The sequence below is a fragment of the Staurois parvus genome, unplaced genomic scaffold (assembly GCF_062004578.1).
Source record: "Staurois parvus isolate SC_StPar_1 unplaced genomic scaffold, SC_StPar_1.0 ptg001252l, whole genome shotgun sequence".
NCBI lineage: Eukaryota > Metazoa > Chordata > Amphibia > Anura > Ranidae > Staurois > Staurois parvus.
Window position 1 is genome coordinate 3279 of NW_028319048.1, and position 144179 is coordinate 147457.

Below are 144179 nucleotides of genomic sequence, written 5' to 3' on the forward strand. Positions count from 1 at the left end.
TAAACTGGCGTCTATGGGCAGGATTCACCCCTTTGAAAACGAGCTTTAGCTCGAAACATGTTAGGGGATCCTTCCTACTGACGCCTTTGCTATTGAGGACCCACTAGCCACCAGGGAATTACCTCACCAGACTCCGATGAGTATATCTGCATTATCACCCATTACATTATGACTGTATACTCATGGTACTACTAGCCACCAGGGTTTTATCCATTGGACCTGGATTCATATGCAGTGCATGTTGTATGAACCACTAACCACCAGGGAGCCTATATATTTGGGCCTGGATGTATATTTTGTCGATGTAAGTTTTGGTTGTTCTGCTTACATCTTGTGTTTATAATAAAACGTACTTCACTATTAGCGCTTTCTTGCTTTCCGGCTCGTTTTTTAATGAGCTTATGCAAGGTGGCGTTCTGGATTTGAAAGCCAGAGGGGGCCTGGATAGCGGTGTACCTGTGACCCAGATGTCCGGATATGATCAGAGGGTGCCCAGGTTATTGACCAGACCATGATGCCCGGTTGTCGTTGAACTGCATACAATGCTCATATTGTGTGTACTTGTGGTAAGCGCACAACCTCACTATTTTCCCTTATCTCACCGAATGTGATCTGGAGCAGTATTGGATCATCTCCGTTTATGCTTCTGACCGTTTTATATGAATTATTATATGAACTACTGTATGGTTACTTCATATTGTAACAGTCCCCATGCTTGTTATCTGTTCTCTAGCGCTACATACCCCATTCTTAAAACAACAAACAACGTACGAGGGGTAAGAGGGCCCTACTCTTACGAGCTTACAATCTAGGAGGGAGGGGGTAAAGGTACAGTAGGAAGTGGCTGAGGGGGATGAAGTGGTGGGAGGAATGAGGGAGGATGGCCGTTAGGTGAGGGTGGGGTAGGCTTCCCTGAAGAGATGGGTTTTGAGGGAGCGCCTTAAATGAATATGCCTGATCTGTTAATATATACGTAAGAGTGTTAACAGGTTTTAATTATTGAAAGTTATCAATTATTTGGAGGATCAATTCTTTAAAGCGCCAAATTCTTTAAAACACCAAAATCCAAGTTATAAATGCACTCATTTTTTTAACAATAAACATTTAATTAAAAAATTGAATTTATTTTAGATAACTTACGCCTTTTTCTGTTTGGGAGTTATTATTTGGGAGTTAATATAACATTCTGCACCTGAAACACTCCGTGTCTCAATTACAGCTCCAGCAGGAAGACCTGGAAAACACGGAATGCTCCAGAACAGAATATTCGTGTTTGTGGCATCTCTGAAATGGTCTCTGACTTCAGTGTAACTTGCTGTCTCTGTTTACCACCCTGGCCCCCAAGGTTCCAGATGTTGATTGGCGCATGGGCCAGGCCCATAGGTCATTAGGCCTAAAACCTCCTGAAGGCACTAGTCCCAGAGATGTTATCATTCATTTTCACTACTTTGACAGCAAAGAAGCTCTGCTGTCCTCTACTCACAACAAGTCCTCCCTGGAATTCAAAGGAAACAAGCTTCAAATTTTCAGTAATTTATCTCCAATCGCCTTGGTAAAAAAGATGTGTCTTGAAGCCAGTCACCACTCATCTCCAGCAACAACGTATAGCTTACCAGTGGGAATTTCCTTTCAAGCTAGTTGTCTCCAAAGATGATGCCCAAGTCATACTCCTTGACCTGCATGAAGCAGACTCCTTTAAACAGCTGGGACTCCCTCCCGTATCAGAAGAGACTTTTCTACAACCTCCTACACCATCCAGGCCTTCTGCTACTCCACACAAGACCTGGACACCTGTTAAACCTGGGAAGAAGAGATTTCCTCGCACTCATCAATGGCCCCTCCTTGCTGGTTTGGTGGGCCCCACCACCTGACTCTTTAATGTATCAGGTTCCCCACCCTTTTAATTGAGATTCTATATCCCCATGTGTGCCTTAGCAATATTCCTTATTGATGTGTCCGGATTACAACTGCCATGTGAATTACTGAGGTAGGCACCTGCTGGTTAGGGTCAGCTGCCGTGTTGCCCCCTGGTGCGTCAGGCCTTTGGCCCTGACGACTCGGGATATCTCCAATATCCCGGGTACATATCTTTGATGATATCTTTGTTTCAATCCATAATCCCTATGGCCTCTGTTCTGAGTGATACATTTGTTTGTGATAGGCTGGTTGCCATGCTAATAACCTGGTTCTCTATTTCTGTTGTTTTCTGTTTTGCCTCATTGAAGATAATTTTTCTATATACTCTGGTCACGCAGCTGCTACACTCATTACTGTTTCATGATGGCTTTAAGGCTGTTGTCATATTAATGTCAAAGGTCTTAATTCAGTTAAAAAACGGTGGATGGCTCTGAAGGAGTTCTGATCCTCGGGAACAGATATTATGTTCATTCAGGAAACCCATTTCAAACAGGATGGCTCTTTTCGCTTTACCTCCAAGAGATTTCCACACTCCTATTCGACTTTTGATCGCTCCGGGAAAGCCGGAGTGGCTATTTTGATCCGGAAAAACTGCTCCCTGCGAGCCTTCCCTCAGAGGTCTTTGTATTTTCATGGGCGCTTGTTTAAAGAAGACCTCGGTTTGTGCCAGTCAGGCCCTCTTATGTTAATTATCCTTAGCCAAACGTTGATTGTTAGATAACCCATCTTCAGAAAGTTTCCTACATACGGGATCAAATTAGGGCTCTTGACCTGCATAAAACTGCCCAGTTTCTCACCTGGGCTAAGCAAAAATGTTATGAGTTTTCTAATAAACCGCATTGCATGCTCATAAATAGACTGAAATCTCAAACATCCCCCTCACTACCCGGCCACCTACTCCAGTCTGATGGCAAACCCACATATGACCCGCATGTTATGGCTACAGTATTTGGGGAATACTATGAGAAGCTTTATAATTGATTAGCCCCGGATACTCACCCTCCCCTTCAGATGGCTGCTTTTGATGCTTTTTCTGACTCTTTACAATTGCCATGTTTGACACCTTCCGATGTTTATAGCTTTGAATGAGGACATCTTCATTGAGGAATTGTTGGATGTTGTCAAGCATCTTCCTACTCACAAGTCCCCAGGGCCAGACGGTCTTCCTTACTCATATTACAAGTCCTTTATTGACATCTTAGCACCCCATCTTTTATCCTTGTTTTGGGATCTCCTGAAGAGGTCGCATCCACACGGTTATTTTACATGCACATATATTTCTGTGATGCCCAAGCTGGATAAGGACCATTCCCTTCCAGATAATTATCGTCCAATAGCCTTATTAAATTTGTGACTACAAGATTTTTCCGAAAATAATAGCTAACAGACTGGCCAAATGTATCTCCAAGCTTATACACAGAGACCAGGTGGGCTTTGTCCCGGCTAGACATGCCACAGACAACACCAGGAGGACCGTTGACCCGATTGATCTTGTTAATAAGTCCCAGACTCCTGCCCTCTTGTTGATCTTGGATGCCCAAAAAGCATTTGACCGATTAAGTTGGTCATACATGTTTCTGGTCCTGGAGAGGTTTGGGTTTAGTAGTCCATTTGTAGCTGCTTTAAAAGCCCTTTACTCCACTCCCTCTTCCCACATCAAATCAGCATCATTCTTATCCCCTTCCTTTCGGATGTCCAATGGTACTTGTCAGGGATACCCGCTTTCCCCTTTGTTGTTTATCCTCTGTTTGGAACACCTGGCTATAGCTATTAGATCCAATCCAGATATCCATGGAATACGCACTCACAATACTGACTTTAAACTGTCTTTGTTCACTGATGATATCTTGCTGACACTGACGGAGCCCCACGTTACTCTGCCAGTCTTACATCGCACTTTACAGCTTTTTGGTGCCCTGTCAAGTTATAAGGTTAACGCATCTAAAACTGAAGCATTACCACTCCACATACCATCTACCATTTTATCTTCCCTTCAGTTAAACTATCCTTATCAATGGTGCCCCCACGCCTTGAGGTATTTAGGTATTAGCCTTACCTCCTCTTACCATTCCCTTTATGAAGCTAATTTCTCCTGTTTCATGCAATTTCTCAATCCTTAAAATCTTGGGCAAATCTCGCCATCTCTTTCCTTGGAAGGATCAATGTGCCAAAAATGACCATACTGCCCAAACTTCTGTATCTGTTTGAGACACTTCCTATTCCTATGTCCAAGTTGCGCTCCCTTCAGAGATCCTTCCACCACTTCATCTGGCATAATAATTCTCACCGAATTTCCCGTATGGTCCTTCCCTCTCCTCGATCTAGGGGAGGTCTGGGGGCCCCAGACATTGTGTTCTATTATTTGGCTACTCACCTTCATGCTCTTGTCTCCTGGTCCTCCCAGCATCCCAATAATAAATGGGCAGAGATTCAATGGCTACAATTACGTCTGACGCACCCTTGTTCCCTGCTCTGGTTTATGACCAACATTGAATCCACCTCTCATAAACATCTCCTGCTTGGGCCCATGCATTTTACGTTATTTATATGGAGACGGTGTGGGGTTAGATTTGCCCTGTCTTTGTGTTTCCCCCTGACCAATGTCATACTTAATCCCAGTCTCCCAGATAGATTGGCTTTGGCTCGCCTGAGTCCCTGGGACAAGGCCAATCTATTTCAGTTGCGACATTTGGTCCACCCATTGACTCGTAAGCTTAAGTTCTTTTCTGAGATTCAAAAAGTTACTTGTATGTCACCTCACCAGTATTATGTTTACTTACAGTTACGTCACTTTTGCTTCTCCAAAGCCCCTTCTCTAACTCTTGAGAAGCCTACTCCCTTTGAACACATCTGCATTCAGGGTCCATACCAACAGGGAATCATTTCCTTTACTTATAAGCTGCTTCATGACGCCTGCCCCTTACTATTGATACACACCTTTATACACCCTGTTCCAAATTATTCTGCAAATTCTATTTAAGTGTCACAAAGATTAAATATTTTGTTTTTCAGTGTAACTCATGGATGGCATTGTGTGTCAGGGCTCTTTTGATCACTGAAAACAATCTGGGACACCTGTGATAATTAGATTGGCCGGTGAGCCCAATTTAAGGAAAAACTACTAAAGGACGGCGTTCCACATTATTAAGCAGAGCACCATTTTCCAGCAATATGGGGAAGAAAAAGGATCTCTCTGCTGCCGAAAAGAGTGAAATAGTTCAATGCCTTGGACGAGGTATGAAAACATTCGATATTTCACGAAAACTTCAGCGTGATCATCGTGCTATGAAGAGATTTGTGGCTGATTCAGAGTACAGACGGGTTGGTGCAGATAAAGGCACATTGAGGAAGATTTCTGCCAGATCCATGCATCGGATCAAGAGAGCAGCTGCTAAAATACCATTATATAGCAGCAAACAGATATTTGAAGCTGCTGGTGCCTCTGGAGTCCCACGGACATCAAGGTGTAGAGTCCTCCAGAGTCTTGCCACTGTGCATAAACCTTCTATTCGGCCACCACTAACCAATGCTCACAAGTAGAAACGGCTGCATTGGGCAGAAAAATACATGAAGACTAATTTTCAAACAGTCCTGTTCACTAATGAGTGCCGTGCAACTCTGGATGGTCCAGATGGATAGAGTAGTGGATGGTTGGTAGACGGCCACCCTGTCCCAACAAGGCTGCGACGTCAGCAAGGCGGTGGTGGAGTCATGTTTTGGGCCGGAATCATGGGAACAGAGCTGGTCGGCCCCTTTAGGGGCCACAAAGGTGTAAAGATGACCTCTGCAAAGTATGTGGAGTTTATGACTGACCACTTTCTTCCCTGGTACAGAAGGAAGAACTATGCTTTCCATAATAAAATCATCTTCATGCATGACAATGCACCATCTCATGCTGCAAAGAATACCTCCGCATCAATGGCTGCTATGGGGATAAAAGGAGAGAAAGTCATGGTGTGGCCTCCATCCTCCCCTGACCTCAATCCTATTGAGAACCTTTGGAGCATCCTCAAGCAAAAGATCTATGAGGGTGGGAGGCAGTTTACATCCAAACAGCAGCTCTGGGAGGCTATTCTGACATCTTGCAAACAAATTCAAGCAGAAACTGTCCAAAAACTCCCAAGTTCAATGGATGCCAGACTTGTGATCTGCTATCAGATAAGGGGTCCTATGTTACAATGTAACGTGACCAGTTCAAATGTTTACAAAGTTACAATGTTGTTAAAAGTTTGATTGAAATAGCTTTTGATGTCAGTAAATTTGCTGCAAACACAACAAAAGACAATTTTCAGTTCTTTACAACCTAGAAAGTGTTTTGAAACTTCCTGTGCGGAATAATTTGGAACAAAAATCCTGTTATCATTAGGAGGTTTGTTCAATAAAATGTGAATTGTACTCTTATAGTTGTAACATGAGAATTCTGCCGACTGATATTTACATCAATTATTGAGGGAAATTAGAAAAATATCATTTGCATAATAATTTGGAACACAGTGTATGCGCAAATGGCCCCGAATCCTCCAATGTGATATTGCCTTGGATCAATGGAGTAGGATTTGGTAGTATACAAAGAAAACACTTACAAAATACTGATGTTTTGGTATAAGACCCCTGAGGTTCTCCATGCTCGTAATCTGAGTGTTTCTCCTGTTTGCTGGCGATGTGGCGAGGAAACTGGCACTTTTTCACATTTTCTGGACTTGAAACACATTGTACTCTTCTGGAGAGAGGTCCTAACCTTTTTGCAGCTACTTTTACAGGCTCCTATTTCATTTGAGCCCATCCACTTTTTGCTGGGCCTACCTTTTTCAGTCCTCTCCAAATTTGCCAGGAAACTATCTTTCCATGTTTTAATAGCGGCCAGGAGAACCATTCCCATGCATTGGCTTTCTACTACGCCTCCTACACAATCGGAATTGGTGAAGGTTACAGCAGAGATTAGATGAATGGAGTACCTCACTGCCTTGCATGATAACTCTGTACTCATCTTTGAGGCAGTTTCAGAGCCGTGGGATCTTTCCGTTTCCGATTTACCTTCTCAATTGTCTGAAAATGATGGCTAATTCACTGTTATGTGCTGACATTGTGTCAGAGGAAAAGACGAGGAAGCCCGGGCAAACACGCCAATGTGCAATATGGCCACTCCAATTCGCGCAAAGAAGTGCGCATGTGCATAGGTGGGCGATGCGTAATAAAGCATTTCTGTGCACGAAAACGCACCGACACACGCAGTGTGAACTAATTGCTGACACTCAGTGGCCTTTATAAGGACTGCAGCTCTGCTCAGTGATTGCTGGATTATCGGCAGCCCCTCCCGTTCCTGTGTTTACTGCTGATTACACATTACCGACCCTGATCCTGACCTTCTCCTGTCTGCCGCTGCTACTGTGTGTATGACCCCGGCTTGATCCTGACCTTCTCCTGTCTGCTGCTGCTCTGTGTATGACCCCGGCTTGATCCTGACCTTCTCCTGTCTGCTGCTGCTCTGTGTATGACCCCGGCTTGATCCTGACCTTCTCCTGTCTGCTGCTACTCTGTGTATGACCCCGGCTTGATCCTGACCTTCTCCTGTCTGCCGCTGCTCTGCGTATGACCCCGGCTTGATCCTGACCTTCTCCTGTCTGCCGCTGCTCTGCGTATGACCCCGGCTTGATCCTGACCTTCTCCTGTCTGCCGCTGCTCTGCGTATGACCCCAGCTTGATCCTGACCTTCTCCTGTCTGCTGCTCTGTGTATGACCCCGGCTTGATCCTGACCGTCTCCTGTCTGCTGCTACTCTGTGTATGACCCCGGCTTGATCCTGACCGTCTCCTGTCTGCCGCTACTCTGTGTATGACCCCGGCTTGATCCTGACCTCCTGTCTGCCGCTACTCTGCGTATGACCCCGGCTTGATCCTGACCTTCTCCTGTCTGCTGCTACTCTGTGTATGACCCCGGCTTGATCCTGACCTTCTCCTGTCTGCTGCTACTCTGTGTATGACCCCGGCTTGATCCCGACCATCTCCTGTCTGCTGCTACTCTGTGTATGACCCCATCTTGATCCTGATGTTGCTCTTGTTTGCTGTTCCATATTGATCCTGGCTACTGGCTACTCTACCCATCCTCTGGGATCCACGTGTTCTTTGAAGAAACACATCCTGCAACTGGAGCACCCACGGGTTCCATCTCATCAGGTATTTCCAAGCAGCAACACCACTGGCAACCCGTTCTTCTTTGGGCACTGCACCTCCTGTTTCCACCTCCAGGGGCGCACTGCATTTAGCCATAAGGGGAGCCCTATTGCAGCCTCCGGTCAGGTATGTGACACATTGTATGTACCTACCTATATGTCTCTCATCGATGAATGTTATTTCACAATTTTGTGCAACTCTGTTGGTTGTAAGCTTTTTAAAAATCAATAAAAAGTAAATTATAAAATATAAGCCAACTTTTCATGGTGCTGCATATATGCATTAAAAGGTGGTTGGCAGAAGGTGAAAAATAAACTGAACTCAGTCACATGATAGCAGGCCGGAGGCCCAGTCAGCTGCAGCCATGGAATTCCCTGAAGTCAGTCCTAGGAAAGGAGCGGGGAGGCTGGTGATATCATCAACCTAAAAAGGCCACATGGTTAGACTTGGTCCAGGACATTCTCCAAATGTGACCACGGGGCCACATAGGATCAATGATGTCACCAGTATCCCCCCCCCCCCCCCAGCCACATAAAACTAAATTCATCGGCTGCAGCTGATTGGGCCGCTGACAGTTTCTGGCTGATCTTATCTCATCCTTAAAGAGACTTCTGCACTCCTCAGTACATATAGAAATGATTGCTGGGCCTTTATGTTACAAAGTATAGACAGATGTTTAGAATGGACTTGGATCATCTTACCGTTCTGCTCCCCGACCACTCGCTTCTGCTTTCTGATCATTTGATGCCGCTCCCTGATCACTCGGTGCCGCTCCCTGATCACTCGGTGCCGCTCCCTGATCACTCGGTGCCGCTCCCTGATCACTCGGTGCCGCTCTCTGATCATACGGTTCTGCTCCCTGATAATTCAGTGCCGCTCCCCTATAATTCGGTGCTGCCACCTGATCATTCAGTGCTTCTCTCTGATCATTCAATGCCGCTCCCTGATAATTCAGTGGTGCCCCCTCTTCCCCTGATGCTGCCATTTCCTTCTCTCTCCTTTTCTCTGATCACAGCCGGTCTCTGGTTAGTAATGGTTGTATTCTCGTCTTCTCCTCTCCCTGGGATAATGTCTGTATACAGGGGAGGGGGTGGAAATGTCGCTCCACCTTACAGAAATATGTGCGATTGCTTTCACTTTCACATCAAGCAGACCTATTCCTTTATGTTATTTAGAAGAGACGCAGATGTTCCTTTTGTGTCAGAGGAAACCGGACAGTCATGTTTAAATCCATGTAAAAAACTTGTAAAAAGTAAAGAGGACCTGTCAGTAACTGCACCAGACTGTATGAATAATTCCTGATATGTCACAATGTACAGCAACAGGGTCATTGTTCAGAAAAGCTCCACCTTTTATCACTACAAATCCAGCCTTGATCTCCAGTCAGTGACTTTGCCTAGGCAGAGATGATGTCTTTAGTCTGCTGCAGTCAGGAGGGAGCATTCCCCTAGTCTCCTCTCCCCCACTAATCAGATTGCAACATTGTAACTTTGTAGAAAATCACAAGCTGAAATGCTGCAGCAAGGGGCTGATCTGTGTCAAACATTTGTGAACACAACCAAGAACTACACAGGCAACAGAATTTCCATAAATGTGTCATCTGTAAACTGACATCTCAGTCCAGGAAGTGGATGGTGACCCTGGTTGATGCCTGAATAAAGATGGTGCCACCCACGTAGAGAGAAAAGCAGATGGCAATATTGTCAGAGGGATTTCTGTGAGCTCTGAGAGGTTTACCATACCTAGAAGTACTACTGATCACTTCTATATCCATTGATAACTGAGCATAGTAAACTGTGTTTACTATGTCAGTTTATGAATGAAAAGGAGTCTCCATACAGACTCCTCATTAATTCATGTAATGTGCAGCTTAGCCTGGTCTGCCTTCAATTCCTTTCTCTGTCTTAAAAAAGAGACATCAGGTGGTCTGTTTTGACACCTGATATCTCACCAAGCCCCCCCCCCCCCCAAAAAAAAGTACAAAATATTTAAAAATAAAATTGTATGTAGCACTGCCCCTTGGGACAAGCTGGAATATATTATGGGTCCTGCGCTCAATAGATCCAACCCTAAGCAAACCCAATCCCTCTGGCACAACTGGAAATGAATAGCAAATACCCCGCCAAGAAATTTGCTGACACAGGGTTAAATGAAACAAGAACAATTTTATGGAGAATGAAATGCAGTGTAGAGGGGTGGGGTTCCCCTTTCAACTTCAAAACTTACTTTTCTTCTTTTATGCAATGCAGTAAATTTGGTCTGCCACTAGAGGGCTTCACAGCCAAGAGTCTCCGGGTGGCAGAGTCGCACTTTAAGCAGAATATAACTGATATCAAACAAATAAACGTACTTATACTCTATCAATGAAATGTATTACCCACACCGGTGTATGATTCTGCTTCTGAGGGGCGTTAGCCAAAAATCACCTCAGAGTCAGAACAGGATGCAATAAAGAGGTACCTCTAATAAGGCTACTAAGCCCGATTCCCCCACTCTAGTCCTTGTAACGGTGGAGCTCTAGTTGGTGCACGTTTAGTCCTTACAATGAAGTAAATAGCAGCTGAAGGCTTCTTTGGAGTTTCAGCTGGTGTGGGTTACATCAGATTTCACTAGGTTTCTGGGCTGAGAGGGTCCAACCTCAGTGTCTAAACGCAACACAAAGCACCCCAAGACCAGGGGCAGTCGCAGGATGCAATCTCCCAGTATGTGTCAGTCCCCAGGGCAGACAGTCTCAATTACACTGGTGGTGAGGGGCAAAGCAGGCAGGGGGATCTGTGGCTTGCACAGGGGGGTGCGGATGTCCTAGTCTATATGCAAAGTGTAAATGGTGTGTCTTACTCTCTCCAGTGGGACAGCTCACCAGACTCTGAACACACAGCAGGGTCCCTCTATCCGCGCTGAGTGCTGTAGTGCCTCCTCCTCTGCTTGCACGGGCTCCACATGTCCCTGTCTTTTCTCCAGCCTCGTGTCTCTCTGTTCTCCCCTTCACTTCCTGCTTCCTCCCCCTCCCAGCGTTCTTTGCTGTGTAGTGGATGAGTCATCAACTTGGCAGAATGCCCAGGTTTTACAAATAGGGGAGAGAGAGGAAGGACTGACTGCTGAACATGTGATTCCTTCTGAATCCTCTTGTACAAGGAGCCTGCTACATGTAAAAAAAAATTAAATAAATAATAATAATGAAAAAACATAGTAAGTAGGGAAGCAGCGATACGAGTATGAGTACCGATACTTTGCATCACGATTTGTGTCCATACAAAATGAATGGGTGTAAATGACACTGCAAAGAATGGCATGTGATTTGAACAGGTATGCGGTGCGATTCCTGTCCAAATTGCGTGCAGTTTCCCCCACCGCATCCTGTGTGACTCCAGGCTTCTCATAGTGATTTCAGCCCGGGGTTCACACAGGAGCGCTGCAGGAAACTGCATGAGATTTAGACAGGTGTAGCGGGGCCATTCCTGTTTCCCTTTTAAGACGGCATTCTGTCAGGAAGGGTTTGATTGGCTCAGCTGTCAGCAGTACTGGAGTGTTTGTGGGAGTTGCAGTTTCATCACAGAGGCAGACAATGTAACTTCATACTGCACAGGACTACAGGGACCAGGATGCTTTGCAAGGAGGGGGGTGGGGGAGCCTTTGGAGAGGACATGTGGGAGATAGTCTGCAGCCCCTACTGTTGAAGTACACTGACACTGTTTCCAGATCAGCAGAGGTTGCTAAGGACAACGGTTATCTACAGCAACTGAAGTCAGTGGCAACTGTAATCATTGGTACCAATCACCCGCAACGGCAGTTACTGACAGCAACAACATCTCCCACCGCAGACAGAGGCCAGAATGTTGGAGGCGTGTGACCATCCCAGGCGAGGCACCTCAGAGATTGTGCAGCACCGACAATTGACAACAGGAAACTAGCCAGAGAGGGAGATCCCCATTCATCACATCTTCAAGGAGTTAAATGCTGGAGACTGTTCTTCTTGGATGTGGTAAGCAAATGCTAACCTGTGACATGTCAGTCCTTAAGAGCATTCCACCAATTCACTAACACAGGCCGGTTCAACACATAGACTCACACAGTGTTACATCCCACAGTATACAAGTGAATGTGGGGCTGAGCCTAAAGAGACGTCCGTTTAGCTGGGGACATATTGCTGCTGTAGTTGCAGGGGGGTAATACTGATCTATATCTATACCGGTATATACGTATATACATGAATATTGTGTTTATTGATGTGATTGTGCCAATTCTAGAAGGTTTGTGCATTCAGTGCATTTAACTGCTATTTTCCAAGTTAATTTGCAGTCTATTTGCAGAGTTTTACCCGTCTTATTAACCACCTCCCGTCCGGCCATTGTATATAAACGGCCGGACGGTGGCAGTGCAGGGTCGGGTGGAACGTTTATGAACGGCCTCCCCGTACCCTGCTTGTGCGTGCTCCCTGGGACACAGTGGAACACCAATCGCCTACGGGACCTCTGTGCGAGGTCCCGATCATGTGATCACTGATTGGCCAATCAGTGATCACATGCAGAGTGGTAAGCAAGATGTCACTTGTGACATCATTGCTTACTACGTGTGAAATCTGTAAATGATCACAGAGGTCACATGGTACAGGGCTATTCACAACAGCATTGTACCATGTGACAAGCTGTGACCAATCACAGCTCACACAGTAGTTCTGAATGGCTGCAAGAATGTAGCCAGAGAGAAGGAGAAATGATTGCTTTTACATTCTATATAAGTGTAAAAGCAATCAATGTAAAAAATCTATGTAAAAAAAATCTTCATCGCCCCCCACAAGAAGTACAGTGTCACCATGGTGACACTGTACTGCTAGGGTGACAGTATGTATAAAAAAAACACAAAAAACATAAATAATATAAAAAAAATAAAAATGTAAAAAAAAGTTTAAAAATTATAATTTTTGGTTATAAACTAATTTGGGTTATTTTATTTTTTTTACTAAAAAGACAACAGAATAAATTTTGGCCAAGATTTATGATGAAATATTACTTCTTTGCAAAATGTTATAAGAAAAACACTTTTTTCAAAATTTTTGGAATCTTTCATTTACATAGCAAAAAAAATAAAAATCCCAGCGGTGAATAAATACCACCAAAATAAAGCTTTATCTGTCTCAAAAAAAATGCTAAAAAATTCATATGGGTACAGTGTTGCATGACCGCGATATTGTCATTCACAGTGTGATAGCGCTGAAAGCTGAAAAGTGTCCGGACATGAAGTGGTTACACCTGTTATACAACTTCCCACAAGGTGTCCTGCTGTGCTGTGGATCCAATATATATATATGGTTCATCACTGATGTAAGGACAGAAGTGCCCGTTAATTCTAGTGGCTCCTTCGGGGGTGAGCACTACACAGGAATCACAGCGCATTTCTGTTCATACCACATGCCATTCTTTGCAGTGTGATTTGCGCTCAGTCATTGTGTATGATGCAAATTGTACCACAAAGTATCAGTTTGGGGTATCAGGAGTATTTTTACGATCACTCAATACTCGGTATCAGCACTGTTCCCAATCCCGGTATTGGTGCATCCCTAATAGTAAGGTCTTGTTCACACACGGCATGCACAGCGTATTCCCCTGCAAGGCTGGGTTTAGCTGCACAGGGGTGTACAGGTGTTCCATGCATCCCTGTGCAGGGAGTCCCATTCATGTCATTTGGGATGTAGTGACTGCGAGAACACAGCCGTTGCTCCCATTTTGACATCCATGTAGGTCTGGTTCCATGTCCCTGAGCTCATGATGCCTGCGGTCGGGGTCCTACACCCAAACCCCCACACAGATGTCAGATTGGGAGCAGCGGCTATGTATCCCAATAGACATGAATGGGACTGCCTGCATGGGGATGCATGGAACACATGGGCATCCCCTTGAGGGTATACATGGCCCTCTACCACCATACACATTAGTACGCCCCATGTGAACAAGACCTTCAGAGCAATATAGCAGCAATGTTGTGTTTGTGTGCACTAATGATTTTACTGTATTTTTAATAACAAAGCGATTTGATGAACATTTACATATACATATGGTATGGTATGGGTATATATATATATATATATATATATAAGCTGGAACAGGTGTTGCAAGACAAGAAATAGTCATTGACGTCACTTCTGTCTTCTTACTCGGACTCAGCTGCGTTAAACAAGACAAGACCACATGAAGGACAGAACAGCACATGGCCGGACAGCCATGACAATAATGGTGACTTATCTTTAGACTTCTGCTTGATATTTCTAGTTTTATCTACATGGAACTCTTCATGATACGCTTTACATTGTTATTTTAACCACTTCCCGACCGGTCGTTGCATATAAACGGCCGGACAGTGTCAGTACAGGGTCGGGTGGCCGTTTCCCAGGGAGCGCGCAGCACCGCGATCCGGTACCCACAGTGTCCTCCGGACACAATGGAACACCGATCGTCAGACAGGACCTCTGTGCGAGGTCCCGATCATGTGATCACTGATTGGCCAATCAGTGATCACATGCAAAGTAGTAAGCAAGATGTCACTTCTGACATCATTGCTTACTACGTGTGAAATCTGTGAATGATCACAGAGGTCACATGGTACAAGGCTATTCACAACAGGCTTGTACCATGTGACAAGCTGTGACCAATCACAGCTCACTCAGTACTTCTCAATGAGTGCAAGAATGCACACAGAGAGAAAGAGAAATGATTGCTTTTACACCCTATATGGGTGTAAAAGCAATCAGTGTAAAAAAAAAAAAATCTTCATCACCCCCCACAAGTAGTACAGTGTCACCATGGTGACACTGTACTGCTAGGGTGACAGTATGTAAAAAAAAAATAAAAAATAATAATATAAAAAAATAAAATAAAAATGTAAAAAAAAAATGTTTAAAAATTATAATTTTTGGTTATAAACGAATTTGTTTTTTTTTACTAAAAATATAACGGAATACATTTTGGCAAAGATTTATGATGAAATATTATTTATTTGCAAAATGTTATAAAAAAAACACTTTTGTTCAAAATTTTTGGACTTTTTCATTTACATAGCAAAAAAAATAAAAATCCCAGCAGTGAATAAATACCACCAAAATAAAGCTTTATCTGTCTCAAAAAAATGGTAAAAAATTAATTTGGGTACAGTGTTGCATGACTGCGCAATTGTCATTCAAAGTGTGATAGCGCTGAAAGCTGAAAATTGCCCTGGTCAGGAAGGGGGGGAAAGTGTCCGGTCTGGAAGTGGTTAAGCCATTGTGTGATAGAATAAAATCACACTTTATTTTTTATTTCAACGGCTTTTTCATTCATAATCGCCTCATGACACTAACACTCCCATTTTTTAAAACTGATTTTTATGACAAACTAATAAATAATCGGTTGTGTCGCGCTCCACCTACTAAAAATAATCGCCTCATGACACTAAAAGAAGTATTATATGTGTCTAAAATCCAACACTCCCATTTTTTAAAACTGATTTTTATGAGATATAATGAATCCCTTTGGGGCTCATCCAAGGTGGTGTAAGATGATAGCATTTTGTCTCAACGTCATATGTTGTTGAAGTTGTCTATACATAGCTGGAGGTAATCAGACAGCATCTGTGGTGGCTTGCAAGTGTGAATATTCATTGAGCAGGAGCTTGGCTGTAGGTGCGTGCGGTCAGTATATGTCCGCGTCACGCCATGATGCCATGTCATCTGGCATGACAGGAAGGATATATATATATAGGGATCTAAGCCCGGTAGCCATTTTGTCTACAGTTTTGTGCCGACTTGCACTTGTTAATCACTGTGAGCTGCTAACCTGGGTAAGTTTATGGAGACTTGTTCAATGGTCAGGTTGTTGCTGTACATGGCCTCAAACGTTTTCACTTGTATGTGACATATTGATTATTTCATCGCTTCTCGGCCTTTTGGCTAAGATCAAGTGTAGTATCTGTTCTTATCAGTGTCCAGTGGGGGTGCTCCCGACCATTCTAGCTTTGCGGGGATGGCTGTTGTATAGTACCCTCACTGGTATGATGGGGGTCCGGAAGGCTAGTACCGGAGGGACAGAAACCAGGGAGCGCCATGATACGTTCTGGGGCCTTGGGAGTAATTCCTCTGGGAAGACTGGAAAGACCCAGTACCTCCTGATTTGGACGGATCTACCTTGGTCTGGCCAGGGGCTGGGGACGCAAAAAGTCCGCAAACTCAGTGCCCCCTGGGGAAGACTCTCTCAGGGGTGTCACTAGTAACACTTGGGTGTGGGACCCCACGGTGTGAAGATGACACATGGCCACTGTTTTTCACCTCTTTTTGCACAGCGCCCTAAGGACCAGGTCTTTTGGCTAAGTCCAGGGCAATTTTTGCTACGGGCCTCAGGGCCTGGTCTGTGCACATTTCGGCACGGTACCACTTTTTTCTTTTTTCTTTACTTTATTCTATTTATTTATTATGCACTCCCACGTTTGTCACTTTTTACTTTACTTATGTGTGTGTTTTCCGCGGATGGAGGGTGTGGGTCCTCGGGCCTACCCTGAAGTCTAGGGGGAGGATGTGTGGCCTTTTGGTTCCTTCCTCCCCTGATCCCTAGGGGGCTTTCTCTTCGGGAGAGCCCCCTTGCCTAGTACTGGATGTCCGGCTTCGGCTGGACATAAGGAACGGTGGTCCACCAGGCCTTTTGGCCAGGAGGACCAAATGGGAACCTTGTCCCTGTCAGGAGCTTCGCGCCCCGGGGGATCAGGGTAACGGTCCAACCCTTCCGGGGGTAGGACAAACACACCCCTAAGTGCACTTTTTCGTGTGGTGTTCGCACTTGCACATTTTTTGTGATCACTTACGGGTTTTTCGTTGTAGTTTGCATGTTTGCGGACTTAAAAAAAAAAAATAAAAAAAAAAAATTGATTGTTATTTCATCATTTCTTTTAGGTATATAGCCATGTAGAGATTATTTTGAATATCAACTTTGGTGGTGCTTTATAATCTCCATGTAAGGTGTCTATTGAGACATGTTGATAATTACATTCTGTATCTTCTGATTTGTGGCCCATTGGAATTAAAATAAACTCTTTTGAATTTTAGTTATAGGGCCCTGATTACTCCTCCTGTGGTCAATCACGTATCACCCTGACACCCTGGGGGGCTGTCAGCATCTCAAAACAATAGTGACTCGGTTTCTAGCTATTTTTGCTTTGATTGGTAAGATTCCCTTCATCAAACTTTTTGGATTACAATATACTGTTTGTAGATTTTGCAAATATTTTTTGTATATTATATGTTGCTAGTAATTTGTATTTCCTTGCGCATCATGGCAGCATACAATAGGTTGTGGCTCCGCCCTCACAACCTGATAGGACTGGTTAACTATAAATTAAAGACAGACCCATCTCACAGCATTCTCCTTTTTTCCTCGCTTGATCAGGACTGGAGTCATGAGGTATCCTTTACCATTTGTCGACCCAGACAGGTTCAGCCTCTCATGGGTAGAAGTTCTTCCTGTACAGCCTCTAAATGAGCTATATGGTTGGAGCCCCATTCTGATGGTCTGGGGGACATGGTTCAACCTCTCCTGGGTGGAAGTCCTTCCTTTACAGCCTCTAAATGAGCTATATCGTTGGAGCCCCATTCTGGTGGTCTGGGGGACATGGTTCAACCTCTCCTGGGTGGAAGTCCTTACTTTACAGCCTCTAAATGAGCTATATCGTTGGAGCCCCATTCTGGTGGTCTGGGGGACATGGTTCAGCCTCTCATGGGTAGAAGTTCTTCCTGTACAGCCTCTAAATGAGCTATATGGTTGGAGCCCCATTCTGTTGGTCTGGGGGACATGGTTCAACCTCTCCTGGGTGGAAGTCCTTACTTTACAGCCTCTAAATGAGCTATATAGTTGGAGCCCCATTCTGGTGGTGCAGGCCTGTCAAAGAAAGCTTTAAAAAAGCTTTGGCACAAGTGGAAGCATTTTCCCTTTGCTTTCCATTTGCTTTTCCCTTCTCTTCTCTGTCAGTACTTTCCTGCACCTACTTTTCTGCACCTGTCTGTGTTGTGGGCATTTGCCATTTCCAAGATGGCTGCACCAGTACAAGTACACTCTGAGCATGGATGGTGGAAGAGATGCAGCCACTGTGGCCGGTTTCCTGGCTTGCCGTTTTCCACAATGGCAGTGGGAGCCACAGACTGCGATCCGAGCATACTCAGGAGCTGATATAATCAATAACGGCCAAGGGTGACCGTTTGAAATGGTTTGAACATGGTGGTGTTCTCTACTCATACATGCTGGATGTTTATTTGGTCACTGTTTGCAGGTGCTGTATGTTTTATACTTTGGCATTCACCTGGGCTTTTCCTATCTTCTTTTTGACAGTTTGCATGTATGCGCATTAGATGCGGTTTGAGCCGCATCCAATCTGCATGACATATGAAAAAACATTGCTTCCTATGGTGCCTGTTCACATATGTCCAGTGCATTGGTGGTGTGGATTGAAAAAGAGTTGTGTACGATTTCTGAGCAGTGCCTTCAGTTTCAGGTGCGGAGCACGGGTTATTGTCTATAGGAACTGTTCCTAAACTGCATATGTGTGAACAGCATAAAATCCTGACCTAATCCCATCCTGAACCTGATGTAAACCTGGCATGACTCACTGAATGACTACTGTGTCAATTAGCTGTGAGACCCGAGCTTCAAACTGCACCGCACATGTGTGATTTTTCTATGGGGAACACTGCCTAGTCAGACCACCCATTGTTTGTAAGGTAAAGGGATTAGGTAAGTAGTGAAGATATTGAGAAAAAGAGAACCAATACTGTCATAATGACTACAGCCCTGTATGGACCTCAAGATGGAGAGAGCCCTCTAAAGGTCAAGACAAGTCACCATCTAAGAGCAGACATCCAGGCAATGTTGATCAAGGTCATCATCTCAGCTCTCATTCTCATTGCTCCCTGTTTCCTAACATCACAGGTTACCAGTCCTAATAGTTGCTGCGTTTATGGTGGAAAGCCACTGCCTGACAAGCTAGTATGTCAAGTTTGCCTGGAGCAAGCAGCATTCAGCCCTGCAAGGTCCTCAAGATGGAGGTAGCCCTATAAAAGCCAGAACATGCGTCATTTAGATGCAGGCATCCAGGAAATATTTGTCAAAATCATCATCTCGCCTCTCATTATCGCTCCACGTCTACAAACACCAAAGGTTACCAGCCCTAATGGTTGCTGCATTTGTGGTGGAAAGCAATTGCCTGACAAACTAGTATGGTAACTCCACCTAGGGTGAAGTGGAGGAAATGCTACAAGGTTAGAAAGTACTTCCAAAATATCAAGAGAGATTCATTCTCATTTTCCATCATTGAAGGACTGGAGGAGTTAACCCAGGAAGAATAGCAGGACCAGAGGAAAAACACCTTTAAAAGCAACTGGTTGTAAAAATTGTATCCCCTGAAAGAGCCCAAGGTCAATCTGCTGTTGTCGCCTCCAATGGTGGATGCATCAATAATGCGGCTGGCAAGACATGTCACCTTGCGAATATGTTCAAGGACTCTCTAGTCTGAAAATGAGATCTAGATTTGATGTGCTCTTATATACCGTAGCATCTGCAAGTGCCTGCAGACCAGAAAAAACATTTGCATTGGTAGACAGGACAATATCAAGTTGAACAGTTAATATTAAAGAAGTCCTTGAGAGACAAGGTGGTAACTGTTTTTTAAGAGCTGAAGTTGGCAGGAGAATCTGTGGCAGAGACGTCAGTAAATATCGTTTGATGTTCTTCAAGAGTGATGTTGCCTGTGGTCACGGCATAAAGGGCCTTATGGCTGAAACCATGGTAGGTGGATCCTGCCTTAAAATCAAACTGCTGCAAGATACCAGACAATGGCCCCAATCTATTTGGGAGCAGAATTGATACAGACATCTCAAAGCCAGGTCAGGGCGGATATCATCTGACAAAAAATCAGAAGAATCAGAAAGGTTCAGCATACGGAGATGAGGAGGCAAGATCCTATGAAATGGGAAAAGGTTACAAAGGGAACCGGAGATACTGTATATCCAATCTTCAATGTTGAAGCCTTAAAAATCCAAGGCACCTGTCTTGGGAGAACAGCAGAAGTCCTTTTAAGGGTGCGCTCATCCAGGGGGTGCTTGTTTGAGCCAGATCAAGATTTGCAAAGACACCTGGATGGAAGAATTTTCAAGATGAATGGGCCATATTGGCCATATCAATGTGACAATGGTGGAAGTTTAAGGGATGTCCACCTTCCAATCACTTCTAGCCAGCCAGGCTACTGGATTTGAAGGAAAAGCAAAAATTCTGGTCCAGTTTGTATCCAAAAGAATTAAAAAATGAGCAATCATGAAGGTTCCAAATGCCCAGAGGAGATGAAGAATTCATTTCACTTCGGTTCCTAGTTGAAAAAAAAAAACCCTCAAAATCAGGAGATCTTTGCCATGCTAAACTTGAAAAAACTCAACAAACTTGGAAAGTTGGCTTGGAATCTCCAATCAATTCTATTATTGATAAATCTTGGAGATTGGATGCTCTCTGTAGGTTTTTCAGAGGTCTACTTACTTGTCCTTATCCATCCTGCCTTTCAGTTCTACTACTGGTTTTGGTGCTTTCCCATTGGTCTGTCCACCTCCCCCAGGACATTCACAAAGGTCTTACTGTCTGCAATTGCGAGGGGGATGAGAATACACCACGGCTTGGATGGCATCCTTTTTCTAGCCAGAAATCGGGAGATGCTTATGCAGCATCTGGATGCTCTGCTACATAATCTATACATTTTGACAGCTAATTAATTGGAAGTAGAGTTTCCTCTGCCCAGCCCAAAGAATGAGCTTCTTGGGAACATTTTGGATACACAGAAAAATGCAATAGAACTTCTACGAGGGAAGATCCGTCCTCTGATTAGAGAAAATCAAAGGTGGTTTGGGAGTGAAGTCTCTTCCAGTAGAACAGTGCCTGAGTATCCTTTGTTCTGCCTAACTGACCAGTTGTTGCTTTCAAATGGAACATTATCACGTCAGACCCCAGCCAGAAAAGTTGGGGAACACATTTCCAAGGGCAGGCTACTCAAGCTCATGGGATGTTCAGCTTACGAAGCATAGTATAAAATGCTTTCAAACTGAGAACAGTGTTCAAAGCCCTTCTGGCATTCACTCTTTATTGGAGTTGTACTGTACCTTGACAGGGTAGAATTCTTAGGCTGCCAGTGGAACTTCCAGTTTTGATCATTTAAATTATACCATTTTTGCTGAGGAGGCTCTGGTATCTGTCTCTCCTACAGTTGAGCATTGAGTCGCCACTGTCTCTGCCTGTAATGATGGATTTGCTCTCTCTTGGCCAGTTTTGCCATCCAACCTCAAGAGACTACATTTGATAGCATGGAAGTTGAGAGGCTGAGGTTACCAAATCAAGGGTGCTCATTGGAGGTAGTGGCTACCTTGTGTCAAGCCAGAGAGGTCTCCATGAACAAGCCTTTATGGGTAAAATATGCAGATATCACAGATCAAAAGCCTGGAGTCCTTTATTACCATGAGGAGCCAAGGTTCCACAGTTCTTACAACTGGGGCTGGACAAAGGCCTAGGTTCAACTGCATTTAGCATTCAAAGTTCAGCCTTGTCCACACCTTCAAGGGTTTAAGGAACCCTTAACCCTTTAGTGGTGCAATATTTGCATGAAGGTAAAGACCTGCCAGGTAACCTTTATTCCCTAAGTGGGATTTGCTTATGGTCCGCGAAGCTCTATTAAGGCCTCATTTCTATCCTACAGAATTGTCTCTGCAATCTAACCCTGAAGACCATATTTCTGGTTGCTATAACCTCTGTGAAAGGGTGTCAGGCTCAGCTAACATTCTACCCTGACAGAATAATCCTAAAATCCCTTGCCCGCTTTTATCCATAAGGTGTCTTTCTCCTTCCACTTTAACCATGAGCTAAATTTACCATCTTTCTTTGGTGAAGCAGAAGAACCACATCCCCTGGATGTTAGGCTAACTCTGATAGTTTGCTTGGCAGCTACTTTTGCATTCAGGAAATCTGTGCCTGGTCCTTAAGGCAGGGTCAGTCAGCGTCAACATGTACAGTCGCCTTCTAGATTAAGACAATTAAAAGAGCCTACTATTCACACGACCTTTCTATTCCGTAAGAGTTAAGAGCACATTCTGCCGGGGCAGTGCCAGTTCCATGGACAGCACAATGCTGAGTATCTCCTGAGGCAAGTCAGCAATATGGTCCTCCCAGAACACCTTCATTGCGCTTTATTAGGTGAATCCAGCTCAGCTTACGACAGTAAAATTTGGAAAATGTGTTGTGCAGGAGCATACTTGCGCTACTGACCATTACAAATTTTTTTCATGTGCCCTCCCGTATGGTGAGTTAGTTCCCATTGTATGCTGCCATGATGCTCCAGGAAGATGGAAAATTGTATACTTACTGTGCCTGGAGTCACTTTGGGGGGGGGGGGGGGGGGCGGCATGGAACACAGCTGTCTCAGCTCCCCATATCCCTCTTATGTGTAAGTCACCCTGTGTCTCTTAGGTGTCCGTGGATCTGTGTTCAGACAGGGAAGCGGGAGTCTAACGGAAATACCCTAGTGCAGTCAGGGTCCGGTTCCGTTACACTTAGCTTTCCGTAATTTTACTTTCCTGATGCATCTTCATGGCAGCATACATATTCCCACCCAAATGGTTAGTTACACCGAATGCTGCGAGCCGGTTGTGTCTTCAATTTATAGTTAATCAGTCCTATCAGGCTGCGGGATGGGGCCACAACCCATTGTATGCTGCCATGAAGATGCACCAGGAAAGGAAAATTATGGAAAGGTAAGTATACAATTTTCTGTTATTTCTATATGTGTATTTATTGTATTGTCAGTTTAGGTGTGGTATTATTTATATCCTGAAGAAGCCTAATAATCTCAGCTTCCTGCACTAACATTTTAGTTTTCCTTTCAATATTACTCAGTTAGCTAAATATTAGATAATAAGGTTCCAGCACAATTTCCTGTTATATTTTTTTAAGTATGGGGCTTAGAGAATGAAATTGTTGCAAGTTTTTATATCACACAGTATTTGCGCAATGGTTTTTCAAACGCTATTTTTATACAAATACGCTTTGATTTTAATAAACAGACAAACATGAAATACCCAATTGCTTGGTAAAATATAAAAGATAATATTACACAAAGTAAATAGATACCCAACGTGTCATGCTTTACAATTGAAGAATGGTGACAAACGACGGTACTTAAAAATCTCCATAGGTGACGCTTTAAAAGCCTTTACGGGTTACCAGTTTGGAGTTACACAGGAGGTCTGATGCTAGAATTATTGCTCTCACTCTATGTTTACATATGCTAGTGGGACCGACTTTGTACTTTGTAGAACCATCTTTTGCTGCAATTCCAGCTGTGAGGCTTTTTGGGGATGTCTCTACCAGAGAGGGATATTTCTGCCCATTCTACTTTGCAGAATCTCTCAAGCTCTCAAGTAGAGATGAGCGAATTTTTCAAAAATTCGATTCGCCGAATTTTCCGAAAAAATTTGATTCGATTCGAATTTATTCGCTGCGAATTTTACTTATAAAAAGGGTTTCTAGGCTTCAGAGAGCCTTTATATTAGTGCAGAACACTGTACCTTTAATTTAAATGCCCTTGGAGTCTGCTGGGGAAGAGAAATAATACTGTCAGTCAGTATGACATGCAGATGAGTGCCGTCGATCTTAGAATCACCGCACACTTCACTCATTTGGGCAGTCACGGGGCCAAAGAAGAAGAAGGAGAAGAAGAAGAAGAATGAAAAGAAGAAGAAGAATGAAAAGAAGAAGAAGAAGAAGAAGAATGAAAAGAAGAAGAATGAAAATAAGAATGAAAAGAATGAAAAGAAGAATGAAAAGAATGAAAAGAAGAATGAAAAGAAGAATGAAAAGAAGAATGAAAAGAAGAATGAAAAGAAGAATGAAAATAAGAAGAAGAATGAAAAGAAGAATGAAAATAATGAAAAGAAGAATGAAAATAATAAGAAGAATGAAAATAATAAGAAGAATGAAAAGAAGAATGAAAATAATAAGAAGAATGAAAAGAAGAATGAAAAGAAAAATGAAAATAAGAAGAATGAAAAGAATGAAAAGAAGAATGAAAATAAGAATAATTCCAGTAAAGCAAAAAGTGTTTCTGCAGAGTTCCTCTATTTCTGACAGTTCTCTGACAGTTCTTTCACATTTACAGCGATTGAAACATTGTATCTATTTGTTTCCTAATAAAAACATCTGTATCCTAAATGGAAACAAATACATACAATGTTTCAACCGCTGGAAATGTGAAAGAACTGTCAGACAGCTGTCAGAAATAGCGGAGCTCTCTGCAGGGACATTTTTGCCGGCTATAGAAGGGATGAAAACGGCCGATCAGGAAAAATTCGATTCGACCATCCGAAGTTGGCAAAAATTCGGATTTGTTGCGAATCAAATTTTTCCTGAAATTCGAAACGAATTCCACTTCGCCTGATTCGATTCGCTCATCTCTACTCTCAAGCATTGGATGGAGAGCATCTGTGAACAGCAATTTTCAAGTCTTGCCACAGATTCTCAATTGGATTTAGGTCTGGACTTTGGGCCATTCCAACACATGAAGATGCTTTGATCTACACCATTCCATTGTAGCTCTGGCTGGATGTTTCGGGTTGTTGTCCTGCTGGAAGGGGAACCTCCGCCCCAGTCTCAAGTCTTTTGCAGACTCTAACAGGTTTTCCTATAAGATTGCCCTGTATTTGGCTCCATCCGTCTTCCCATCAACTCTGACAAGCTTCCATGTCCCTGCTGAAAAAAAGCATCCCCACCACATGATACTGCCACCACCATGTTTCACGGTGGGGATGGTGTGTTCAGGGTGATGTGCAGCGTTAGTTTTCCGCCACACATAGTGTTTTGCTTTTAGGCCAAAACGTTTCATTTTGGTCTCCTCTGACCAGAGCCCCTTCTTCCACATGTTTGCTGTGTCCCAAACATGGCTTCTCGTAAACTGAAAACGGGACTTCTTATGGCTTTCTTTCAACAATGGCTTTCTTCTTGCCACTCTTCCATAAAGGCCATATTTATGGAGTGTACGACTAATAGTTGTCCTGTGGACAGATTCTCCGACCTGAGCTGTGGATCTCTGTAGCTCCTCCAGAGTTATCATGGGCCTCTTGGCTGCTTCTCTGATGAATGCTATCCTTGCCTAGCCGGTCAGTTTAGGTGGACGGCCATGTCTTGGTAGGTTTGCAGTTGTGCCATACTCTTTCCATTTTCGGATGATGGATTGAACAGTGCCCCCTGAGATGTTCAAAGCTTGGGATATTTATTTATAACCTAACCCTGCTTTAAGCATCTTCACAACTTTATCCCTGACCTGTCTGGTGTGTTTCTTGCCCTTTATGATGCTGTTTGTTCACTAATGTTCTCTAACAAACCTCTGAGGGCTTCACAGAACAGCTGGATTTATACTGAGATCACATGACACACAGGGGGACTCTATTTACTAATTTAGGTGACTTCTGAAGGATATATATCTGAAAATCGATCAATCCTGATATATTGATGGGCGATCTCATTTCATGACGTTCAAAAAATGTCATGACAGTACAAACATCCCCCAAAAATGACCCCTTTTTGGAAAGTAGACGGTCCAAGGTATTTAGTAAGTGGCATGGCGAGTTTTTTGAAGCTGTAAATTTTTGTCACTTTTCTTTTGGAATATAAAGAAATTCAATACATTTGTTTCACAATTTGTTTACATCCTGTCACCAGTGCAGTACAGCGTCATCCTATGACTGGTGATCAGGGACACTGGTGACAGTATATAAAAAATTAAAGAAATATTTTTTTTCCAATTTTTAAAAAATGTTTTTTTTTTTTCTACATTTTAATGTATTTGCAAATCCACACATATGTGCGATTATTGTTATACAGGATTTATATAGCGCCAACAGTTTACGCCGCACTTTACAATGCTTATACATTCTATTGGCCAGAATATTCATTTATTCTGAGTAGGAGGTCTTTAACCCTTAAAAAATGGGAAAGTGGTGTCAGCAAAGGCAATCAAATGTGAAAGAGAAGATGAGAAATGGATTCTTCATAGATGTGATATTTATTGTTCACAGAATAGTAATAAACACCGTCAACGCGTTTTGTGGCACCGCACATTGACAGTGTTTTATACAGGAATATTCTGTGAGCAACAATCCACTTCTCAGATTCTCCTACACAACCAGGTGCCTCTGCAGACACCACTTTCCCATATTAGAGGACTCAGAGACCTCACACTGTGAACACAGAGGAATCCTGAGACCGCAGAGTGTAGGATCGTCTAGATCTCCATACCGATCATCGACTGCAACCTTACTCTGCACAGGGACAGCCGTATTCCCTTCAGGCTTTCTCTCCAGGCTGTCGGATCCCCCATTAGGGAGCTCAGCAACCCCACAGATGTCAGAGGGTCACCTCTGCATTTTACCTTCTCCTATATTTTATCCAGTTACATGTTGAACCCCTACACCAGAAGGAACTCTCCCGCGGCTGTCTCTTTTTTTTCTTTTTTTTTCGCGTTTTTAATTCATTCTGGCCATTAGAATGCATTAACGAGCAAATGTGGGAATGCACCTAAATGTACCTAGCGTTATGTGTGTTTGTGTGCATTCCATGTGTTTTCTGCCCAAAAGCTCCTCTCCTGAACGTTCCTCATTCTCTGCCTGTAAACGTTCTCTGCCTGTAAACGTTCCCTGCCTGTAAACGCTCCTCTTCTAATATGCCTGTAAACAACTATGTATGCAAAGACACATATGGTGCTGTGAAAAAGTATTTGCCCCCTTCCTGATTTTTCTTTTTAGCATATTTGTTACACTTAAATGATTCAGATCATCAAACACATTTTAATATGACACAAAGATAACCCGAGTAAATACAGAAATGCACATTTTTCAATGATGATTTAATTTATTAAAGGAAAAAAAAAGCTGTCTAAAACTGCCTGGCCCTATTTGAAAAAGTACACCCCCCCTTTGCTAAATCATGAATGAACTGTGATTAGCCACATTATTTGGAAAGTTGAGTTAAATATCACTGGCCACACTCAGGCCTGATTACTGCCAGAGCTGTTGAATCAAGAAATCACTTATATATAAGATGTCTGACATAGTGAAGCAAGATCTCAAAAAGCAACACATCATGCCGCGATCTAAAGAAATAAAAAAAACAGATGAGATACAAACTAAATGACATGTATCCATCTGGGAAGGGTTACAAGGCCATTTCTAAGATTTTGGGACTCCAGCGAACCATGGAGACATCCATTATCCACAAAATTGGAACAGTGGTGCTGGCCTACCAAAATTCCTTCATGAGCACAACTACTTATCCAGCAGGTCAAAAAAGAACTCAGAACATCATCTAAATAATTGCAGGTCTCACTTGCCTCAGGGGAGTGCTCATGATTCAGCAATAAGAAAGAGACCGCGCAAACATGGCCACCATGGGAAAGTTCCAAGACCACAGCCATCGCTGACCAAAAGCACAAAGGCTCATCTCACATTTGCCAAAACACATCTTGATTATCCCCAAAACGTTACTGAAAATATTAAGTGGACTGATGAGACAAAAGTTGGACTATTTGACTTTTTGGAAGGTGTGCGTCCCGTTACATCTGATATAAAACTAACACAACATTTCATAAAAAGAACATCATCCCAACAGTCAGACATGGTGGTGGAAGTGTGATGGTCTGGTGCTGCTTTGCAGCTTCAGGACCTGGAGGACTTGTCACTCGGGTTATGCAGCAGGAGGTTTAGGGAGTAATTACTTTTTCACGTGGAGCCAGGCAGGTTTGGACAGCTTTTTTTCCCTCAATAAATGAAATCATTTAAAAAAAACAGCATTTTTTGTGTTCATGACTTACCTTTGTGTAATGTTAAAATTTGTTTAATCACTTGCCCTCCTGAGGATTTACTCCCCTTCCTGACCAGGCCAAATTGTGCTATTCAGCACTGCGCTATTTCAACTGGTAATTGGGCGGTCATGCAACGCTGCACCCAAACAAAATGTACATATGTGTTTTTTTTCACACAAATAGAGCTTTCTTTTGGTGGTATTTGATCACCACTGGGATTTTTATTATTTGCGATATAAATTAAACATTGTTTACTTTCTGATATAAAAAAAATATCTAATAAACTTGAATTTAGTCATAAATTTAGGCCAAAATGTATTCCGCTGCATGTCTTTGGTAAAAATAAAATCCCAATAAGTGTATATTAACTGGTTTGTGTGGAATTTATAGCGTCTACAAACTATGGTATAGATACCGGAATTTACACAGCTTTTACTTTGACTGCCCATCACATTTCTTGAGGTGCTAAAATGCCGGGGCAGCACAAACACACTTTTTGGAAAGTAGACACCACAAGGAATTTGCTGAGAGGAATGTTGAGTCCATGGAAGATTTTATTTTTTGCCAAAATTTTTGGGAAAATGACAAAACATTTTTTTTTTATAAACAAAGTTGTCACTCTAAATTATATATTGCTCTTGCATGTCATGGGTATATGTGGAGTTACATCCCAAAACACATTCTGCTACTTCTCCCAAGTATGGGGATACCACATGTGAGAGACTTGTTGGCAGCCTAGCCACATACAGGCCCCCAAAATCCAATGACCACCATCACGATTTCAAAGGGTATATTTTCTCATATCACTTCCTCACTACCTGTCACACTTTTTGGAAAGTAGACACCCCAATAAATTTGATAAGAGGCATGGTGAGTATTTTTCAGATCTATTTTTTTGTCACAGTGCTTTGAAAAAGAAAAGCAAAAACACATTTTTATTTCTTTTCTTCATTTTCCAAAGGAAAATCCTGGCATTTCAGGGCTAACAATAGAAGCTTCTGCCACACATCACCCAATCTTCTAACCACTTGAAGACCACTGACACTTTTTTCCATACACAAAAAACAACTTTTTTTTGCTAGAAAATGACTTTGAAACCTCACACATTATATAGAGAATAAAATGGTGGGTGTTTACATTTTTTATGTCACACAGTGATTTTTCAAACACAATTACAAAAATATTTTTTTATTTTTATGCACAAAAATACAATGTATTTCCCAATTTTTTGATAAAATATAAAAGAGAATGTTATGCCGAGTAAACAGAAACCAAACATGACATGCTTTAAAATTGCACACGCACTACGTAAATCTTTAATAACCATAGGTGATGTTTAAAAGAATTACTAGGTATCATATTAGATTTAAACAGGATGTCTAGTGCTAGAATTACTGCCCTCCATCTGATGTTTGTGAGGATACCTCCCATACATGGTGCAATCTATGTTTACATGCCGACAATGGGCCAACGCTTCTGTTTGTTTTCAAGCACGAAAGGGATGAAATTTGAATCAAATTCAACTCAAATATGAATAGGAAAATAATAGAATGGAAAATAATAGAATAGAAAATGAAACACTAGAATAGAAAAGAAAAGAATAGAATTTAAAAGAATAGAAAAAATAGAATAGAAGCAAACAATATAATACAATAAAATAGAAAGAATATACCAATCTTCAGAAAGTTTAATTTTGAATAGAATAAATTCAAATTTGACTGCAATAGATTTGAATAGAGTAGAATAGAATAGAAAAAACCTAATAGAATAGAAAGAATATAACTGTCTTCAAAATTTTAAATTTGAATTGAAAAAAATTGAAGTAGAATAAAATAGAAACAACAATGGAATATAATGCATTAGAATAGAATAAAATTAAATAGAATGTAACATCTTCTGAAATTCAAATTTCAAATAGAATAAATTAAAGTTTAAATAGATTAGAATAGAATACAAAAGAAAATAATAGAATAGAAAAAAACTATAAACTAGAATAGAATGAAATAGAATATAACTGTCTGAAAATAAGAGAATTGAAAAGAAAAAAATTAGAATAGAAAAAAATAGAATAACATAGAAAAAATATTACTGTCTTTCAAAATTAAAATTTTAAATTGAATACATTTGAATTAGAATAGAAGATACAATAGAATAGAATTCAATAGAATATAACCATCTTTGAAATATTCAAATTTCAAATAGAAAAAAATTTAATTTGAATAGATTAGAAGAGAGTAGAAAATAAGAGAATAGAATAGAAAAAACAAACAAACTGGAATATAATAAAATACAAAAAAATAACTGTCTTTGGAAATTCGAATTTCATATAGAATAAATTAAAAGTTGAATGCTGATTTAAATTTTTTGAATTCAGTCGAATTAAATTTGAATATAATTTGAAAAGGAAATGAAGTCTGAAAATGAATTAAACAAATTTAACAAAACAAAACGATTTGAATAACGAATGGAAAGGAAACCAAACCCGATTGTTCTGCACACGTCTGGTAGGTATTTGGACCCCTGGCAGACCTGACTCCTCTCTGGAGGTTTATAATGTGACATGTTCATGTACTGTCCGCAGTGAAAGCTGAATTTCAGGATCAGCAAATCTCCATCCATTCCTCGTGTCTTCTTCCTGAATCTCGGGGATCTTTGTGTACTTCCTCCAGATCTGTGCCGTCATCCAGGGGGAGACTTCCTGGAATAAAGACCGCTCACTGCTGCTCCCTCTCCTTGTGCAGGGGACTGGTCTTGTCTCCGCCCCCTCCTGTACTTCTCTTCAGTCAGCCTGCTTGGCCCCTCCCACAACTCTGCTTGCTGCACAAGGTATATACAGTGCAGTGATGATGTCACTGCTATGTTTACAAGATAATATCCGGGTTTGTAAAGGCATTTGGTGCCCTTAAAGTGGATATATCAAGATATATTTTTGTTGCTACTGAGGAATATATATAAATTGGAACGTGTTGTCCCTGGAGCTCAGCTGGAAGACATTAGTATAGGGATGGGCTGCATGTGTGAGTCGAACACGAACAAGAACATGGGCCGTTCGGTGAGATGTTCGCCCGCCGCACCCCACAATGCACTGCGCCCTGACTGTGCATTGTGATTGGTCAAAGCAATGTATCCGACCATAGGATAGGTGCAATGCTTTGGCCAATCACAAAATAGGATAATATCACAAGGGGGTGGGGGTGATACTGCCTCCTTGTGATGTATATAAGAACTGTCATCGGGGGCGCAGTTGTCAGATGGCTGGGAGCCAGCGCTGCGAGGGGAGCGGGGGTGTTTTTTTTTCTTTTTTCGGGTAGCGGTGGCGGGCATCATGATTGATGTTGGAACTACTTTAGGGAACATTTTAAATTTTTATTTTTAATAAAGGACTTGTCAAAGAGTGTCTGCCTTTTCTTACTGCATACTTATTCACATGGGGGGGGGGTGGGATCTGGGGGCACCATTGTTAAAGGGGTCTTCCAGATTCTGATAAGCCTCCCACCCACAGACCTCCTCAACCCTGGCCGAAAGATGCCCTTGCCCACATCAACATGGGGACAAGGTGGTACTTTGGGGGGGAGCCACCCCCATCCCAAAGCACCCCCTATGTTGAGGATATGTAGCCTGGTATGGTTTAGCAGGGGGGTGCTTACTCGCCCCCCCCCCCCCCCTTTCCTGACCTGCTGGGCTGCATGCTTGGATAAGGGACTGGTATGGATTTTGGGGGGGGATCCCCATACCATTTAAAAAAAACATTTTGGCGTGGGGGTTCCCCTCAAAATCCATACCAGGCCAGAAGGGCTTGGTATGGATGGGAGGGGGGACCCCATGCTGTTTTTTTTTTTTCATTTTTTTTTTATCATCAGACAATGCCGACAATTCTTTTTACATTCAGCTGACAGCCGGGAACCCCACCGACAGCTGGAACATGAATGAATGTCTCACTACTAAAATACCACGTGACTTCATCATAGACCTCATGCCGGATTGTAGGAGCTGAGCGGGATCTCACCACATACTCAGATGCAGGAAGATACCACTCGGGTGTTCGGTTCGTCTTCAAAGTTCGCTGTCAAACATTTTGTGGGTTCAGATGTTCAACCGTGAACGGAACAGGGGGGTGTTCAGACCATCACTAAATAGTACAGTATTGAGGTAATATTCCATCTTTCCTAATGAATGGACAAATACATTTCCAACAACAGTGTATGTGTGCTGTGTGTTATGTCCTCTGTGTTACTTTACAATAGGATTTGTTCTGTTTTGTTTTTTTTTTCAACTTATTCAAATAGAAAGAGATCCTTGGCCAAACTTCCAATACTGGGCTGTGCCTCCAGGATCCGGGCCTTCTCCTTACTACTGGTGTCCTCCAGATCATCAACAACCACAATCACATTCTCCTTCCCTGTGTATAAAGACATCACGTTACATCCAATACATACATCCATGGAAGAATATTTACATGGGATGAGTGCGGCAGCAGAGATAGTAGGAGGTGTAGTAGGAATAGTAGTAGTTGGGGTAGTAGGAGGTGTAGTAGGAATAATAGTAGTAGGAGGTGTAGTAGGAGTAGTTGGAGTAGTAGGAGGTGTAGTAGTTGGGAGAGTAGGAGGTGTAGTAGTTGGGGTAGTAGGAGGTGTAGTAGTTGGGGTAGTAGGAGGTATAGTAGTTGGGGTAGAAGGATGTTTGGGGTCCATTTTTGTAGTTCTGCGTGGAAGGTGTCAGATTTGGCTTGTTGTTTCTCCACTTTTTGGTGTCATACAATACAAACACAAGAAATGACACCAGAATGCCGGAACATTTGTCATTGCAGCAATTTTCTGGGTGAAGTGGGGCGTTATCTGACAAATGCCGGGGGGACAAGATGTTTGGCCATGATTGTGTGTGGGGGATGGGCAGTGATGAACCCTACTACCCGAATCATACATGATGGAACATCAGCCCATGTAGCCGTCTGTGTTATGAATCAGCCACATATATGATGACCTCTTACCTAGGCGCTCACACAGATATTTCAGATCCTCATCATATACAGAGCCATTGATGTCCACAATGTTGATTCGTCCTCTTTTCTTGGTGTGATACAAAATACCGGACGTGCACCGAGAGACGGCCTCCATGAACTGCTGCCATCCATTGTTGGAGATGTAGTGAGGAAGGACGGTTATCATATTGATATGGAAGATCTCCCATTTTAGTTGCTTGATAAGCCATTCATAGTCACTCTCTGATGACCTTGAAAAGATCCCAACTGTGTGAGATACTGAAAGATTCCCCTATATAATGAAAGATACAAAACAATAATCATTAGATAACAGCAACAAGAGAAATGATTGTACATTACACTAAATCCATGACTACAAATCTCACAATGCGGCGGGTTCCAGCAATCCTGGGATCACTATTAGGGGTCGGTCTATATTGACAAAAAGAAAACTGCTTTGCAGATGTTTCCTGATTCACATAAAAGTAACGAATAACACCCGGAATGTTTATACCGCTTGAGGACCAAACATTTTCCGGGACGTTTTGTTTAAATTGATATTTCTTGCTAGAAAATTACTTATAATCCCCAAACATTAGATATTTTTTAGCAAACACCCCAGAGAACGAAATGGCGATCATTGCAATTTTTTATGTCACATGGTATTTGAGCTGCGCTTTTTAACCTCTTCCCAACCACGCTATAGCTGAAAGATGATTTTTAGTGTCGCCCATCAGTGCCCAGGCAGTCCCACTCATCAGTGCCCAGCAGTCCCACTCATCAGTGCCCAGCAGTCCCACTCATCAGTGCCCAGGCAGTGTCGCCCAGCAGTGTCACCCAGCAGTATTGCCCATCAGTGCTGTCCAGCAGTGCCACACATCAGTGCCACCTATCAGTGCCCATCAATGCCATTTATCAGTGCCCATCATTGCTGAATATCAATGCATCATCAGTGCCTCCTCATCAATGCATACCAGTGCTACCCCATTAAAATTATCTGTTTGCAAAATGTTATATTAGAAACAAAGAAAACCTTTTTTTTTATTATTTGCTCTATTTTCATTTATACTGCAAAAAATACCCCCCCCCCCAGTGGCCATTAAATACCACCAAAAGAAAGCTCTATTTGTGTGAAACAAATTATACAAATTTCATATGGGTACAGTGTTGCATGACCGCGCAATTGTCATTCAAACTGCGACAGCGCTGAGAGCTGAAAATTGGCCTGGGCAGGAAGGGGGTAGAACTGCCCAATAGGCAAGTAGTTGAAACACTATTTTTTGGAAAAAAAACACACTTTATTGAATTAAAGAAACCAAAACACAATATTTACCCCATTGTTTTCTAAAATATAAAAGGAGGATGTTACGGCAAGAAAATAGCTAACATGTCACAATTTCAAATTACGCACAATTGTGGAATGGCGACAGACTACGGTACAATCTCCATAGGTACAGGGTACCAGTTCAGAGTTACAGAGGAGGTCTAGCGCTGGATTTATTGCTCTCGCTCTAACGATTGCGGCGATACCTCACATGTGCGCTGCAAACACCATTTACATATACAATTGACGTATGGGTTCTCTTCTGCACGTGAGCACGGTGGGATGGGTGGGATGAGGGCACTTTCATTTTTAATTTTTTTTTTTTTTACTGTCCCTCTCATTTTTTTATTTAGCACTTTTATTCCTAATTCAAGAAATGTAAACGTCCCTTGTAATAGAAATATACATGACAGGTCCTCTTTAAGAAGAGATCTGAGGTCAAACAGACCCCAAACCTCTTCTTTACCTCTAAAAGCAAAAGTTTAAAAAAAATGTTTTAACAGTTGCTTTGAAAAAGAAAAACATTTGTTTACTTCCACCGCCGACTGGATGTAACGTCATGACGTCACTCTGGTCCACCATTATGACAGAGGCAGTCAAAGACCACAGAATGTTTCATCGCCACCATCTTGAGGAGGCTGCACCATCAGATCATTTCTCTGGCCGGCCGGCATTAACAGTAAGCCCAAGAAACACCAGCGAGCCGCGGGAGGTGGGGGGGCGCCCCCTTCCACCACTATGGAAAGCGATACAGCGGCTCAAGGGCCACTAGGACCACTTTCATATGAAAGCCAGCCATTCACGGAAAAAAAACGGTACCATGGTTATGGCTCATTTCTTCAGCCATAACTCAGATAAACGTTGTGCTTGTCAAGTGGTTTACCAATGTATACGCAGGGCCTGTGCTTCCACTAGGCAAACTACGCAGCCACCTAGGGCGCACTGCCACCTAGGGGCACCTGAGCACAGCACAGGCAGGTACCATATCTGTGTGCGATCCCGCCATGTCATGAATGATCCTTCATCTGAGGGGAGGGGCGGAAGACAGGACAGAGGAAGATGCCTGGTGTTTGGGGCCAGTGTAGCAGCTGAGCTGCCACCCCTTCCAGTGTTCCTCTCAGATTCAGTCCCTTACTGCAAGCCTGCTGACGTTACTGATCACTGTGGAGATCCAACCCTTCAGGTTCCCATTGATCAGCGAAGGTGAAGCTGTGCCTGTGGAGGAAAGTAATGTCTGACTCTGATGTCTCATGTCTGTGTGAGTATGACCCAGCTGGCAGGAAATCCATCACATGTGCAATGTGTCAGTGAGTGATGACATCATCCCAATCCCACAACCTGATCTTCTAGTGCCTGCTGGGCCTGCTGATCTGTGTCAGTGTTGGTGGTGGTGTGTTGCTCTGTTCAGGTGCCTGTTGTCACAGCGTTTTACCTCCCCCCCATTGCCTGGAGAATTCCAACCTGGGATCTGTCAGAGTGTGGATCCATCATCCTCCACTCACTGCCACTGTCACCCTGCCACTGCCAGCCACAGAGGCAGTCCGTCCATGACACTGATCTTGTCAAATTTTGATGCTGGTGGCATCTTATGGCACATTTTTGCAAATTAAAAGAAATTTAGCAGTTTTGTGTTTTGTTGATTTAATTAATTTCTACTTTTTTTTAAAACAAATTGTTTCTTGTTTTTTTTTGTGGAGGGGGGGGGGCGCAAGTAGCTGGTCTTGCTTAATAGTCTAGCACCGGCCCTGCGTATACGTACTGTATACAAATGTATTAGTAGTTACTTCTGTGGGATGATGGGACATTTGTATAGCAAATTTTTCAAATAAATCCCTAAGGTCCCATACACACAATGAGACTATCGGACGAATGACCATCCTTTTTTTATTTTTGCATGCTAGCCTCATATCGAAAGTGAAGAGGTTACTAACATTGCGAAAATTCTCGCACGAAAGAAAGAAAATTCGAAAGTGATAAACTGTATTTGTATTGTATTTTTGAACGAAAACTGTATGGATTGAATGAAAATTTTACGATCTGGTATCGTGCAAGAAAAATTTTCATGCTTGTCCCTTCAAATCATTTCGGACAAAAGCCGTGTACTAACGATCAGATTATTGCAGGATCGCTTGGAAAGGGAAACTTTTTGTACGGTTTTCTGATCATGTATATGGGGCTTAACACTCCGTCCACCCCTCGCTGCTTACATCTCTTAGAAATTCCCATTGTGAGATCTTTCCGGCAGCATTCATATTCTCATCCACCATGGGATATTCTTGCTTTCATTATATTTAGAGATGAGCGAATCGAAGTAGGCGAAGTGGAATTCGTTTCGAATATTGGAAAATCCGAAAAATAGCCTACTTCGGACGCGCGAATCGAAATTTTTCCTAAAATGGCGGCGACATGTGCAGCGACAGAGCGGGGATGTCTGGGAAGGCGCGCAGACAAGGCGCGCTGACCCATAATGCATTCATTAATGACATGTGATCGCATTAGCCAATCAGCAGACAGCCAGCCAGCACTGTGTAATGGTCGAGCTATAAATAGCGGCCATTTTAGAATTCTTCATTTGCCTCCAGTCATTCAAGAGAGGCAGACCGCTCTGTATTAGGGACAGAGTTAGGGCCACAGAAACGATACTTGGGGACAGAGAAACGTTACTTAGGGACAGAGAAACGTTACTTAGGGACAGAGAAGCATTACTCAGGGACACAGAATTGTTACTGAGGGCCACAGAATCGTTACTTAGGGCCAAAGAAACGCTAGTTAGGGCCACAGAATTGATACTCAGGGACAGACACAGAATTGTTACTGAGGGCCAGAGAATTGTTACTTAGGGCCACAGAAACGATAGTTAGGGCCACAGAATTGTTACTCAGGGACAGACACAGAATTGTTACTGAGGGCCACAGAACTGTTACTTAGGGCCATAGAAACGTTACTCAGGGACACAGAATTGTTACTGAGGGCCACAGAACTGTTACTTAGGGCCACAGAAACGTTAGTTAGGGCCACAGAATTGTTACTCAGGGACAGACACAGAATTGTTACTGAGGGCCACAGAATTGTTACTGAGGGCCACAGAACCGTTACTTAGGGCCACAGAATTGTTACTCAGGGACAGACACAGAATTGTTACTCAGGGACACAGAATTGTTACTGAGGGCCACAGAACCGTTACTTAGGGCCACAGAATTGTTACTCAGGGACACAGAATTGTTACTGAGGGCCACAGAACCGTTACTTAGGGCCACAGAATTGTTACTCAGGGACAGACACAGAATTGTTACTGAGGGCCACAGAACCGTTACTTAAGGCCACAGAATTATTACTCAGGGACACAGAATTGTTACTGAGGGCCACAGAACCGTTACTTAGGGCCACAGAATTGTTACTCAGGGACAGACACAGAATTGTTACTGAGGGCCACAGAATTGTTACTGAGGGCCACAGAACCGTTACTTAGGGCCACAGAATTGTTACTCAGGGACACAGAATTGTTACTGAGGGCCACAGAACCGTTACTTAGGGCCACAGAATTGTTACTCGGGGACAGACACAGAATTGTTACTGAGGGACACAGAATTGTTACTGAGGGCCACAGAACCGTTACTTAGGGCCACAGAATTGTTACTCAGGGACACAGAATTGTTACTGAGGGCCACAGAACCGTTACTTAGGGCCACAGAACCGTTACTTAGGGCCACAGAATTGTTACTCAGGGACACAGAATTGTTACTGAGGGCCACAGAACTGTTACTTAGGGCCACAGAATTGTTACTCGGACAGACACAGAATTGTTACTCAGGGACACAGAATTGTTACTGAGGGCCACAGAACCGTTACTTAGGGCCACATAAACGTTACTCAGGGACACAGAATTGTTACTGAGGGCCACAGAACCGTTACGTAGGGCCACAGAATTGTTACTCAGGGACAGACACAGAATTGTTACTGAGGGACACAGAATTGTTACTGAGGGCCACAGAACCGTTACTTAGGGCCACAGAAACGTTAATCAGGGACACAGAATTGTTACTGAGGGCCACAGAACCATTACTTAGGGCCACAGAATTGTTACTCAGGGACAGACACAGAATTGTTACTGAGGGACACAGAATTGTTACTGAGGGCCACAGAACCATTACTTAGGGCCACAGAATTGTTACTCAGGGACACAGAATTGTTACTGAGGGCCACAGAACCGTTACTTAGGGCCACAGAATTGTTACTCAGGGACACAGAATTGTTACTGAGGGCCACAGAACCGTTACTTAGGGCCACATAAACGTTAATCAGGGACACAGAATTGTTACTGAGGGCCACAGAACCGTTACTTAGGGCCACAGAATTGTTACTCAGGGACAGACACAGAATTGTTACTCAGGGACACAGAATTGTTACTCAGGGACACAGAATCGTTGAATTAAAGAGTATGTCAGACAACATGCAGAGGAGTGGCAGAGGAGGCAATGTTTTAGGAGCGAGCAGACGTGGCAGCAGAGGAAGGGGTCGAGGCAGCAATATTCACAGCCAGAGGCCAGTGCTCCCGGTGTCATCCAGCGGTCGTGTCTCCACCGACAACCCTGCCGTCATCGATTGGTTGGCTCGGTCGTCTTCCTCTTCCCAGGTCACCTCTGACACCTACAGCCAACGGTCGGTGGGTACGTCAGACACAACCGTTAGTTGGCATGGCCCGGGAGCAAGCCCACTGAAATCACGTGTCCTCTACCTGCCCCTGTCCTTTGCTGTTCCCTCACCAAGCGAAGTATCGCACGCTGTGGGCTCAGCCCCACTGTACAGTGAGGAAGAGCTAACAGAGGGCGGTCAGGAACGGGGGGAGACATCCGCCTTTTCAGCAGCCAGGCGAAGAAGTACTGGCGAGGAGAGTGGCTCGGTAGCCGGTCTAGAGACAGGTCTGTCTCCTGACCCAGACGCAGCCAAGGGGGCTAGTAGTGAGGCGGAGACCCTACTTGATGATGAGGAGGTTGATCGCACTTGGCAGCCTCGTCGTCATCAGGTAATTTCTTCCGCATCATCAGGAGAAGAGGGTGCCAGCTTGGCAGCGAGCGAAACAGTCGGTGGGTTGCCCAGGAGGCAGCAGGGTCGCAGCAGTGTCAGTGGAGCCAAACGGCCACGGAGTAGAGCACCAGCTCCACTGCAGCCTACCACCACGGCCAGTAGTGGTGCCGGTGCGCACGGAGGAAGTAGCAGTCAGCCAGTGAGGAGTAGCGGGGGCAAAGTTTCCTACTCGGTGGTGTGGCAATTTTTCGTCAAGCCGCCCGAGGAAGTAAACGTAGCCGTATGTCGACTATGTGGCCAGAAAGTCAAGCGTGGCCAGGGGGCCCATGTTGGGACTACAGCGTTGCGTCAGCATATGCAGCGTCGCCATTCGGTGGCCTGGGAAAACCGTGATAAAGATACGGCGGTTCTGCCTGCCCCAGCCCCCGCTCCATCACCCGCTCCGTTACTTGCTCCGTCACCCGACGTCGTCAATCGCCCTCTATCAGCCAGTCAAGGCTCCAACACCTCTGCTGAGGGGAGTTGTCGCTCGTTGGCATCTTCCGCTCGTTCAGATGCTCCTTCTCCTGCTACTCCTCTTCTCGGATTCCGTCAGCAGTCTTTCTTGGAATCCGTTTCCAAGAGACAACAGTTTGCGAGCACGCACCCGACGGTGCAAAAGCTGAACGTCCTCCTGTCCAAGTTGCTGGTGCTGCAGTCCCTCCCTTTCCAAGTGGTGGACTCAGCACCTTTCCGAGAAATGATGGCTTGTGCCGCGCCGCGGTGGAGAGTGCCAAGCCGTCATTTCTTTGCCCAAAAGGCAGTGCCAGCCCTGCATTCACATGTAGAAGAGATGGTGGGCCAGTCTTTGAGCATGTCGGTCTCTGCCAAAGTGCACGGCAGCGCCGACGTGTGGAGCTGTAACTACGGTCAGGGACAGTACATGTCATTTACGGCCCACTGGGTGAACAGCACAGCCGCACCAGCAACTTGGACAGGTCACGACGCTTTTGCCTCCACGTTTGCATGTCCTTGGTCCAGCAAACATGTCCGCCTCTACCACCTCTTCTTCCGCCGTGTCCTCAGCCGCCACCCCCGTGCCAAGTCCCATTACCCGACCGGCATATCACATGTGCAGGGCGCAACGGTGTCACGCTGTGCTGCACCTGGTATGCCTTGGCGAACGTAGTCACACAGGGGAGGAACTTCTGAGTGTAATGAACAGAGAAATCGACAGATGGCTGTCTCCGCGCAAACTGAAAATCGGAACCATGTTGACCGACAACGGAAAGAACATGGTGTCTGCTCTGCGTCAAGGAAGGTTGTGCCATGCGCCATGCATGGCTCACGTGTTCAATCTGGTTGTCAAGCGGTTCCTAAAATCCACCATCCCACTGCAAGACATCCTTAAAATGTCACGTAAACTTTGCATGCATTTCAGCCATTCCTACACCACAAAGCACAACCTCATTGAGCTGCAGCGGCAGAACGGAATTCCACATCATCGCCTGATCTGCGATGTTGCAACAAGGTGGAATTCAACCCTACACATGTTAGACCGCCTTTACGAGCAGCGAAAGGGCATCACAGATTTCCTGATGTTACAAGCGGATAAAGGTACTCCCCTGTGTAACTTCGATGTCAGCCATTGGCAGCTCATGCGTGACACCTGCCGCTTGCTCAGGCCCTTTGAGGAGGCCACGCTATTCGTGAGTCGGCAAGACTATGGGATGAACGAGGTCATTCCTCTGTTGCACGTCCTGGAACAAATGCTGTTAACAATGGCTGGTCAGAGTGCGGTAGACGTGGCGCACAGATCTCAACGCCACATGACCCCTGTGGGGGCAGGACAGGAAGAAGAGGAGGAGGTAGAGGAGGACATTGGTGCTCATGAATTATTGAGTGAAATGGGTGGTTTTTCCACTCAGCGGACAGGAGTGGAGGAGCAGGAGCATCTGGTAGAGGAGGAGGAGGAGGAGACAGAGGACCCAGACGCACCGTGGCAGTATGCTGTGGAGATGGAGGCAGGGAGTCCCTCGCATTCCTTGGCACAAATGGCCCATAGCATGCTCGGTTGCTTGCGTAGCGACAGCCGAATAATAACCATCAGACAGAGGGATGACTTTTGGCTGTCCACCTTGTTGGACCCTCGCTACCGTTCTAAAATGGTGGCCTTTTTCACACCTTTTTTTTTCCATTTTGTCATAGGTTGCTGGCAGATTACAGGCCTCCCATAGGTGCCGCCAGGCCCCAAATCGGCCATGGGCCCCCGTACCGCCTGGTCACGCTGCTGCTGGGCCCACAGTGTGACCTGGGTCCCTGTACCGCCTCCCATTGCTCCCACTCTACCATGTGCCACTTTGAGGTCTCCTCACACTCCTGCGGTTTTCCATTTTGTCATAGGTTGCTGGCAGATTAAAGGCCTCCCATAGGTGCCGCCAGGCCCCAAATCGGCCATGGGCCCCCGTACCGCCTGGTCACGCTGCTGCTGAGCCCACAGTGTGACCTGGGTCCCTGTACCGCCTCCCATTGCTCCCACTCTACCATGTGCCACTTTGAGGTCTCCTCACACTCCTGCGGTTTTCCATTTTGTCATAGGTTGCTGGCAGATTACAGGCCTCCCATAGGTGCCGCCAGGCCCCAAATCGGCCATGGGCCCCCGTACCGCCTGGTCACGCTGCTGCTGGTCCCACAGTGTGACCTGGGTCCCTGTACCGCCTCCCATTGCTCCCACTCTGCCATGTGCCACTTTGAGGTCTCCTCACACTCCTGCGGTTTTCCATTTTGTCATAGGTTGCTGGCAGATTACAGGCCTCCCATAGGTGCCGCCAGGCCCCAAATCGGCCATGGGCCCCCGTACCGCCTGGTCACGCTGCTGCTGGTCCCACAGTGTGACCTGGGTCCCTGTACCGCCTCCCATTGCTCCCACTCTGCCATGTGCCACTTTGAGGTCTCCTCACACTCCTGCGGTTTTCCATTTTGTCATAGGTTGCTGGCAGATTACAGGCCTCCCATAGGTGCCGCCAGGCCCCAAATCGGCCATGGGCCCCCGTACCACCTGGTCACGCTGCTGCTGGGCCCACAGTGTGACCTGGGTCCCTGTACCGCCTCCCATTGCTCCCACTCTACCATGTGCCACTTTGAGGTCTCCTCACACTCCTGCGGTTTTCCATTTTGTCATAGGTTGCTGGCAGATTAAAGGCCTCCCATAGGTGCCGCCAGGCCCCAAATCGGCCATGGGCCCCCGTACCGCCTGGTCACGCTGCTGCTGGTCCCACAGTGTGACCTGGGTCCCTGTACCGCCTCCCATTGCTCCCACTCTGCCATGTGCCACTTTGAGCTCTCCTCACACTCCTGCGGTTTTCCATTTTGTCATAGGTTGCTGGCAGATTACGGGCCTCCCATAGGTGCCGCCAGGCCCCAAATCTGCCATGGGCCCCCGTACTGCCTGGTCATGCTGCTGCTGAGCCCACAGTGTGACCTGGGTCCCTGTACCGCCTCCCATTGCTCCCACTCTGCCATGTGCCACTTTGAGGTCTCCTCACACTCCTGCGGTTTTCCATTTTGTCATAGTTTGCTGGCAGATTACAGGCCTCCCATAGGTGCCGCCAGGCCCCAAATCGGCCATGGGCCCCCGTACCGCCTGGTCACGCTGCTGCTGGGCCCACAGTGTGACCTGGGTCCCTGTACCGCCTCCCATTGCTCCCACTCTACCATGTGCCACTTTGAGGTCTCCTCACACTCCTGCGGTTTTCCATTTTGTCATAGGTTGCTGGCAGATTAAAGGCCTCCCATAGGTGCCGCCAGGCCCCAAATCGGCCATGGGCCCCCGTACCGCCTGGTCACGCTGCTGCTGAGCCCACAGTGTGACCTGGGTCCCTGTACCGCACCCATTGCTCCCACTCTACCATGTGCCACTTTGAGGTCTCCTCACACTCCTGCGGTTTTCCATTTTGTCATAGGTTGCTGGCAGATTAAAGGCCTCTCATAGGTGCCGCCAGGCCCCAAATCGGCCATGGGCCCCCGTACCGCCTGGTCACGCTGCTGCTGGTCCCACAGTGTGACCTGGGTCCCTGTACCGCCTCCCATTGCTCCCACTCTATCATGTGCCACTTTGAGGTCTCCTCACACTCCTGCGGTTTTCCATTTTGTCATAGGTTGCTGGCAGATTACAGGCCTCCCATAGGTGCCGCCAGGCCCCAAATCGGCCATGGGCCCCCGTACCGCCTGGTCACGCTGCTGCTGGGCCCACAGTGTGACCTGGGTCCCTGTACCGCCTCCCATTGCTCCCACTCTACCATGTGCCACTTTGAGGTCTCCTCACACTCCTGCGGTTTTCCATTTTGTCATAGGTTGCTGGCAGATTAAAGGCCTCCCATAGGTGCCGCCAGGCCCCAAATCGGCCATGGGCCCCCGTACCGCCTGGTCACGCTGCTGCTGGGCCCACAGTGTGACCTGGGTCCCTGTACCGCCTCCCATTGCTCCCACTCTGCCATGTGCCACTTTGAGGTCTCCTCACACTCCTGCGGTTTTCCATTTTGTCATAGTTTGCTGGCAGATTACAGGCCTCCCATAGGTGCCGCCAGGCCCCAAATCGGCCATGGGCCCCCGTACCGCCTGGTCACGCTGCTGCTGGGCCCACAGTGTGACCTGGGTCCCTGTACCGCCTCCCATTGCTCCCACTCTACCATGTGCCACTTTGAGGTCTCCTCACACTCCTGCGGTTTTCCATTTTGTCATAGGTTGCTGGCAGATTACAGGCCTCCCATAGGTGCCGCCAGGCCCCAAATCGGCCATGGGCCCCCGTACCGCCTGGTCACGCTGCTGCTGAGCCCACAGTGTGACCTGGGTCCCTGTACCGCCTCCCATTGCTCCCACTCTACCATGTGCCACTTTGAGGTCTCCTCACACTCCTGCGGTTTTCCATTTTGTCATAGGTTGCTGGCAGATTAAAGGCCTCCCATAGGTGCCGCCAGGCCCCAAATCGGCCATGGGCCCCCGTACCGCCTGGTCACGCTGCTGCTGGTCCCACAGTGTGACCTGGGTCCCTGTACCGCCTCCCATTGCTCCCACTCTGCCATGTGCCACTTTGAGGTCTCCTCACACTCCTGCGGTTTTCCATTTTGTCATAGGTTGCTGGCAGATTACAGGCCTCCCATAGGTGCCGCCAGGCCCCAAATCGGCCATGGGCCCCCGTACCGCCTGGTCACGCTGCTGCTGGTCCCACAGTGTGACCTGGGTCCCTGTACCGCCTCCCATTGCTCCCACTCTACCATGTGCCACTTTGAGGTCTCCTCACACTCCTGCGGTTTTCCATTTTGTCATAGGTTGCTGGCAGATTACAGCCCTCCCATAGGTGCCGCCAGGCCCCAAATCGGCCATGGGCCCCCGTACCGCCTGGTCACGCTGCTGCTGGGCCCACAGTGTGACCTGGGTCCCTGTATCGCCTCCCATTGCTCCCACTCTACCATGTGCCACTTTGAGGTCTCCTCACACTCCTGCGGTTTTCCATTTTTTCATAGGTTGCTGGCAGATTAAAGGCCTCCCATAGGTGCCGCCAGGCCCCAAATCGGCCATGGGCCCCCGTACCGCCTGGTCACGCTGCTGCTGGTCCCACAGTGTGACCTGGGTCCCTGTACCGCCTCCCATTGCTCCCACTCTGCCATGTGCCACTTTGAGGTCTCCTCACACTCCTGCGATTTTCCATTTTGTCATAGGTTGCTGGCAGATTACAGGCCTCCCATAGGTGCTGCCAGGCCCCAAATCGGCCATGGGCCCCCGTACCGCCTGGTCACGCTGCTGCTGAGCCCACAGTGTGACCTGGGTCCCTGTACCGCCTCCCATTGCTCCCACTCTGCCATGTGCCACTTTGAGGTCTCCTCACACTCCTGCGGTTTTCCATTTTGTCATAGGTTGCTGGCAGATTACAGGCCTCCCATAGGTGCTGCCAGGCCCCAAATCTGCCATGGGCCCCCGTACCGCCTGGTCACGCTGCTGCTGGGCCCACAGTGTGACCTGGGTCCCTGTACCGCCTCCCATTGCTCCCACTCTGCCATGTGCCACTTTGAGGTCTCCTCACACTCCTGCGGATTTCCATTTTGTCATAGGTTGCTGGCAGATTACAGGCCTCCTATAGGTGCTGCCAGGCCCCAAATCTGCCATGGGCCCCCGTACCGCCTCGTCACACTGCTGCTGGGTCCACAGTGTGACATGGGTCCCTGTACGGCCTCCCATTGCTGCTGTTTCCATTGCTCCCACTCTGCCATGTGCCACTTTCAGGTCTCCTCACACTCCTGCTGGTTTCCATTTTGTCATAGGTTGCTGTATGGCCTCCCATTGCTGCTGCCTCCACCGCCACACTGTGGCTCCAAACACTGGTTTTGGCCCCGTGACTGGCCAAATGAGTGAAGTGTGCGGTGATTCTAAGATCGACGGCACTCATCTGCATGTCATACTGACTGACAGTATTATTTCTCTTCCCCAGCAGACTCCAAGGGCATTTAAATTAAAGGTACAGTGTTCTGCACTAATATTAAGTCTCTCTGAAGCCTAGAAACACCCTTTTTTAAGTTAAATTCACAGCGAATATATTCGACTCTAATCGAATATTTTCCACGAATTCGCCGAATCAGTCGAATCGAATTTTTGAATACTTCGCTCATCTCTAATTATATTCTACAACAGTGTTTCCCAACCTTTTTTCAGTCAAGGCACCCTTTAAAATGATGGACAGTCTTGAGGCCCCCCAGTCTAAAATGTGAAAAGCTATTCTAATAGCTTTATATAACGCAGCAACATCCACACATGTAGGACACCCAACATTAGAGGGGATTTATTCTTCCAAAGCAAATACACTTTTGCACCCTGGTACAGACTAGTATTCCAGTGTTTCCTTTCTCCCTCAGTTTTTCTCCATCACTGAGCTAATGTGACCCCAGCATTGATGGAGAGGGGTGGGGGGGGCTCAAAGTAGGATGCTGTGCAGGCAACTGGCATCCTCCTTTTCAGCTGATGATTTCATTGGTTGTCAGGATGCCGGTGGCTGGAAGGTTGTAATGGTGCACAATGAAAACCCATGACTTTGTGTAACTAAGACAGGCTTGTTCCACCCACTCATATATGAGTTTTTGGCAGTTTTTAGACATTTTCTCTGGACACCCCTGAAGACACCTCAAGGCACCCCAGGATGCATGGGCACCTTGGATGAGAAAGGCTGCTCTAGCGTAAACCACAAATCCAACAGGGAGATCAGGACCCCCTCATCTTGTAAAGGAAAAAAGAAAAGACAAACCGCCCCAGTGCACAAATCCCAGCTTCCAATGTCCAATATGTTTGCCTGGCAACAGAAGAGCGTCGGGGGGGGGGGGGGGGGGGGTAACCAGGTTGTGTGAAGTCCTGTAGCTTCCTTTTAAGATCTGGGCCGATCTGACCAAAGCTCACAGACAGAAAGGACAGGAGCACGGGATCCCAATTAAAATTCTCATTTTAAAAATAAACTGTTAAAAAGCACACTTACAGCTAGATAACTGTACATCGGCATGAAGGGTGGGGACGGGGATGTCACATCAGTGAGACCATACACAGGTTTGACAAAGAAGGATACTCCCTTGAAACACATTATCACCGAGTCTGATTTACGTACGGTGGTGTTGGACGCTGCATGTGGATGACAACTGGCTATGCACTGAGCGGTCCCTCTAGGTTGGCATTGGGGTTGCGACTCGCCGCCGCTGTGTACGGCCTCACTGATGTGAAATCCCGATTTCTACACTTCCTGCTGATGTACACTTACCTACTGTAGATGTAAGTGTGCTTTTATCATTTTAATAAAATGCTATTGTGAATTTTAATTGTGTACCCGCTGACAGCTGATGAGTCATCGTTATCTGTTATCATTATGATTTAAAAAGGAGCCAAACAACTATTTGATAATAAATGGCTTCATCTGATCATCATCCTTCAATAAAAGAGCATTTTGTGGCATGATCAGTCACATTTTTAATATCAATGCCAAAATTTCACAATTTCTGCCAGGGGATGCAAACTTGTGAGCACAACTGTATATATCGCCATTTGTATATGTAATAACTTTTATGTAAACCAATTATTTTACACGTATTGGAAAGTTTTTTAGCAAAGACGTGGAGCAGAAAACATTTTGGCCTAAATTTATAATGAAATTTGATTTTTACATTTTTTTTACTGGATATGTTTTATAGCAAAACTTAAAAATATATAAATTTATTTTCAAAATTGTCGATCTTTTCTTGTTTATAGCGCAAAAAAATAAAAACCGTAGAAACGATCAAATACCACCGAAAGAAAGTTCTATTTGTGGGAAAAAAAGGACATCAATTTAATTTGGGTGCAGCGTTGCATCGCAATTGACTGTTAAAGTAACGCAGCGCTGTATCGCAAAAAATCCTCTGGAGGGCGAGGGGTTATTATAACCATAATTTTAATGTCTTGCAGCTGATTTGAGTGGAGAATCTCCTATTACATATGGAGAAGGCTGGTATTTTATACTCAATTGGTTATCGTAAATATTCTTACCGTATATATGCTGAGGGGACCTAAGTGAAGTAAAAGAATAAAGTCACATTGAGGTCCAAAAAAATGTAAAGAGCCGATCACAACTGAAAACACAGACTACTTACTGCGTTTAATGATTTTTCTGATCTTGTTTATTTTTTCTTCAAAAGAAGCTAAAACAAATGGAAATAGAACAAACAACGCCATTACTAAAAGAGTTTTTTTTTTTTATAGGGAACATCTTCTAGTTTGAGAATCTGTTTGATATGAGTGTGATCAGAGGAACAATAACATGGCAATGGAGGGCAATAGGGATCAACTTCCACATGGGCCAAATGTTTGTACAGTATTTTGTTCCATGATGGATTTTGATCCATGTGTAGCCATTCCTGTTTGGCAGTGTATTCCGATCAGTCTCCTGAATGTAGATATGTAATGTATTAAAGTCCTGGTTATGCCTGATAACAGCCCATTTGATGACTTATGCCGGGTCCAGGGCCCTGATACTCGTTAAGGGAATTTCGTTTTTAGACTGCTGGATATATAAATTAACAAAAACGATATGACTTTATTATGATTTATTGAGTCATATAGATGTTTGGGTTTGAAAAGCTATTTAAATGTTTTTCTCCGTTTTTATTATGGACTTGAGGTTCAATCCTTGGCTGATATATGAATAAAGTACTGCATTAGTCTTTGCATGTGAACACCTTTGAGGGTACAGTGGAACCTCAACCTACGAGCGAACTAACGTGCGAGTTTTCCGAGATACGAGCAGTCGCTCGGACGATTTTTTGCTTCAGCACGCAAGCAGAATTTTAAAATACGAGCTCGAGGCGCACGCAGCTCTAAGTGTATATTTTCGAGGCGCGCGCAGCTCAGAGGGTACGAGTCACAGCATCCCATCTCCGGGCCTTTCTCTCACTGTCTACACGTGATTGAAATGCCAACTTCTAACTTTGTTGTAACCATGGCACCAAAGAAAGCAAGTGGTAGTGCGAGTACCGAGAAGAGGAGGATGATGTCCCTCGAAATAAAGCTTGAAATCATCAAGAAGCATGAGCAAGGCATGCGAGTAAAGGAACTGGCCAAGCACTACGACCGTACAACGTCAACGATCTGCACCATCTTAAAGCAGAAGGAGTCCCTAAAGAAAATTAAGCCAGCCAAAGGTATCAAGATTATTTCAAAGCGCCGTACAGATGTGCATGAGAAGATGGAGAATCTGCTGTTGGTGTGGCTGACGGAAAAACAACTTGCCGGAGATACCGTCACTGAGGGAATAATCTGCGAGAAGGAGCGCAGTATTTTTTCAGATTTACAACAGCAAACCCCAGGCACTTCAACGGAGGAGGAATCCTTTAAAGCCAGTCGGGGCTGGTTTGATAATTTTAAGAAAAGGACGGGGATTCACTCCGTTGTTAGGCATGGTGAGGCAGCAAGTGCTGATGTAAAGGCAGCAGAGGAGTTTGTGAAAACTTTCGCAGAATTCGTTGAGGAAGAAGGATACATCCCCGAGCAAATCTTCAACTGTGACGAGACAGGGCTGTTCTGGAAGAAGATGCCGAGGAGAACATACATCACCGAAGAGGAGAAGAGGATGCCAGGACACAAACCTATGAAGGATAGGTTGACCCTCGCTCTGTGTGCCAATGCGAGTGGCGACTGCAAAATAAAGCCGCTACTCGTATACCATTCGGAGAACCCCAGAGCCTTTAAAGCGCACAAGATAATAAAGGAGAAACTCCATGTTATGTGGAGGGCAAACCCTAAGGCGTGGGTCACCAGGCAGTTCTTTATCGACTGGGTAAACCTTGTGTTTGGTCCTTCGGTGAAGAAATATTTGAAGAACAACAACCTGCCCCTGCGAGCCCTTCTCGTCCTCGACAATGCTCCTGCACATCCACCACAGATCGAGGAAGAAATACTCGACGAGTATAATTTTGTGAAGGTTCTCTACCTTCCTCCAAACACCACCTCTATCCTCCAGCCAATGGACCAACAGGTAATATCAAATTTCAAGAAACTCTACACCAAGCACCTGTTTCGCCGTTGCTTTGAGGTGACGGAGAACACAAACCTCACCCTTCGAGAGTTTTGGAAGGAGCATTTTAACATAGCAATAGGCCTCAAAATCATCGATATTGCCTGGCAGGGGGTTACGAAAAGGACCTTGACCTCTGCTTGGAAGAAGCTGTGGCCTGAAAATGTGGCTGAAAGAGATTTTGAAGGGTTTGAGATTGAGGAAGAAGAGGAGCCAGTGGAGGAAGAGATCGTGTCCATTGGCAAGACTATAGGTCTGGAGGTGGATGAAAGAGACATCGAGGAACTCGTTGAGGAGCACTCCGAGGAACTTACGACTGACGAGTTAAAGGAGTTACAAGAGCAACGGCACACAGAAGCATTAACTGAAGCTACTTCGGAGGGAGAGGAGACAGAGCCGGAGACAATCAGTACAAAAGACCTCAAGGATATTTTGGCAATGTGGGAGAGGGTGGCAGGATTTGTTGAAAAGAACCATCCTGAAAAAATTGCAACGAGTCGTGCGACAGAGCTTTTCAATGACACGTGTCTACGTCGTTTCAGAAACATTCTCAAAGGGAGAATGAAACAGACTTCCTTAGACATGTTTCTTAAGAAAAGACCTTCAGCTCGAAGTGAGCAAAGTGTGGCAAAAAGGCCAAGAACTAGTGAAAGTGATGAGAATTAAGCGAAAACAAAAATCATCTCCAAGGTAAGTAAATTGTATACAACCTTATTATATCTTCATATTTTCTTTCTATTTTGTTTTTATATAATATTAGTTATGTAAAAAGCTTTTTTCCTTATGAAATAACAAGAAAAATGACAAATATGAGGTGCCATTTTGAGGGTTGGAACGGATTACGGCCGTTTCCATTATTTCTTATGGGGAAAATTGATTTAACGAGCGAGCATTTTGAGTTACGAGCTCGGCCACGGAACAAATTAAACTCGTAAGTTGAGGTTCCACTGTATTTGGATATAAAATTATAGCATTGTCACCTCCCAAGGGTTCTAATCCCTCTCCACTTTATCCAAAATAAAAACGTTTTACTTTCAGTTTAAATTGAGGAACATAAATGTGCAAATAAGTGTGAGGGCGCTCCTGCAGTATGGGAGGACTCCATGTAATAAACCATCACAGAGCACCATGTTTGAGTCTCTTGTGTCCTTCCCCGGGTGTTGGCATTTGAAGGGCACACTAGGTCTGAGATGTCCTGCTCACCACTTGTCCCCTGACCATCTCACAGAACATTTCATACATCCCATGGTTATTGTAAAGTAAAAGCTCAGGAACAGAGAGGACTCCCTATAGCATGCCAGATCCACAACTGCCGCTATCACTTTCCATACTGTAAGAGTGGCAGTTGTTGCCAACAGCACATGTCCACAGGTGAGGGGATCCCTCCTACACTGCCTGTATAGTCCCAGCAGGGATCCAGGTCACTTATCCCTGGTACTGGAAGCAGTGACTGAGAGAAAGTGGATGGGATGAAGGAAGAATGTAAGTTGTAGGTGCAAAAATGGCCAAGATTTTATAGAAATTTTATTATTAAAACACATTTATCTCTATTCCTTGCAGTATACAAGGCAGCTAATGTTTTGTCTGTTTCCTGACACCCTTGAAAAGTAGGTGTTTGTGCTCTCCTCCAATACATCACATTTTGCATTTTTATTATCTGTAATACCCGTATTTACTCGAATCTAATGCGCACCTCTATTTTGAAAGGCTTGAAATTGGAAAAAAAAAATGCTTGATGGAGATGTAGTGCGCACCTGCATATGGCAATGGGTTAAAGTTATGGACTTAGTGAAAATATGGTAATAAAAACGTGACAATGGGCTCGTGTCAAGAGTTTTTACTTTTGGTAATTACAGTACTTTAGACAGCAACAATAAATTCACCACGTTATGGAACATTTTGTATTACAAGGAAAGAAAAGAAAGACAAAGGAGAGATGGAGGAGATGAGGGAGGGGGACGCTGGGGGAGATGAGGGAGGGGGACGCTGGAGGACATGAGGGAGGGGGAAGCTGGGGGAGATGAGGGAGGGGGAAGCTGGGGGAGATGAGGGAGGGGGACGCTGGAGGAGATGAGGGAGGGGGGTGCTGGAGGATATGAGGGAGGGGGTGCTGGAGAATATGAGGGAGGGGGCACTGGAGGAGATGGGGGGGGCGCTGGAGAAGATGAGGGAGGGGGAGCATACAGGAGCCGACTGCATGTAGGGGATGGATAGGAGAGGCAGCTGGATGGCACATAGAGGAACCAAGAAATGCACGGTCCTCTATGTGCCGCCCTCTCCTATCCAGGCAGCCCCCAGCCCACTGGGCAAATGCCGGTGTGCCATATTGCCAGTCCGGGCCTGTTCTGGTCACACACCGGGTGTAAGCACCGATAGTCGCAGCATTATTGCTGGGTGTGTGGGAGGTACCGCCTGCAGCCAGTGCAGAATCGCTGGACGTGGTGGCGGCACTGCCAAGTGTGTTGGAGGCTTAGCAGTGTTTCCCTCCGATTGTAAGGCGCCCTTGAATGTAATGCGCACACCGAGTTTAGAGCCTCTTTTTGACCAGAAAAGGTGCGCATTACATTCGAATAAATATGGTAATATCTGTTATTTTCTGAAGACATGAACTTCTGCACTCTATGCCTCTACATTACCATACTTTTCTGTACTCACACTTTTGATAGTCAGCATGTAGGGCCTCCTTCACGTGGACATTCCGATCAGGCCTGCCTGCCCATTTTTCAGGCGGACCCGTTAGGGACCTCTATTCTTCTCTATGGAGCGGTGGGTGTAAATGGACATGTGTCTGCATACACCTGCCAACATCCAGTCCGATCCGCCAAAAACAGACGGATGGGGATCTGTTCCCCTTCCATAAATCGGATTGGATGGCAGTAGGAAGGAAATGGCCAGGCGGTTCATTTCCATCCAACTGTCCATAGAGGACAGCGAGCAGTGTTTGTGTCCGCTCTGCAGAAAACACGGACCTGTCATCCGCTTGCTCAGTGGGAATCAGCGGAGAGATCTCCTGCTGAGCAAACGGATCTGCTAACAGGTCCGCCCCGTGTGAAAGGGACCTAAAGGATACTGGAATTTTTAGTTTTAATGAGAAACCAAATAAATATCAATCCAAAGAATGAAAAATAACTAAAATCAGAATGTATAAGTTTAAAATGCTGAAATGTTACCTTCTGCAGCAGCTTGTGGTAGACAAGGTTTATTGATCTCCATTAGAGATAAGAACAATGTCTGATAATTTGACTGTTTTTCCTGATGACTAAATAAAAAGAGATTGCGGTACATTTCTCCTATGCTAGGATGACGTTCCAATATCCGGATCTTCTCCTGATCACTGCTGTCCTCCACATCATCCATTACTATGATCACATGATCCTTCCCTGTAGACACACAAAGTATTCATAATAAGAATTACACTCTCCCTCCTGTATGTACAGATCGTCATCACCACCATCATCATCACCATCACCATCATCATCACCACCACCATCATCACCATCATCATCACCACCACCACCATCATCATCATCACCACCACCATCATCATCACCACCACCATCATCATCACCACCATCATCATCACCACCACCATCATCATCACCACCACCATCATTATCACCACAACAATCATTTATTAGGCACATTTTTCTTGAAGATACAATTGTCATTTGTTTCCTCCCACTTCTGGTGATGTTAATGGGGCATCTATGGTAGCAGAGCACTTTCCCCACAGGAGCCGCTTAGTAGATTGCATGGAGTTCTCTCCCCAGTAGTTGCCTCGCAGCCAGGCACACGGTCACAGTCACTCTTTGGCTCAATGAACAGTCCAGGGGTGTTCTTTTTGGGGTTTTTACTTTAGGATAACTTGGATAGAGTTAGGGAATTGAGTGGGATACTCCAAATCTATGAGCCTGTAGCAACTTGAGGAGAATTATCTTCCTCCGGTGAAATGTCCAAGCAAAGTTCTTTCACTAGGAATAAATAGACTGAGCTCTTCAGGACACTGGACACTATGTTCCCTTTATACACACAGCTGACTCTAACACACAAGGGATGACAACAGCCCACGGTCTCTAGGTTCTCTCTTTCCAGTCCTTGGAAAATGGGTTACCTTTTCCAGTATCCTCCAGAGACATCCACCCTGTGATACCAGAATAGATCCTCAGGTGACAGCCCCTCAGTCAGCTCTCTACAGCTTCCAGAAAAACAGGCCTCCAATTAGCCCACTGAAGATCTTAGCACCCTGCAGGCACATGGAAGGATGACCTAACAGTGCAAGAATGCCCCATTAAGCTGTGATTTCCTTGTAGGGAAAAAGACCTCACTGCTCTCTGAGTATCTATACAGACTCCCAGCTACCATCTGGGTGACCGTCCCCTGGGATTGGCCAGGGCTGTATCAATATTTAGCTGCTGATTAGACTCTTCCTGCCCACTAGGTTCTAGAGCATTCTGGACTATTCAGGGGGAAGCAATTAATCCTGCAACTACTGGAACACAGAACAGAACAAACAATCAACCAGCACACTCACACTGGTCACAGTGAGCCAAACTAAATTTGCCCAACAACAATCCGCAGCTCCACTGGATACAGTGAGCCAGAACTAAATTTACCTAATCCTAACACCTACCTAGGAGGCTGCTACAGTAACATTCCAAGTGTCTGTAGTCACAATAAAGTCATTAGGAGGCACAATCAGGTAGTTTTAGAATTAATTTGCATATTGTACTTCTTTCCTAATTATCCAGTGATGGGGATCTAGTATTTTCCAAATTCTCTTTTTTTTACTGTCATGTGATCTGTAGGGAGCAGTGGACTGCAGTCATCCTTTATATTTTTGTAAGGTTTCTCCAAACACAGATTGTTATTCTTCCTTCTGCCAGAGACTGTTGTCTGTGTATAGAGGGTTATCAGTCGGTGTAATGAATTAATTGACAACCCAACCAATCGCCAGGATTCAGGGTCTGGTAAGGTGTGCTGGGTAGGTGATAAATATTTGACACACTTCTTGCTATAACCAGAATCGCTGTTACTGGATTATGCAGAGTCTGAAATGTATTATTGCTAAATTGCCTGATTGCTGTTCCTTTTTGTCACAGGATGGAGCGTCTATGGAAACTAAGCTACTTATTCTCAAATACAGAACATGGAATGATGGGATATGTAGTCTGAGCCATGAGCTCAGTGAGTGAGTGGCGGCTACTGTCAGGTTTCACCCAGAGGCCTGTTTTTTTTGTCATTGGGGAGCCAGAGTGTACCCCCCAGACCGGCTGACTAATAATACTGCTGCGCAAGACTGCTCCAGAGACGTGGAAAGACAGCCATTGTACCACCAGGTTCACCATTCGTTGGATCAGCAGAAGAGGCTTCCAAGAATCAACACCACTCCAAAGGAGAGCCTCCAATGGTAAAATCTGCTGCAACAGAATAAGGGAAGCTGGTGAGCAGGTCATAGACTCATTGTTGTCTTGTTTGTTGACTTTGTGCATAGCCTTTGATAAGACCTATTATCATTTTCCCTTTTACAGACTGATAGCCCTGCTTGGCCAAAAACCTTACTACAGAGCCTTAAAGGCTAAGCTCACCTTATATTTCCAATCTACACTCATCAACCACCTTGCTAGTATCGGGTTGGACCCCCTTTGCTTTCAGAACTGCCTTTATTCTTCATGGCAAAGATTCAACAAGGCGTTGGAAACATTCCTCAGAGATTTTGGTCCATATTGACATGATAGCAACACGCAGTTGCTGCAGATTTGTCAGCTGAACATCCATGATACGAATCTCCAGTTCCACCAAATCCCAAAGGTGCTCTATTGGATTGAGATCTGGTGACTGTGGAGGCCATTGAAGTCCAGTGATCTCATTGTCATCTTCAAGAAACCATTCTCTATAAACCCTAGAGATGGTTGTGTGTGAAAATCCCAGCAGATCTGGTGACTGTGGAGGCCATTGGAATACAGTGAACTCATTTTCATGTTCAAGAAACTGTTCTCTGTAAACCCTGGAGATGACAGTTTTTGAAATACTCAGACCAGCCCATCTGGCACCAACAACCATGCCACATTCAAAGTCACTTAAATCCCCTTTCTTCCCCATTCTGATGCTCGGTTTGATCTTCAGCAAGTCGTCTTCACCGAGTCTAGATGCCTAAATGCATTGAGTTGCTGCCATGTGATTGGATGATTAGTAATTGTATTACCAAGCAATTTAGCAGGTGGACCTAATAAAGTGACCAGTGACTGTATATCACATACCTCCCAACTTTTGAACTTCAGAATGAGGGACACTTAAGGGAGGAAGTGACCTGCAGTGCACGTAGCACGCTGTGGTAAAATGTGCATGTGGCCAAACTCTTATCAGAGGGAGGGGCTTAAGGGGTGTGGTTAAACAAAACCCAAACTTCCTTGTCTCTATAAAATATGCTTTGATTGCCTTGCCTGAGCCTTTAAGAAGAAATTCAATAAAATAGTCAGGGATTGCATAGCAACCAACAGCTGTTGAGACAATGAATGCAGGGAACAGAAGGATGTAATGTACAGAATACAGAGGCAGGGAGTATGTAATGTACAGAATGCAGGGGTCAGGAGTATGTAATGTACAGAATGCAGGGGTCAGGAGTATGTAATGTACAGAATGCAGGGGTCAGGAGTATGTAATGTACAGAATGCATGGGTCAGGAGTATGTAATGTACAGAATGCAGGGGTCAGGAGTATGTAATGTACAGAATGCAGGGGCTGGGAGTGTGTAATGCATATTAAGAGTCAAGAGTACAATCAAAAAGAGTGCAGGAGTCAGGGGTGTGAGACGCATAGTGTAGGGGTGGGGAGAGTGCAAAATACCCCCCCCCCCCATAAGCAATACTGTCATCCCACTTTACCCTTTCAAAAAAAAAATACCACTCCCTCCCCTCAATTTTTTTTTTTTAATCAAGCACTAATTTGCGCTCTCCCCTTCCCCCAATATACTGTAAATCCTCTCTCCCCCTCCCAGAACAGATCGGCAAACACAAATCCCCCCCTCCCCCAACATAAATATTCTTCCCCCTTTCTCAGCACAGGTCTTCATTCGCTCTCCCAAAATCCCCAGTCCCAGCACAATTCCCTCTTCTTCTCTATTCTAGCACTTATCCCCACGCCCCTTAGTTCCCCCTCACAGCACAAATCCTCCTTCTCAGAATAAATCCTCTTACACCCCTCCAAATCTCCCCCCCCCAGCACAGCCCTCCATTCCAGTACAAATCCTCTCTGACCCAATTCCCCCTCTCCAAATCCCCCCAGCACAAATCCTCTTTCCCGCAAGCTCCCTTCCCAGTACAACAAATCTAACAAATTTCTTCTCCCAGCAAAAATGCTCTCCTGGCTTCAAGTTCCTCCCTCCAAAATCCTTCTTCTATCACAGATCCTCCTCCTCCCAGTGTAAATCCTTTCCTCACTTCTAGCTCAAATGATCTCCCCCAAATCCCCCTTCCAAGCACAAATCTTCTTCCATCCCTCAAATCCCCCCTCCCAGTACAACTCCTTATCCCAGCACAAATACCCCACCCTCAAATCCCCTCCCAGTACAAATCCTTCTCCCCCTCATCAAACCTCCCATCCCCAAATTTCCCTCCCAGCAAAAACCCTCTCCCAGCACAGATCCTCTCCTCCAAGTCCTCCCTTCCAACACAACCCCTCCTTCATCCTTGGTAAAATCCCCCCCATCCTCTCCAGCACAAATCCTCTTTCCCCCAAATCCCCCACACCAGCACCTGTCCTCCTGCCAGTTCTATCACAAGGCCTTCCACCCATATTCCCCCTCCCAGTACAAACACTAAAAACACAAATCATCTCTCCCTCTAACATAGATCAATACATCTCAACTGACTCAGTTTTGGTGTAACCTTCCAAGATATGAACAAAATCCCCCAAATCCGGACTAAGGACCCGTTCACACATTCCATGTCATTTACATTCAAAGCTCACTGCAATTGTGATCTGAAGCGGGCGTCAATGTTAATTCAATGACACCCCAAATGCTGTTCCAAAACAGTGTGTTTGCCTGTTCCAGATCATATGGCACAGTAATACCATGTGATCTGATTGCTGTGCATTTTATAAAGCAATGCATGCATTCAAATGAATGGGCTGAAATAGCACTGCGCCTGGATTGCATGTGAATCGCAGAGGAACGCACAGCCCTTTCCCCTATGATTCATGGTGTGATCCAGTCATGGTGTGTCCTGGAGCCCAACAAAGACCAAATGCCGGAATGAATTCTGCCACTGGACTCCACTAACTTGCCTGGCAGGGCGGCGCTAGCTTGGGCATCTGGGGCGATTGCCCCGCATCTGTTTTTGGGTACCTGAGCTCGCACATGCCAGGATTGTCACCTCTGGGGCAGACAAAATCTCTTTGATTTGGGGGGGAGGGAGAGGATTTGTACTAGGGGGCACTTTAGAAGGAGAGAGGACTTGCGCTGATTTCATATCCAACCCCCCCAGCACAAGTCCTCTCCCCTGTATTTACTACAAGACCTCAGATCAGTGCAGCTCAGGCAGAGCGGTGTTCCTCCTCCTCACCCCTCTCCTCGTGTCTATGTACAGGAGAACATCTCAGACAAGGAGGAGGAGGTGGATTCAGTCGCTCTGCGCTGTGTATGTGTGAGAGGTAGATGGTGGTGAGAGATGCTGGCCGCCATACAGAGATATACTTGTGGTGTGTGGGACCCCAAAAGTGTTGAAAAAAAACGAGCCATGATCCACTTTCACAACACCGCATTGTGGGAACTCACAACCATGCAGGGGGTGTGCTGGACATTTTGGAGCGTTTCCGCTTGTCACGCATAAGGAAGCCCATTCACGTGACAAATGACCCAAAGAAGTTTCGGAACTTTAAAAAAAAGTGGATCATGGCTCGTTTTTTTCAACACTTTTTTGTGCACTTGCAGCATGTTTGTTGCACGGTAGACGCATGCCTGCTACCCATGCTTGGGGTGTCATTAACATTTAATTATGCTGTAAGTGCAATGTGCGTTTGCAGTGCATTTCCAAAATGTGCGACAAAGCGTGTATTTTCTTCATAATAGTATGTGATGCATATTAGCACATCATGCCTTTACCTTGCAGGGGATTTTTTTCCCTGGTTGCGGTTTCCTACGGCTTTAATAAATATGGGTATTATAATGTCTCTTACCAAGACGCTCTGTGTGCTCCTGTATCAGCTGAACATCTGCAGCTTCTATCTCATTGATTTGTCCTCTCTTGGTGAAGTACAAGATACTGAAGGTGCACCTCCCAGTGTTGGTTGGGTCATCAGTGATTTCAAAATGTTTGACATCTGATACATGATCCTTGAAATGATGTGAACGAAGCAGATCTGTTATCCAGGAATAATCATCATTCGTTGATCTGGAGAAGATTGCATGTATGCCCTAAAATGAAAAAATGAACATATAAATATTTCCATGCATGCAAAGCTGTTGGTACCACTGTATGAAAGATAATTAAAGCGGGAGAATGAGCTTTGCTGATTGGAGAGCTCTAGTTCCGACTCAGCAGGTGGCGTGTCAGACCTCCGCAGAGAGACCACTGCTTCCAAACAGAAATCAAAGGTCCCTCTCTGTTGCATGCTGCAGGGAACAGGCTTTTCTACTCAGGCTGGGGTTGCCACCTGTCCAGGATTCACCCACACAGTCCGGGTTTTGAATCATGTGTCTGGGTTTCAGTCCACCAGATTATACCAATGGTGGGCGTGGCTTATAGGTAAAGGGTTAAATAGAGTCTGAACCTACTATATTATACACAGCAGACATATAACAGATTCCTCGTACCCACAAATGATACTTGAATTACTGTGCTGCAAGTAAGGCTCTCACAGACACACATACACCTCAGGACAAATGATCGTCTTTTAATTTAAATATTCCATTATATTTGCTTCTTATACAAACATAATATAGACAGGGAGCTGGATTCTTTCCCAGATACACAGAATATAACTGGATATAACATTTATAGGTAACATTGATCCAGGGAATATCCGATTGCCTCTCAGGGGATCAAGAAAGAATATTTTCCCCTGCAGCACCCAATTGGATCGTGCTTTGCTGGGATTTTTGCCCTCCTCTGGATCAGTTGAGGGTATAGGATTATAATTTTGTTTGGTTGAATTAGATGGAATTTTGTCTTTTTTCAGCCAGACTAACTATGTATTTTGTTTGAGCTTAACTTAAAGAAGAAATTCTGTAAATAAGTTGGGAATTATTTATCAACCAGCAATGTTTGAGGTGATTGTAGCCATATTAATGAAGCATGTAATGTATAACAAAGTGTATAGAGTGCAGAATGATGGGACGTGGGAAAGGTTACATGTAGCGTAACACACAGGAGGGTGGGGGTGGGCTAGGCAACATAAAGTGCAGCATGCAAGATGAAGGGGCTTGGAATCATAGATGCACAACACGGAATACAGAATGAGTCGGTGTAGAATAGGGAATGTACAGTGCAGAGTACGGAATGGGTCGGTGTAGAATAGGGAATGTACAGTGCAGAGTACAGAATGAGTCATTGTAGAATAGGGAATGTACAGTGCAGAGTACGGAATGAGTCGGTGTAGAATAGGGAATGTACAGTGCAGAGTACGGAATGAGTCGGTGTAGAATAGGGAATGTACAGCGCAGAGTACGGAATGAGTCAGTGTAGAATAGGGAATGTACAGTGCAGAGTACGGAATGAGTCGGTGTAGAATAGGGAATGTACAGCACAGAGTACGGAATGAGTCGGTGTAGAATAGGGAATGTACAGTGCAGAGTACGGAATGAGTCGGTGTAGAATAGGGAATGTACAGTGCAGAGTACAGAATGAGTCGGTGTAGAATAGGGAATGTACAGTGCAGAGTACGGAATGAGTCGGTGTAGAATAGGGAATGTACAGTGCAGAGTACAGAATGAGTCGGTGTAGAATAGGGAATGTACAGTGCAGAGTACGGAACGAGTCGGTGTAGAATAGGGAATGTACAGCGCAGAGTATGGAACGAGTGGGTGTAGAATAGGGAATGTACAGTGCAGAGTACGGAATGAGTCGGTGTGGAATAGGGAATGTACAGTGCAGAGTACGGAATGAGTCAGTGTAGAATAGGGAATGTACAGTGCAGAGTACGGAATGAGTCGGTGTAGAATAGAGAATGTACAGTGCAGAGTACGGAATGAGTCGGTGTAGAATATCAAATGTACAGTGCAGAGTATGGAATGAGTCGGTGTAGAATAGGGAATGTACAGTGCAGAGTACGGAATGAGTCGGTGTAGAATAGGGAATGTACAGTGCAGAGTACGGAATGAGACGGTGTAGAATAGGGAATGTACAGTGCAGAGTACGGAACGAGTCGGTGTAGAATAGGGAATGTACAGCGCAGAGTATGGAACGAGTGGGTGTAGAATAGGGAATGTACAGTGCAGAGTACGGAATGAGTCGGTGTGGAATAGGGAATGTACAGTGCAGAGTACGGAATGAGTCAGTGTAGAATAGGGAATGTACAGTGCAGAGTAAGGAATGAGTCGGTGTAGAATAGGGAATGTACAGTGCAGAGTACGGAATGAGTCGGTGTAGAATAGGGAATATACAGTGCAGAGTATGGAATGAGTCGGTGTAGAATAGAGAATGTACAGTGCAGAGTACGGAATGAGTCGGTGTAGAATATCAAATGTACAGTGCAGAGTATGGAATGAGTCGGTGTAGAATAGGGAATGTACAGTGCAGAGTACGGAATGAGACGGTGTAGAATAGGGAATGTACAGTGCAGAGTACGGAATGAGTCGGTGTAGAATAGGGAATGTACAGTGCAGAGTACGGAATGAGTCGGTGTAGAATAGGGAATGTACAGTGCAGAGTACGGAACGAGTCGGTGTAGAATAGGGAATGTACAGTGCAGAGTACGGAACGAGTCGGTGTAGAATAGGGAATGTACAGTGCAGAGTACGGAACGAGTCGGTGTAGAATAGGGAATGTACAGCGCAGAGTACGGAACGAGTGGGTGTAGAATAGGGAATGTACAGTGCAGAGTATGGGATGAGTCGGTGGCACCAAGACATACACAATGTGGTCAACATGCAGCATCTTGACACTGGGACACATCTCCTTGATCCAGATCAGTTCTCAGGTTGCAGAAGGGTCCCCACAGAAGCTTTCTGCACAGCTGTGATGTTCAACTGTGATGGCCATCTCATCTGGGGACCGGGGCTCTGACTGGGCCACCCACCAGTGCAGCTCCTTAGAAACACCTGGTAGAAGCAAGTCCATGGCAACTTGCTCCACAATCTGAGTGGGGGTCATTTCCTCAGGCTTGGAGTAGGTAGTAGTCTTAGAGTAGGTGCATGAACCCAGCTCTCCAAGCCAGCCAAGGTAAGAGTCACTTCCAGCCTGCCTAGTATTTTCACCTTTAGCAAATTATAATCTCTTGCATGTTCTGGGGAAAACTCCTCCTACAAGCTGTAACCAGTGCTCTGCTGGACACTAATAGAAGTCACAAGACTGCTACATACTGCTGATGAAAAAAGGTATTTAGCAGTTTATATAAAAGTTTACTAAAATAATTTCATTTCCATGTTCTGTGTACTGTGGGAGAGCGGATATAGTGAATGCAGGGTCCGGGGAGAGCGGATATAGTGAATGCGGGGTCCGGGGAGAGCGGATATAGGGAATGCGGGGTCCGGGGAGAGCGGATATAGTGAATGCGGGGTCCGGGGAGAGCGGATATAGTGAATGAGGGGTCCGGGGAGAATGGATATAGTGAATGCAGGGTCCGGGGAGAATGGATATAGTGAATGCGGGGTCCAGGGAGAGCGGATATAGTGAATGCGGGGTCCGGGGAGAGCGGATATAGTGAATGCGGGGTCCGGGGAGAGCGGATATAGTGAATGCGGGGTCCGGGGAGAGCGGATATAGTGAATGCGGGGTCCGGGGTTTAGTAACACTTTAAGTCCTGCTAGATCCCTTCAGGCCGGCCCCTTTTGCAGGTATAGCTATGTAAAACATTAAAAATAAGTGCTTATATTGTTTAAAACCCAGAAATACACTTCTCACCCTGATCTTCACATGCTCAGTTGCTCTATATTTTTTGACACTGTGCTGAAAAATCAGAGCCACTAGAGACTGATCTGCTGACAGCCTAAAGATTTATTGCTGTTCAGGGGCTCTGAGCTTCAGGAAAATGGCCGTCTCCAGCAAGAAGAAACAGGAGAAATGCTGGAGGCAATTTACACCTCACACTGATTTTGGTGGCATAATTATTAATGTGGATGTATGTTCCTTACTAAAGAACATTATTTTTGATCACGTTGTTATGGGTAAAGTTCCAATTTTAGCCCAACTCCCATAAACTTTAAAATGGTCCCTTGCAGTGGAGCTGCACTTGCACTAGAAGAGTTAATTGCTTGTTTAGGTCTAGGGAACACTAAAATAGTTACTTATCTGCTCCTCCATGCCACTAGACCAGTCCCCACAGCGTCTTCTCCCCAATGTTCCACCTGTCTAAGGTCCTTACAGTATGTCATCAAGACCAGTGCAGGGTCCATAGCCCAACACCGGACAAGACGATGCTGAGGGACAGTCCAATGCCAGAGCATGGGGGGGACACTATCTGCCAGGGAGAAAAGGATAAAGTAAGTAAAAAAAAAAGTACTTTTTCTTTCCCTTAGTTTAAACAAGCAATTAACACTTGTACTGCAGGTGCATCCCCACATTTTAAAGTTTCCTGGATTTGAGCTTTAAACTATGTTTTGGGAGAATCACACCCGTGGTCACAAATTGTCATCGCATATCTATTCCTTACCTTCATTAAGTTCTTTTTGTGTTTTTTCTCTGAAAGAATAAAAGACAAATATTAGACATTGTGGAAAGACATCTTCAGAAGCAGAGTTCAGCCAAGGCAGTCTCTCTACATCTCTGACAGGGGCCCTTTAGGTGCTTGGGGGAAATGTGAGGATAACCCCCTCCATTGGTACATACTCCCTATACAAAGACCACACCTAATACTGAGCTTGTAATTGTAGCACTACCCCCGCAGGTAATGCTGTTAATAACTGGTTCTTTCCCAAAAGGTACTGAGGCCGCCAGCCACCCAAGCAACAGTCCAATCACTCTGGTCAAGGGGCTGTCTTTTTGTGATTTATCGCTTGTATAACTTGTAATAGGGAGAGGGGTTGGGGACAGGGGATACTTCATAACGTTTAGCTCATAGCAATTGGAAGAAAATCTCTTCCCTAAGTCTTTCTGAACAGATTAAAGTGGTTGTAAAGTCTCAAGGCTTTTTACCTTAATTCTATATATGAAGGTAAAAAACCTGTGTGCAGCAGTGCCCCAACCCCCCTCCAAATATTTGCCTGAACCCCATTGCTATCCATCGATGTGCATGACAGCCTCGGCTGTCCCAGGTCTCTGCTTCCTCATTGGCTGATGTCAATCACATCCAGTCAGCCAATGGAGGAGTGAGGAGGCAGGGCCAAACCACAGCTCCGTGTGTGAATGAACACATGGAGCAGTAGTTTGGAAACACACCTGCTCAGGTGCCCCCATAGAAAGCTGCTTGCTATGGGAGCATCCGACAGAAAAAATGAGCCAGGAGCTCCGGCAGGGGACCCAAGAAGAGGAGGATTGGGGCTGATCTGTACAAAACCACTGCACAGAATAGGTAAGTATAGACATGGTTGTTATATTTTATTTCAAATGATTTTTATTGAAAGATTTTACACAATACAAAACAAAGATCAGTACGGTTCACCATAGAATATATACATACTTAAATGAGGGAGTAAGAGATAAGAGATACAACCCCACCAATTGGTCAGGGGTATATAAACAATTAGCCAGTGTATCAACGTGTCATTTGTTCAGTGTGAGCCGTTAGGTAGAGGAGAAACGTTTTATAAGTTGGAACAGGGTAGGGAGGGGGGAGGCAGAGGTTGGGAGGAGGGGGGGGGGGAGCACCAGTCTAGGACATAGAGTCATAATGTTATTCGTTTGTGATTATGTTATCATTTTATAGAGCAATTGGGGTTGTGTAGCCATAAGGACCATTGTTTGGAAAATTTATGGTGAGAGGCGTCATTAGTAAAGGCTGATCTTCTTTCCATATCGCACTGAAAGTTCAGATCCGTTATAAGGGTAGAGAGAGAAGGGGTTTTTGAAGAATTCCAGAGTCTAGTGACATTGAGTTTGGCGGCTGCTAATATATGGATGATGATAGTACGGGATGTGATGCTAAAATTTTCGATTGCTATGTGTAGGAGAGCGAGGGCTGGGTCTGGAGCCACTTGGGCCCCAGCAATGGTAGAGATCAGTTGAAACACACTGTTCCAGAACGATCTTAGGGATTTGCAGGACCAAAGAATATGAAGGGTTGAACCTGTTTCTCCACAATTTCTCCAGCAAGCGGGTGAATGTTGGGGATAAAATAATGCGAGTTTGAGAGGTGTGAGATACCATTGGTGCAAAATTTTTATGTAAGATTCCCAGTGGGAGCTACATCTGGACGCTCTGTGTGTGATAGTAAAAGTTTTTTCCCATGTGTGGGGTTGTATTGGGTGGGAGAGGATTTTTTCCCAGTTGGATAAAGAAGTGGTTTGAGCGGGAAACAATGTACTGGTTATAAGCTTGTAAAAGGTCGATATTCCTTTCTTAGGGTATTGTGGTTTGGTGAGGAAGAGATATGTAGTTGTAGGTATTTTCAAGAGAAGAGGGATATTCGTCCTTTTTAGGGAGTGAGCTATTCTTAAATAAGTAAACATTTCTTTGTTAGGAAGGTGAAATTTCTGTTGAATAGTTAGAAAGGAATCTAGTTTGTGGTTTGTATAAAGGTCTTGTATATGAGATATGTTTTGCTTTTCCCATTGTAGAAGGTTCAAAGAGGGAGTGATATAATGAAGTATTGTGATTGGGGTGAGGATTGCCTTTGATTCTGAGGAGGTCTTTGATAAAAGGTTGTACCAGGCTTGTATGGAAGCTTGGACGCAAGGATGTTTGTGTATAATTTTGGGTTGGGAGGATTGTGGTAAGAACAGGATATCACGTGGTGATGTCGAAAGGTGTGGGAGTGTTTCCATAGTAGTCCACGCTTTTTCGTTAGTTGGATGCCACCAAAAATAGAGTTGATCTAGAAGTACTGCGCTATAGTATGATTTTAAATGTGGGAGACCTGCTCCTCCTCTAGAGATTGGGCGTATAAGTAAGTTCGTTGTACACCTGGGTTTCTTCGAGTTCCAGAGGAATTTGGAAATAGCTGATTGTATCTTGGAGAAGAAAATATTGGGAATGGGTATAGGGAGTGTGCGGAAGGTATAAAGAATTTTAGGTAGTATGCAAATTTTTAGAGTGGCCACTCTCCCTAGCTTCGATAATGTGGATGTACGTAGGGTTTTAAGTTCTTGTGGGATAGAATCAAGTAGTCGTTTATGATTTAAGGCATAGAGCTGATCTGTTGACGTGGTAAGTTTAATGCCTAGATAAGGAATGCTTTGGTGTTCCCAAGAGAAGGGAAAGCGGTGCTTAAGTATTTTCTGAAGCTTAGTAGATATGTTGAGGTTTAAGATAGATGATTTGGGCACGTTAAGTTTGTAGTATGATACTTCTGAGTATTTTAGGAGATGAGATTGGATCGTTTGGAGTGATTTGTATGTATTTGTAACCATTAATATGATGTCATCAGCAAATAAGCTTATTTTGTGTTCTTTTTTGAGATGGGTGATCCCTGTGAACTTCGAGTCCTCTCTAAGTTTAGAAGCTAAAGGTTCAATAAGAAGGGTGAAAATTATGGGGGATAAGGGACAGCCTTGTCTGGTTCCATTGGAGATGTGAAAGGCCTGTGAAAGCGTGCCATTGGTTAGTACTCTCGCTGATGGGTTTGAGTAGAGGGCAAGGATTGCCGATAGCATCCAATCCGAGATTCCAAACTTTTGGAGTGTAAGTGTCATAAAATGCCATTGTATTCGGTCAAATGCTTTTTCAGCATCAAGGGATAGAAGTAAAGCGGGTTGTTTGTTATTTTCTAGTGTGTGGATAAGGGAGATGAGTCTTCTTGTTGCGTCGGGTGCTTGGCGACCTGGGACAAATCCTACTTGGTCTGGGTGGATTAGCGTGTAGGGAAGCAGTCTTCGGGCAACCAATTTGGCGTAGAGCTTTATATCTGTATTCAGCAGTGAGATCGGTCTATAATTTTGAACTAGTTGGGGGTCCTTGCCGGGTTTGGGGATAGTGGTGATTATGGATTGGAGCATTTCACTGGGAAATGTACCTGCGGATGCAGCATGGTTAAAAAGAGTAGCCAGGTATGGCGTAAGGTGAGGAGCAAGTGTTTTGTAGTATTCGTTGGTAAAGCCATCATTCCCTGGGGACTTGTGTAAGGGTAGGGTTTTTATAGAATCCTCAATTTCCCTGGGAGAGAATGGAGTGGAGATGGAGGTAAGTTGTGATGGAGAGAGCTGGGGTAAATTAGTGGAGATTAAGAATTTTTGTATGGACTCTCTTGTTGGTTGATGTGTGTCTGGATCATCTCTGATGTTGTATAAGGTTTGGTAGTAGGTTGCGAAAGCATCGGCTATGTCTTTAGGATTTGTGAGTGAGGTACGGGTATTTGGGTGTAATATAGAGGGAATTTTGGATTTGAGGCGTTTTTGTTTAATTATTTTTGTCAGGAGAGAATTTGCTTTATTTCCTAGGGAGTAAAATTGTGATTTCGATTTTTGAAGATTAAGGTCATATTTGTATAGTAAGAGGGATCGGAGCTGATTTCTATCCGAGGTGAGGGATGCAGAAGTGGTGGTGTTGGGGTTTTGTTTGTTAAGTTGTTCGTTTAGTTTTATAGAAGCTAGGAGTTGGTCGATTTGTTTAGATCTCTGTTTGTTAATTCGAGAGTTGAGTTGTATGAGAATACCTCGCATATATGCTTTATAGGCGGGCCAAAGTGTGGTTATAGAGATGTCAGGTGTGTTATTTAGATCAAAAAATAGGTTATGAGCATCTAATACATGTTTTAAATTTTCTGGATTCTTCAATATAGTAGAGTTCAGTCTCCATATGGGAGGAAGCGCTGAACGGTGAGAGTCGTCCAGGAGTATGTTGATTGGAGTGTGATCTGACCATGTGATGGTGCCAATGTTGGATGACGTTACATGTTGTAAAGTCCACTTATCTGTGATAAAGAAATCAATCCTGGAGTAGGACATGTGGGCAGGGGAGTAATAGGAGTAGTCTTTTTCGGTGCTATGTTGACACCTCCAGATGTCATAAAGATCGTGGTCGAACAGGAAACGGTTGAAGTTTTGTTTTGAGGATCTGTTCTTAGAGGATGAGTCCAGGAGAGGGTTGCCGATAATATTGAAGTCTCCGCCGATGATGAGTCTGCCTTGTTTTTTGGAGGAAATGATGTTATAGAGTTTCCGATGAAACTGGGTCTGATTGTTGTTTGGACCATAAACATTCACTAGGGTGTAGAGAGTGTCATTAATTTTACAGATCAGAATATGGTAGCGACCTTGGGGGTCAGCTACTTCCGAGACATGGCTCAATTGTACTGTGTCCTTAATTGCTGTAAGAACGCCATTATGCTTCTTGGGATTGGTGGCCATATACATGGTAGAAAATCAATGCAGTTGTAGTTTGGGGGTCTTGGATGTTGCAAAGTGAGTTTCTTGTATGAAAATTATGTCCGCAAGGGATGTCCGAATTTCCTTTTGAAGCATCGATCTTTTGAAAGGGGAGTTTAGACCACGTACGTTTAGAGATGTTATGTTAATCATAGTGTATATTTTCTGTTCGGTGTGTAAGGTGGTCCAGTTGGTATTTAAAGCGTTGAACGCGTTAATCTACGTTGAGTGGATATAGTTAGAGTAGATAGATTGTCATGGTCTGGGTCATGCAAAGTTGGCTTATGCGGGGATTCAGAAGCTGCATTCTTGATGCATTCGGTAGAGGTAGTGAAACCGGTGATATGTCTATTTGACTGATGGTGCATGAAGAGAAGGGTGCGGGTACGGTTGCAAAAAATGCAAGAAACATGGGTAGCATGGTATGCTACTTCAACTTCAAAACTGGGGGGTGAAAACAAGCATTGACCATCCATAGGGTCATGCCAAACAGTATTCTGTAACCAAATAATTTTCCTTAATCGGGCCGATCGCCAGATCTTGATACAGTTGTGACCAAAATTATTCAACCCCCAATGCTGTAAAGGGGTTTAGGGACTATAGTGTACATTTGGAATTGTATTCAGAATCAAATCCTACAAGGACGTTGTAACTACCCAAATGCAACTAAAATGACATCAATTGTTTATGTAATACAGTAGTAAATGGTTCTTATGTGGTTTCTTCATTGCCACAATTATTCAACCCCTTAAAGACTACCACTCTGAAGAACAGAGGTTCATACAGGTGCTTTCCATCAGGTATTGAAAACACCTGTGGATGTCACCGAGCAGCAATCAAGCATAATAAGCACCAATTAGGCAGCTTTAAAATGACTGTGATACTCAGCTCCTTCTAGACATTTACTGGTGTGGTTACAAACATGGTGAAGGCAAGAGAATGGTCCAGGAAGACAAGAGAAGAGGTGATTTCTCTTCACAGGAAGGGCAATGGCTATAAGAAGATTGCAAAGATGTTAAACATACCAAGAGACACCTTAGGAAGCATCATTCGCAAATTCAAGGCAAAGGGCACTGTTGAAACGCTACCTGGTCGTGGCAGAAAGAAGATGCTGACTTCGACTGCTGTGCGCTACCTGAAGCGTAGAGTGGAGAGAAGTCCCCGTGTGACTGCTGAGGAACTGAGAAAAGATTTGTCAGATGTGGGTACAGAAGTTTCAGCCCAGACAATAAGACGCACACTGCGTAATGAAGGCCTCCGTGCCAGAACTCCCAGGCGTACCCCCTTGCTGTCTCCAAAGAATAAGAAGAGTCGACTGCAGTATGCCAAAAGCCATGTGGACAAACCACAAAAGTTGTGGGATAGTGTTCTGTGGACTGATGAAACAAAATTAGAACTGTTTGGGCCCATGGATCAACGCTATGTTTGGAGGAGGAAGAACAAGGCCTATGATGAAAAGAACACCTTGCCTACTGTGAAGCATGGTGGAGGGTCAATCATGCTTTGGGGCTGTTTTGCTTCTGCAGGTACAGGGAAGCTTCAGCGTGTGCAAGGTACCATGAATTCTCTTCAGTACCAGGAGATATTGGATGGAAACGTGATGCAGTCCGTCACACACCTGAGGCTTGGGAGACGTTGGACCTTTCAACAGGACAATGATCCCAAGCATACCTCCAAGTCCACTAGAGCATGGTTGCAGAGGAAAGGCTGGAACATTTTGGAGTGGCCATCGCAGTCACCAGACTTAAATCCGATTGAGAACCTCTGGTGGGACTTAAAGAAAGCAGTTGCAGTGCGCAAGCCTAAGAATGTGACTGAACTGGAGGCCTTTGCCCATGAAGAATGGGCGAAGATACCCGTAGATCGCTGCAAGACACTTGTGTCAAGCTATGCTTCACGTTTAAAAGCTGTTATAACTGTAAAAGGATGCTGTACTAAGTACTAAGATTGAATGTCACTTGGGGGTTGAATAAAACTGATAATGCTGTGAGCACAGAAAAGACATTTGTGGTTATTTCATTATAACTGTTATGTTATATTTGTCTGACCTACAAGTGCCTCTTTAATGTAAATGTAAGCAAGATGACTGAATGATCAAAAGCAATGTCAAACTGGCCAAAACACTCAATTTCAGTGGGGGTTGAATAATTTTGGTCACAACTGTATAATGGGACGTCGTAGAGATGAGTGATGGAAGTATGTAGTTTGAGGATGGATGAGGTACTAATGTTATGTTCAGCCTGCTTCCATTTGATGAGCTTCGCAGGAAGAAGATTGTTGGGGGTCTGTGGGTATTATGTTCCACATTTTCAATAATTCAATGCCCGCTTCTAGGTTTCTAATAGTGTAGGTTCTTCCCTGGTGTCTGACCGTTATTTTTGTGGGGAATCCCCATTGGTATGCGATACTGTGATTCCGCAGCGCTTTGGTGATAGTAACCAGTTTTTTACGGTTAAGGAGTGTAGTTTTAGAAAGGTCTGCGTATAACTTGATATTTGAGTAAGATGGTGATAGTGGTGGAGGGTTTCTGGCTGCTGACATTATTTTCTCCTTTATATGGTAAAAGTGGATCCGCGCCAGAACATCCCTAGGGATTGATGCTGACAGGAAAGACGGCTTGGGTATTCTATGAGCGCGGTCAATTGCGATCTCTATATCTGAGAGAGACGGTATAAGAGATTTCATGTATTGTTGTATAAAGGGTAGTAGTGCCTCGTTGGTGATGTGTTCAGGAATACCTCTAAATTTGATGTTGTTGCGTCTTGAGCGGTCCTCCAGGTCCGCCAGCTTTAGGTTAATTTGTTCAATGTCTGAGGTATGGTCAGCGTGTGCATCAATTATGTCATTGTGGGCAGTAATGATTTCTCCCATCCGTGTCTCAATATGTTGCAGTCTGTGGTCATGATTCTGAATCACGGTAGTGATTTGGGCTAGCGATGCTGTCAAATCGCTATGTAGCGTCTGCCTTAGTGAGAGGAGCATATTTTTCATGCAGATCTCCGAGATAGGTTGGTCAGACACCGGGAACGACTCAATTATTGGGAGATCATTGGGATGCTGAGGGGATGGATGGATGAGGGTTTGGCACATGGATATATTGTCAGTGTCCAGCCGTGGTCTGGACTTAGCTGGGCTGCCTGATGTGGGTGTCAGGGGAGGAGAAGACTCACCAGGGTCCCCTGGGTAGAGTGGATACTGCAGCCTGGGATCTGTGTGCTGTGTCCTGTCATCCTCTCCCTGCTTGTCAGCTCCGTTCCGGCAGCCGGCGCCATCTTTGATCCCTGCCTGGATTACAGGGAAGAAAAGAGTCAGTTTCCCGGGCTGTCCCGGGGTTTTCCGTCGGCGTGGCATAGGTAGGGAGGGTTGTACACCTCTGCCCTAATGTGCTGTGGGGTTGTTGTCCCTCAGAGCCGGTGTGTGCCGCATCGGGTCTGGCTTATGGACGGAGCGGTGTTACTCCACGTCCATACAGGAGCCGGCCGCGCATGCGCCCCCTGTTGTTATATTTTAAAAATAAAAATTGTACCTTTACAATCACTTTAAGGCCTCACAGCTGGGGACCATGAGGTAAGTCTCTTTGGCATTCAATCTTCTCCTTTGTAATTGTGAATATTGAACAGTCTAAGGCCTCACAGCTGGGGACCACAAGACAAGTTTTTGGCCATCTGGTTACCTTGCACCCGTGCACAGTTACTGGTACCCAGTGCATCATCCAGTACACAGTCTCAAGGAGGAATTTAGGGTCAGTACTCACAAGTCCCCAGGACATAAGCCACCTCCCAGCTTCCTCCAGGCACAACCCAGTGAATGAGATAGCACCTCTCAGGACCAGATCTCTTAATGGTGTTGTCCTGCAGGAAGTTCTAAGCAAAGTCTATTTAATCCTTTAATCCTGGCACCTCCAAGGCCTCCTAGAGCAGCTGTCAGTCCACAGATTGCCTGGCAGCAGAAGCTCCTGCACCTCTGGAACCCTCCTGGGGAGAAGGAACCCTGATCTCCAGTGTCTCAGACTAATTATCTCAATTCCAACCCCTAATGGGCACTCCTCCCCAGGGATTGGCTGGAACACAATAGACATTCAGATTAGTTGATTTGAATTTCCCAACCTAAGCTCTAGAAATGCTTTCAGAGGCAGGAGGAAGCAGTCATAGTCCCAGCCTGGGAGACCCTGAATAGTACAGAACAAACGATTACTGGTTCCTTGATTGCAGAAGAAGCCAAAAACTAAATTTACCCAGCATCCTGCACTAGGAGGGTGCTACATAATATTCGTAAAAATGCAATATTTTTATAGGAGGATAATAGAGGAATAAATTACTGAAATGTCTCCATTACCTGAAGCCTCCTTTAGGATGTGGTGGATGTGTCGGAGTTTATTGGCCATTATTCTCTCCACTGATAGAGGGTTTATTTTATGTTCAGTCAGAGATTCCATTTCTTCTTTGCTCAGGGTCAGGAGTTCACAGTCCCGGTATCCCCCGTCCATCCATCGGGCTATAATCTGTTTCTCCGAATTTATATCTTTCACATCTCTTATCACAACTTTTATGTTTCCTGGACCTACAGAGCAGACAAGACTATAAACTAGACAATACATGTAAGAACCTTCCAAGCATACTGTAGCTCTACAGAGATGGTCAACAAAACACAATTCCTACATTCAACTGTTATAGTAATGTAGCGATACCCCCGAAGGGGCTGCTTAAGTTTGTTCACTCCGCCACTCTTCCTTTCAACCCCAAGAACTGTCTCAGCCCACACTGGCACACCTGGCAATAGTGTAAGTGCAAGGACCAATGAAAAGCACACACTTTATAATAAAACACAGAGATCAGCTTTACTGTAGACCTCTATGGGAAATAATAAACATTAACAACCAGTATATGTTAGGAGAATCAAGAGAACAACAAATACTGTGACGGAAAGCAATATAACTCACTTTTACACTCGGGCTGCTTTCAGGGGATTCCAACCATGAATAACCCCAAGAGCAGAGGCAAACACTTAAATGGCAACCTCAAAGTGGATTTAACTCCTCTTCATAAATTTGGCCCCATGATGTCCAAGCAGGAGGAGAGCAGAAGAATGACTCTCTGTTGTGTCAGACTTCTTCCTTCTAAACCCCGACACCATGACCCCAATAGGAAAACACTGTACCCAACTGATGCTTAATAGCTACTTTAAAGGTAAAGCTATTCCCTCACACACTATGCAATATAGAGGCCTGACTACGCATGCGCGTGCTCGTATGGCACCAGTAACTTCAGTCTCTTTGTAACTGGATGAATGTTGGGATCTTCAGCTAGCCACTTTCGTTGGTGCACTTAAACTCCTTAAACACTTAAAGTGTAATTGTAATCCTGTGGCAGTATTTGTATAGCAAAGTGAACACGGTGTCTGTTCAGCAGGGCCATCTACACAACCCAGTGCCTGGTGAATATGAGCAAGGTATGATGTCTCTGTATGTGTGCAATGTTCCTGTCATCTGACAGTGGGAGAAATCCCTCTCACCAGATCCTGTGACAAAGGCCCAAACGATCGTCCTGGAAATGACAGGTTCCTCTGGTCACCTCACGATGAGCACTTCACACTGTCAGTGTAGGCACTGTACTGTAGACCACTTCTTTCAGTTTGGATGTTCCTTTGTCTGATGCAGATCACCAAGCATCCAGTGCACTGCCCATCAGCACTTCTTTGCCAGGTCCAATCTCTCTCCTGCCACATGCAATCTCCCTCTCCCTCAGGAGAAACCCCAAGCTGGCCCCTTCACTCTGCTCTCCCTAAGCATGATGGCTTTCGTGGTTCTTTTTTAATTCTATCTCCATATTAGCCTATAAGGCCGTTTCTGTTCAAAACTCCATCGTCCACAATGCTTTGCAGCTGCACTTCCTGCTTGAAAGAGTCCTTGACATTGGCTCCTTTAATGGCTCTCATAATTGGCTCTCTCTCTCTTACAGTCTGAGAGGAGAAGGGGGGGCTGAAATCCCTCACTGCTTTGTCTGTGTCAGGGCAAGTGTCAGGTTACACAGGAGAGGCCAGTCAGCAGATCACAGCCATGAAACAGGATTAAATCTCTCCTGCTACACACTCCCCCCACCAAAGAACCTTTGGTCCTCCAAAGGCAGTAACAATCCTTGACCTGGTACATGCTTGATATATACACGCGGAGAAAACAAATTAGTACACACAGGAAATTAAATTATTCACACTTGCATAAGAATCTGGCAGAGGAACCTCCCACCATGTAGCAAAGTGAGGGTTGTCCTGCCCATAGGCCACACTAATGGGAATGGCCCAACCAGATGTGCCAGGGGGTGAGTTGGGGCTGTTCTCTACCGAAACTGCTGTAGGAGAACCAGGCGTCACGAGATTCCTTCTAGAAGCATGTACTACTTCCTCAGAGTTTTCACCCAACACATCATATGTCAGTCTTTTTGGGGGTTGAATAACTCTACGCTCTCTCTGTTCTCTGGGCTCTAGCAATGGTTCTGGCGTTGCTTCCGATGTTGGTTCTGACACTACTGACTCATCAACCCTTGCTTCTTGCTCGACGCACTCTGTCTCTCCCAGTTCAGCTTCCTCCACGTCTTCTCCCTCAGCAACAATGGACCCAGAGTCTTCAGGTTCTAACTCGGATAGAGAAGGCTCAGGCTCTTGCAAATCTTCTGTATGTTGAGCCTGAGGTACAAATTCAGGAGCCTCTGGCCTAAGAGGAACTACGTCAGTCACTCCAGTGGAACAAGGAGTGGTGGGTTCGGAAATGTCAGATGGCCACAGCAAATCTGTCCCTACCTCCTCACTCTCACTGTCCTCTTCATTTACAGGAGGTGGTGTGGGTTGAGACCTGGTCACAGGTCTAGTTCTCTGAGAAGTTGAGGGGGTAGACTGTGGATCAGATTGTGATGGTAGACGGACTGCATCCGACAAAGGCAAAAGGTGGTTGCGGTGCCAGGTTTTGAGTGGGCCAACACCCTTTTCCGGTCGAATCTGGTAAACTGGCAATCCAGGCAATTGTTTGCAGATGACATAGGGCTCTGATCGCCACCTATCCGCCAACTTGTGTTTTCCAGGGATGCCCAGATTTCTCAGTAAGACTCTGTCTCCAGATTGTAAGTCCTGTACTCGCACTCTGAGATCAAAGTTCCCCTTGTTTCTCTGTCCCCTGGCGTCTGAGGTGGCTTGAGCCTTCTCATAAGCAATCTTCAGGCTTTTCCTTAGGCGGTCCACATATCCTCTATGGGAAGCTGCAGAGGTATGGTCTACAGAGGTTCCAAAAGCCAAGTCTACTGGCAGTCGGGCTTCCCGGCCGAACATCAGCCGGTAAGGAGAGTATCCTGTAGCGTCGTTGGCAGTGCTATTGTAGGCATGTACGATGGCTGCTACATGCTTACTCCAGTGTTGCTTTTGCACTGAAGTCAAAGTCCCGAGCATATTCAGGAGGGTACGATTGAATCTCTCTGGCTGAGGATCTCCCTGAGGATGGTATGGAGTAGTCCTCGACTTTTGGATGCCTAGTAGACTCAAGAGTCTCTTGATGAGATTGCTCTCGAAATCTCTCCCTTGGTCTGAGTGGATACGTTGTGGTAGTCCGTAATGCACAAAGAACCTTTCTACTAAAATCTTTGCCACAGTTGATGCTAACTGATCTCTAGCAGGAAAAGCCTGGGCATACCTGGTAAAATGGTCAGTCACTACCAGGATATTTCCCTGTCCACTCTGATCCGACTCCAGGCACAGGAAGTCAATGCACACCAACTCCATGGGTCCCTGACTTTGAAGGTGGCCCATTGGGGCAGCTCGTTGAGGCAGAGTCTTCCTCTGAATACATCGGATGCAGGAGTGACAGTAACTTTCAACTTCTGTCCGCATGCAGGGCCAGTAGAAGCGGTCTCTTACCAAACAAAAGGTTCTTTCTGGTCCCAGATGGCCATGGTCATCATGGAGAGCAGTCAGCACCGTTTCTCTGTGTTTTGCGGGCAAAAATAGCTGCCATTTCTCTTCAGGATCATCAGAGGGGCCCCTTCGGTAGACCACTCCGTGGCGTAACTGTAGCCGATCCCACTCATGATGTAGCCGCCGGGCCTCCCTTGACGATGTAAGAAGCAAATCAGGGCTTTTGCTTTCTAAAGCATTCAATACTAGGCCGCAGAGGGGGTCTTCCAACTGATCTCTTCGCAGCTCCTTCCTGGAAAGCTTGGGCAGGCCTTCACCCCCAACCTTGACGATGTAAGAAGCAAATCAGGGCTTTTGCTTTCTAAAGCCTTCAATACTAGGCCGCAGAGGGGGTCTTCCAACTGATCTCTTCGCAGATCCTTCCTGGAAAGCTTGGGCAGGCCTTCACCCCCAACCTGGGTGACATTGCAATAACACCTGGGAACGCCAGATGCCGAAATCCCAATGTCTTCTGCCCTGGACCCACCTCTTGTTCGGTATTCCACTCCTTGGCATAAGGCTCGTACCCCTTCAGAGGGCACCTGAGTCCACTCTTCTGGGGAATCCTTGGAACAGTGAGGTCTTCGGGATAAGGCATCTGCATCCCTATTCCCAATCCCTGGCCGATAACTGAGGCTGAAAGTGAACTCCGATAAGGCAGCTAACCACCTGTGGCCAGTAGCATCCAGCTTAGCTGTAGTGAGAATGTATGTGAGGGGGTTATTATCTGTTTTTATCACAAATTCTGCTCCATATAGGTAATCTCGAAGTTTGTCCACTACTGCCCACTTCAAGGCCAAGAATTCAAGCTTGTGGGTTGGGTAGTTCTTCTCAGCGGACGCCAAACCCCGACTCACATAGGCGACAGGTCACAAGCATCCATTCTGTTCTTGATAGAGGACTCCCCCTAACCCATCTCTACTTGCATCCACATGCAATTCGTACGGCTTGGCTGGGTCTGCATAGGCCAGGATTGGAGCGGTGGTTAGACTCTTTTTCAGCCGTTCAAAGGCCTCTTCACACTGGGTTGTCCATTGTCCTTGAATATATTCCCTAGGCCTCCTGGGTCCCACTGCTGGCTTCGCAGGTCTAGAAAGATCTGCATCATCATTGTCTTCTTCGTTTCTGAGCAGTTCATTGAGTGGACGGGCTATCCGAGCGAAGCCCTGGACGAATCTGCGATAATAGGAGCAAAACCCCAGGAAAGATCTGAGCTCTGTGACATTTGTGGGCCTCGGCCACGAAGTAACAGCTTCCAGCTTCTTGGGGTCAGTGGCCACTCCATCGGCAGATACGATATGACCCAGGTAATTGACCGAGGGTTGGTAAAACTGGCACTTCTCCAAAGACAACTTCAGACCCTCATCATGAAGTCTCTTGAGTACCTTCTCCAATCTCTCCTCATGTTCCTCTAGGGTCTTCCCGAACACAATGATGTCGTCCAAGTATACCAGTACTTCAATTAAATTCATGTCACCCACCGTCTTCTCCATCAGCCTTTGAAAGGTGGCTGGAGAGTTGCACAAACCTTGAGGCATCCGGTCAAATTCAAAGAACCCTATTGGGGTTATGAACGCGGTCTTTTCTCGGTCTTCTGGGTGCATGGGGATCTGGTAATACCCATTCTTCAGGTCCAGCACACTGAACCACTTTGCCCCTGATAGGCTTTGCAAAGCATCCTCTATCCTGGGGGTGGTATACTGATCAGGAACAGTTCTTCGGTTTAGCGTCCGGTAGTCGATGCACAATCTTAAAGATCCGTTCTTCTTCCGGACCACCACTATCGGAGAGGCGTAAGGGCTTCGGGACTCTCTGATGATGCCTGTCCTCTTCAACTCTGCCAATTGCTCACGCAGGTCTTCCAAATCTCCCAATGGAACTCGTCGAACCCTTTCCCTGAATGGAGCGTCTTCTCGAAGCCGGATCCGATGATGGGCACTCTCTGCACACCCCACATCGAACTCACTTCTGGAGAATGCAGCCCGCCACCCTAGGAGTTGATTCTTCGCTCTCTCTCTCCATTCCGGGGAAAGGGGGGTGTTCCTTGGGTAAAACGCATCGACAGGGATTTCTTTCTCTCTTCCGTCCCCTAGCTCAGTGGGCAAGATTGGAGTTGCAGGATCCACATGTCCTAACAGCACCCGAGCTGGGATTTTCACTGGGGCAGCAGTTGGGTTATGAACACTGACCGAAACCTTTCCGTGGCTCCTCCGTAGCGCTTTTGTTGACACTACCTCTGGGAGGATCTCCACTCCTGTGTTCACTTCACAGCCACCAGCCTCAAGGACAATGAAGGGGCCTGGCTGCTTCCAGGTCAATTTGACTGATGCCTGTAAACACGCCACCTCTCCGGGTTGTAGCACCTTCTCATGTTGATCCAGGCGCCATATCTTCCCTATTCTTTCCGCTGGGGTTCTCCTTTCTTGTACCAGGCGCTGATATGCTTGCCTCAGCATGGGATGTACAGAAGGGGGTTGATCATTGGGCTCTTCGACCAATGGCGCCAACAGCCTTCTGACAAGATTGGTGTTGGTCCCTATGATTAGGGGACTCCTATTGGCCCCAGGCGGCCGGGGACAGATGATGGCTAAGGCTTCGAAAGTCTCAGCCTTCCCTGTCATGGAAGGATCAAAAGTTAGTCTGACCGATAGGTAACCATCATAGGGAAACTTCTGGGTTCCTATGCCCCATATTTCCAGATCTTCCAGCTTCTGCAAGGGCAAATGCTTCAGATGCTTGTCATAGAAATCTCGATACAGAAGGGTTACTTGGGCTCCGGTGTCCAGAAGAGCCCTGGTATAAATCCCTTCTACCTGAATCGGGACGACAGGGGAGGGTCCCACTAAATTCTCAGGGAGTGGTGAACAGGTAGCTGTCTTCTTCTGTTCTGCAGTTCTTATCCTTACTCCCCTCCTGGGGGAGTTTTGACTCGGCCTAAGCCGTGGTTGACTCCCAGGTTTGAGGTGTGCACTGACTCCCTGAGGTGAAGTGGCATCTTCCCTAGGCTGTTTGTAAGGGATGGTGGGGTCCTTCTGGATAGGACCAGATTTTCTCCTCGCCCCCCTTTTACTTGGTTGAGTGGAGCTAGCTGTGGTGGTGGGGTCCCTGGGTTGCTCCTTCACCAGGGCCCTCTGAAGTTTTCCGCCGGTTTTTGGCGCTTAGCTTCAGGCTTCCTGGGGCTCGGACAGACTCTCCTGACATGTCCGGTCCCTCCACAATTAAAGCAGGTCATTTGAATGGTGGGACTAGTTGCTTGCGTTGGGGCAACTCCTGACAGGTTTTCAGAAACTGCTCTCGTCTCTCTTGCTAAACCCGACGGTCCCGCCATTAGTAAGGTCACCATCTCCATTAATTGGAACACCTGAGTCTTAAGGAGTTCAACTTCAGGGGTGTCACCTCCCACATTGACTACCCGGACCCCTACAACAGAGTCTGACTGTCTCTCTTTGTCATCCAACATGGCTTCCTCCTCTCTCACAGTCCGGATCAAGTCTGGATAGTTCAGGAGGCCACCATCTCGCCGAGTTCGTAATAGAATGGCAATAGGGTCTAGGGGCCTGGCTCCCCGTAGGACTTGTTGCGCCCGAACCTCATCTACTCTTTCAGGGCCTATTCCCCTTTTTAGCAGAATTTGGTGTATTATCTTGTCTAGACGTCCCATGTAACTGGAGAGTTTCTCCCCTTCATTTTGGTAGGTATGCTCTAGCTGATAGATGAGGTCTGAAGCCTTCTCAGTGCGCCCAAATACATCTTGTAAAATATCTAGATAGCCCTGAGCAGTGCAATCCTGTTTGCTAAGTTTTAGGTTGCGAATGGCCTCCAATGCAGGGCCCCTTAGGCTCTCCGTAATCCTCTGTTTCTTGTGGGCCTCAGGAATGTCCCATTCACTTAGTGCTTGCATGGCTTGGTCTAGCCACTCTTCAAAGCCATCCTCCCCAGTAGGTATTGGTAGCCTACCCGAGAAGAATCGGAGCTTCCGATACATCCCTGTGTATGGAGAGGGGTCTTTGCGGCATTTTAACATGAAGTCCCCCAATGCAGTGAGGAATTCCGGGCCTATGGTGGCTAGAGGTGTCTGGGACAGGGGTTCTTCCCTCTCAGGTTTTGCACAACTAGGCCCGGGGATGTTCAACTGAAGTAACTGGAGCCTTGTCCCATCCTCTATTTGGATATTGGCTCCTTGGAAACTGTCAGGGATCCCCTTCTTCCACTCTAGCAGGGCATATGCCAGGGTGGTGTCTGAGGCGGGTATCACATCTATCACCCACGTTTTCTTTCCCTCTGTGGGTAGTGCATTCACTATCTTGATAATCTGTTCTTCGGTCCCCATTTCTCTGGGGAACTCGACCACTACACTCCGTTCTGGGCAAGCATTTTCCCTGCTGCACCACTTGGTCGCAGCTGCGACGTCCATCTTAGGAGTTGTTATAGGGCACTGCTTGAGTGGTTGTTGGGTGATTGAGCAGCAAGTAATCCCGGACGAGCCCCCACATGTAGCGATACCCCCGAAGGGGCTGCTTAAGTTTGTTCACTCCGCCACTCTTCCTTTCAACCCCAAGAACTGTCTCAGCCCACACTGGCACACCTGGCAATAGTGTAAGTGCAAGGACCAATGAAAAGCACACACTTTATAATAAAACACAGAGATCAGCTTTACTGTAGACCTCTATGGGAAATAATAAACATTAACAACCAGTATATGTTAGGAGAATCAAGAGAACAACAAATACTGTGACGGAAAGCAATATAACTCACTTTTACACTCGGGCTGCTTTCAGGGGATTCCAACCATGAATAACCCCAAGAGCAGAGGCAAACACTTAAATGGCAACCTCAAAGTGGATTTAACTCCTCTTCATAAATTTGGCCCCATGATGTCCAAGCAGGAGGAGAGCAGAAGAATGACTCTCTGTTGTGTCAGACTTCTTCCTTCTAAACCCCGACACCATGACCCCAATAGGAAAACACTGTACCCAAGTGATGCTTAATAGCTACTTTCAAGGTAAAGCTATTCCCTCACACACCATGCAATATAGAGGCCTGACTACGCATGCGCGTGCTCGTATGGCACCAGTAACTTCAGTCTCTTTGTAACTGGATGAATGTTGGGATCTTCAGCGAGACACTTTCGTTGGTGCACTTAAACTCCTTAAACACTTAAAGTTTAATTGTAATCCTGTGGCAGTATTTGTATAGCAAAGTGAACACGGTGTCTGTTCAGCAGGGCCATCTACACAACCCAGTGCCTGGTGAATATGAGCAAGGTATGATGTCTCTGTATGTGTGCAATGTTCCTGTCATCTGACAGTGGGAGAAATCCCTCTCACCAGATCCTGTGACAAAGGCCCAAACGATCGTCCTGGAAATGACAGGTTCCTCTGGTCACCTCACGATGAGCACTTCACACTGTCAGTGTAGGCACTGTACTGTAGACCACTTCTTTCAGTTTGGATGTTCCTTTGTCTGATGCAGATCACCAAGCATCCAGTGCACTGCCCATCAGCACTTCTTTGCCAGGTCCAATCTCTCTCCTGCCACATGCAATCTCCCTCTCCCTCAGGAGAAACCCCAAGCTGGCCCCTTCACTCTGCTCTCCCTAAGCATGATGGCTTTCGTGGTTCTTTTTTAATTCTATCTCCATATTAGCCTATAAGGCCGTTTCTGTTCAAAACTCCATCGTCCACAATGCTTTGCAGCTGCACTTCCTGCTTGAAAGAGTCCTTGACATTGGCTCCTTTAATGGCTCTCATAATTGGCTCTCTCTCTCTTACAGTCTGAGAGGAGAAGGGGGGGGCTGAAATCCCTCACTGCTTTGTCTGTGTCAGGGCAAGTGTCAGGTTACACAGGAGAGACCAGTCAGCAGATCACAGCCATGAGACAGGATTAATATCTCCTGCTACAGTAAAAACATAGTAGATTGTACAATCAGACTGAAGTGTGTGTGTCTGGCTGTACTCTCCATACACTAATGTTTTATCCCTTCCTTTCTGCAATCATTTTTTTTTTATTATTCCTCAGCACAATGCCGTGAATACATTATTAAATATTCTCCCCTTTGAAATCCTGAAGGTGACAATTTGCATGGCTGGTGGCTCTCAATCCCAGCAGTCAGGGTCTCCATTGATGATCAGGAGCCTGTTAGAGTGGCTCCTGATCATGTGACCACTATATCAGCTGTGACTTAGTAATTACATGCAGGTTGGAGACCCCAATGATAAATAGAAAGCTTTCAGCGAGCAGATGCCACCTTTAGGCTGAACTATTTGTATGCAGTGGCATATATTCAATAGTGTAACTGTCAGGTACAATTGCATTATTAAAATTGATAATAAACTCATTTAAAGATAGGGAAAGATTTAAGCCTTTTTTTAACAACCAAGCAAGTTTTTTTATTATGTGTACCAAATACCAAGTACCGAGTCATATACAAAATATCTTATATACAGTAAACAGCTCTCAATAGTAGGCAGTTGCACCCAGGAATAATCCCCCATGAGGAGTTAAATTGTAAAATAAAAAGAGGGGAGCCCCTCTAAGAGTAGCAACTAAAACCAGCTATAGGATGAAGGATGAAATCTTCTCACGTGTTCAGGTGGCTGTTACCACACAGTAAGTTGTTGCCAGGTCGGGTTGTAAGACCGACTGCAGTATGGCTGTTCTCTGTGTACAGTCTGCCTGTGGAAGAGTTTTATGTGCAGCAGCCGCAGCGCTTGATTAGCCGAGTTCCCCTCTAATGTTCTCCTAGTTATAAGTAAAAGGGGACGACTTAGGACCAAGGGGTACAGTTCTAGACAAAACTGGAAGTTTACTATATTCCAAGGGAGGGCGATTCATTTTTCCAAGGGGCCACATGAGAGACTGGGACTGTTGTGGAGGGCCGAACCAGAGTTTAGTGTATAGTAAAAAAATATTTTTAATAAACTGGCAGCGTTAAGTGGACAACATTGGACTGGGAAGGTCCATAAGTATGTAACCATTATAGAAAAAAAAGACCTAGTATGAGGAATAATAGGCACAACTGCTCATGAAAGGTGTGCACACTCACCATTATTAGAGGAGAAATGTCCTCTGCTGATCTGCTGGTCACAATGTTGGTGTAAGGCAGGCTGGTAAAAGCAGGGAGCTGACAGGCACAGGGGTTCATTAACTGATCTCCCCTTCTGTGTGACTGATAAGTTCAGGGAGATATCTGGCAGAGATGAGAGGACTGGAAGGAGAGAGGATGAGATCAGTACAGGGGGGGGGTTTTCGGTTGAAAAATGACACAGGAAATAGACGGAGGGCATGGCAGGGGTTAAAGGGGCTTGGACTAGGTGGTTGGTTGAAGAATTTAAAAGTAAAGTTGGTGGCAAAAAATATCTGATTGAGTCAAAGTCAAGGAAGCGTGGAGCTGCAGGGGGTTGTCTGGCAGTTGGTCTGGGGTGGTCTATAGTCGTGGAGGCCTTCTGTGCTGTGGAAAACTCCTCGCCCTCCCACCCTACATTGGATCTTTGGGTGCTCGGGTATGTTGGTGGTTGTGGTTTGCTTTGGCCTATGGCATGCGGGGTACAAGGTCCTTTTGGGTTGGGATGGGTAAAAGAGGTACATTGTAGGGACCCGTCCGATCTACAGCTCCCAGTTGTTGGGATGTGTATCTGTGTGTTGTCTCTGAGTCAGTGGTCTTGTGGCTGGAGGCCTGGTTAAGTGACACGCAGGTATTGTCCACAGCTTGATACCTAATAGGACCTTGGGGCTCAATAATTTTCTGTGTGATTATGTTAGTTATCGGTTATTCTTCTGTTATTTATATTTTGGTCGATAAAAAGCTGCTATGGCCATTCAACTCCAAATTGTTGTGTTGTCTTTATTTACAAGCAGTAAGATGGGTTTGTGGTCAGAGCAGTATAGACAAGCAATATTTAATACCCGAGTCATGACCTGGAGAGAAGAACGGAGGCATGGCTACTGGGGTTTACAGCATGCAGGCACTAACACAGGAGGAACTTAGCCGGGTAGCAGAGTGGTGGGAGAGCTTCAATACCTCTCCTAGGCAATGCTGTCCCACCAGAACCACGCCTCCCGCTGTACCAATCAGCTCCTCAGGCTCTCTCCTTCCAGTTCTTGCAGCTCCAAAACCATTCCATTTTTTCCTAGGCCCCTTTCACACGGAGGGACTCCGCTAGCTTGCTCAGTGGGGAATCTGTCCACTGACCCCCGCTGAGCAGGTGAATGACAGATCTGTGCCCACTCCGCTTAGGCAAAGCAGACCTACTCTCCTCTATAGCTGGTCAGATGTAAATGGACCGCCTGTCTGTTTACATCTGACTGCCATCTAATCTGATCCATTAGATGGATGAGGAAGGGATCCCCATCTGTCTGGTTTTAGTGGATCTGATGAGATACAGACAGGTGTATGTGGACATAAGTCTGTTTACATCCACAGCTCCATAGAGAGCAATGGATGGTCCAGGTCTAGATCCACACCAGACCCAAAATCCCTTAGGATTGTGAGGGGACCCGCACACCTTTTTTCTCTCTTTTGTTTTTGGTATGGGGATCCCCCAAAATCCATACCAGACCTAAGGGCCTTTTTTGTATTTTGTTGTGGGGTTTTCCTAAAATCCATAGCAGACCCAAAGCACCTGGTATGGATAGGAGGGGGGGGGCACACAGTTTTTTTCATCATTTGTAATTGCTGGCATGTTTGGTTTTCATTCAGCTGTCAGTGGGACACCCGGAGTTATCCATTGTTAAATATACCGTGGCTGGCTTCCTCAACAACCAGCTACCGTGCGATAAATTACCACAATACAGATATTTTACAGCAAGAGGTATTTACCGCAAAATTCTTAGTGAATTGCACAATTGCAAAAAATGTACCACATGCGTTATTTTACTGTATGATTTCAGTCGTTATTCAGCTCTTAGTGAATTGGCCCCAATAACACAATCCTAAAACAAATTAGAATTGTTTGCAGCACTGAGCCGGAAATAATTAGCACTCCGAAACATCAAAACCCATAATCCATAAACCCCACAGTCATAAAGTGCCCACTTATTCATTTACATGAAAGGAAAAAAAAAGTTTATGTCAACATAATAAATAACCTCCAATCTCTCCCATGTTCTCATGCACTATAATTGTGCAATCATTTAAATAAAATCAATAATCCAAAATTCATAGACTCCATTTATATTCCCGAAGTGTTCCAATGTGAAATCCTCAAGTGCAGTCTTCACATAATAGTGTTCCCCAAGTGCACTGTGACCCACAGCCTTTACCAGATCTACTGTATATACCTCTCTATATACCTCCCTAAAGGATACAGTAAGTGCACCTTTTGCACAAAAATAATGCACATTTTTTGCAGGTAAAAAATAATAAATGCACATTTTTTGCAGGTAAAAAAAAGTGCATTTATTATTTTTGTCTGCAAGAGCAGACACCAGATTGCTGGTGCCATGCAGGTCTCCTGCAGATCTGTCAGTACCTCTGCTTCCTTTACAGAGATGTATGGGGTGTAGAGGATGTACGGGATGTATGGGGTGTAGAGGATGTACGGGATGTATGGGGTGTACGTGATGTACGGGGTTTACATGGTGTAGAGGGTGTACGGGATGTATGGAATGTATGGGGTGTACAGGATGTATGGGGTGTACAGGATGTACAGGATGTATGGGGTGTACGAGGTGTACAGGAAGTATGGGGTGTATAGGATGTATAGGGGTGTATCGGATGTACGGGATGTACGGGATGTATGGGGTGTACGGGATGTATGGGATGTAGAGAATGTATGGGGTGTATGGGTTGTACGCAATATACAGGCAAGCAGATATACTGACAGGAAGATTCAATGAACTACCAAAGCACTCACAACATCGGGATGTACGGGGGTGTATGGGGTGTACGGGATGTATTGGGTGTACAGGATGTACGGGGTGTATTGGGTGTACAGGATGTATGGGGTGTACAGGATGTATAAGATGTACAGAATGTATGGGATGTACAGGGTGTACAGGATGTACGGAGTGTATTGGGTGTACAGGATGTATGGGGTGTACGGGGATGTATGGGGCGTATGGGATGTATGGGGTGTACGGGATGTACAGGGTGTACGGGATGTATGGGGTGTACTGGATGTACAAGATATATGGAGTGTACGGGGTGTACGGGATGTACAGAGTGTACGGGTTATACGGGATGTATGGGGTGTACGGGATGTACGGGGTGTATGGGATGTATGGGATATACGGGGTGTATGGGGTGTACGGGATGTATGGTATGTACGGGGTGTACTGGATGTACAAGATGTATGGAGTGTATGGGGTGTACGGGATGTATAGAATTTACGGGGTGTACGGAGTGTATGGAGTGTATGGGTTGTACGGGTTGTACGGGATGTACTCGGATGTATGGGATGTATGGGGTGTACGGGATGTATGGGGTGTACGGGATGTACGGGGTGTACGGGATGTACTGGGATGTATGGGGTGTACGGGATGTATGGGGTGTACGGGGTGTATGGGATGTACGGGGTGTATGGGATATATAGGGTGTACGAGGTGTATGGGATGTATGGGGTGTACGAGGTGTATGGGATGTATGGGGTGTACGGGATGTACGGGGTGTACGGGGTGTACGGGATGTACTGGGATGTATGGGGTGTACGGGATGTATGGGGTGTACGGGGTGTATGGGATGTACGGGGTGTATGGGATATATAGGGTGTACGAGGTATATGGGATGTATGGGGTGTATGGGATGTTGGGACTTGTAGTTCATTCATTCCCAGAACTCTGTGGCTGCTGTGGAGCGTGGACCATGTGGGCGGAGCCCCGCACAGCCAAGCTGTTTCAAAAATCTGACAGCCAGTACAGGGAAACTTCACCCCGTACTTCTGTCACAGGTGGTGGGGGGGGGGGGCAGCTACAGCATTGGGAACACTTACCTCCCAACTTTCTAAGATGGGAATGAGGGACACCTATTAGAAAATCTATGTAGGTATAGGGCACACCCCCAGCCACGCCCCCTTAAAGGGGAGTTGTACAACAAAAATGATTGGTTAAACCCACCCACTTTTTTATCACTGCTCTTCCTTTATATTGGCTTTTGAAATGTAAAAATGCAGCAATTTAGAAATTGTATGAAAGGTTTAGCGCTGGGAACACTTTTTGACAGCTAAATAATGCATTTTATATACAACTATATGGATCCGACCAAAATGAGGGACAAATGAGGAGGAAGGCAGGACAGAGCGACTTTGTTCCAAATCAGGGACAGTCCCTGGAAATCAGGGACAGTTGGGAGCTATAGGAACATGTTACACATTCCACCCTAAAAACGGATGAACTTATCCTTCAACCAGTTTCACGGCGCCCCCTACCAGATGTACTGCTACACCGCAGCTCCACTGCACAAAATCATGTAAAGATAAGTGATTTTTCATTTCTGGGTAGGGGGCGTGTGCACCTCCTTACCCTCACCGCTATTGGCTGCTGAGGCTGTAAATCACCAAGCCCCGGCCAGCGATTCCCAGCAGGGACTCAGTGATTGCCACCAAAGCTGAGAGGGGGGAGATCTGAGTGTAAACAGCACAGGTCTCTCTCCTGGACATGCTGCTTTGTATCTCTTTGCACAGCATGTCTCCCTAGTAAATTGCACCCAGCACACAGTTAACCCTTTGATTGCCCCACATGTTAACCCCTTCCTGCCCAGTGGCATTAGTACAGTGTCAGTGCTTTTTTTAGCACTGATCACTGTATTGGTGTCACTGGGGATGTCAGTGGCAGTTAGTCTGTTCCCCCCAGTGTCAGAATGCCCGCCGCAGTCCTGCCATAAGTCGCTGATCAGCGCCATTACTAGTATGGAAAAAAAAAGTTCCATTATCTATACCGCCATTTGTAGACACTATAACTTTCACGTAAACCAATTAATTTACATGTATTGGGATATTGTTTAGCAAAGACACGGAGCACAATACATTTTGCCCCTCCCCCCCACCCCTTGCTCTTCAACATTTTGGATTTACAATAGCTTTCTCATTGTCAATGGTCACCAGGACAGATAGAGAGGATGGATCTCTTCAGTGGGGACACAGCCAGCAATAATACTCAGCAGAGGATCTAACCCTTCTCTGACCTCCTGCTCTCTAGCTCCCTTGTCTCCTCTTCCCATGCTTGTCTCCAGGACTTCTCCAGAGCCCCCCCATCCTCTGGAACTCTCTACCGCAATCTGCCTATCGCCTACTTTTAGGTGATCCCTAAAAACCTCTCTCTTCAGGGAAGCCTATCCTCCCTTCAGCTAATAACCAAATCTTCTATTCCTCCTATCAGTTCATCCCACAGTTATTACTTTTTGTACCGCTAGCCCCTCCCTTTTAGATTGTAAGCTCCTAGGATCAGGCCTTCCTTTCCCTCCTGTATTGAACTGTATTATTGCTGTATTGTCTTCCATTATATTGTAAAGCGCTGAGCAAACTGTTGGCGCCATAAATCCTGTATAATAATAATAATAATATATCACAATGAAGTTTTCCTCACACATACATCTCATACAATCCGGGATCTCTGATGTGAAAGGAGACTCTGCATATCAGAATATTTATACATCAGCTATCATATGATCCTACAATGGGCTCTGATCTGTGGAGCCGGGCAGAGTGGATCCAGAATCCAGGAGATCCCTTTCTCATCTGGGACTCCGTATGACTCACTTACCACGTTGTTCTCTGCAGTAATCCAGGAAACCCTTCATATCAGACAGATCCGGCAGAGGGGTCTCTGCAGAGTATGGGTGATAGAGAACAATGACTCTATCAAGGAAAGATCCCCAGATTTCTTCTGTGAGATAAGATGTGTAGCACACAGACACACGCTGAAAGGATGAAGTTTCTGATAGAAGCGGTATTATCTGTGACACATCGGTGTCGGGGTCCTGTATGAAGACAGTCAGCCACGCTCTGCTCTCCTCCCCACTCATCATATCACTGAAACAACACAGAGGAGGAGAAGTGAGAAGATCGATGTGATTTGTTATATACAGTATACATATAAAAGTGATATAAAGAAATGCTGTATACAGATGCTGGGTGACATTCAGGACGGACCTCTCTCTGTAACCCTCATGATGTCTATTTATGGGACTGAGGACCACCAGTCCTGAATGTGCTATAGGGGCACTCATGGGCCACTGCCTAGGGCAGCAGGTTAGAGGGGTAAGTCCAGGACATGACAAGTTGTGATGTGTTCTCTTATTACTTTGCTTCCCTCTTCTGTTCTCCTAATTCAGCAAGATAATCACTCATGGAAGGCAGTAGAGGGGATATCAGGATGAGTCACAAGACTCATGACTATTGCACCAGAGATAGGCTCGTCCACTTCCCCATTACCACCATTACCGTTCCGCACCAACCCCCTTCCCCTTAACCAATTATACTAACAAAAGACATAACACCAATTTTGGAGTAAATGGCCAACACGGCCTTTTAATAACAACTCAAGTTACAATACACCAACCATTCCTTATAACAGAAACCCACAGAATTGTTGTTGGTCTTCGAAGGCACCCCAAAACGATCCGAAATGCACCTGCGGACAACCATATACACTAGGCCTCCAGCCGCAACCAACCAGCTCGGAGACAACCATACCGTCCGCAGTGCAGCACCACCACCTTCCAGTTAAACCTTGGTTAACTGGGAATGTCCCCGGGCATCCCATACCACGGATGGGTCCCACACCATTGTTGTTTACCTTCCAAATAAGAACCGCCTCCAAAGACCAACAACCGCCACCAACCATTCCGTATAACAGAAACCCACAGAATTGTTGTTGGTCTTCGAGGGCACCCCAAAACGATCCGAAATGCACCTGCGGACAACCATATACACTAGGCCTCCAGCCGCAACCAACCAGCTCGGAGACAACCATACTGTCCGCAGTGCAGCACCACCACCTTCCAGTTAAACCTCGGTTAACTGGGAATGTCCCCGGGCATCCCATACCACGGATGGGTCCCACACCATTGTTGTTTACCTTCCAAATAAGAACTGCCTCCAAAGACCAACAACCGCCACAGCACGCTGGGTAAGCCCTTACCCATGCGTGCCACGCCACAAACGAGCAGCCCGCTGTATGCCATCCTGCAGATCCAGGGACCATAAATCCATCCCAACCGCAGTCAAAATGCACCCCATCGCACCTGAGATACCGCCAAGTATCCGCCTCCAACTCCAAGTGCCGGACCACCAACCCCCCATGGTGACTAAAGAAACGCCCCACCTCTCTGTTAACCTTGATCCAAGCCTTGTTGAGCCTCTCCACCGACCGCGCCCAACGCCAAGAGGTACGGGCGACAATGTCGGACCACACCACCACCATCCCCGGATAAGCCCACCGCAACTGAAGAAAATCCAGCTTGACATCTCGCACCAGCTCCCGCTCAGCATGCCTGAAAAAACACCCCGGCCCCACTGGACGACGGGACCAAAATTCCTGAACCGCCCGCACTGGGCACACCAGGGAAGCCGGAAGAACGAAAACGCACCCGACCACCACGTCCCAATTGGTTCGTCTTAGACCGACGTACCAGCACCTCCACCCATTCACCGGAGCACCTGACCTCATCCACCAATAACCCCGCAAGAACCGATTTGGACGGACTAACGAGCTCCCCAATACGCAACGCCCCCAAAAAAAAGCCACCGCAAAAGCCGCCCGAAATAAGCACACCCCAAATCCTGAAGAACACACAGACCACAAATGCACAAACAAAGACCCCAACAACTCAAAAGACACCGGACGACGAGAATCCTTACACCGATGAGCGCTCCGGTAACCCCGGAGAGCCTGCCGAACCCAAAAATCTTCAGTGAAATCCAGACACCCTTGCAACTTAAAGAAGAATGCCAAACCCGCCAGTCGGCGATCCACCGCAGCAGCCGACACCCCCCGCTCAAAATTCCGTCACAAAGTACAATACCGCCAAAAACCACCTCCGGCCCCCAGGGATCAATCACAACCCGCTGTAGCAGATCCAGCCACTCCCGCCAGACCCTAGAGTATGCAGACCAAGTCGCCACACTCACCGAACGCCGGATCCAGCCCGCAAGGACTCCAAGGCAATCCCCCACAGCCCGTCGGGACAAGGAACCCCGTGTTGCCCCGCCGCTGGCGCCACCTCTCGGAATTTGTCCCACCGAAAGCGAGACAAAGCGTCAGCCACAGTGTTATCAACCCCACGGAGACGCAGCGCATGGAGAAAAAACATTCAGACGCAGACAACGCAACCCTAAATGGCGAAGCAAGGCCACCACCAGTCGTGAAGAAGCTGAGACCCGATTGATGACCTGAACCACCCCCAAATTGTCACAGTGACAACGCACGGTTAGATTTCGAAAAATTCTCTCCCCAAACCTCAACCGCCAACACCACCGGAAAAAATTCCAACAACACCAAGTTGTGAAGAAAACCCGCCTCCCGCCAGGAAGCAGGCCACAAGGCCGCACCCCATCGACCCTGGAAAAAAGCCCCATAGCCCGCCGCCGCCGCCGCGTCCGTGAACCATTCCAAGTCAAAATAGCTAACAGGGCCAGACATCCAGAGAGCCCGCCCATTAAATGAATCTAAAAAGGTGTGCCACAAATGCAAGTCCTCCCGATGATCCCGAGTCAACCGAATAAAATGTAAAGGGGAGGTAATCCCTGCCGTCGCTGCCGCCAACCGGCAGCAGAACACCCGACCCATGGGCAGAATCCGACAAGCGAAGGTAAGTTTCGCCCAACAACGACTGTAAGGCCCGCAGCTGAATTTCTCGCTTGCCCCAGCACCCCACGGAGTTCCCCCTGTAGAGCCACCAGCTGAACCTCAGGCAAGTGGCCCTGCATCGTGCTGGAATCCAAAACAATGCCCAAGAAAGCCATCACCGTAGCCGGGCCCACAGTTCTATCCACTGCCAGAGGAATCCCGAAACGTACTGCAACGTGGTGCAAAGTGGCCAGCAAAACTGCACATACTCCGGAATCCGGCAGACCCACGCAAAGAAAATCATCCAAATATTGGAAGACCGAATTCACCCCCGAGACATCCCGCACCACCCACTCCACGAATGAACTGAACTTCTCAAACAAAGCGCAAGATATAGAACACCCCATAGGAAGGCACTTATCAACGCAAAATTAGCCCTGCCAATGACAACCCAAAAAAAACCCCGAAAACTGTCCGGATGGACTGGCAACAGCCGAAACGCCGACTCAACGTCCGATTTCGCCATGAGCGCACCGCGCCCATACCGACGGACCCAGAAAACAGCCGCATCAAAAGACGCGTAAGACACCGAACACGACTCCGAATCAATAGCATCATTCACCGACCCCCCCTTAGGGAAGGACAGGTGGGGAATTAACCTAAACGCATTCAGCTCCTTCTGGGGCACAACCCCCAAGGGAGAAACAACCAAATCTGAAAACGGAGCGCAAGCAAACGGACCCCCCATGCGTCCCAACCCCACTTCCTTACGCAACTTAGCCGAAACCCCCTCCTCATGCCGCAAGGCCGACCGCAAATGCCGAGCTAAGGGAGGAATCAAAGTCCAAGTACACGGGATGCGGAAACCCTCCGAAAAACCCGCCGTCAGCAGCACTGCAGCTGCCCGATCAGGAAATCTCTTTAAGAAAGGCCCCATCCTTTGCACTCGCACCGGAGTCGTCCCTCTTACCAGCATGCTCTCCGGGAAGGCCTCGACCCCGCTGGAAACAGCGCGACAAGGGATGGGAGCCCCCGCACCTGGAACATTCGTGCTGAAAACGGCAAGACCCACCAAATCGACACGTTCCCTCTCGGAACTGCCAGCAGAACCCCCAACGCCTGGAGGCCGATTGTCCCGGGGAGAACGAACCGCCGGCCCCCGCTCTGAAAAAACGAACCAGGGGCCTTCGCCGGTGTCAGGAGTCGCATCCAGAAGCCAATGTCCTAATGATCCCAACGCAACGACTGGCGAACCGCCCTCCGCTGCCTAAACTGCCATCGTACCGAAGCCACGCAGTACCCCCATAAACCCAGTGAGCCTCACCAATGGCAGCAAGGTAACAGACCAGTGCCGAGCAACGTTCAGGAGCCTTCTCCCCAATCACACTAGCCAAGATCGCGAACGCCTGCAACCAATTTGCAAAGGCACGCGGGATAAAACGAAAACGCCGCTGCTCCGCTTCCACCCGCCAACTCCCGTCAACCCGGGACCCTTCAAAAAAGGAAAACGCTCCAAAGGCAAGAGTGAGAATACATCAACGTACTCCCCACTCCAAATCTTCTCCCGTACCTCCGACTGTAAGTGCGCACCCAAAGGGCCCACAAAACACCCGTACACTTCGCCCCTGGCCGAGTCCGCCAAGCCAACAGGCCCGGACACCCTCGAAACCGCACCCAACACCGCGGAGGGGGCCGCAGAACCCCGATCACCTGTCGTGGCCGGAACAACCCCTAGCCCAGACCCCGGAGGAGAAGAGACCCCCGGACGCCGCACGTCCCCGCAGTCCTGTACAAGAACCCTGAAACCTTCCCCACCATCCGGCGGGAGCCACGCAGAAGCAGGCCCAAGCGCCCCACCACCGCCCCACTCAAGACGCCGCAACAGGTCCCGCAAACCGGAAATACACATCACCGAGACCCCACCCATACCCGACGGGGGAACGCCGACAGCGCACGCCGCAGAGGCCGCGCCCACCGTAGCGGCCCTACCACCCCCCCAGCAGGTCCCGTAACGCAGAAGAAAAAGAGATAGACCCCAGAACAGGTAACTCACCAGGCTGCCCAGGAGATGCCCCTTCAGCCGCGCGCTCACGATCCACCGTTGTAGAGCGGCCAGCCGTCGCCCCCGCATCGGGTTTCCGACAGCTCGCCCTCCGACCTCTCGTCCTCCGCACGCTGTTCAGATGGCCTCCCGGTCCCAGGAGCCACGGGTCCTGCTGGTCTGTGCTGCTCACGACTCCGCCTCCCGGCACCAGACACGCTCACCGCCGTCCCTGGGCTCCAACCTGCAGCACCAGACCGTCCAGGGGACCCGCCGGCCGCAGCAGTAGACAGCCCAGCAGCCGCAGAACTCCCTGCTGCACTCCGTCCAGTGCCGATCCCACGCTGCCGCCTCACTGGAGCCAGAACCCCAGACTTCTCAGGGGGCCCGCCGGCTGCAGCAGAAGACAGCCCGGCAGCCGCAGCTGTGCGCCTCCCACGCAGGGCTCCCCCCCCTGACCGGCACCTTGTCAGTGGAGGAGCCGCAGATTCCTCTTCTGCCTCCATGCTGTGGGGGGGAGGGGCTTCCCCCGTGTGAGGCCCCGCCCACCGAGCTCCGCCGATGGCGGGGATTCCCCCCGGCTTCCCCGCTAGCAGAGGCAAAGGAGCGCCCTGCAAGCGGAGCCGGAGGGGCCCGAGCGGGGCTCCCATGGTTGTGTAGAGCTCTGGGAGGGGCGGGGCTACCCCCCCCGCATGAGGCCCCGCCCACCGAGCTCCGCCGATGGCGGGGATTCCTCCCGGCTTCCCCGCTAGCAGAGGCAAAGGAGTGCCCTGCAAGGCGGAGCCGGAGGGGCCCGAGCGGGGCTCCCATGGTTGTGCAGAGCTCTGGGAGGGAGGGAGGGAGGGAGGGGGGAGCCCGGGCTAAAGCGCTCCGGAGGCCTAGACCTCCGAGCACGTGGGCGCTCCCGCCCCCCTGCTGCAGGTGATGAGCCCGGATCCTGCAAGAGATCCGAGACACGGCTCTGCAGCCAGTCCATCCCCCTGTCCTCCGCTGCCTCCCGCAGCCGAACCAAAAGGCCGTCCATGGCAGGGCTAAAGGTGGCCTGAAGCAAGGTGTGCCAAGCTCACACTCTTGCCGTCCAGCTAACTGACGCCCCCTCACAGAACCTCCCACCCTAAGGTGAAGCAAAACCCCACCTACACCAACCTCTACCAATCAGCTACCCCCCACTAACAATAACAAATCCCCCTGGAGCTACCTTAACCCTTTCTGCTCCTCCTTCCCCCACTCTGGGCCTAGTCATGTATGCCCTTCTTCTTTATTTCGCTACGGGCATTTCTTTACAGTTCAAGTAACATGAAAAAATGTATATGCAGGTTAGTGAGCGCACTCTAACAAGCGGCTATTGCACTGAAAAGGAACCACAAAACCTTTCTAACTAAAATTGGCAAAATGAAGAGTGCAGCGCTACAAAAATAATAGAAAAAAAATGTCCTTATAACAGGTAAGATGAATGAGTAACTAGCAGTAAAATGTCCAATGCAGCCGTATCAAATGAGGTAAGTAATCCAAATATGAAAAATAACTCTTCTCAATTAACCCCGTCACATAATCTCCCAGAGGCCCTTTATGTGAGCTTAAGTAGAGATAGAGGCAAAACTTCTTTTTTCATTGTGGATAGTGTAATGGAGGGTTAGAACCCCTGTCAGGGTTTTTTTTTTGCCACCTGTGTCCCAATGGGGAGATCTCCCTTCACATTCTGTCCCATAGCCAAACAGGAATTGAGAGGAAATCCCTCCAAAGTGAGAGAATCTGGTTGTCACCAGATATAGTGTCCCCACTGGAAGATTTCTCCTCTATTTCTGTTCTGGTGACAATCCACAATGTGGGATTTTCTTGTACTTTCACTCTCAGTGATAATGGGAAACAGGACAAATAGAGAGAGTGGTGAATTTTTTTATTGAATTTTTTTTTTAATCCAATTTTTAGTTTATTATTAATAATCTTTTGTTCATTATTTATATTTTATTCTATTTGTTACTATTTTTACAATGTAATTTACTCTTTATAATGTCATTTGCATGTACTGTTACCAATATGTTTATCATCCTACCATGTTTACACCCATTGTCAATATACCCGCTAGGAACATGTATAGATGTCATAATTATCATGAAGCTCCTGTAGAGCCACAACCAGATCCCACCCTGCAATCATGCTGTATGACCACAAAATATCTGCTCTCTACTGATACATTGATGTCCCAGTGCTGCAAGGTGAACCTTTTACCCCACTAATCTCACAAATTTAGTAAATTTAATAATTTAATTTTAATCTTATAACATATATACACCACTATACATTTTTTAATTTCTTAATTCTTTAATTTTTTGATTTTTTTAGCTCTGCTTCCTTTTTTATTCTGTATTCTTATTACCCCCATCAACTTTTTTCACATAGCTTCTTCGATTTTCAACTGTTCAAAAATCTTTTATTAACCGTTTCAATACCGTGCAATTTTACACCTTCCTGCCCAGGCCATTTTTCAGGTTTCAGCGCTCTCACACTTTGAATAACAATTGCGCGGTCATACAACACTGTACCCAAACTAAAATTTGATCATTTTCTTCACACAACTAGAGCTTTCTTTTGGTGGTATTTAATCACCGCTGGGGTTTTTATTTTTTGCTAAATTAACAAAAAAAGACCAAAAATTTTGAAAAAAAAACACATTTTTCTTTGTTTCTGTTATAAAAGTTTACAAATAAATAATTGTTCTTCATAAATTTAGGCCGAGATGTATTCTGCTCCATGTCTTTGGTGAAAATAACCCAAATTAGGATGTATTATTTAGTTTGTAGGAAAGTTATAGAGTTCACAAACTATGGTATAGATCTGAATATTGATCAATCCTGAAGTACTGACGGCCAATCTAATATCTTGAGGTCCAAGAATGTCAGAACAGTACAGATATCCCCCAAATGTCAGGACAGTACAGATATCCCCAAATGACCCCTTTTTGCAGAGTAGACAGTCTGACGTACTTCATAAGAGGCATGGCGAGTTTTTTGAAGTTGTATTTTTTTGTCATAATTTTTCGGAAAATGAAAAAATTAAAAAAATTATTTTCACTATTTTTTTTTTTACATACTGTCACCAGTGCAGTACAGCGTCATCATATAACTGGCATGGCAGTGAACAGGGACACTGACTGGTGACAGTATGAAAAAAAAGTATATATATATATTTTTTTTAATTTTTTTTATTTTTTTATTATATTTCATTTTTTATTACATTTTTTTTTTTTTTTTTAAGATTTTTTTTCATATTTTACTATGACCAAAATAGTACAATGCTACCATAGTAACACTGTACTACTTTGGGGAAGTGATCAGTATTTTTTTTTTTTTTTTTTTTACACAATTTGCTTATAGCAAAGAAGCAGGCATTTACCTGAATGAAATCGATTCATTCAGCTTTTTTTTTTTTTTTTTTGTGCTTAGCTGTGATTTGGTCACAGCTAATCACATGACATGTGCATGTGATTAGCTGTGACCATTCACAGCTAGGCACTAGTATACAATGGATGGCATCATGAATGAAGCCATCCATTGTATACAACTGTCATGTGACCTGCTGTGATTGGTCACAGCAGGTCACATGGTACCGGCAACAAGAGCCGGTACTCGGATCTGTCATCGGCCGTGTCCGAGGTGCACGGGCGGTGACAGATCGCACTGCTGCGTCGCTCTGCAACCGCGCAAACCGCGCATGTGCGGGAGCACGCCAAATGGCGTGCACCCGAAAAGCTGCAGCGCTTTTCAAGCCGCCAAACGGCCATTGGCCGGGCGGCTAATGGTTAATGTCATTTTTCATTTAATTCATTTTTTTCATTTTTTCATCATTTTTTTCATTTCATCATTTTTCTTTTTTTCTTATTTATTACATCCTCTCTTTTTTCCATTTGGTTTCCTTTACCCCCCAGTTAACATCCATGACTTTACACTATTCACCTGACAGCAATGGTCAATCACTGGTTAATTGGTTAATTGATCAATTAGACTCACGTTCCCTATATATTCACCCCTGTTCATCCACCTCCCCCTGCTTGAAAAAGGAGCGCACTTGCGCCTTCCACGGCCAGCGCATGCTCCGAAACGCGTCGCAGTGCACCGTGGGATCTGACGTCATCACGGCCACGCCGCCGCCGCTACGTTCCAGCGTGAGTTCCATCCGGATCTGAGGGAGGACGTGCACGCCGGGCGGCCTCACCGCTGTTCCCCTCCAGCCACCACGCTGTTCCAGCCGAGAGCTGACCTCCCCACATCGCAGTAAGATGACGGCTCATCACCCGGGTCACCACCCCCCCGCTAACTATTGGTAACCACGGTTACTTCACACATGTGAGTGTTTCTACATTCAGACTTGAATAAAAAGACTTATTGTACTTAGAGGCGCTTCTCTCCTTTTCTCATCTACAGAGGTTGCTACAGCTTATTTGGAAGCCTTGCCCTCAGTGCCACACGGAATCCTACGCTCTTCATACAGTAGCCACTAATGCCACCATCACCCCATACTACCATTTCCCAGGACTTTGCAGTGTTTGCGCTGTTACAACCCTTCCTCATTTTTTCTGCAGCCATGGAATTCCCTTCCCTGAAGACATTCCTAAAAAGGAGCGGGGAGGCTGGTGATATCATCAACCTAAAAAGGCCACATGGTTAGACTTGGTCAAGGACATTCTCCAAATATGACCACGGGGCCACATAGGATCAATGATGTCACCAGTATCCCCGCCCCCCAGCCACATAAAACAAAATTCAACGGTTGCAGCTGATTGGACCACTGACAGTTTCTGGCTGATCTTATCTCATCTTTAACCCCTCACCTACAGGACACTTCTACCCCCTTCCTGCCTACAGGACACTTCTACCCCCTTCCTGCCTACAGGGCACTTCTACCCCCTTCCTGCCCCTCGGGCACTTCTACCCCCATCCTGCCTACCGGACACTTCTACCCCCTTCCTGCCTACAGAGCACTTCTACCCCCTTCCTGCCTACAGAGCACTTCTACCCCCTTCCTGCCCCTCGGGCACTTCTACCCCCATCCTGCCTACAGGACACTTCTACCCCCTTCCTGCCTACAGGGCACTTCTACCCCCTTCCTGCCTATCGGGCACTTCTACCCCCTTCCTGCCTACCGGACACTTATACCTCCTTCCTGCCTACAGAGCACTTCTACCCCCTTCCTGCCTACAGAGCACTTCTACCCCCTTCCTGCCTACAGGGCACTCCTACCCCCTTCCTGCCTACCGGTCACTTCTACCCCCATCCTGCCTACCGGACACTTCTACCCCCTTCCTGCCTACCGGACACTTCTACCCCCTTCCTGCCTACCGGACACTTCTACCCCCTTCCTGCCTACCGGACACTTCTACCCCCTTCCTGCCTACCGGTCACTTCTACCCCCTTCCTGCCTACCGGACACTTCTACCCCCTTCCTGCCTACAGGACACTTCTACCTCCTTCCTGCCCACCGGGCACTTCTACCTCCTTCCTGCCTACCGGGCACTTCTACCCCCTTCCTGCCTACCGGGCACTTCTACCCCCTTCCTGCCTACCGGACACTTATACTCCCTTCCTGCCTACCGGGCACTTCTACCCCCTTCCTGCCTACAGGGCACTTCTACCCCCTTCCTGCCTACAGGGCACTTCTACCCCCTTCCTGCCTACCAGGCACTTCTACCCCCTTCCTGCCTACAGGGCACTTCTACCCCCTTCCTGCCTACCGGGCACTTCTACCCCCTTCCTGCCTACCGGGCACTTCTACCCCCTTCCTGCCTACAGGGCACTTCTACCCCCTTCCTGCCTACCGGGCACTTCTACCCCCTTCCTGCCTACCGGGCACTTCTACCCCCTTCCTGCCTACAGGACACTTCTACCCCCTTCCTGCCTACCGGGCACTTCTACCCCCTTCCTGCCTACAGGACACTTCTACCCCCTTCCTGCCTACAGGGCACCTATACCCCCTTCCTGCCCAGGCTAATTTCCAGCTTTCAGCGCTGTCACACTTCAAATGACAATTGCGTGGTCATGCAATACTGCACTCATATGAAATTTTTATCATTTTTTTGTGACAGAGCTTTCTTTTGGTGGTATTTAATCACCTCGGGGATTTTTATTTTTTCTTAAAGAAACCAAAAACCACTGAAAATTTTGAAAAAAAAAAGTTTTTCTTAGTTTTTGTCATAAAATTTTGCAAATAAGTGATTTTTCTGCTTCACTGATGTGCGCTAATGAGGCTGCAGTGATGGGCACTGATAGGCTGCACTGATGGACACTAATAGGTGGCGCTGATGGGCAGTGATGAGGAGGCACTGGTAGGTGGCACTGATGGGCATTGACAGGCATCACTGATGGGCACTGAAAGGCAGCACTGATATATGGCAGTGAGGCGGCACTGACTGGCACTGATGTGTGGCACTGATTGGCACTGTTAGGTGGCACTGACTGGCACTGATAGGCGGCACTGACTGGCACTGATAGGCGGCACTGACTGGCACTGATAGGTGGCACTGACGGGCACTGATAGGCGGCACTGATGCGCACTGATAGGCGGCACTGACTGGCACTGACAGGTGGCACTGATTGGCATTGATAGGCGGCACTGACTGGCACTGATGGGTGGGACTGAAGGGCAGCTCAGATGGGCATTGATATATGGCATTGATGTGCACTGATAGGCACTGATATGTGGCATTGATGTGCACTGGCACATGGCACTGTTCAGCACTGACAGCTGGCACCGATGGACACTGACAGGTGGCACTGATGGGGCCACACTGATCATCAGTGCCCTGATGATCAGTGTACATGTCCCCTCTGAGGGATGCCGATTATCGTCTCTCCTCTGTCAGTGTGACAGCTCGTGGGGAGAGAAATGCTGATAACCGGCATTTCCCTGTTTACAAGTGATCAGCTGTGATTGGACACAGCTGACCACATGACCGAGCCGACATCTTCGGCTCTGTCCGTGGATCGGTGATCCGCCGTGTCCGAGGGACACAGCACACCGCCGATCGCCACGCTGCACGCTCCCTGAGCCGTGCTGAGAATGGGAGGACGTCATGTGATGTCCTCCCAGAACGAGAGAACCACCTTGCGTCCATCACTGGACTATATGGTGAGAGGCGGTTAAAGAGACTCCTCTGCACTCCTCAGTACATATAGAAATGATTGCTGGGCCTTTATGTTACGAAGTATAGACAGATGTTTAGAATGGACTTGGATCATCTTACCGTTCCGCTTCCTGATCAATCGGTGCCTCTCCCTGCACATTCGGTGCTGCTTCCTGATCAATCGGTGCCTCTTCCTGCACATTCAGTGCTGCTTCCTGATCAATCGGTGCCTCTTCCTGCGCATTCAGTGCTGCTTCCTGATCAATCAGTGCCTCTTCCTGCGCATTCAGTGCTGCTTCCTGATCAATCGCTGCCGCTCCATGCACATTCAGTGCTGCTTCCCGATCATTCGCTGCTGCTCCCTGATCAATCGCTGCCGCTCCATGCACATTCAGTGCTGCTTCCTGATCATTTGCTGGCGCTTCCCGATCATTCGCTGCCGCTCTCTGATCATTCGATGCCGCTCTATGAACATTCAGTACTGCTTCCTGATCAATCGGTGCCTCTCCATGCACATTCAGTACTGCTTCCTGATCAATCGGTGCCTCTCCATGCACATTCAGTGCTGCTTCCTGATCAATCGGTGCCTCTCCATGCACATTCAGTGCTGCTTCCTGATCAATCGGTGCCTCTCCATGCACATTCAGTACTGCTTCCTGATCAATCGGTGCCTCTCCATGCACATTCAGTGCTGCTTCCTGATCAATCGGTGCCTCTCCATGCACATTCAGTGCTGCTTCCTGATCAATCGGTGCCTCTCCATGCACATTCAGTGCTGCTTCCTGATCAATCGGTGCCTCTCCATGCACATTCAGTGCCGCTCCCTGCACATTCAGTGTCGCCCCCTCTTCCCCTGATGCTGCCATTTCCTTCTCTCTCCTTGTCTCTGATCACAGCCGGTCTCTGGTCAGTAATGGTTGTATTCTCGTCTTCTCCTCTCCCTGGGATAATGTCTGTATACAGGGGAGGGGGTGGAAATGTCGCTCCACCTTACAGAAATATGTCGATTGCTTTCACTTTCACATCAAGCAGACCTATGTCCAGGGGTGGACTGACCGTCTGGAAACTCGGGCACTGCCCGAGAGTCTGGGGTCAGTAGGGGGCCCCATGAGATGCCCCTGGTACCTTTTTCATAGGCTTTTTTGAGTTTGGACAAGGACACAGGGGCCCCATGATCCCCTATTGCCCGGGGGCCCCATGAGTTGTCAGTCCGTCCCTGCCTATGCCTTCATGGTATTTAGAAGAGACGCAGATGTTCCTTTTGTGTCAGAGGAAACCAGACAGTCATGTTTAAATCCAAATGTCAAAAACTTGTAAAAAGTAAAGTGGACCTGTCAGTAACTGCACCAGACTGTATGAATAATTCCTGATATGTCACAATGTACAGCAACAGAGTCATTGTTCAGAAAAGCTCCACCTTTTATCACTGAAAATTCATCCTTGATCTCCAGTCAGTGACTTTGCCTAGGCAGAGATGATGTCTTTACTCTGCTGCAGTCAGGAGGGAGCATTCCCCTAGTCTCCTCTCCCCCACTTGATCATATTGCAACTTTGTAGAAAATCAAGGTGAGATGCTGCAGCAAGGGGCTGATCTGTGTCAAACATTTGTGAACACAGCCAAGAACTACACAGGCAACAGGATTTCCATGAATGTGTTATCTCTGAGCTGACATCGCAGTCCAGGAAGTGGATGGTGACCGTGGATGATGCCTGAATAAAGATGGTGCCGCCCATCTAGAGAGAAAAGCAGATGGCGATATTGTCAGGGGGAGTTCTGTGAGCTCTGTGAGAGGTTTACCATACCTAGAAGTACTACTGATCGCTCCTATATCCATTGATAACTGAGCATAGTAAACAGTCTATACAGACTCCTTATTCATTCATGTAATGTGCAGCTTAGGCTGCAGAGAAAGGGACTGCCTTCAGTCCCTTTCTTGGTCTCAGAAAAGAGTAATCAGGGGTCTGTTTGACCCCTGATATCTTGCCAAAGGCCCCACCCCCAAAAAAAGTACAACATATTTGAAATAAAATTATAAAATAAAACAAACGATTAAAAAAAATATATAAATAGGGATGCACCAATAATTTGCGGCGCAATTTGCGTCCACACAAAATGAATGGGCGCAAATCACACTGCAAAGAATGGCATGCGATTTGAACAGAAATGCGGTGTGGTTCCTGTCTGAATCGCATGCAGTTTCCCCCACCGCATCCTATGTGTCATGTCATAGTGATGTCAGCCGGGGTTCACACAGGAGCGGTGCGGGAAACTGCATGGGATTTAGACAGGAATCGCACCGCATTTCTGTTCATACCACATGCCATTCTTTGCAGTGTGATTTGCGCTCAGTCATTGTGTATGATGCAAATTGTACCACAAAGTATCAGTTTGGGGTATCAGGAGTATTTTTACGATCACTCAATACTCGGTATCAGCACTGTTCCCAATCCCGGTATTGGTGCATCCCTAATAGTAAGGTCTTGTTCACACATGGCATGCACAGCGTATTCCCCTGCAAGGCTGGGTTTACCTGCACAGGGGTGTACAGGTGTTCCATGCATCCCTGTGCAGGGAGTCCCATTCATGTCATTTGGGATGTAGTGACTGCATGAACACAGCCGTTGCTCCCAATTTGACATTCATGTAGTTCTGGTTCCATGTCGCTGAGCTCATGATGCCTGCGGTCGGGGTCCTACACCCAAACCCACACACAGATGTCAGATTGGGAGCAGCGGCTATGTATCCCAATAGACATGAATGGGACTGCCTGCATGGGGATGCATGGAACACATGGGCACCCCCTTGAGGGTATACATGGCCCTCTACCACCATACACATTAGTACGCCCCATGTGAACAAGACCTTCAGAGCAATATAGCAGGAATGTTGTGTTTGTGTGCACTAATGATTTTACTGTATTTGTGGTAACAAAGTGATTTGATGAACATTTACGTAACTACTGCTGGGCCTAAAAAATCATTAGCACTTTATTTCTACAGGTCATGTGCTTTCAGAAAATACACGGCTCAAAGAAATGAGAGGAAGACTTTGTGATCAGAGTAAAGCAAGAAGCCAATGAAACTCCTGGGATATGGATCTGGTCATGTAAGTGGCAGAGGGGGTTGTGTATCAGTTTCAGCTGCATTGGTGTTAATGAAGTTAATAACAGGTGCACTAGATGGGCAACAATGAGACAACCCCCAAAACAGGAATGGTTTTACAGGTGGAGGCCACTGACATTTTCTTCTCTACTCATCTTTTCTGACTGTTTTTCACTAGTTTTGCATTTGGCTAGGATCAGTGTCACTACTGGTAGCATGAAGCCATACCTGGACCCTACAGAGGTTGCACAGGCAGTCTAACTCCTCCAGGATGACACATCAATACGTACCATTGCCAGAAGGTTTGCTGTGTCTCCCAGCACAGTCTCAAGAGCATGGAGGAGATTCCAGGAGACAGGCAGTTACTCTGTGAGAGCTGGACAGGGCCGTAGAAGGTCCTTAACCCATCAGCAGGACCGGTATCTGCTCCTTTGCGCAAGGAGGAACAGGATGAGCGCTGCCAGAGCCCTACAAAATGACCTCCAGCAGGCCACTGGTGGGAATGTCTCTGACCAAACTATCAGAAACAGACTACATGAGGGTGGCCTGAGGGCCCGACATCCTCTAGTGGGCCCCGTGCTCACTGCCCGGCACCATAGAGCTGGATTGGCATTTGCCATTGAACACCAGAATTGGCAGGTCCACCACTGGCACCCTGTGCTTTTCACAGATGAGAGCAGGTTCACCCTGAGCACATGTGACAGATGTGAAAGGGTCTGGAGAAGCCGCGGAGAACGTTCTGCTGCCTGTAACATGGTTCAGCATGACCGTTCTGGTGGTGGGTCAGTGATGGTCTGGGGAGGCACATGTAAGAGGTGTAGAAAATAGGCAGCCCCATAAAATTAAAATCCAAAGCCTAATACCTAATATAACAGAAATCTATCTTTGTCGATAGAAGATACTAGTGATTGCATTTTTATTGTATCATCACAAGATGGCAGAACTACATCCTGTTTATAATAGGTCGACACAGGAGGGGGAACAAAAAGTCTAAACTTTGTTTCCGGCAGGAACGTGATTACAGTGAACATATCCAATCACATGTAATTAAGAGTTTTCTGTGTTTATTACAGCCGTTCCTAATAAAGCACTTCTGGTTTCACCCGACCCATCCTTCACACAGTGGAATTATTAACCGTATGTGCAACACATATCCATGGAGGGACGCACAGACCTCTACAGGGTAGACAATGGCACCCTGATTGCCATTAGGTATGGGGATGAAATCCTTGGACCCATTGTCAGACCCTACGCTGGTGCAGTGGGTCCTGGGTTCCTCCTGGTGCAGTGGGTCCTGGGTTCCTCCTGGTGCAGTGGGTCCTGGGTTCCTCCTGGTGCAGTGGGTCCTGGGTTCCTCCTGGTGCAGTGGGTCCTGGGTTCCTCCAGGTGCACGAAAATACCCAGCTTCATGTGGGGAGAGTATGCAGGCAGTTCCTGGAGGATGAAGGAATTGATACCATTGAATGGCCCCCACGCTCGCCTGACCTAAATCCAATAGAACACCTCTGGGATTTCATGTTTCGGTCAATCCGACACCACCAGTTTGTACCTCAGACATTCCAGGAGCTCAGTGATGTTCTGGTCTAGATCTGGGAGGAAATCCCCCAGGACACCATCTGTGGTCTCATTAGAACCCTCCCCCAACGTTGTCAGGCATGCATACAAGCACGTGGGGGCCATACAAACTACTGAGGACCATTCTGAGTTGCTGCAATGAAATTTCAGCAAAATGGACTCACCTGCTGCATCATGTTTTCACTTTGATTTTCGGGGTGTCTTTGAATTCAGTCCTCTGTAGGTCGATCATTTCCATCAAACGATGGGGCATCCTTACGTTCCTCACCCATCCCCCATCCATATCATTATAGATATCAAGCAGGAGAATTTTTCCCATTGAGATCTGATGTGTTTTCAAAGTGTTCCTTTCATTTTTTGAGCCGTGTATATGATTTTCTTTTCAAATTCTGAAAAGTTGTAAGTGAAAAATGGTAACCTCCAGATTTTGAGACTAAATTGTTTTTATTTACAGTTTTGCCCACATTCAGATTTTATCATTTCACAAAGAGACACAATTTAAAATTTACAAGTATTTGTTATTTATTACTATTCCTAGATTGTAAGCTGGAAAGAGCAGGGCCCTCGACCCCCTCGTGTATTGTATTGTTACTGTCTTGTCTCATGTACTGTCCCCCACTATAATGTACAGCGCTGAGCAACCATCTTCCGCTATATAAATACTGTATAATAATAATAATATTACCTCAATGCAGCTTTTAGCCTTTATATTTAGTAGGAAATTTCTAATTTTTGCTATATATGTATCCACCAATAGTGAGTTTAGTGTGTTTTTAGCTAAAATATTGTTTTGAGAAACTTTTGTGAATATTTCACAGGGCCAAAAAAAACCAGCAGTACCTTCCTTTCATTTTACCAGTCCTTTGCTTTCAGAAAATATATGGTTTGGGGGGGTCTTGCGCAAACTCTGAAAGTTGTAACAGAAAAATAAAATAAAATGGAAAATTTGCAATAGTGGCCTGTTCACCTGAGTTTAAAAGTGAAGAGCCGGGCCTATAGCTCCCCAGTGCCGGCAGCACTCATGCGGCCCCAGACCATGACATTCCCACCACCATGGTTGACTGTAGGCAAGACACACTTGTCTTTGTACTCCTCACCTGGTTGCTGCCACACACACTTGACACCATCTGAACCAAATCAGGCGATCTTGGTGTCATCAGACCACAGGACATGGTTCCAGTAATCCATGTCCTTAGTCTACTTGTCTTCAGCAAACTGTTTGCGGGTTTTCTTGGTCATCATCTTTAGAAGAGGCTTCCTTCTGGGATGACAGCCATGTAGACCAATGTGATGCAGTGTGTGGCGTATGGTCTGAGCACTGACAGGCTGACCCCCCCACCCCTACACCCTCTGCAGCAATGCTGGCAGCACTGACAGGCTGACCCCCCCCACCCCTTCACCCTCTGCAGCAATGCTGGCAGCACTCATACGTCTATTTCCCAAAGACAACCTCTGGATATGACGCTGAGCACGTGCACTCAACTTCTTTGGTGGACCATGGCGAGGCCTGTTCTGAGGGGAACCTGTCCTGTTACACCGCTGTATGGTCTTGGCCACCGTGCTGCAGCTCAGTTTCAGGGTCTTGGCAATCTTCTTATAGCCTAAGCCATCTTTATGTAGAGCAACAATTCTATTTTTTCAGATCCTCAGAGAGTTCTTTGCCATGAGGTGCCATGTTGAACTTCCAGTGACCAGTATGAGAGAGTGAGAGCGATAACACCAAATTTAACCCACCCGCTCCCCATTCACAGCTGAGACCTTGTAACACTAATGAGTCACATGACACCGGGGAGGGAAAATGGCTAGTTGGACCCAATTTGGACATTTTCACTTAGGGGTGGAGTCACTTTTGTTGCCAGCGGTTTAGACATTAATGGCGGTGTGTTGAGTTATTTTGAGGGGACAGCAAATTTCCATGTTATACAAGCTGTACACTGACTACGTCACATTGTAGCAAAGTGTCATTTCTTCAGTGTTGTCACATGGAAAGAGAGAATCAAATATTGACACAAATGTTGGGAATGCAACAGCATGTACTATAATGTACTATATATAGTATTGTGTGTTAATATCACTTGACCAGTAGATGGCACTATACACTAAAGGTTACTAGTTGTGTATATCTGAAAACTTGTTTGTTCCTCTTCTCTATCATCTTCAGGAAGTAATATATGTCTGCTGAAATGTGCTCTGTATGTTTGCAACTTAAGCCACACAAGTAAAGTCTGAATTCTGCCTCATCACTACCAGTGTCTTCTCTAACACATAACCAACAGGTTATGGGCCCAGCTCCAGACACTGAAAAAGGAAAACTACAAGCAAGTAAGTGCTGCATTTACAATCCTACCAATTCTCTGAAAGATGGCAAGTGCTTCAGATATGAAGTTTACAATAGCAAAGCTCAACAACACCAACTACCAGCTATGGAAGTTTAAGCTTGAAATGGTGTTATCCAAAGATGACTTGTGGCTGGTACTAGATACACACAGACCCAATGACAACCCGGAAGAATGGGACAGAAAAAACAGGCAAGCAAAAGCAGTCATAAGCCTGTTAGTGGAGGACGATCAACTCATTCATATAAGGAAAGAAGGCACAGCTAAAGGTATGTGGACTGCATTACAAACACTGCATGAACGTGCAAACCTAAACAGTAAACTATATCTGCTACGCAAACTGTATAAGATGAGGCTGGAAAAAGGGCAGGAAATGGGTGAACATGTAAATGCTATGCTAGAAATTGTGGACCAGCTGGGTGCAATAGGTGAAGAAATAAAAGACAACCATGTTCTGTCAATACTTCTGTGCAGCCTTCCAGAATCATACAGAGCCCTTATAAATGCTCCAGAAACTAGACCGGAAACTGAACTGACGCTAGAATATGTTAAGGGAAAATTAATTGATGAATACAGCAGAAGAAAGGAAAATTTGCATAGTGAAGAGAACGAGAGACCAGAGGCAGCTCTGAAGGTGCATGAAGGCATAAGACAAAGCAAAGAAACCAGGGTATGTTTTCACTGCAAAAAGGCCGGTCACCTGAAAAAGAACTGTTCAATCTGGAAAGCTGAGCAGCGAAAGCGGGAGCTACCCACAAGAGAAAGAGCTAAAGCAGTCATGAAAGAAGATGAAAGTGCATCATGGAGTGGTACTTTTAAAGTGACTCAGAATAGTACCTCACATGGATGGTACATTGATTCAGGGGCACAAGTCACATGACAAGCAATGAGACATTCTTCACAGAAATTGATTTTAGTGTAAAAGATAAAGTCTTCCTAGCGGGGCGCATGCGCGGCTGGGAACTTTGATGGCCGCATTCCTGTGAGCTCTGTACATCCCCCGACCTAAGAGACTCACCCACGGCGCACCGCTGCTCCATATTCATCCCTGGGTGAGTCACAGTAGCAGGGCACCCAGCGCGCCAGACCTCAGTCCTATAATGGGGAAGATAGGGCGCTGGAAGCCCCCCTCCCCTCCGCCACGTGAGCCGCGGCCGTCACCGCTGCAGCGGTTTCTTCACAGGCCACAATCCTCGGCCTCAATTACAACAGGGATCCCACAGACGAGCTCCGACGGGCCCCCAGTGGCGGTCGGAGGTACTACACCAGCTGCCTCCAGCTTCCTCCACAATGCCTCCACAATGCAGCCAACCTCCTCACTCCCAGGGATGAGCTCTGACGGGCCCCCAGTGGCGGCAGGAGGTACTACACCTGCTGCCTCCACAATGCAGCTAATCTCCTCACTCCCTCAGCACCAACATATAGATGAATCTGAATCCCAAATCCCTATAGAGGGGACAGCAGAGCATCCTTTGATGAGCCTTTCCTCATCCGCTCTCACAAATCTCCGTGTGTCACCTGCCCTCACGATATCTACGCTAGAAGAAAAATTGCAGGTATTCTTGCGCAATATTACTGCCACTATTGCCGCTGAAGTGGGCAAATTAGCCTTGGATCTTCGTGGAGAAATAGCGCAGATTGGGGAGTGTGCAGATCAACTGGAGAATAAATTTGATGAACTGGTGCAATACGTTCATGTCTTGGAAGAAGACAATGCGTACCTGAAACGCACCATGTCCCAAATTCAGCTCCAGCAAGAAGATTTGGAAAACAGGGAACGCCGGCAAAACGTCCGTATTCGAGGTATATCTGAATCCATTGCCGATTCCCAACTTCGCCGACACCTCCTGTCTTTCTTCACCACAACCGCACCCTTGGTCCCAGAAGCGGAGTGGCGCATGGACAGGGCTCATCGTTCTTTAGGTCCCAGACCTGGTGACGGCACCAGACCACGTGATGTCATCGTCCGCTTTCATTTTTTTGAGAGCAAGGAAGCCTTGTTGGCCTCTGTACGCAACGTTCCCTCCCTGGAATTTAAAGGGGACCGGCTTCAGCTCTTTTGTGATCTTTCTCCTATTACCCTGGCTAAACGGCGAGCGCTGAAACCACTCACCACGCATCTTCAACATCTTCGTATCCCTTACCGCTGGGGTTTTCCCTTCAAGCTGGTCGTCTCCAAAGATAACGCCCAAGTTATTCTACGTGATCTTTTTGAAGCGGACTCCTTCCTGAAGCAACTGGGACTACCCCCCCTGCCGGACGACAATGCCTCACTACCATCTACTCCATCTCATCCTTCCGCTACCCCCAGCAAGATCTGGACACCAGTTCGTAGGGGCCGGAAGCGTCCTTCCCGTACTCCACAACGCCCTCGCCCTGCTCGTTGTAGTGATGATCCTGCTTGATGTTTATTTGAGGTGTTCTTCAAGGTTGTATCCCTATCTCCTCCCCTCTCCCCTTTCCATCCCCCCTCCTTTTCTTCCCCCCCTTCTTCTCCCCTTCCCTTTCCCCCCCTTTCCCCCTCTCCCTTCTTTTCCTCACCCTCCCTTCTTCCTCCCTTTTTTTCATTTTATTTTTGCGCTGGGTGCCTTTTTATGCTGTATCTTTTTGGCCGGGTCTGCCGATTTCTATGTTCCGGTTGTCATGTTGCCCCCGATCACATCCAGACATTTGCCTGGATGACTTGGGTGCCGATGTCTTTCCCAAGTTCATATCCATATGGATATCTATGTTCTTTATTGTAATTTTTTTGGTTTGTCTATTAATGTTATTAGTTCTAATGTTTCATGTCCCTACTGTTCTTAGATTTGCCTCATCGATGCTATCTCCATTATTCTTTATCTGGGTACATTTGCTATTTGTATGTTTATCTAATGATGGCTTTACGGTTATTATCGTACAATGTCAAAGGTCTTAACTCCATCCAAAAACGGTGGATGGCTTTGAAGGAATTTCGATCCTCAGGAGCAGATATTATTTTTGTCCAAGAGACCCATTTCAAGTCGACTGGCTCTTTTAGTTTTGCCTCAAGGTTTTTCTCCCACTCCTACTCGGCTTTTGATCCCACTGGGAAAGCCGGAGTGGCTATTTTGATTCTGACATACTGCTCCCTTCGGGTCATTTCCTCCAAAGTCGACCCACGGGGTCGTTATATCATTTTGGAATGTATGTTTGCTGGTTCCCCCCTTATCCTGTTAAACTTGTATTCCCCGAACGCAGGTCAATTACATTTCCTCTCCCAAACCCTTGCTAGACTGAATGCCTTTACCACACCACATATGATCATTGGAGGTGATTTTAATTTAATCATGTCCCCCCACAAGGATAGGAAAGTACTATTTGAATCCACCCCCTCGAAGCGGCAGTGTTCCTCTTCAAAATCTTTTCGCAAATTGATAAGGGAACATCGTCTCTTTGATGCTTGGCGGATCAAACATCCCCTTCATAAACAGTATACTTTCTACTCCATCCCTCATCGGAGTTTCTCCCGCTTGGACCACTTTTTTATCTCTTCCCCCTTACTCCCTCTCTTGGTTTCATCCAAAATCAATCCCAGTACATGGTCCGATCACGCCTCTTTGTCTCTGAATCTTTTCTTCCCTGATTCTTTACCGAAAGCTTATCATTGGCGTCTCAATGAGACCTTTCTCACTACTGCCTGTTTCCGTGAAGAACTCTCTCGGGGATTGGATATGTACTTCCAACACAACGTTGGCTCGGTGACTTCTTCCTCGACACTTTGGGAAGCCCACAAGGCCGTTTTCCGGGGAATATGTATCTCTATAGGCTCCCGTTTGAAAAAGTCCTCAGCCAGTGCCAAGGCTTCTCTCATCCACCAATTATCCTCGGCTGAGCGTCAACTGCTAATCAAGCCGTCCATAACCCATCTTCGTAGGGTTACTTCTCTACGCGACCAAATCAAAGCTCTTGACTCACATAGAGCTGTGCAATCACTTCTTTGGGTCAAACAGAAATTTTATGAATTTTCCAATAAGCCCCACCGTATGCAAGTCAACAGGCTTAAAACGCAATTTTCTCCCTCGTTACCAGACCATCTTCTTCAATCAGATGGTACACCTACATATGACCCTCATGTAATGGCTTCACTTTTTGGATCATATTATAAGACTCTCTACAACTGTTTAACCCCAGATCTCCATCCTCCTTTTTGTAAAACGTCATTCGATGCCTTCTTTGAGTCATTCTCTTTGCCGCAGATATCACCTTCTGACCTTTCGGCCCTTAATGCCGATATCTCATCTGAGGAGCTGTATGATACAATTAAGCAGCTCTCTTCTCACAAATCACCAGGACCTGATGGCTTGCCTTATTCTTATTACAAGACGTTCATAGGCATTTTGGCCCCCCATCTTCTCTCTTTGTTTCAGGATCTCTTAAGAGGTGTCCCCCCTCAGGCTGATTTTTCACGTGCCTATATTTCCGTTATCCCCAAGCCTGATAAGGATCCTTCTATTCCGGACAATTATCGCCCCATTGCCCTGTTAAACTCTGATTATAAAATATTTACTAAGATTTTGGCCAATAGGCTTTCCCGATTCCTCTCCAAGCTCATACACAGGGACCAAGTGGGCTTTGTGCCCACCAGACACGCTGCGAACAATACCAGGAGGTCTATTGACCTGATCGACCTGATTAACAGAACTTCATCCCCTGCTATATTGCTGAGTTTGGATGCTCAAAAAGCTTTTGATCGCCTTAGCTGGCCCTATATGTTTATGATCTTGGAGAGATATGGTTTCCAGGGCCCGTTTGTGATGGCCCTGAAGGTCCTTTACTCCTCCCCGTCCTCAGAGGTCAGATTGTCTTCGTTTCTTTCACCTTCTTTCAGGATGTCGAACGGTACAAGGCAGGGGTGCCCACTTTCCCCTTTACTGTTTATCCTCTGCCTAAAGCTGCTGGCCACTGCCATTCGATCTAACCCTGACATACAAGGGATACATTCCCATGGGCGTGAATATAAATTGTCCCTATTTGCAGACGATATCCTTCTTACTCTAACTAGTCCTTGCACCTCTCTTCCAGTTCTTCATAAAACCTTACAATTATTTGGGACCCTGTCAGGCTACAAGGTAAATACATCCAAAACCGAAGCACTCCCACTTCATATCCCACCCGACATGTTAACCTCTCTCCAAGCATCTTACCAATATCGTTGGTGTACCCACTCACTGAAGTATTTGGGTACCAACCTTACTTCCTCCTACCATTCCATATATGAGGCTAATTTCCCCCCCCTATTTGTTGCTATTTCCCGTTCCTTAAAAGTTTGGGACACCCTACCTATTTCCTTTCTTGGACGTATAAATGTTATAAAAATGACCGTACTGCCCAAACTTTTGTATCTATTTGCAACTCTCCCCGTCCCCATCCCTATGTCCAAGCTAAATTCTATCCAAAAATCTCTCTTACGTTTTATTTGGCACAACAAACAACATAGAATTGCACGTACTGTACTCCTTTCTTTACGCTCTAGAGGAGGCTTGGGAGTACCGGATATTGTGACCTATTACTATGCCACCCACCTTCGTTTTTTAATCTCCTGGTCCACCAGACGCCCTTCTAACAAATGGACTGAGATTGAAACCTTACAACTTACTCCGACCCATGTATGCTCTCTGCTTTGGGATATGTCAGCGGTGGCCATCACTTCTTACTGACACCTTTTACTTGGATCCATGCAATTCTCCTTGTCTATCTGGAAGAGATGCAGGGCTAAATTCGCTTTGTTCTCCGAGTGCTCCCCTCTGATTAATGTTCTCTTTAATCCCTCCCTTCCAGATAGTTTGTCCTTACACCGAATGCTCCCATGGGCCTCAGCCGATCTTTTCCAACTGCGTCATCTGGTCCATCCCGTAACTCGGAAATTTAAATCATTTTCCGACATCCAAAAAAATACCCAAATACCTCCTCAGCACTTCTATGTTTATTTGCAGATACGCCATTTTTTCTCCACCCTGTCACCCTCATTGACTCTGCAGAAGCCTACACCCTTTGAGCGCCTGTGTATTCAGGGCCCACATCAAAAGGGCACAGTCTCCAATACATATAAGCTCCTGCTGGATGTCCCTCCCTTAACTATTGATACCCATCGCTATATGCGTAAGTGGTCCCAGTTTCTCCGTTTTGACATTGACTTGTTGCAGTGGAAGAAAATATGGGAGAACGCATCCAAATCCTCTATGTGTGTAGTTTATAAGGAAAATGCTTACAAACTCATAATGTTGTGGTATCGAACCCCTGATGTGCTCCATTCTTGTAACTTGAGTGCTTCTCCTGCTTGCTGGTGCTGCGGAAGGGAAACCGGCTCCCTTTTTCACATTTTTTGGGATTGTAGGCTTATCACTCCCTTTTGGGAAGAGGTTTTGGCCTTATTACAACTGGTATTACATTCCTCTCTCCCTTTTGAGCCTCTTTATTTTTTATTGGGCCTGCCCTTTCCAGGTCTCTCTAGACCAGGGGTGGGCAAACTTTTTGACTTGAGGGCCGCAATGGGTTCATATATTGGACCCGGGGGCCGGACCAAGAGTAGATGAATGATGTGTATGTGTCATCCATAGTAAGTATAGTAATATTCCCCCATAGTAAGCATAGTAATTAATCCCCCATATAGTAATTCATTCCCCATAGTAATTCATCCCCCATATAGTAATTCACCCCCCATATAGTAATTCATCCCCCATATAGTAATTCATCCCCCATATAGTAATTCATCCCCCATATAGTAATTCATCCCCCATATAGTAATTCATTTCCCATAGTAATTCATCCCCCATAGTAATTCATCCCCCATATAGTAATTCATCCCCCATAGTAATTCATCCCCCATATAGTAATTCATCCCCCATAGTAATTCATCCCCCATATAGTAATTCATCCCCCATAGTAATTCATCCCCCATAGTAATTCATCCCCCATATAGTAATTCATCCCCCATAGTAATTCATCCCCCATATAGTAATTCATTCCCCATAGTAATTCATCCCTCATATAGTAATTCATCCCCCATAGTAGTTCATCCCCCCTATAGTAATTCATTCCCCATATTAAGTCCCCAAGTCCCCCCTGTGTCAATTCACTTACCTTTCCTCTCGCCGTGTCCCGCGCCGTTCCGGTGTAGCATGAAAATCTGTCTCCTATGAGGATCTGTCCCCCTCGACGTATGTGCCAGTTTCAGGCATTAGCAGCCGATCGGCGATCTCCGGCACATGCGCAGATACGTCGAGGGGGACAGATCCTCATAGGAGACAGATTTTCATGCTACACTGGTCTTCAGGGCGGACTGTGAGAGGAGCCTAGCTCCGCGGGCCGGATTAAAAGGTCCGCCGGGCCGTACACGGCCCGCGGGCCGTAGTTTGCCCATTGCTGCTCTAGACCATCAAGGAGACTCTCTGTGCATATTTTCACGGCGGCCAGGAGAAGCATTCCAATGAGCTGGCTCTCCCCTACACCTCCCTCAATGTTGACATTATTTAAGATTATTGCAGATATCAGAAAAATGGAATATCTAACCGCTTCACATGCCGATTCTATAATCTCATTTGAAGCTGTGTGGAACCCGTGGGGTGTTTACACCCCTGGTCAACCTGCTTGACTTGTGCGGACTTGATCATCCTTCCAATGTTGCCCTATTGTCATTGCATACTGTTATTTTTCTACCCATGTTACTAGCATCGATGATCCCTTTGTTTTTCTTTATCTTTATTTCTTTTTAAAATGTCATGTATGTATATACATGTGGAAAATTTAATAAAATGTTATTCATAAAAAAAAAAAGTCTTCCTAGCAAATGGGAAAAGTATTACAGCGGAAGGTAATGGTCAGGGATTTCTGAACTGCAAAACGCCATCAGGGGGCAAGCAGAGCATCCTTGTAAAGAATGTTCTATATGTTCCAAGCCTAGAAGGAAGCCTCCTATCAGTTAGAACCCTTGCAAGCAATGGACTCACTGTCCAGTTCAGAGGTGATGAATGCACAATTCAAAATGGAAAGCAAATTTTAGCAAGAGGAAGATTAAATGAACATCTGTACAAAATCATCACTGAAAGAGAGAAGGCTAATGTGGCAACTCATAACCCACATGACAAGTGCATCCACCTGTGGCATAGAAGATTGGGGCATCGAAACACAGAAGCTATAAAGGACTTTGCAAAGAGAGGTCTATCAGAAGACATGAAAATATTGCCTTGCCACACACTCAGCAAGTGCACGTGTTGCATCAAAGCAAAGGCCACCCGAACCTCTCTTCCACAGACCAGTCAGAGTAAAACCATTAAACCCATGGAACTGATACACAGTGATGTGTGCGGACCAATGAAAACCATCACACCTGACGGGAACAGATATTTACTGACTTTCATCAACGATTATTCCCGGTACACAATAACGTATCTAATGAAGCACAAAAGCAAGACATTAGAAAAACTTCAAGAGTTTGTAGCTATGACAAGCAACAAGTTTCAAAGGAAACCTGGAATAATACGCACTGGCAATGGAGGGGAATATATGAATAAAGAAATGGAATCATACCTAAAGAAACAAGGAATTATACACCCAACAACTGTACCATACACTCCTGAGCAAAACGGTGTAGCTGAAAGAAAGAATCGCACTCTTGTAGAAATGACCAGATGTATGATTTCGGACGCTGCCTTACCTAACAAATACTGGGGAGAAGCAATAATGACTGCAACATACCTACAAAACAGGCTCCCATCAAAAGCTATTGAGAGTACACCATATGAAATGTGGAATGGATCAAAACCTAACGTAGGACACATCAGAGTGTTTGGCTGTAAAGCATATGCCCACATTCCAAGTCAGAAACACTCCAAGTTGGAGAACAAAGCCATAGAAGGCATTCTGGTGGGCTACAGTGAGCAGAGTAAGGGATATAGAATCCTTTGTCCAAAGACCAACAAGGTCACAGTAAGCCGCAGTGTTTATTTTGATGAAAGTGAAGCACCAGATAATACAATTCTTGAAAAATATGGAGAGGATTTACGCGCTGAAACGGCAAGAGACACTGACCCATGTGAAGCAGGACAAGAGCCAGAACAAGAAGTGGAACTTACAATCAACGAGCCAATAGAACCCACTGAACAACAAGAAATCAGAAGATCCTCTCGAATGACAAAAGGGATCCCACCCCGCAGGTTATCATACGCTGCTAAAACACATCAAACACAGGAGCCAACATCCTGGGAAGACATAGAAACTTTGCCGAGAAGGGAAGCCGATCAGTGGAGAAAAGCAGCTGAAGAAGAAATAAAATCACTTCAAGAAAATAAAACTTGGTCACTAACAGAACTCCCTCCTGGTCACAAAACCATCGGAAGCAAATGGACTTTTAAAGTGAAATATGATACAGAAGGAAACATCTATAGATACAAAGCAAGATTAGTTGCCAAGGGATACTCCCAGAAATTTGGAGAAGATTACGATGAGACATTTGCTCCAGTTGTGAAACATTCTACTATAAGAACACTCCTTAGTATTGCTGCCGGAAAGGGAATGCAAGTAAAGCATCTAGATGTCAAAACTGCCTTTTTGTATGGAGACATCAAGGAGGATCTGTACATGGAACAGCCACCAGGATTTGAGAAAGAAAAGAACCTTGTATGCAAACTGAAAAAGAGCATCTATGGGCTCAAGCAAGCGGCGAGAGCATGGAATGAAAAAGTGAACGAAATACTCAGAAAAGAAGGGTTCTCTAAAAGTAAAGCAGATCCATGTCTGTATTCAAAGAATCAAGAGAACAAATGGACATACATCCTAATATACGTCAATGACATCTTGACGTGTTTTGAACAAGAAGGGGACTATGACCAAATAGTTCACAAACTGAAACAAAATTTTGAAATTAAAGAGTTGGGGAACATTACTCACTATCTAGGAATTCAAATAGAGCGAGAAGAGGATGGAAGCTATCTTCTTAACCAAAGTCAGAAAATTACAGAAATGTTAGAACAGTTTCACATGCAAGATGCAAAGGAAGTGAAAACACCAATGGAACCAGATTATCCAAAAATAAGGGAACGTCATTGTTTTCTACAAAAGAGACTAAATGTCATATAATTATGCACATGCCGTTGAGAAGGGGTGTTGGGAATGCAACAGCATGTACTATAATGTACTATATATAGTATTGTGTGTTAATATCACTTGACTAGTAGATGGCACTGTACACTAAGGTCACTAGTTGTGTATATCTGAAAACTTGTTTGTTCCTCTTCTCTATCATCTTCAGGAAGTATTCAGTCTGCTGAAATGTGCTCTGTATGTTTGCAACTTAAGCCACACAAGTAAAGTCTGAATTCTGCTATCACTACCAGTGTCTTTTCAAACACATAACCAACAAATGTGAGGGGTGTACTCACTTCTGGGAGATACTGTATATGGTGAGTGGCATTTTAAGCCCCCCCCCCCCACCCTCTATCATTGGTGGTCAATGGCATTTTAACCCCACCCTACCCTTTATCATTAGTGGTTAACAGAATTTTAAATCCCTCTCCACCCTCTATCATTGGTGGTCAGTGGCATTTTAACCCCCCACCCCACATTCTATCATTGGTGGTCAGTGGCATTTTAACTAACACCCTCTATCATTGGCGATCAACGGCATTTTAACCCCCACCCTCTATCATTGGTGGTCAGTGGCATTTTACCCCCCCCATTCCACCCTCTATCATTGGTGGTCAGTGGCATTTTACCCCCCCATTCCACCCTCTATCATTGGTGGTCAATGGCATGTTAGACCTTCCCAGTGATCACTGATAGCAGGGAGAGGAAGGAAATGGTAGCCAAATGCACTCAATCTTCAGGGAACAGGGTAATAGGCAGACAGTACAGTGGAGCTCCTTCACTATGCATCTGCTTCGGTCACCATCTTGGACATGCGCCCGGTCAATGGTATTTTAGACCCTTCCAGTGATCACATAGCACATAGCCACACCAATCGGCTCTGTACCTTTAGCTGATGCTCTTTGCTGTCTAATGAGAGTGGGAGCAGAGGCTTGGTGCACATGCCCCCTGCCAGCATGCTGCAAAGAAGAACCCTTGCTCTGTGTGCTGAAGCAGTGGTCTCTCTGCAGAAGTCCAACACTCCCCTTGCTCAGTAAAACCAGAACTCTCTAATAAGTAAAGCTCATGCACCCTGCTGATTTCAAAGCTCTGACTTAGCAGGGGGAGGGTTGGTCTTCTGCAGAGAGACCACTGCTTCCACAAAGAGAACAAAGGTCCTTCTTTGCAGCATGCTGGCAGGGGACAGGCTTTTCTATGCCGGCTGGAGCTGATTTCTAATAAAACTAAATGTAGGACTTTTAAAATACTTTTTTTTCATTTCCATCAGCTGACAAAAATGCTGCAAAACCTGAGCTGCCAATAAGAGAATGCCGCTCTCAAGTGCCACATACAAGAAGACCAGTGTGTTCACCCGTTGTGATCCTGTTGCTGGCGAGTCCCAGAAATGGGACTCCATCTCCTTCTTCTCCCTGCTATCAGTGATCACAGGGAAGGTCTAAAATGCCATTGACCACCAATGATAGAGGGTGGGGGTTAAAATGCCACTGACCACCTGTTGCTGGCGAGTCCCAGAACTGGGCTGCATGCTTGTCAGGTCACTGACTGTAGAGATAGCAGATGTATGCTTGTGCCATAAGGCTGGTAATATTCGGGGAAGAGGGGAGGGTCAGACTGGGAGGACGGCAGATGTGGCAGATGTGGAGAGAGTCGGAATGCTTGAGAGTCGGTCACATTATGATTTAGGTCCCAATAATTTACTACAATGTGGGTTGGAGTATTTTGACTATAATGGCTGCCAAAAAAAATAAATTAGGCAAGCAACCTTACTGACCCATATTGGGCAAGCAACCTTACTGACCCATATTGGGAGAGCGACCTTACTGACCCATATTGGGAGAGCGACCTTACTGACCCATATTGGGAGAGCGACCTTACTGACCCATATTGGGAGAGCGACCTTACTGACCCATATTGGGAGAGCGACCTTACTGACCCATATTGGGAGAGCGACCTTACTGACCCATATTGGGAGAGCGACCTTACTGACCCATATTGGGGGAGCGACCTTACTGACCCATATTGGGAGAGCGACCTCACTGACCCATATTGGGAGAGAAACCTCACTGACCCATATTGGGAGAGAGACCTCACTGACCCATATTGGGGGAGCGACCTCACTGACCCATATTGGGAGAGCGACCTCACTGACCCATATTGGGAGAGCGACCTCACTGACCCATATTGGGAGAGAGACCTCACTGACCCATATTGGGAGAGCGACCTCACTGACCCATATTGGGAGAGCGACCTCACTGACCCATATAGGGCTAGCAACCTCACTGACCAATATAGGGCTAGCGACCTCACTGACCCATATTGGCAGAGCGACCTCACTGAGCCATATTGGGAGAGCGACCTCACTGAGCCATATTGGGAGAGCGACCTCACTGAGCCATATTGGGAGAGCGACCTCACTGAGCCATATTGGGAGAGCGACCTCACTGAGCCATATTGGGAGAGCGACCTCACTGAGCCATATTGGGAGAGCGACCTCACTGAGCCATATTGGGAGAGCGACCTCACTGAGCCATATTGGGAGAGCGACCTCACTGAGCCATATTGGGAGAGCGACCTCACTGAGCCATATTGGGAGAGCGACCTCACTGAGCCATATTGGGAGAGCGACCTCACTGAGCCATATTGGGAGAGCGACCTCACTGAGCCATATTGGGAGAGCGACCTCACTGAGCCATATTGGGAGAGCGACCTCACTGAGCCATATTGGGAGAGCGACCTCACTGAGCCATATTGGGAGAGCGACCTCACTGAGCCATATTGGGAGAGCGACCTCACTGAGCCATATTGGGAGAGCGACCTCACTGAGCCATATTGGGAGAGCGACCTCACTGACCCATATTGGGAGAGCGACCTCACTGAGTCATATTGGGAGAGCGACCTCACTGACCCATATTGGGAGAGCGACCTCACTGACCCATATTGGGAGAGCGACCTTACTGACCCATATTGGGAGAGCAACCTTACTGACCCATATTGGGAGAGCGACCTCACTGACCCATATTGGGAGAGCGACCTCACTGACCCATATTGGGAGAGCGACCTCACTGAGTCATATTGGGAGAGCGACCTCACTGACCCATATTGGGAGAGCGACCTCACTGACCCATATTGGGAGAGCGACCTTACTGACCCATATTGGGAGAGCGACCTTACTGACCCATATTGGGAGAGCGACCTCACTGACCCATATTGGGAGAGCGACCTCACTGACCCATGGTGAAGATAATTTGTAAGGCTTGGCTCATCTGTAGTGCTGCTCACCTTCCCACTAGTGATGAGCTGAGTGTATCTGGGCTCGGTTCAGGACAAGTTCAGCCAACTTTACTGAAGTCTGGATGCTGAATCTGACCCAGAATGAAATCAAGAGATGAAAATTAGAAATCAATAATAGACATTTTCTTGGCCAATAGGCAAGGCATTGTCAAACAAATGATATGGGTGGCTGAGCATTGACCTGGAGGAGATGTACCAAAAAAACAAACAACAACTTCAGTTTAACAGGGAGAAGTGTTTTTTCTAAGTGTAACATTAAAATGCACAATTCCTTTCAATGCCGTGCCCCGGGGGAAGCCCTGACTCTTCCAGTAAAGTGGGGCATCTGTATGATCTACACAACCTATTGCAGCAAGCACTGTATAAACTGACAGTAAATTACAGCTCCCAGATGCTCTGTTCTGTGTGTAAATAAAGTGGCCTGAGATTCCCTTCATCCTAGATGTATGGTAAGGACATGTTTTAATGAGGAATCACATGCAAAAAGCAAAGTATAAAATTAGATTCCAGCCAAATATCGTATCAAAATTATATCCAAGCATGTAGCCTGGCAGACCAAGCAAGAGGGGAGAAGTTCCCTTTATAAATGAGGAGGCCCCAGATATCATTCCCACAAGAATGAGTAAGAGGAACATAATACTCATTCTAGAAAATGTATTCAGTAAATAAACAGACTGACAATTTTTGATATGTATGTCCTCTATTAACCACTTGCCCTCCAGAGGATTTACCCCCCTTAATGACCACGCCTCTTTTTGCTATTCGGTGCTGCACTATTTCAACTGATAATTGCGCGGTCATGCACTGCTGCACCCAAACAAAATTTACATCCTTTTTTCCCACAAATAGAGCTTTTTCTTGATGGTATTTGACCACCTGTGCGCTTTTTATTTTTCGCGCTGTAAACAAAAAAAGACAGAAAATTTGGAAGAATTTTTACTTTATTCTTTTTACTTTCGGCTATAAAAATATTATTTATTTATTTATTTATCGAGTTTATATAGCGCCAAAGGGTTTGCTCAGCGCTGTACAATAGAGGGGGACAATACATGAAACAGAACAGTAACATCAAACAGTACACAAGGGGTAAGAGGGCCCTACTCTTTCGAGCTTACAATCTAGGAGGGAGGGGGTAGTGGTACAGGAGGAAACGGCTGTGGGGGATGGAATGGTAGGAGGAGGGAAGGGCAGCGGCTGTTAGGTGAGGGTGGGGTAGGCTTCCCTGAAGAGGTGGGTTTTCAGGGAGCGCCTGAAGGTGAGGAGGGAAGGTGACAGTCTGATGGATTGGGGTAGTGAGTTCCAGAGAATGGGGGAGGACCTGGAGAAGTCTTGCAGTCGTGCGTGGGAGGAGGAGACCAGGGAGCAAGATAGAAGGAGGTCCTGTGAAGAGCGAAGGGTACGGGTAGGGTGGTACCTGGGAATCAGGTTGGTGAGGTAGTCAGGGGCAGTGTTGTGAATGGCCTTATAGGTCAGGGTGAGCAATTTGAATTTAATGCGTTGGGCAATGGGGAGCCAGTGGAGGGAGAGGCAGAGGGGGGTGGCAGAGGTGGAGCGGCTGGTGAGGTGGATGAGTCTGGCCGCTGAGTTCAGGATGGTCTGAAGTGGGGAGAGCCTGCACTGGGGTAGGCCGGTGAGGAGGGAGTTGCAGTAGTCAAGGCGTGAGATAATCAGGGAGTGCACAAGTAGTTTAGTGGTGTCTGGGGTAAGGAAGGAGCGTATCTTGGCGATGTTTCGGAGGTGGAGCCTGCATGTGTTTGTGAGTGATTTGATATGAGGTTGAAAGGAAAGGTTTGAGTCCAGAATGACGCCAAGGACCTTGGCTTGCTGGGCGGGATTGATGGTGGTGTTGTTGGTAGTGATGGAAAGAATGGGGGGGGGGCGCGGGCTGGGGGGAAGACGAGAAGCTCGGTTTTGGAGAGGTTGAGCTTGAGGAAATGGAGCGACATCCAGTCAGAGATGTTGTTTAGGAGGTGAGTGATGCGGGCGGAGAATGTGGGGGTGAGGTGAGGGGTGGATAGGTAGATTTGAGTATCATCAGCGTAGAGGTGGTAATTGAAGCCGTGGGAGTGTATGAGTTTGCCAAGGGAGGAGGTGTAGATGGAGAAGAGAAGGGGTCCAAGGACAGAGCCCTGGGGGACCCCAACAGAGAGGGGGAGGGAAGAGGAGGTGGTATCGTTGTAGGAAACGCTGAAGGAGCGTTGGGATAGATAGGATAAATATATAGTAAACTCAAAGTTAGTTATAAATTCAGGCCAAAATTTATTCTGCTCCATGTTTTTGGTAAAAAAAAAAATCCCAATAAGTGTATATTGATTGCTTTGTGTGAAAGTTATAGCGTCTACAAACTATGGTATAGATATTGAAATTTATGCCATTTTTTAGCTATACAGCGCTGCGCTAGTTTAATGGACAATTGCTCGGTCATGCAATACGGTACATAAATGAAATTTACGTCCTTTTCTCACACAAATAGAGCTTTCTTTTGGTGGTGTTTGATCACCTGTGCGCTTTTTATTTTTAGCGCTATAAACAAAAAACATTTTGAGAACAAAATTTAAAAAAAACAAAACAATATTTTCTAATTTCTATCATAAGAAAGATCCAAAAAACACACATTTCGTCATAAATTTAGGCCAAAATGTATTCTGCTACATATTTTTGGTTAGAAAAATCCCAATAAGTGTATATTGATTGCTTTGTGTGAAAGTTATAGCGTCTACAAACTATGGTATAGATACTGCAATTTACACAGCTTTTACTTTCTGACTGCCCATCACATTTCTTGAGGTGCTAAAATACCAGGATAGTATAAACACCCCCAAATGACCCCTTTTCGGAAAGCAGACACCCTAAGCTATCTGCAGAGAGGCATATTGAGTCCATGGAAGATTTATTTTTTTCCACAAATTTTTGGAAAATTACAAAAACCTTTTTTTGTTTACACAAAGTTTTCGTTTAAATTATATGTTTCTCACACAAGCTATGGGTATATGTGGAATTACACCCCAAAATACATTCCGCTGCTTCTACTGAGTAAGGGGGTACCACATATGTGAGACTTTTTGGGAGCCTAGCCACACAGGAGCCTGAAATCCAATGACCACTTTGAAAGCCTGAAGGTGCGTAACTTCCTCATTTCACTTCCTCACTACCTATCACAGTTTTGGAGGCCCTGAAATGCCAGGATAGCCCCAAACCCCCCCAAAATTACCCCTTTTTGGAAAGTAGACACCCCAAGGAATTTAAAAAGAGGCATGGTGAATATTTTGCAGATCTTATTTTCTCCTCACAAGGTTTTGAAATATAAAAATAGAAAAAAAAATTATGTTTTTGTTTTTTTTTCTTCATTTTCCAAAAACTTGTGAAAACAAATGAGATCTGCAAAATACTCACCATGCTTCTTATCACATTCCTTGGGGTGTCTACTTTCCAGTAAGGGGTAATTTTTTTTGGGGGGGGGGGGGTTGGTGCTATCCTGGCATTTCAGGGCCTCTGAAACTGTGATAGGTAGTCAGGAAGTGTAATGAGGAAATAAATCCCTTTAAAAGCCTGAAGGTGCTTATTGGATTTTGGGGTCCTGTACTTGGCTAGACTGCCAAAAGGTCTCTCACATGTGGTACCCCCATACTCGGGGAGAAGTAGCAGAATGTATTTTGGGAGTAATTCCACATATATCCATGGCATGTGTGAGCAATAAATCATTTAAGTGACAATTTTGTGTAAAAAAACAAATGTTTTAATTTTTGTCATTTTCCAAAAGCTTGTGGTAAAAAAAATAAATTCTTCTCTTGATTCAACATGCCTGTCAGCAAATAGTTTGGGACTTTTACTTTCCAAAAGGGATTGTTTTTGGGGGGTGGGGGCATTTTATGCTCAACATAAGAAGTTTATGCGTGTGGATTGGATCCCGTGACACACACATCATTCACTCTTCTAACCACCCGAAGACCAAGACTTTTCTGACACGTTTTGTTCACATGAAAAAAAAAATCAGTATTTTTTACTAGGAAAGTACGTTGAACCCCCAAACATTATATATTTTTAAAGCAGATACCCTAGTGAATAAATTTTTTACATTTAATGCACAAGAACACATATATTGGCCAATTATTTGGTAAAATATAAAAGATGATGGTAAGCCGCGTAAATAGATACCAAGTTTAACATTTTAACACTTCCGCGCTATATATATTCAAATGTCACGTAAAATAACAACAAAAAAGCAGCCAGCATAGTATCGCAGGTATCAATACATAAAACATTTAAAACAGAAAAGGTACGGCGCTATAATTAAAAAACTAAACATGAAATAAAAAATAAAAATTAAAAAGTCCAGTGATTTGCAGAAAAAATTAAAAAACAATAAAAATAAAAAAAAGTCTCTCATGACGAATATAAATTCAAAGAGTTCAAAAAAAATGCCTTTGGAGTCCACCATCACCAGCACCTCAAGAAATACTGCCTCTTACCAGACTGGAATGACCACACAATTAAGTGCCGGTCAGGAAAGCGGATCAAATTAGGATGACAAACTCAGACACTATTTACTCTGGAAGGATAAGGTGATCTCCAAATGTTGGATGTAGATAGATGCCTATTGGATCCCTCTCAATAGATTCCCAAATCAAGGCATTCACTCCCAACTGATACTTCAGGTAATTTGCCAAATATAGACCTAAAACAATGAATTATCCTCAAAGAGGATATTTCCAAAAATCATCCAAAAAGCAAAAGAATCCTCATAGTGTAGTATGATTAGCAGGATTTATTGCCTTACAGCATAGTATTAAATATACATCAAAAGATAATTTAAAACATCATGTCACCATATAACCAAATGGTATGTTTCTAACCAACAAGATGGCCGCCATGTTCCGGTGCGTGCTAACGTCACATGCTCAGACTCCTTCCAACGCGTTTCGTCATCTGTGACATCTTCAGGGGCATGGCCAGCGTATGAACACGACGCCTATATATAGGGAGGAGGGAGCCCAACTCCTCCCCTATTTCAATCAAGGCTAATACCAGAACAGGAAAGGACACATTAGCACTGAAGCCAAACACGCCCAGATACATTGCCATTGTCAGTGTCCCTTAGAACGGAATATATGGGACACTTGACACAAAAAACAACTAAATACTATGACGGATTATCTTTAAACGATCAGATGAATTAGATATCACTAGTAAATGAATAAAATGCATGATTGTACAGCACAGACACAGCAAAGCTGAGCCTGGTGCCATCTTGTGTACAAAATGCAATTAGCAACACAACAATACTAAATATTAACAGATACAAGAAAGAAACATTTTATCTTTCACAAATAAATATGAAAGAAAACACATTTTTAATTACAACTAATATATATATATATATATATATATATATATATATATATATATATATATATATATATACCCAATAAAAGTTATAAATTCTAAAGAGAGATTATATCTAAAGAATTAACTATAAAAAATGTAATGAAAAAATGATAATTAGATTTACCCATTATTAATGAATGTGTTTACATCCCACTCAATATTGAGACCATGGGGCACATAAGATTTTAAAGTGTAAATCCACCATACTACCAATTTGGAAAGCTCACGCTTGATATAGCTACCCCTCCACTTCTTAGAAAAAGTATCAATGCCAACAAACAGCGTACCCTCAGGGTTTTTATTATGATAAAAGGCAAAATGCTTAGAAACGCTATGGTTGGGAAAGCCCTTTTTAATATTAGCAATATGCTCTTTTACCCTGGTTTGAAAAGTTCTAACTGTGCGTCCAATATACCGGTACCCACACTTGTATTGAATTAGATAAATTATATTTTTAGTAGAGCAAGTGATAAAACTTTTAATTTTATATGATGCACTAGTGGTAGTAGAAGAGAAACTATCAATTATTCTATTCTTACATACATTAAACCTACACACTGTACATTTTCTACACAGATAATATCCCTTCATGTGAAACATGAAGGGTTTCTTTGGAGCTGTTATAACACTCGGGGCCAAAGATAATCTTAAGGGGGGTGCCCCCCTAAAGATAACAGGAGGAATTTCTGGGAGCAGGGGACCCAAGATTTTATCATGGAGTAGTATACCCCAGTGCTTCCTAAATATCTTCCTAATGTCATAGTATTGGGTGGAATACGTAGTAATAAAAGCCGATTTAAACAACTCCGCAGGGTTATTCCTTAAGCTAGGAACAAGTAGTTCTCTTCTGTTTTTTGCATCTGCCTCCTTGAATGCCTTCTCTAGTAAATAATTATCATACCCCTTTTCAATGAATTGTGATTTCAAACGATCAGCTTCCATTAAAACGTCGGCATGTTTAGTACAGTTCCTTTTAAGTATAAGGAACTGACTTTTAGGGACTGACTTTAACCACATTGGGTGGTGACAAGTTGTGGGTCCAATAAAACTATTTTTGTCCGTTTTCTTGAAAAAAGAGGAGGTAACTAGCTTCTTATCCACTCTAATTTGCAAGTCAAAAAAGTGTATTTCTTCTTGACTAAGTTCATATTGAAAGACAATACCCCTATTATTCCTGTTAAGTGTAGAAATAAACTCATCAACAGTATTAGTTTCCCCTTCCCATATGAAAAGGACATCATCGATGTACCTTTTCCAAAATAATAGTTGTGGATATTTTGGACCATAAATGGCCTCCTCCTCCCATTTGGCCATGAAGAGGCTGGCCATACTTGGGGCAAATATTCCTCCCATGGCCACTCCCCTATTTTTAAATAAAAAATGTCCTCAAACCAAAAATAATTGTATTGCATAGCAAAATCCAGAAGAGAAAGAATAAATTAATCTGAAGGTCTGATAGTGTGTCATCTTCTTTTAAAAAATGTTCTACTGCTTCCCTACCATGAGTATGAGAAATGATGGTGTATAAAGAGGTGACATCAGCAGTCACCAAAGTATACGTTTCTTTCCATTCTACATCCTCAAGGAGATTTGATGAATTTTAACCACTTGCCTACCGGGCACTTATACCCCCTTAATTGCCAGGTCAATTTTCAGCTTTCAGCGCTGTCGCACTTTGACAATTGCGCGGTCATGCAAAATTGTACCCATATGAAATTTTTATAATTTTTTTTCTCACAAATAGAGCTTTCTTTTGGTGGTATTTAATCACCACTGGGCACTTTACTTTTTGCGCTATAAACAAAAACAGTGCAAAAAATTTTGAAAAAAAAAGTTTCCTTGTTTCTATTATAAAATTTTTCAAACAGGCAATTTTTCTCCTTCACTGATGTGCGTTGATGAGGCAGCACTGATGGGCACTGATAGGCACTGATAGGCAGCACTGAAAGGCACTGATAGGCAGCAATAATGAGGTGGCACGGATAGGCGGCACTGATAGGCAGCACTAATGAGGTGTTACGGATAGGTGGCACTGATATGCGGCACTGAGTGGTGGCACTGATAGGCAACACTGATAATTGGTACTGATAGACAGCACTGATAGGTGGCACTGACTGGCATCACTGCTGGGCACTGACTGGCGGCACTGCTGGGCACTGACTGGCACAGCCGCTGGGCACTGACTGGTGGCACTGACTGGCAGCACTGCTGGGCTGCACTGATGGGCACTGGTGGGTAAAGGTGGGTGGCACTGCTGGGCACAGGTGGGTGGCACTACTGGGCACAGGTAGGTGGCACTTCTGGGGACAGGTGGTGACACTGCTGTGTGGCACAGGTGGGGGCACTGCTGGGCACAGGTGGGTGCACTGCTGGGCACAGGTGGGTGGAACTTGTGGGTGGCACTGCTGGGCACCGATCATCAGGGCACTGATCATCAGTGGCCCTGATGATCGGTGCCGATCCCCGCTCTGACAACTGCCGGTTCTCGGCAGTACTTTCCTCACGATCTGACAGCATGAGGAAAGTGCAGCCGAGAACCGGCATTTGCATTTCCCTGTGATCAGCGTGTCACTGGACACGGCTGATCAAGTGGTAAAAGGCCACTGTGATTGGCCTTTTACCACGTCACGTGATCAGCTGTGTCCGTAGGACACAGCGATCACAGAGATCGCCCGGTGCGCGCCCCCAGGGGCGCGCAGGAGAGTGCGTTCTGAGAGGACGTCATATGACGTCCACCCAGAACTGGCCGGCCGCAGTGCAGCCGTCATTCGGCTATCTGCAGTCGGCAAGTAGTTAAGGGCACCCCCCTTAAGATTATCTTTGGCCCCGAGTGTTAAAGCAGCTCCAAAGAAACCCTTCATGTTTCACGACATGAAGGGATATTATCCGTGTAGAAAATGTACAGTGTGTAGGTTTAATATATGTAAGAATAGAAAAATTGATAGTTTCTCTTCTACTACCACTAGTGTATCATATAAAATTAAAAGTTTTATCACTTGCACTACTAAAAATGTAGTTTAGCCAATTCAATACAAGTGTGGGTACCGGTATATTGGACGCACAGTTAGAACTTTACAAACCAGGGTAAAAGAGCATATTACTAATATAAAAAAGGGCTTTCCCAACCATAGCGTTTCTAAGCATTTTGCTCTTTATCATAATAAAAACCCTGAGGGTACGCTGTTTGTTGGCATTGATACTTTTTCTAAGAAGTGGAGGGGTAGCTATATCAAAAGTGAAATTTTCAAATTGGAAGTATGGTGGATTTACACTTCTTATCTTATGTGCCCCATGGTCTCAATATTGAATGGGATGTAAACGCATTCATTAATAATGGGTCAATCTAATTATCATTTTTTCATTATATTTTTTATAATTAATTTTTTAGATATAATCTCTCTTTCGAATGTATAACTTTTACTGTTTCCTATAAATATATATATATATATATATATATATATATATATATATATATATATATATATATTTATATTGTGGCAGTGCGGTATCGTGCCACGGTAGAAATCACGATGGAGACCCAGGATTCTCAACTATACAGGTTGAGGGGCTCCAGGCAGTTCTCATAATGTAGAGGAAACTGGTTTATAAGTTTCCTCTTTGGTTTGTAAAGCCTGTTTCGGGACCTGTAGCCTGGAGATTTCTAAGAGATTTGGAAAAGGATGAAATCTCCAATCCTGGGCCCATGTTTTGAGAGCAGCCAGTGCGCTGATTGCACAGGTGTGCGCAGGCCTTTTTGTGGAGGCCAGGCCATGATTCTGGGCTCCACCTGGGCAGACGGAGTCAGGAGGGCTCCACCCTGGCAGACGGGAGGTCTCTGCCTTGGAGTCAGGTGGGCTTCACCAAGGAGAGGTGGAAGCCAGACTAGCTGTGTGCTAGTGGCCAGCTGTGTGCCCTATTTTGCAAAGAGTCTGCAGGAGACAGACGGAAATCGTTGTACAAGCCAGAAGGCTGAATATGGTTTGATGGTGGATACCCCTGCGTGGGAAGCATTTTTGTTTATGGAACTTTTTCTTTTAAATAAACTTGGGCAAAAAGGCCCTTAAAGAAGCGAGTTGCTGTGTGCTTTAACAAGAAAAGCACTACCATTTTGAAGCGATTTCTCACAATAAATATATATATATATATATATAGTTGTAATTGAAAATATGTTCTTCTTTCCTATTTATTTGTGAAAGATAAAATGTTTTTTCTTGTATCTGTTAATATTTAGTGTTGTTGTGTTGCTAATTGCATTTTGTACACAAGATGGCACCAGGTTCAGCTTTGCTATGTCCATGCTGCATTTTCTGCATTTACTAGTGATATCTAATTCATCTGATGGTTTAACGATAATCCATCATAGTGTTTAGTTGTTTTTTGTGTCAAGTGTCCCATATATTCAGTTCTAAGGGACACTGACACTGGCAACGTATCTGGGCGTGTTTAGCTTTAGTGCTAATGCGTTCTTTCATGTTCCGGTATTAGCCTTGATTGAAATAGGGGAGGAGTTGGGCTCCCTCCTTCCTATATATTGGCGTTGTGTTCGCACGCTGGCCACGCCCCTGAAGACAGCACAGATGACGAAACTCATTGGGAGGAGTCAGATCTCGTGACATCAGTACACACGGAACGTGGCGGCCATCTTGTTGGTTAGAAACATACCATTTGGTTATATGGTGACATGATGTTTTAATTATCTTTTGATGTACGTTTAATACTACGTTGTAAGGCAATAATTCCTGCTACTCATACTACACTATGAGGATTCTTTTGCTTTTTAGATGATTTTTGGATGATTTGGAAAAAAGATTTTAATTGAGGATCAATTTTCAATTCCACCACCAGATATCAGCAAAGGACAAAAGTCCAGACGATATTAGCTAATCACCAGTGCACACTAAGTATCTTGGAGGCTGTATTGGATCTGAATGGAGCTAATATCGTTTGGACTTTTGTCCTTTGCTGATATCTGGTGGTGGAATTGAAAATTGATCCTCAATTAAAATCCTTTTTCCCTACATTTTCCTTGCTACTTGAATTTAAATATTTAACAGATGATATCTGATGCCCATTATATCCTCTACAACTGTTTTGGACGTGGAGGCCAATTAAGATTTATTTAGGTCATTTTCTTCTAGCTCTGTGAGCTTTCACATCCAGGCCTTGGCGGTAGAAATGTCCTCAAAAATCTTCCCTGAAGAAGCCCGTGAGGGCGAAACATGTAAGGAGTATACTACATTTACCTAACCAAGTCTGAATCTCAGTTGGTATTCTTAGAATTGAAATTGTTTTTATTTTTTTGTATCTTTTCCTTTCTTGTTTTACCAAAATACAAAATAAAAATTATATAACTTTTAATGTGTGGTATTCATGTTCATGGACCCTGAAAGTCCCATCTTCTCTATTGATTATTTGCAATTTTAAGGGATGTGGTGCAATAATCATTTCTGGTCACTCGCTCGCCACTTCACTGTTTCAATGCTATAAAGAGTAAATTACTTTACTTTTAAGGCAGAAGAAGAATATATCAATAGATCAGATAACCTTAAAAGCATCTTGACAAGGAGGACACAGAACAATAAATTTAAAAAAAAAAGGAAAAAATATATGAAAGACATTGAGGACTATAAGATTAACAGAGTATTTAGATGGCAACTATAGGATGGAACTTTAATTTTAGATTCCAACATAGGGACAATAGAAGATAGGGATAGTAGTAAGCTGTCCTCAAGGTCAATCCGTACAGATTTCACCATAGGTTCGGCTTTGCCGAGAGATAATGTTAGGTCCCAATATTCTCATTCACCTAATTATATGTCTAATGTTAAAAGGGGAAGGTGTCGGGGTAGAGGTAACCCAAGAGGCCAATTTCACCCCAGGAGTAGAGGGGGTTTTAACACCCATAACCGATTTACACCACTACAGGATGAATATAGAGATGGTAACTGGGAACCAGATAGATACTTTACAGAACATCCTTATATACAGAATAATTATGAATCTAGGAACTGTATTCCAGAGACTCCACAGACATCAAGATCTTCAAGGGATCATAGTGATGTGAGTTACTCATGTAATCAGGCACTATATAAAAATGAAGGCGCTTGGGGCCCCAATAATAATAATCCCCATTTTTTCCCCAAAGTAAATGTAAACTCAAAAAGAACAAAAGAACAAAAAGGGGCACCAGAGGGGGGAGGAGGTTCCACTCAAAAAAGAAGGCGGGTATAAGCAATATAGGTTTACTTAATCTTAGCTCCTCCGTGATAATGAACAATATATATTAAGTCGCGGTCTAACCCCCCCCCCCCCCCAAGAAAACTTAATAAATTTGAGACTTTTATGGACGTTCATAAATTCATTAGAAAATTGAATATAAAAAGGTATCTAGTCAGTAATCCAACTAGAACTAGTGGGATTATGACTGTAGCGGAGCACAATTTCAAACACACCTCTTTAGCTAATGCATCTCTCTTTAACCCGTCTGGGAATGTGGCACCTGCAGTCTCTGTTATTAAGGATTTAGTCCTTAAAGATCTGCATGATCTTTCTATTAGGAAGGAGAGAACGGATGCCAGATTACAGATGGGAATGGAATCCTTAAAAAAATCGGAATGATATTGTGGTTTGTCTTGCCAATAAGGGGGGTGGAATAGTTGTGCTGGATAAGGAAGCTTACAGATCCGAGATGTGCCGCCTATTGGCGGATAGGGAAACATATTTATCTCTTAAGAAAAACTCTACTATTAAATATAGAAAAGAGCTATTGGGTTTAATTGAAGGTTTTAAAATGGAATAATTAGTAAAAAAGAAATCCTTTTTGGTCCCTATTGTACCACGGATACCCGTGATCTATTATTTACCTAAAGTGCATAAGGATCCTATCAATCCTCCAGGTAGGCCCATTATTAGTGGAACAGATTCAGTGACTTCTAGAGTGGGTAAATATAAAGATCATGTTCTCCAACCTTTGGTTGTGGATACACCATCTTTTTTGAAAGATACAACTCAGGTCATCAATCTCCTTGAGGATGTAGAATGTAAAGAAACGTATACTTTGGTGACTGCTGTTGTCGCCTCTTTATACACCATTATTTTTCATACTCATGGTAGGGAAGCGGTAGAACATTTTTTGAAAGAAGATGACAGACTATCAGACCTTCAGATTAATTTTATTCTTTCTCTTCTGGATTTTGCTATGCAACACAATTATTTTTGGTTTGAGGACATTTTCTATATTTACAAAATAGGGGAGTGGCCATGGGAGGAAAATTTGCCCCAAGTATGGCCAACCTCTTCATGGCCAAATGGGAGGAGGAGGCCATTTATGGTCCAAAATATCCACAACTATTATTTTGGAAAAGGTACATCGATGATGTCCTTTTCATATGGGAAGGGGAAACTAATACTGTTGATGAGTTTATTTCTACACTTAACAGGAATAATAGGGGTATTGTCCTTCAACATGAACTTAGTCAAGAAGAAATACACTTTTTGGACTTGAAAATTAGAGTGGAGGACAAGAAGCTAGTTACCTCCACTTTTTCCAAGAAAACGGACAAAAATAGTTTTATTGGACCCACAAGTTGTCACCACCCATCGTGGTTAAAGTCAGTCCCTAAAAGTCACTTTTAATGGAAGCTGATTGTTTGAAATCACAATTCATTGAAAAGGGGTATGATAATTATTTACTAGAGAAGGCATTCAAGGAGTCAGATGCAAAAAGCAGAAGAGAACTACTTGTTCCTAGCTTAAGGAATAACCCTGCGGAGTTGTTTAAATCGGCTTTTATTACTATGTATTCCACCCAATACTATGACATTAAGAAGATATTTAGGAAGCACTGGGGTATACTACTCCATGATAAAATCTTGGGTCCCCTGCTCCCAGAAATTCCTCCTGTTATCTTTAGGGGAGCACCCCCCTTAAGATTATCTTTGGCCCCGAGTGTTATAACAGCTCCAAAGAAACCCTTCATGTTTCATGACATGAAGGGATATTATCCGTGTGTGTACAGTGTGTAGGTTTAATATATGTAAGAATAGAAAAAAATGATAGTTTCTCTTCTACTACCACTAGTGAATCATATAAAATTAAAAGTTTTATCACTTGCTCTACTAAAAATGTAGTTTATCTAATTCAATGCAAGTGTGGGTACCAGTATATTGGACGCACAGTTAGAACTTAGCAATATGCTCTTTTACCCTGGTTTGATAATATAAAAAAGGGCTTTCCCAACCATAGCGTTTCTAAGCATTTTGCTCTTTATCATAATAAAAACCCTGAGGCTATGCTATTTGTTGGCATTGATACTTTTTCTAAGAAGTGGAGGGGTAGCTATATCAAACGTGAGATTTCCAAATTGGAAGTATGGTGGATTTACACTTTGAAATCTTATGTGCCCCATGGTCTCAATATTGAATGGGATGTAAACGCATTCATTAATAATGGGTAAATCTAATTTATAATTTTCTCATTATATTTTTTATAATTAATTTTTTAGATATAATCTCTCTTTAGAATTTATAACTTTTATTGTTTCCTTTTTTATATACATATATTTTGTTGTAATTAACATTTTGTTTCTCTTTCATACTTATTTGTGAAAGATAAAATGTTTTTTTTCTTGTATCTAATATTCAGTATTGTTGTGTTGCTAATTGCATTTTGTACACAAGATGGCACCAGGTTCAACTTTGCTATGTCTGTGCTGTACAATCATGCATTTTTTGCATTTACTAGTGATATATAATTCATCTGATGGTTTAACGATAACACTGTTCAACAGGTAAAAAGTTTTGGGCATAAAATTAGCTAATCTTACATAATTTTGGGGTGCTGAAAACGAAAATGACCCTAAAAAATGTTGATTGGCTCTAGTTTCCATGATATATTCACCCATCTAATGACGTAAGCCATTCAAAATTATGATGCAACTTCAGCTGCATATTGCGCAATTGATACTGGTGACCAATAGAAAATGGCATGTATACGGAGATGATGCAATATTAGCCTTTAATTGCATCACTTCACTGCATAAAAGCTGCAGTATCTGTAGCTGATTGGAGTTAGTCTTTGCATTTCGTTTTATGCTTATATAGGCTACTCAGTAATGCCTCGAACTTGTGTGAATAAAGCAGATAATTTCTGCTATATCTGCGGTGAAATAACTTTTATCTCACAAAAAAGGAGGATAACAGGAATGATTAAGAAAGCCTACAATTTGTATTTTGGCTGCAAGATAGGAGACCAGGACAAGAGCTGGGCACCACATATATGCTGCAATTCTTGTGGGACGGCACTGGAGCAATGGTTGAATGGAAAAAAGGCATCTATGCCTTTCGCTGTGCCAATGATTTGGAGAGAGCCAACAGATCATGTTAGTAATTGTTACTTTTGTATGGTGCCTCCAATTGTAAAAGGGCTAAATAAGAAGAAAAAGTTATCTGTGCACTATCCAAATATTCCATCGGCAATACGTCCAGTTCCTCATGGAGAGGGGCTACCAATTCCTAAAGCACCAGAATCCTTCGTGGTTGAGTCAAGTGAGGAAGAACCTGAAGCGTGTAGTCACGTGCAGTTGTAAGAGATAGCCCTTTCCTCGAATACAAGAGAAAAGCCAAGAGAAGCAAAACCGACACAAACTGAAGACAAAACTAGTGAGAATCCTAAGTATTAAAATGATTCAACTTAGCTTATGGCTATAATTTTTCTTGGTAATCCTATGCAATATATTCTGCCATTTAGGCTTTGTTATGTAGTCAATATCACTTGCTTTATATTTGTGGAAAGACATCTATCTATATAATTATTGTGCATTATGTAGTCATTACGCCTATAGTAGAAAACTTTCCGTTTACAGAAAAACTAGAGCCAATTGACAAATTTCATTGTTATATTTGAACTCAGAATGTGAAATTCATTAAGAAATGGATCCTTTTGTTTCCAAAACTGGCAAAAAATAAAAATTTGTTGAACAGTGTAATCTGTCATAGTGTTTAGTTGTTTTTTTGTCTCAGGTGTCCCATTTTAGATTTACATAGGAAGTCTAATGCTATAATTACTGCCCTTGATCTGACGTTTGCAGCAATACCTCACATGCATGGTGCAACCGCTGTTTACATACTGGCACAGGGTCAACACTCGTGGGGGGCGAGGATGCTTTTTTGTAAGTTATTTTGATTTTTTTTAATTATTTTTACACTGTCCCTTTCATTTTTTTTTTTATCACTTTTAATGCTATCACAGGGAATGCAAATATCCCCTATAACTTCAGTGGGCATTGTCATATATTCTTTTTTTAGAAATCTGGGGTCTATCAGACTCTAGATATCTCCTCTGCCCTTACATTATCTAACCAAACCAAAATCGGTGTGATCAGATGCTTTCCCAATTTACAAATGGCGCTGTTTATATCCTGTAAAACTGAAGCGATGAAATGCTTGTAGCTTCTGATATCTTAGACTATAGAGATGATTGGCACCATTCCGGTCTCCAATCAGCTCTATGGTCAGCTGGCAGAAACACCGGCTGCATTTTCAGGTTCCCCGATGGCACGGGACTGCCGTGGAAGGCAGCAGGGGAGGGGGGGCTCACTCTGCTTGTAAAAGAAATCCTGCATCTAATTAGCCACTAGGATTACTTTTACATGAAAGCCGCTCAGCGGCTGAAAAAAATGATACCAGGATGATGCCTGCAGCTGTAGGCATCATCCTGGTATAACCCTTCAAATTCCAGTGATGTACCAGTACGTCGCTGGTCCTTGTTGGGTATATATGCTACGTTCTTTTTTTTTTGTATGCAGCCTGTGGACAATGAAAAAAAGAGAAGACATATCTGCCAGAAAAAGTGTGAGGTATGCCCACCATTAGAATATACCGCCCTGCATCCACCCACTTCTAATGGTGGGCACACATTAAGTCACACTTTGCCACAAGCAGCAATTTCAAGATTGTACAAATGTCTAAATAGTGGCACACTTTAAATAAAACTTGTCCACGTATAAGTGATACCCCATATGGAAAAATGATGACACCAAGTCCCAAACTATCTTGCCACTGCTCCCCATGTAGTCTGGGAATCCAGGTGCTCCACATGACTATCTTTTCCCTCGTAAATCCAAAACTTATATGTATAACCTGATGTCCTCTCACAGGTCTTCTACATCTTGACCCCATATCTGGAACGCTTGCTGGGGAGAAATTGTTTGAATGCAAGGCGGCCAGAAAAATGAATGAGGGACTCCTCAACACAGATTTGTTGCTGGGGAGTATAGACATCTGCAAATTTTTGGTTAAGGTGATTTGCGAGGGGCTGAACTTTGTGGAGCCGGTCAAATTCAGGGTCACCCCGAGGACAACAGAGTGTATTGTCGTTGAAATGCATAAAACACATTATACTCTCATATCTATGCCTGGCCATGGCAGCAGAGAACACGGTATATGATGAATCGGGTCTGTGGACCAATACAACCGCAATTCATTTTTTTTAGTAATGCCCATGTCGAGGGTTAGGCTCCAAAAAAATTTTAATTTTAATTCGGAAACCGTAATGGATTTCCATGCGACTGGTCTGTCAAGGTTTGAATTCAGGTTGGCAGCGATAAATTGTTGTGCATATAAATTGCTTTGATCCACAATCAATGCATACAGATCTTCTGTGTAAAACAGCTCAAAAAAATCAAGGGGAGGAGTTAAATTTGCTGTTTCCACCTGAATTCTGGGTTGGGCAGTGAATGGGGGAAGTACGGGTGCTGCAGAAATTGTGGGCTGCCAATCAGGATTTGCAAGCACATCCAGAAGGACACTAGGGGCTCTTTGGGCCTTTGTGCTAATTATTGGTGGTTGCGGGACAATACTTGTGCTCGCTACCGCACCAGCTTGTACTGCACTTATGGGACTCGCCACATTACCAAGTCATACTGCAGTGCTGGTATGTGAAAGACCAGGATGTACTAGGCCGCTGATACTCACTATTTCACCAAAAGGTAGCGTGGCACTAGTACTGGCACTCTGCTGCATATGAGAGTCATCAAAGTTTACCGGCAAGTGCTAAAAGAGATCAGGCCTGATTCTGCCAACACTGCGGTTTTGTGTGCAATGTATCAAGTGACAGTGACCTACTGACACTGCACTTGCTGGGGGAGAAGGGGAGGGTAAGCGTAGGGGCTAAACGCAGGTGCTGGCAGGTGCTGGGTCTGATCTCGCTAACTCTGTGTTTTTGGGGATGCTATACTAATGTGAACGCTGGTATAGTGCTGATCTTATCAAAGATATTGATCTGTTCAGACACTACACTAGCAATGGAGGTATATTGTGTATGAACGTGTTTCTGGCAATCAAGGGGTTAAATGTAATTACTGGTGTACTGACGGGCAATCTGATGCTATCTGGGAGGGGTGTGAAAATTATGGGAGCGCAAATCACATATATATACACAGTACGTGATTTTGCGAACCCATGCCGCCCTATAGCAGTATTTCTGATATAGGGCGGTCAGGAAGCGGTAAAGAAGCGTGTTGGGAGTGTTTTACTAGGGGGTGGGGGGTGTCCTTCGTAAGCACACTGCTCTGGATGGCTCTGCTCAGCCATCCCGAGCAGTGTGCCCAAACTGACAGGGAGGAGGACTGTTGGTAAACAGCCCTCCTCCTTGTCGGTGATCGCCGGTAATCACCGGCCGGGCGTCGACAGGTAATTACCGGCTGGGATCCAGTGATTGACACCTGGGACCGCGATCGGCAGCTGGCATGCGCCCCCTACCCAGAAATGCAAAATGACGTATATGTATGTGATACTGGCGACAGGGGCCACCCTGTAGCCGTAAACATACTATGGGCTATGGGCGGTCCTAAAGCGGTTAAAAATGATGATTTAAATCAAGTCTTTTCACCAGTAATTTAAATCAAATCCACCCATTAGCTATTGCAAAAGACTATGCTAAGAAGCTTGGAAAAAGTGAGAAGTTGCTACTAAGTGTTACTGGAGTAACCATCCAAGTTTAATTTATAATAAGGGCCATAAAAAACATACAGAGAAGAAAAAAAAGGGACTTTAAGCACCAAAACTGGGACTTTTTTTTTCCTTTCTCTGTATGTTTGTTTTTTATGGCTCTGCAATTTTTGAACAAGCACCTTCTATGTTTAACACATTTGACCAGCACTATATATATTGAATACATTTATAATAAAGCATCAAAAAATGATACCCCTAGACTACTCGTTGAGCCAGAAGAGTGACCAAGACTCTGTACCTGGCTGCTGGTCATTACTGTCTATCTCCTCCATCACAGAAGTAAGCCCTCAAATGCTGAGCTCAGAGCAACTGTATCAGGGGAGAGAAAGCGAATGTGGGGGGGGGGGGGGGGTGAATCAGAGAAAAACTCACTCCTCTTATGGTAAAGATGAGCAGTAATGACTAGCCTTCACCTAACAATGTCCTACCAAGTATAAATAGCTGATAGGATTAAGCATATCATTAAAAAATATAATTAGAAAATACTGAGATCAGGAGGGCACAGTACAAGTTCCGCGTTGCTGCCTGGGCCACCCTGGAACAGCTTAGTAAAAAGTGTGACTGTCCCAGCAAATCTGGGACAGTTGGCAAATATGATGTAATGCAAGAATATCATGGGGCCACTGGGCCACACATTAACCTCCCTGGAGGTATTCCCGAGTGTAGCTCGGGGTAAAGTTTCAGTACCACATGCGGTAACCCCGAGCTACACTTGGGAATACACTGCAGCGCTGCTCCCGGGAACTCTTCTTCACTTACCTAGTCCTGCGCTCCCACGATGTCCCTCCTGCAGCGTCCCCGTCAATGTCCTCCAGCCGATGCCGGCATCCGTCTTCTGGGTTTCGTCCTTTGTGACGTCGGGACGTACGGGGGAATGGAACTGGTGGGAAATTTGAAAGTTGTAAAAATGACATTCACTAAAATCACATAGTATTCCATTCCTGTATCAAACCATTTCACATACATTTTGTCCCGAGTGCTTTGTCCGGCGCCCTGCCTGCATTTTTACTGTTCTTTCTGCCTGGAAACTGAGAAACGTCCATGGCGTCCAAAAAGCGTCCCTTTAGGTCAAAAGCTTTTTTTTGACCAGCTAGAGAACAGCGATAGTAAATCAGAACCACTTGCAGAATTGAGTGATAATGATTGGTGGGGGAAATTCATCATCAGACACTGAAAACGATTCTTCGACTGAGCTCAGCGATGTGCGAACTTGGCGCTCTATTTCACATTTCAGTGTTTTTGGTTTGATTATATTATTGAATTAAATTTATTATTATATTATTTTTTTATGATTATTTATTAAATTAGAATTTATGATTTCGTGTTTCAAATTTAAACATACCCGGGATGTTTACTAGACTCTTGTCCGGACAGATTTCAGTGAGTTATTCCGACATATTTCCATGCAAAAAAATGTACCGCTTTGAGCACAGAAATATGGACATAATCAGACCGCTAGGGAGGCTACGACAATCCTACCTATAGCAAAGACATTATTCAACTTTAGTCAGAGCTGCACAGTTTGTTTTATCTACACACGCTCCTTACCTGTATAGGCAGTTTTATTGTAAAGGTGAACTGACCAGTGGTGGAACAACTAGGGTTGCAAAGGGCACACTTGCAATTGGGCCCTGGTGTTCTGCCATCGTGGAGGGGGCTCCAAGACAGCAGAAAGGGGCCCACTGCAGAACATGTGAAAGCGTTCTGCTGCAGAACCATATTACAGGGCCTCAGGATTAGTGGGAAGGGCCCCAGGCTCGGATGGAAGGGCCTTCATGGTTTCTTGCACCGGGACCCTGAAGGTTAAAGTTACACCTCTGGCACTAACCCTTTAATAAATAGTGGTTTTAGATAGTACTGCACTGTGAGCTTTTTGCTCCCTTTTAACTTGTCCATCTAGTACCACAAGGACCTTTTACGAAGTTGGCCTGCCTTAAAGGAGTTGTGCAAAGAGTCATCTGTATATAAATATATCAACGCTCGTAAATAAGTGAGCCACAATTGCAATGCTTCTCAGTATAAATATGTCACGTGGATTGTGATGCAATGTGTTGGACGAATCCTGGTGACGTCATCATGCACCTTGACTGCAAGTGCGATGCCGACTGGAGATTGTGGTATCTCAATTTGTTTATGTGCTATGCAATTACATTTTACCTCTAATGTGAGTGCATTTTAAATATATTTTGACTACATTTGAAACATACTACACCATGGCAGTTTCTGCCTATATTTGAGGTGATTATAGTTGACAAACGGAACTCCGACCCCTTAGATCTGTCCTAGCAGTTGAAGGAGTTTCCCCGATCCTCTCTTGCCATTCTCCTCTTTGACCTTCGACATATAGACTTATGGCCACTGTAACAATCTGAGGAGCACTGAGGAAGCAATGCATACCGTGTGTGTACATCCTCAGTATTGCTTTTTAAATATACTACATTGGATGTTTTTTTCTTTTGTAAGCATTATGGGTCAGTAAGGTCGCTCTCCCAATATGGGTCAGTAAGGTCGCTCTCCCAATATGGGTCAGTAAGGTCGCTCTCCCAATATGGGTCAGTAAGGTCGCTCTCCCAATATGGGTCAGTAAGGTCGCTCTCCCAATATGGGTCAGTAAGGTCGCTCTCCCAATATGGGTCAGTAAGGTCGCTCTCCCAATATGGGTCAGTAAGGTCGCTCTCCCAATATGGGTCAGTAAGGTCGCTCTCCCAATATGGGTCAGTAAGGTCGCTCTCCCAATATGGGTCAGTAAGGTCGCTCTCCCAATATGGGTCAGTAAGGTCGCTCTCCCAATATGGGTCAGTAAGGTCGCTCTCCCAATATGGGTCAGTAAGGTCGCTCTCCCAATATGGGTCAGTAAGGTCGCTCTCCCAATATGGGTCAGTAAGGTCGCTCTCCCAATATGGGTCAGTGAGGTCGCTCTCCCAATATGGGTCAGTGAGGTCGCTCTCCCAATATGGGTCAGTGAGGTCGCTCTCCCAATATGGGTCAGTGAGGTCGCTCTCCCAATATGGGTCAGTAAGGTCGCTCTCCCAATATGGGTCAGTAAGGTCGCTCTCCCAATATGGGTCAGTAAGGTCGCTCTCCCAATATGGGTCAGTAAGGTCGCTCTCCCAATATGGGTCAGTAAGGTCGCTCTCCCAATATGGGTCAGTAAGGTCGCTCTCCCAATATGGGTCAGTAAGGTCGCTCTCCCAATATGGGTCAGTAAGGTCGCTCTCCCAATATGGGTCAGTAAGGTCGCTCTCCCAATATGGGTCAGTAAGGTCGCTCTCCCAATATGGGTCAGTAAGGTCGCTCTCCCAATATGGGTCAGTAAGGTCGCTCTCCCAATATGGGTCAGTAAGGTCGCTCTCCCAATATGGGTCAGTAAGGTCTCTCTCCCAATATGAATCAGTAAGGTCGCTCTCCCAATATGGGTCAGTAAGGTCGCTCTCCCAATATGAATCAGTAAGGTCGCTCTCCCAATATGGGTCAGTAATGTCGCTCTCCCAATATGGGTCAGTAAGGTCGCTCTCCCAATATGGGTCAGTAAGGTCGCTCTCCCAATATGGGTCAGTAAGGTCGCTTTCCCAATATGGGTCAGTAAGGTCGCTCTCCCAATATGGGTCAGTAAGGTCGCTCTCCCAATATGGGTCAGTAAGGTCGCTCTCCCAATATAGGTCAGTAAGGTCGCTCTCCCAATATGGGTCAGTAAGGTCGCTCTCCCAATATGGGTCAGTAAGGTCGCTCTCCCAATATGGGTCAGTAAGGTCACTCAACCAATATGGGTCAGTAAGGTCACTCAACCAATATGGGTCAGTAATGTCGCTCTCCCAATATGGGTCAGTAAGGTCGCTCTCCCAATATGGGTCAGTGAGGTCGCTCTCCCAATATGGGTCAGTGAGGTCGCTCTCCCAGTATGGGTCAGTAAGGTCACTCAACCAATATGGGTCAGAAAGGTCGCTCTCCCAATATGGATCAGTAAGGTCACTCTCCCTATATGGGTCAGTAAGGTTGTTTGCCCAATTTATTTTTTTTGTAGCAGCCATTGCAATTAAAATACTCCAACCCACATTATAGTAAGTTATTGGGATATAAATCATAACATGACCGCGTCAA

General features: G+C 45.4%; 1 protein-coding gene and 1 pseudogene across 1 annotated transcript; one reads left to right on the plus strand and one right to left on the minus strand.

The window, feature by feature from the left end:
* The first annotated feature begins 15984 nt into the window (after positions 1–15984).
* Positions 15985–16100, plus strand: LOC149437832 (U2 spliceosomal RNA; annotated as a pseudogene).
* Positions 16101–32117: 16017 nt separating this feature from the next.
* On the minus strand, positions 32118–91647 carry LOC149437833 (uncharacterized). Its single transcript, XM_089660540.1, has 10 exons — positions 91466–91647; positions 89097–89191; positions 72804–73028; positions 63662–63690; positions 59030–59267; positions 53026–53235; positions 47937–47984; positions 47833–47852; positions 32961–33243; positions 32118–32372 (listed from the first exon to the last, which is right to left on the minus strand). The coding sequence occupies exons 1-10, from the start codon at positions 91645–91647 to the stop codon at positions 32248–32250; spliced, it is 1455 nt and encodes a 484-aa protein (XP_089516666.1). The 3' UTR covers positions 32118–32247.
* Positions 91648–144179: the final 52532 nt, after the last annotated feature.

What these genes read in the sequence shown, in the direction of transcription:
- LOC149437833 (XM_089660540.1), bottom strand. Translation starts at nt 91,647, where the DNA reads ATGTTTTTTCTCCATGCGCTGCGTCTCCGTGGGGTTGATAACACTGTG. An exon ending in GGAGCACACAGAGCGTCTTG is followed by an intron (nt 53,236 to 59,029) that starts GTAAGAGACATT and finishes GTGTGTCTACAG; the next exon opens with GGAAGGATCATGTGATCATA. An exon ending in CAGAAAAATCATTAAACGCA is followed by an intron (nt 47,853 to 47,936) that starts GTAAGTAGTCTG and finishes TACTTCACTTAG; the next exon opens with GTCCCCTCAGCATATATACG.